General features: G+C 47.1%; 2 protein-coding genes and 2 non-coding genes across 8 annotated transcripts in view; 1 reads left to right on the top strand and 3 right to left on the bottom strand.

Annotated features, from left to right (window-relative positions):
• Positions 1 to 7,219, bottom strand: part of Ppp1r15b (protein phosphatase 1 regulatory subunit 15B) — an 11,388-nt gene extending 4,169 nt beyond the window's left edge. Inside the window, 1 exon segment of the mRNA XM_004663567.2 lies at positions 5,180 to 7,219. Within this exon segment, the coding sequence (XP_004663624.2) occupies positions 5,180 to 7,048 (1,869 nt within the window). The 5' untranslated portion in view covers positions 7,049 to 7,219.
• A 30,818-nt stretch (positions 7,220 to 38,037) lies between these two features.
• Positions 38,038 to 124,366, bottom strand: Pik3c2b (phosphatidylinositol-4-phosphate 3-kinase catalytic subunit type 2 beta). Of its 5 annotated transcripts, none has more exons than XM_045154919.1 (33): positions 124,348 to 124,366; positions 94,445 to 95,454; positions 86,303 to 86,403; positions 85,401 to 85,555; positions 84,945 to 85,065; positions 81,869 to 81,980; positions 81,639 to 81,718; positions 81,189 to 81,252; positions 78,870 to 79,016; positions 78,204 to 78,237; positions 75,493 to 75,688; positions 74,264 to 74,386; positions 69,572 to 69,739; positions 68,916 to 69,027; positions 67,293 to 67,435; positions 65,683 to 65,871; positions 63,924 to 64,017; positions 63,672 to 63,766; positions 63,090 to 63,270; positions 60,531 to 60,638; positions 59,827 to 59,919; positions 57,886 to 58,015; positions 56,270 to 56,406; positions 49,953 to 50,122; positions 49,182 to 49,338; positions 48,768 to 48,877; positions 47,501 to 47,702; positions 47,001 to 47,125; positions 45,643 to 45,760; positions 42,813 to 42,894; positions 42,329 to 42,435; positions 39,164 to 39,292; positions 38,038 to 38,539 (listed from the first exon to the last, which is right to left on the bottom strand). In XM_045154919.1, the coding sequence occupies exons 2-33, from the start codon at positions 95,372 to 95,374 to the stop codon at positions 38,351 to 38,353; spliced, it is 4,902 nt and encodes a 1,633-aa protein (XP_045010854.1). In that variant the 5' UTR covers positions 95,375 to 95,454; positions 124,348 to 124,366; the 3' UTR covers positions 38,038 to 38,350. The 5 variants fall into 5 exon arrangements, with proteins under 5 accessions (XP_045010854.1, XP_045010845.1, XP_045010835.1 ...); XM_045154910.1 differs by lacking the exon at positions 124,348 to 124,366 and adding an exon at positions 124,256 to 124,274; XM_045154900.1 differs by lacking the exon at positions 124,348 to 124,366 and adding an exon at positions 124,045 to 124,155.
• A 15,352-nt stretch (positions 124,367 to 139,718) lies between these two features.
• On the top strand, positions 139,719 to 139,791 carry Trnak-uuu. The gene has a single exon. It is a non-coding gene; the product is annotated as a tRNA-Lys (tRNA).
• Positions 139,792 to 140,226: 435 nt separating this feature from the next.
• Trnak-uuu lies at positions 140,227 to 140,299 on the bottom strand. Its single transcript has one exon. It is a non-coding gene; the product is annotated as a tRNA-Lys (tRNA).
• Positions 140,300 to 143,072: the final 2,773 nt, after the last annotated feature.

The following is a 143,072-nucleotide window of genomic DNA, read 5'->3' as shown; positions in this document are numbered from 1 at the left end:
TATATATATATATATATATATATATATATAAAATATATATTTTTTGTTGATTTTCAAGGTAGGGTCTCACTCTAGCCCAGGCTGACTTGGAATTCACTACATAGTCTCCAGGTGGCCTCAAACTCACGGTGATCCTCCTACCTCTGCCTCCCGAGTGCTGGGATTAAAGGCATGTGCCACCACACCGGGCTAATATTACATTTTTTAATATACACAACACAGGCCCAATCTACCCAGCACCACTGGTATTGATAAAATGCATCTAGAGATAAGAACTGAAATTTTTCTATTAATCCCTGCTACTCTTTTTTTTTTAAATTCTCTTTCTTTTTTTTTTTTTTTTTCTGTTTTTTTAAGGTGGGTCTTGCTATAACCCAAGCTGACCTGGAATTTAATATGTAGTCTCAGGTGGCCTTGAACTCATGGCAATCCTCCTACCTTTGCCTCCCAAGTGCTGGAATTAAAGGTGTGTACCACCAAGCCCGGCTCTAATCCCTGCTATTCTTTAATCCTTAGGGAAATACAGTTTTCTAGTATTCTTTCCCCCAAATGAGAAAGTATTTCAGGAAGTAACCACTACATTCCTGGAAGTTAAAGCTTTTGTCATAGCAAAATTCAGCCACTGCAAACAAACTCCAGATGTGTGCACCCCCTTGTGCATCTGGTTTATGTGGGTCCTGGAGAATTGAACCAGGGTCCTTTGGCTTTGCAGGCAAATGCCTTAACCACTAAGCCATTTTCTCCAGCCCTGAAATAATAAGTATTATTATTATTAAATATAAGTATTATTATTTCGGGGCTGGAGAGATGGTTCAGTGGTTAAGGCACTTGCCTGCTAACCTTAACGACCTGGGTTCAATTCCCCAGTACCCACATAAAACCAGATGCACAAAGTGGCGCATGCATCTGGAGTTGTTTGCAGTGGTTAGAGTCCCAGGTGCACCTATACTCTCTCTCTCTCTCTCTCTCTCTCTCTCTGCTTGCAAATAAATAAATAAATATTCAAGTAATAATAATAATAATAATTTCAAGTTGGGCATGGTGGCACCTACCTTTAATCCCAGCACTTGGGAGGCAGAGGCAGGAGGACTGCTGTGAGTTTCAGGCCACCTTGAGACTACATAGTGAATTCCAGGTCAGCCTGGGTTACAGTGAGACCCTGCCTTGAAACACCAACATAAGTAAATAATTTCAGCTATAATCTCAGTACTGGAGAGGTTGAGGTAACAGAATCATGAATTCGAGGTCAACCTACAGACTGAGTTCCACTTAGCCTGGGCTAGAGTAAGACCCTACCTCAAAATAAATAAATAAAGTTTACATTAGTGCTTTCCAACTTTTCAACTGTCTTTCCAATTTTTGGGCTGTCTTTATATTTTCATTTTTACAAGCAAAAAATAGAAGAAAAAGTTACTCAGGAAACAAAGTAGAACACAATTAGTATTGCACAATATCTCTTTCAACACTCTGTTCTTAAGATTTAAAAGAAGAATAAGAAAACAACGTGGGCACTCCAGAGGCAGATGCAGAAAGAGTAAAGCAAGCTCTAGCCAAGCCTGGTCTACACCACAAGCTCCAAGCCTGCCAAGGATCCCGTCGTTGGACAAAACAAAGCAAAACCACAAACAAACCTTCGTATTCAATATGCTATCATTATTTACATAGGTTGGATAACCCTTATATGAAATGCTAGAATCAGTGCTGTTCCAGATCTCAGTTTCAGTTTTTAAAATATGTGCATGACTTTACTAGTTGGTCATCCATAATCTGAAAAAGTGAAATCTGAAATGCTCCAAAACTCAGAAGTTTTGAGTACCATCTTGAAACTCAAAAAGTTTCAGATTGGGGGGGGGTTGTAGTTCAGTAGGAGGCCATTCGACAAGTATGCATTAGTTACACTCCCAGTCAATCCCCAGTGCTACAAGGGGGTGGGACCCAGATCTTGCAGCCAGGCAGTGATGCACACCTGTAATACCAGCACTCAAGAGGCTGCAGCAGGATGGGCAGGAGTTTGAGGTTAGCCTGGGCTACATGAAATCCTGTCTCAAAAAAAAAAAAAAAAAAAAAAACCAACAACACTGAGGGGGTAAGAAATCAAACTCCAAAAGTAAATACTTGTTATAAGTATGTTTAACAGTTACATCAGCTAATCCCACTGGGATTTACAGCTTTCCTTCCCTTTACATCAGGCCAAGACACTCCCTAGAGGACAATTAGTAGGCATGTAACACCCTACTAGATATTGCATTCTGGTGGATACTCATTCACTGTGTTATCAAGATAAATAAAAACAAGTGTTTACTGTATGGCAGGCTTTTCCCCCAAGAACTTTACAGATTTTCTCATTTGATCCTGTCAACCCTGAGTGATTGACAGCCAAGAAACCAGAGGCTAAGTGGCAAGCCTAAGCTCCCCAGCCTGTAAGTGGTGTACTCAGACTCTACAACAATCTGTCTGGCTCCACAATCTGCTCGCTTTGCCAGGACAGAGAGTAGTCTAAACTCCTGGATCCAGAGGCCTCATTCTAAGAATTAGGCACTAACTATGATTCCTATGTAACTAAAGAATGGCAGGTGGCCAAAGGCTGCCAAATGATTTTACTGTATTTAGACACCATCTTTGGTCAATTTGCTTCTAGTCTGTAGTCAGCAGTCTTATGCACTTCCCTCACATCACTACTCACTGAGCAAACTAAACTGAGGGATGAGGGCTAAGCCATCAAGGGCAAGGGAATGAATTATGAGTTTATTGGTTCATCTCAATTAAATCTTGCAGTCACTTGGGCTAGAGGTGTAGCACAGGGGTAGTGGCTAAGAGGTCTTTAGTTCAATCCCCAGCACCACGAACAAAACTGTCACTGCCAGCCAGGAGTGGTGGTGCATGCCTTTAATCCCAGCACTTGAGAGGCAGAGGCAAAAGGATCACCAAAAGTTTGAGGTCAGCCTGTGCTAGAGTGAGATTCTACCTCGGAAAAAAAAAAAAAAAAAAAAAGTCATTGATTGCCCCACTTTGTTCCTTGCCTATTTTGCTTGAAATAGGCCACATTACCAGGTACCTCTAGAGAGGATGAGTGAGGACTGGACATGTGGTATAACCAAGGATCTGGCCTCAATCTTCAGCACTAAAAACAAAAGATGTAGAGGGGCTGGAGAGATGGCTTAGTGGTTAAGGTGTTTCCCTGTGAAGTCTAAGGTCCCAGGTCCCAGTAACCCAGATGGGCAAGGTGCCACATCCATCAGGAGTTTGTTTGCACTGGCTGGAGTCCCTGGTGTTCTCTCTCTCTTCCTGTCACACACACTCTCTCCCTCAAATACATAAGTAAATAAAATATTTTTAAAACCTTTAAAATATATAGGAAAAAATATTCTTGCATCACATCATTCTGAAGTACTAACTAAAATTTAATTTAAATATGATTTATTCTTCTACTGGCAGGACATAAAATTCCCACCACTTGGATACTTTCTACCTGCAAATGAGCTACCCAAGAAGTTTCAAAGTAAGCCACCATTTAGAGCCAAAAGCTACAGGAGCTCAGGCCAGTAAGAACTCACTCGCTAACTTTCTGTCCAGAAGGTAGCACAGGAAACTAATAACATCCTTTTGTCTGGGGATCATTTATTTTCAATTAATAACTGCTGCTGTATTAGCCATAAAGAGAAATAAAGAAATCCCTAAAATTCCCCCCCAAAAAGCTAATCTGGCAATATAAGGGTAACATGCTCCACAAGGTTTTAAAGCTTAGTCTGCAGCTGGACACAGTGGCTCACACCCACAATCCCAGCACGTGGGAGGTTGACAGTAACCCTGTGACGTCTAGGCCAGCCAGCCTGGGCTGCAGAGTAAGACTCTGACCCCTCCCCTTCCAAAAAAAAAAAAAAAAAAGTGACTCTGGGAACCAGAAGCAAGTATTCAAAGAAACCTAGTAGGTGGCTACCATTGTTTGCGTCAATCATTAACCAGTAACTAACAGGTCACTGCTAATCAGTAATTCATTCTTTAAAAAAGGTACAACTAAACTGGCTGTGGCTAAACTGGCTGTGGTGGCTCATCTTAACACTCAGGAGGCTGAAGTAGAACTATTGCCAGGAGTTCAAGGCCAGCCTGGGCTACAGTGAGATCCTGCTTCAAAAAAAAAAAAAAAAAAGTGCCAGGCATGGTGGCACACACCTTTAATCCTAGCACTTGGGAGGCAGAGGTAGAAGGATCAAGGTGACTTCAAGGCCACCCTGAGACTACATAATGAATTCCAGGTCAGCCTGGGCTACAGCGAGACCCTACCTCAAAAAAAAAATTTCAAAAAAGCAAATGTCGAAAAGTTTGATACTGGGCTGGAGAGATGGCTTAGTGGTTAAGGTGCTTGCCTGCAAAGCATAAGAACCCACATTAGATGCCCCAGTATCCATGTAAAGCCAGATGCACAAGGTGGCACATGTGTCTGATGCACATTTGCAGTGGCTAGAGGTTCTGGTGTGCCCATTCTCTCTCTCTCTCCCTCCCTCCCTCCCTCCCTCTGTCTCAAATAAATAAACAGTTTTTAAAAATTAATACTGAAATTACTGTTTTCTCTTTTTGGGACACTGTCTCACTCTGTAGTTCAGACAATCCTGCAACTCACTATGTGGTCCAAGTTTACCTAGAATTTGTACCACTTCTTGCCTTAACCTTCCAACTGCTGGAAATGACAGGTAGGAGCCACCACAACCATTTTCATGGCAAACAACCAGACAAATCTGACTTGCTAAAGATACAATTACCCTCTGGGTTCTAAAGGACAGGAATGAAGACACTGCAAATAAAATGTGAAGTATTTGTGAAAAAATACCACTTATAAATCCAGTTTAAAACCTTATGGCCGTGGCAGGACCTTCTAAAATTAGTATTTCTGATCCATAAACAAAGTAAGAAACTGCAACTTGTAGGCACAGTCGAGAGCCACCACCAAAATAAAAATGGCACCTCCCTGATAACATCTACATGCTGGCATCTTCCTTTTGAACAGGATGTTCTCTGCATGTGGAAGAAGGGTCATCTGAACATTTCTCAATCCAAGCATATGAGTTTAGAGGCCTTCCTCAAAAGTACACACAACCATGCCTTCAAAAGAACTCAAGTCGCCAAGCTTAACCATCTGGAAACAGAAGAATTTGTCAGTCACATTAAAAGGAAAGCAACAAACCTTTTTTCTTTTGATATGCGTATTTCTTTCTCCAAAAAGAACCTCCTGCTGTACCAGGTCTGGACATTCATTTTCTTGGCTCCCCAACAGCTGCACTTTACAGGAAAGTAATGTATGACACTCGGAAAAAGCCACCACGGCCTCAGATGGTGCCTTTGAGTCACAACAGCCTTTCCAATTTTTCCCTGATGTTTGAAAAGGAGCCTTAAAATTTAGAAGGTTGTAGGGGTCATCAGAATTACAAAAAGAGTTCCAAAGTCTGAGATTCTCTGCTTCATCTGCACTGGATTCCCAGTCATCTTCCTCCTCAGAATTATGGTCAGGGGTCTCAGGAAGAATTCCAGAATGGGGAGAACTACCTAGATCGGAGATACCACATAAATCCTTCCCCAAATCCGAAGGGTCCCTGGGACCAAGTCCGGCGGCACTGTGCATCATAGCGGTAAAGTTCTGGGGACTGTAAGGATCTCCGCTGCAGAAAGAGTTCCAAAGGATCCCTTCGGAATCCTGCTCGGGGTCTGACTCTGACAGCGAGCCATCACTGTCAAAACCATCATCCTCAGGCTCCTCCTCGTCCCAATCCTCACCTTCGGAACCGGAACAGGTTTCCACGTCACTGGAGGCACCTCCCAAGATGTAATCTATCAATTTGTTGCTACAAGCTGGTCGGACAGACATGGGAAGGTTATCCTCCCGTGTGTCTGAAGAGTCAACGACACTGGTATGGCCCTCTCCAGACTCTCTTCCCGCAGACAACTCGCAAGATGGGCAGCCTTCCTCCCGAGCAAGTGGAACCTCTTTGATCAACAGTGTTGTCTTCTCTTCGGTGGGCTCCCCGGTGGTGGCTCCAGGAAGGACTCCAGCAGGGCACTGCGCCCAGTTATCTGTGCAGTGTTGCAAGTCCATCCGGAGAAGGCTATGTTCCTCCTCCAGGCTGTGGTAACCATTATCTTGATCGGGGGTGGGTAACTCTTGCCCCTTGCTAACCTGCTGAAGGAATTCGAGCCGTTTCATACGAAGATGGTGGATTTCCGGCACGCCTTCTGTAGACAGCGGTGGGCACCCTTGCCAAGAAGCTGCCGGGATCTCTGCACGCAGAGGCTGGGGATGGCAACGGTCCTCGGAAAAGCAGCAGCTCTCTGGGGTTAGGGTCCGGAAATCAACTAGCTCGTCAGCTGCAACGCTGTTCTGACAGCCGAGCTCGAGTCGGGGAAGGCAGTCCAGATAGGAGGGGTTCAGCAGATAGGAGACTACCTTGAAATTGCCCAAGCTCTGGATGTTTACAAGTCCAGAGGGCGAAGAGCCATCTTCTCGGTCAGACATCAGACGGGCTTGGAGGCCACTGGGCAACAGCTCTACTCCCCACAGCTGCTGCTCCAGGAGAAAAGCGTGTGTCATGGGGTCCAAAGCCCTTCCCAGGGCTTTCAGTTCCAATTCCTGGTCTGAGGTGGAGCACTGCCACCGGATCCCCTGCTCCAGCCACTCCACCGAGTCCGCGGGGTCCAGCCGCAGGGAACTCAAAGCTTTGTGCCCCGTGGGCGCGGCTGGTTCTTCCCGTCCCCTCAAGGCTCTCAGGACGCTGAAGCCTCCCAAGAAATCTAGCCATCTAGTCGGAATCATGCCACTCAAAAACTGGCTCCAAAGCAGCAGTTTCTGGAGCAACCCAGGGAGCGGGGCCAGGAGCTGGGCAAGCAATTTCACCCAGTAGCTGGTCCGAGGCTGGGAAGAGAAAGGCAGTGTGGGGTCCCCGGAGCTGTCCCGGGTAGCACGCAGGGCCGAGGACCGCCGATGGAAGAAGGGCAGCCGGAACCAAGAGCCCGGCCCTCGCGGGGCAGAGCGTCTCCGAGGCCGGTCGGTTCCGGTCTCCATCTCCTCTTTTTTTTTTTCTTCTTTTTTTGGCACCTTCCCCGGTGGCTCCCGTGGAGCTCGCCGGCGGCGGCGGCGGCAGGCCCGTCTGACGGACGGACGGGATGCGGAGCAGGCCTACAGAGCCTCGGCCTCGGCCCGCGGTGGGGTCGGTAGGCCCGGGCGATCCCCGCGCCGGCGCAGGAGCCACAGAGGACAGCGGCTTCCGCGCCACACAGCCGAGCGGCCCTCGCAGGCGGCGACGGCGGCGGAAGCAACAGCCATCGCAGGAGGCGAGCGACGTCCGCGTCCGCTCAAGACCTCTCCACCATAGACCCTCCCGCGGCGGCGGCGGCCACGTTCCCGGGGACACCCGCGGTTACAAAGAGCCGGAACCGCGCGGCGACGGAAGGGTAGAGCAGACGGACGGGTGGGCGCCGGTGGAAGCGAGACTCAAAATGGCCGCAAGGCTGGCTACGAGGCAGGACACCCGGAAACAACTAGACGACACGAAGGACTCACGGCGTTGACGCCAACCGACCCCGAGCCGCCCAACCTCATTTGCAGAGCCCCAGACCGGGGCCGGTCTTTCCTCACGCTCGCGCGTAGCCGCTGATTGGTCGCGCCCGTGGTCCCCGTCGGCTTCCTTACTTGTCGTCCAGTAGTTTGCGCACGGGAGGTTGCATCAGCCAGACAAGTCCCCCCCCCCACCCACCAAGCTGCACGCGTGCGCAGTGCGCTGTCATCTCCTAGGAGACTGCGCCTCGGCGCTCTGCGTTCAAGGGAAGGGCCTGCCCAGGCGCGGCGGTTTCTAGAGGACGCTGCGGGAATTCTCCCGAGTCCTTTTATGGCTCCAGTACTCACAGAAGTGAATCCATTTACCTTACACTTACATAGATCGGATTTCTGGTATTGTTAAAGCTAAGTAGACATCTACCTGACATCTTAAAGAGGACTTGGGTAATGCTGTATGGTAATGCTTTTTTTTTTTTTTTCCTGAGACAAGGTTTTACTCTGTAGCACCAGGTGCCCTCAAACTCATTGAAAAGAGTGATTAATTACTTACCATGCCTCGTGCTGAGACATCATCTGGTATGAAGAATAGGAATGAGGGCTGGGGAGACGGCTTAATGATTAAGGCACTTGCCTGTGAAGCCTAAGGACTCAGGTTCGATTCCCTAGTACCCACGGAAGCCAGCTGCACAAGGCGATACACGTATCTGCCTCTTTATCTCTCTCTCAAATATATAAAATATTTTTAAAGTTTTTTTTTTAAATATAGGAAAGATAGAATCACTCATGCATTCCTGTCCCTTCCGCCTTATGATTTCTTTTCTTTTTTTCTTTTTGCCTGGTATTCATTAGGTAGTCTCAGGGTGGCCTGGAACTCACAGCGATCCTCCTTTCTCCTCCTCTGGAGTTCCAGGACTAAAGTCATGCACAACCAACCCCCGGTGCGCCTTAGGGTTTGTAAGTCACTGGCATTGCCTGCGATGTTACTTTGACTTCTTTCAGCGTCCAAGTGACAAATATATATACCGTCTTGGAAATGAAACCTCAGGTGGTGCCTCAGTATTCTTGAGCTGAAGTCACAGAGGCGAGGAAGAGACAGTGCCCACAACTGTTTGCTCTCTTATGCTTCCCAACAACAAACTCGACTTCATTACTTCCTGAGAGACTAGAGCCACAAAATCCAATGAAGGCAAAACACAGGTGCTTTGTCCTTTTGAAAAAAAAATTTTGGTTTATACTTTTATTTATTTACGAGCACAGAAATAAAAAGATACCATGGACTACCAGGGCTTCTTGCCACTGCAAACGAACCCCAGACATATGTGCCACTTTTTGCATCTGGCACTGAGAAATCGAATCTCTGCCAGCAAGCTTTGCAAGCGTCTTTAACCACTGACCCATCTCAGCCCAGCATACAGGAATGAAAAATTTAGCTGCTCTTTTTTTTTTTTTTTTTTTCCTGAGGCAAGGTCTCACTCTGTAGCACCAGCTGGCCTCAAACTTACTACAATCCTCCTACATCAGCCTCCCAAGTACTGGGATTAAAGCATGAGCCATCATGCCTGGCTGATTCTTGCGAATTTGATCTTAGTTCATGCCCTTAAGGTTTGCTAAAACATTTGAATCTAAAACACTGACGTCTAGTAACTATGGCAGGGGAGGCTAGTAGTTAGAATGAGAAAGGAAAATCTTTGTAGAGCCTAAGTGGGCCAACAGCTCCTCATTCATGGGTTTTGTTGGTGGTGGTGGTGATTTTTGTTTTTTGTTTTTTGTTTTTCGAGGTAGGGTCTCACTCTGGTCCAGGCTGACCTGGAATTAACTCTGTCATCTCAGGGTGGCCTTGAACTCACGGCAATCCTCCTACCTCTGCCTCCCGAGTGCTGGGATTAAAGGCGTGCGCCACCATGCCCGGCTCGATTTTTTTTTAATTATTTATTTGAGAGAGACAGACACACAGAGAGAAAGACAGATAGAGGGAGAGAAAGAGAATGGGCGCGCCAGGGCTTCCAGCCTCTGCAAATGAACTCCAGACGCGTGCGCTCCCTTGTGCATCTGGCTAACGTGGGACCTGGGGAACCGAGCCTCAAACCGGGGTCCTTAGGCTTCACAGGTAAGCGATTAACTGCTAAGCCATCTCTCCAGCCCTCGATTTTTTTTTTTTTTAATTCACTATGTAGTCTCAGGGTAACCTCAAACTCACAGCAGTTATCCTATCTCTGCCTCCCAAGAGCTGGGATTGAAGGCGTGCACCAACATGCCAGGCTTTCTTTGTTGGCAGGGGAGTGTTTCAAGGTAGGGTCTCACTATAGTCCAGGCTGACCTGGAACTCACTGTATAGTGTTAGGGTGGCCTCAAACTCACAGCTATCCTCCTACCTCTGCCCCACCACGCCCAGCTTTTTTTTTTTTTTTTTTTTAAATTAGAGACAGGAAGAGAGAGAATGGGCATGCCAGGGCCTCTAGCCACTGCAAACAAACTCAAGATGCATGCACCCCTTGTGCATCTGGCTTACATGGATCCTGGGGAATCAAACCTGGTTCCTTGAGCTTTGCAGGGAAGCACCTTAACTGCTAAGCCATCCCTCCAGCCCTAATTCTTTTAAAACATTTCTTTGAGAGAAATAAAGACAATGGGTAAGCCAGGGCTTCTAGTCACTGCAGATGAACTCCAGACTCATGTGGCACCTTGTCATCTGGTGCATCAAACCTGGGTCTTTTGGCTTTACCAACAAGTACCTTAACCACTAAGCCATCTCTCCAACCCAACAGCCTCAATTTCTATTGCTTACCCTTTATTATCTTATTACTCATATGCAGAAATATCTACTTTCTCAACTCTAAGAACTTTAGAAGAATATATTAGTAAACTGGAGAGATGGCTTAGCAGTTAAAGTGTTTGTCTGCAAAGCCAGAGGACCCCGGTTCGATTCCCCAGGACCCACGTAAGCCAGAAGCATAAGGGGTGCATGCATCTGGAGTTCGTTTGAGGTGGCTGGAGGTCCTGGTGCACCCATTCTTTCTCTCTCTGAAATAAAAAAATATTATATATATATATATATATATATATACACACACACACACACACACACACACACACACACACACATATATGCATATTAGTAATAGGAGTCAGTTTTCATCCATAAGGAGATTCAAGTATGTAAATGAAGTGCAGGAAGGCTGTGCTCCTTCATTTGCAAAGTGAGTCTAATTGTTCCTTCACCCACCGGATAGGTGAGTGAACAATGCTTCTAATACATGCCTTGACAGAGTAGAGACACAAACATTAGCTAATATTGCGGTAGTGTTCCACTTTACAGTCCTCCATTGTTTCCCACTGCCTACAGAATAAAGGTCTATTCAGCCTGTCCTCCCATGATACTCCCAGCCTGCTCTTCCACAGCTTCACACATGTTATGCTATCCTCTAGACACACAGCACTGGATTTGTCAGTGCTACTGGCCTCAAGCCTTTCCTCCCTCTGTTTCTTGGTCAGGAAAGCCCCCACTCATCTTTGTCACATACCTACTCAGCCCTAGGTCCAACTCAAAGGTCAGCTTCTGCTTGAGGGCTTCACTGACCTTCCCAGTCAGTAGTAACTTGTCCTTTTATAGAAATTAATACATTGTGGACTGGGGAGATGGCTCAGAGGTTAAAGGCACTTGCTTGCAAAGCCTGCTGGCCCCAGATTCAGTTCTCTAGTGCCCACATAAAGCCGGGCACACAAAGTGGTGCATGCATCTGGAGTTTGGTTGCAGCAGCAAGTGGCCTTGACACACCCATTTACTTCTCTCTCTCCTCACAAATAAACTAATTAAAATATTATTTTTAAAAAATTTACAAGGGCACTGGAGAGATGACTTAAGCAGTTAAGACACTTGCCTGCAAAGCCAAAGGACTCAGGTTCAGTTCCCCAAGACACATGTAAACCAGATGCACAAGAGGGCACACACATCTGGAGTTCGTTTGCAGTAGCTAGAGGCCCTGGCATGCCCCATTCTCTCTCTCTCTCTCTCCATGTCTATTTCTGTATCTCTCTCTCTCTCTCTCAAATAAATAAATAAAAGTAAAAATTTACAAGGACTGGAGAGATTGCCTAGTGGTTAAGGCACATGTCTGTGAAGCCTAGGGACCCTGGTTTTATTCTCCAGGTCCCACATAAGCCAGATGCACATGGTGGCGCACACATCTGGAGTTCATTTGCAGTGGCTAAAGGCCGTGGTGCACCCATTCTTACTCTCTCTCCCTCTCTTTGTCTCTAATAAATAAATTTTAAAAAATTTACAAAGCCAGGTGTGGTGGCACATGCCTTTAATCCCAGCACTTGGGAGGCAGAGGTAAGAGGATCATCATGAATTCAAGGCCAGCCTGAGCTAGAGCAAGATCCTACTTGAAAAGTAAAAAATAAAATAAAATAAAATTTAGTCAGCCTCGGCTAGACAACAAAGCCTTACCTTGATGAAGAAGGAAGGAAGGAAGGAAGACATTGCACTGTTCATCTCTGTAAATGTTTACTCCTGCTGGTTCTGAGCTTCTTGAAGTTTATATGCTAATTATTGTAGGTCATTGTTGTGGTGGGAATGACTCAAGGCAAGAAAATAAAAGAATTTACCAGACCAGACTTGATATGAAAGTATTAATAAAAAGTATCTAGGGCTGGAGAGATGGCTTAGCGGTTAAGAGCTTGCCTATGAAGCCTAAGGACCCCGGTTTGAGGCTCGGTTCCCCAGGTCCCACGTTAGCCAGATGCACAAGGGGGCGCACGCATCTGGAGTTCGTTTGCAGAGGCTGGAAGCCCTGGCGCGCCTATTCTCTCTCTCTCCCTCTGTCTTTCTCTCTGTGCCTGTCACTCTCAATTAAATAAATAAAAAAAAAATTAAAAAAAAATAAAAAGTATCTACTGTGAGACTGCAGAGATGGCTTAGCAATTAAGGTGCTTGTCTGCAAGGCCTAAAGACCCAGGTTTGATTCCTCAGTAACCACATAAGCCAACTGCACAAGGTGGTGCAAGCATTTGGAGTTCGTTTGCAGTGGCTAGAGGCCCTTGTGTGACCATTCTCTCTCTCTCTCTCTCTCTCTCTCTCTATCTATCTGCCTCTTTCTGTCTCTCTTGCTTTCAATCAAATAAATAAAAAAATTTATAAAAATAAGAATAGGGCTAGAGAGATGCCTTAGTAAATAAGGTGCTTGACAGTGAAGCCTATGGACCCATGTTGGATTCTTCATATCCCACATAAGCCAGACACACAATGTGATGCAAGTACACAAGATAGCACAGGTGTCTGGAATTCAGTAACAGTGGCTGGCGGGTTTCTGCCTTAAAAAAAAAAAAAAAAGCCAGTCTGTTGGGCTTGCCTCAAAAAAGAATATATACTGTGGACAGAAACAAAACTGGTATATTGTGAGAGAGAGTGGGGAGAGAGAGAGAGAAGAGAAGAGGAGAAGAAAAAAAAGAGGAGGAGGAGGAAGAGAGATGGAGAGAATCCCTGAGAAGGGATGGGTCCTTTTATTCCAGCTGAGAGACATTATCTACCTTGCCTCCTAGGTCATTTGAGTATGGCTGTATTTGAATACATCTCTAAGATGTCAGATCCATGTCTTGAGGTTCTGTTGCAGTCAGGTTTGCATTGCTGGTAGAAATCACCTAACCAAGAGCAGCTTATGTGAAAAAGAGGTTTATTTAGGCTTACAGGCTCGAGGAGAAGCTCCATGATGGCAGAGAAAATGATGGCATGAGCACAGGGTGGACATCACCTCCTGGCCAACATAAGGTGGACAATAGCAACAGGGGAGTGTGCCAAACACTGGCAAGGGAAAACTGGCTATAACCCCCATAAGCCTGCTCCCAACAATATACTCCCTCCAGGAGACATTAATTACCAAATCTCCATCAGCTGGGAACCTAGCTTTCAGAACACCTATGTTTATGGGGGACACCTGAATCAAAACACCACATTCCACCCCTGGCCCCCATAAACTGATGACCATACATGATGTAAAATGCAATGCATTCATCTAACTTTAAAAGTCCCCATAATTTTTTTTAATTTTTAAAAATCTTTTTAATTTTATTTATTTGAGAGCGACAGACAGAGAAAGAAAGAGGCAGATAGAGAATGGGTGCGCCAGGGCCTCCAGTCACTACAAACAAACTCCAGATGCGTGTGCCCCCTTGTGCATCTGGCTAACGTGGGTCCTGGGGAATCAAGCCTTGAACTGAGGTCCTTAGGCTTCACAGGCAAGTGCTTAACCGCTAAGCCATCTCTCCAGCCAAAAGTCCCAATAATTTTTATCAATTCCAATGATGTTCATATATCCCCATAGTCCAAGATCTTTTAATACCAAAAAATAACCTCAAAAACCCATAATGGCACAGAATAAACATTCACACTGCAGAATATGGCACTGGACATAGCAAAGAAACATTCAGCCAATACAATATTTAAAACAGATTTCCGGTTCAGATGGTGGCGTAGGAATCACACCAAAGCAGCCTAGGGGAGAAAAAGCCAAAAACAAAAACAAAAACAAAACAGCAAAATATACTCTTCTATTAAAAAGTGAGGTGTAGGGCTGGAGAGATGGCTTAGCGGTTAAGCGCTTGCCTGTGAAGCCTAAGGACCCCGGTTCAAGGCTCGGTTCCCCAAGTCCCACGTTAGCCAGATACACAAGGGGGCGCACGCATCTGGAGTTCGTTTGCAGAGGCTGGAAGCCCTGGCGCGCCCATTCTCTCTCTCTCCATCTGTCTTTCTCTCTGTGTCTGTTGCTCTCAAATAAATAAATAAATAATTATAAAAATTAAAAAAAAAAAGTGAGGTGTATAAGAAATTACCAACGGCAACAGAGAAGTAGGAGAGATCCAGAGTATCCAGAGCCCACATAGGCAGGCAGAAGTGGCTCCAGCAGCGGCAACATCAGGTCCATGGGTCCTCAGCTGCATGGCTTGGCTTGAGCCGCAGGAGAAGCCAGGTGAAGGGATTTTCAACTGACACCAGAGCTCTTTGCAAACTCAAGAAACATGGAGAACAGCAACGAACAATGGAGGAGCAGGTCCTCCTGAGGTAGAGGATCACATGGATCAGCAGAACTAGAGCCGCCATCCACAGTCTCCCCTCCCCCACCACCAATGCAAGCACACACAAGCACCAGAGACCAGGGGAAGGGAGATCACAGCACCCAGCACCAGTGACCAGAGCAGTGATCCAGTGACCTAGCCAGCCTACTTGAACCCACAGTGCACCAGAGAGGGACCCAAGCAGGAGTGCGGCATAACTGAGACCAAAATCATCCCAAAAGGTAATTGGGATTATACCAGGTCAGTACCTGCCAAATAAGCCTGGAATATAGGCCTGAACCAGAAGTGCTAATTGCACCTTCCATATCAGGATAAATTATATGTTAAATCTGATGAATGGTTGGATTTGGCATTCTTAAATAAGCTATATTTTGGGATTGTTATTTTTTGCTTCTTGATTTATAGTGGCTTTGCTTCCTCTTCTGTTGTACACTAGGGAAGGGTCTCACTTGGTCACAAGCTGACTTGGAATCCTCAATAGACCAGAAATTTTAACCTACTTGTTGACAGGATTAAGGGTGTGGGGCACCACATACCCTAAGGGACAGTGACTTTGTTAGAGGATCTGGTTGTTATAATACCTAATCTTGCATAAATACTTTGTGCTGTTTTTCATTGTAAGTGTACATTGTTTAGTTAAATTTTAGAATCTGCCTATATTTTGTTCCACTCAGCCTACTTGAATACTCTCATAGCAGACAAACCCAACACCTAGGGTCACTTTTGTAGATACTCTGAGAGTCTTGAGAGCCACACCTAATGCCTTAATCTCCTACCCTGAAGATGTATAACATCAGATTGATTGATTGATATATTTAATAATACTGCAGCTAACTAGAAAATCCAAGCATTAAGTTAATCCAAGGTTCAAAAATATATACATTATAATACAAGAAACACAAAAAATCAAGACAATATAAATCCACCAAAAAGTATTAATCTATGAGAAATGACCTGCAGTGAGAATGAGTTAGAGGAAATGCCTGAGAAAGATTTCAAAAGAATTATTATAAACAGGCTCAAATAAGTCAAAGAGGAAATCAAAGGAATGAAAGAGGAAATCAAAGGAATCAAAGAAGACACAGGACACCAATTTAATGAAATAAAGAGGTCAATACTAGACAAAAGTAAGGAAATAGAAATAATAAAAAAAACAGAATTACCAACAATGAAGAACACAGTTAATGAAATAAAAAACTCTGTAGAAAACCTCACCAGTAGAATGGATGAAGAAGAGGAAAGAATATCTAAACTAGAAGACCATGTGGCAGATCTAATACAGTCCAACAAAGAGAAAGACAAACCAATAGGAAAGTATGATTAGGAATTTCAAGATATTCAGGACACTATGAAAAGATCAAACATAAGATTTCAGGGTATAGTAGAAGGAGAAGAATTTCACTCCAAAAGCATAGTAGGCACTTTCAACAAAATCATAGAAGAAAACTTCCACCAAATTGGAAAACAGGTACCAATGCAGATACAGGAATCCTTTAGAACACCAACCAGACAAAACCTGGAAAGGGGCTGTAGAGATGGCTTAGTGGTTATGCCCTTGCCTGTTTCACCTAAGGACCCCATTTCAAGGCTCGATTCCCCAGGACCTATGTAAGCTCAAGGTGGTGCATGCAACTGGAGTTCATTTGCAGCAGCTGGAGGCCCTGGCACACCCATTCTCTCTCTCCCTCTCTCTTCCTCTTTCTCTGTCTGTCACTTTCAAATAAATAAAAATTTTAAAAAGTTTAAAAAAAAAATCCTGGAAAGAACCTCTTGTTGCCATATTATAACTAAACTACCAAACACACAAACCAAAGAAAAAATATTGAAAGCATTAGAGCGAAAGATCAAGTTACCTACAAAGGCAAGCCCATCAGGATCATAGCAGATTATTCAACACAAACTTTTAAAGCCAGAAAGGTTTGGTGTGATGTATTCCAAGTTCTGAAAGATAAGAACTGTCAACCAAGGTTACTTTATCCTGCAAAGCTATCCATTCAAATAGACAGAGAAATAAGGATATTCCACAACAAAAACAGGCTAAAGGTATATTTGAAGACAAAACCAGCTCTACAGAAAATACTTGAAAGAATCCTCCATGCTGAACAGAAAGAAAAGCACACATATAAGGAACTGGGAAAAAAACAAACAATACTCAAATAGTAGTTAACATGAGAGTAAAGATAAAATCAGAAGAACTACAAAAAAAATGGCAAAAATAAACACACACCTTTCAATAGTATCTCTTAATATCATCAGCCTCAATGCCCCAACCAAAAGACATAGGTTGAGCCGGGCGTGGTGGCGCACGCCTTTAATCCCAGCACTCAGGAGGAAGAGGTAGGAGGGTTGCCATGAGTTCAAGGCCACCCTGAGACTCCTTAGTGAATTCCAGGTCAGCCTGGACCAGAGTGAGACCCTAACTCGAAAAAAAAAAAAAAAAGACATAGGTTTGCAGACTGGGTTAAAAAGCAGGATCCTTCAATGTGTTGCCTCCAAGAAACTCACCTTTCTACAGAGGATGGACACTATCTTGGGGTGAAAGGTTGGAAAACGGTGTTTCAAGCAAATAGGCCTAGAAAACAAGCAGAGGTTGCTATCCTAATATCTGACAAGGTAGACTTCAGTCCAACATTAGTTAAGAAAGATAAGGAAGGTCACTTTATATTGATTAAATGCACACTCCGACAGGAGGACATTACAATCCTAAACATATATGCACCTAACATGGGGGCTCTCAACTTCATCAAACAAATGGTATTAGAAATAAGTTCACAGATAACACCAAACACAGTGGTAGTGGGTGACTTCAACACCCCACTCTCATCAATTGACATGTCATCTCAGCAAAAGTAATCAGAGAGGCATCTGGATTAAATGAGGTCACAGAAGAAATGGACTTAACAGATATATACAGGACATTTCATCCAAATGCTGCAGAATATACATTCTTTTCAGCACCACATGGAATATTCTCTAAAATAGACCATATATTAGGACACAAAACAAATCTTAACAAATTCAGGAAAATTGAAATATTTCCTTGTATTCTATCTGACCACAATGGAATCAAACTACAAATCAATAGCAAGAAAAGCTATAGACCATACACAGAATCATGGAAACTAAACAATACACTACTTAATGGTGAATAGGTCAATGAAAATATCAAGAAGGAAATCAAAAAATTCAAAAAAAAATTCATAGAGTCAAATGATAATGAGAACACAACATACCAAAATCTCTGGGACACAATGAAGGCAGTCCTAAGAGGTAAATTTATAGCTTTAAGTGCCTATATTAAGAAATTAGAAAGGTTGCAAGTAAACAACTTAATGTTTCACCTTAAAGCCTTGGAAAAAGAAGAACAAGGCAAACCAAAAATCAATAGATGGGAAGAAATAATAAAGATTAGGGCAGAAATTAATGAAATAGAAACAAAAAAAAAATCCAAAGAATCAATGAAACAAAGAGTTGGTTTTTTGAAAGGATAAACAAGATTGATAAACCTTTAGCAAATCTGACCAAAAGAAAGAGAGAAGAGACACAAATTAATAAAATTAGAGATGAAAAAGGTAATATCACAACAGATAGAAGAGAAATTCAAAAAATCATAGGGACATACTATAAAAGCATATACTCCACAAAGTATGAAAATCTGAAAGAAATTGATGATTTCCTTGAGTTATATGACGTACCTAAATTAAATCAAGATGAGATTAATCACTTAACTAGACCTATAACAAGCATGGAAGTCTTAGCCATAGCAATAAGGCAAGAGACACACATAAAAGGGATACAAATTGGAAAGGAATAAATCAAATTATCATTATTTGCAGATGACATGATTCTATATATAAAGGACCCCAAAGATTCTACCAGCAAACTGTTAGAGCTGAGAAATACTCTACAGCCATGTAGCAGGATACAAAATAAATACACAGAAATCAGTAGCATTCCTATATGCTAACAACAAACATATAGAGGATGAAATCAGAGAATCACTCCCACTCACAATTGCATCAAAGAAAATAAAGTACCTTGGAATAAACCTAACCAAGGAAGTAACGGATCTCTACAATGAAAACTATAAAATACTCAAACAAGAAGTTGCAGAAGACACTAGGAAATGGAAAAACATCCCTTGTTCCTGGATTGGAAGAATCAATATTGTGAAAATGGCAATCGTATCAAAAGCAATCTACACATTTAATGCAATCCCCATCAACACTCCAAAGGCATTCCTCATGGAAATAGAAAAACAATCCAAAAGTTCATTTGGAATAACAAAAAACCTTGAATATCTAAAATAATACTGAGCAACAAAAATAAGTCAGGAGGTATCACCATACCTGATTTTAACCTATACTACAGAGATATAGTAACAAAAACAGCATGGTACTGGCACAAAAGCAGACATGTAGATCAATGGAACAGAATAGAGGACCCAGATATAAGTCCAGGTAGCTATAGCCACCTGATATTTGATAAAAATGCCAAAAATACTCACTGGAGAAAAGACAGCCTCTTCAGCAAATGGGTCTGGGAAAACTGCATATGTATCTATAGAAGGATGAAAATAGATTCTTATCTCTCTCCATGCACAAGAATTAAATACAAATGGACTAAAGACCTTAACATCAGGCCCAAAACTCTGAAATTGCTACAGGAAAAAGTAGGGGAAACCCTTCAACATATTGGTCTTGGCAAAGACTTTCTGAATATAACCCCAATTACTCAGGCAATAAAACCACAGGTTAACTACTGGGACCTCATGAAATTACAAAGATTTTTGTACTGCAAAGGACGCTGTGAATAAAGCAAAGAGGCAACCTACAGAACGGGAAAAATCTTATCCAGCTATATATCTGATAGAGGATTAATATCTAGGATATACAAAGAACTCAAAAAGTTAAATAATAAGAAGTCAAACAAGCCAATTAAAAAATGGGTTATGGAACTAAATAGAGAGTTCTCAAAAGAATACGGATGGCGTATAAGCATCTAAAAAAAAGTTCTACATCCCTAGTCATCAGGGAAATGCAGATTAAAACTACATTGAGATTCCATCTCACTCCTGTCAGATTGGCCACCATCATGAAAACAAATGATCATAAATTCTGGGAGGGATGTGGAAAAAGAGGAACCCTTCTGCACTGTTGTTGGGAATGCAATCTGGTCCAGCCATTGTGGAAATCAGTGTGGAGGTTCCTAAGACAGCTAAAAATTGATCTACCATATGACCCAGCTATAGCACTCCTAGGCATATATCCTAAGAACTCATCCCATTTCCTTAGAAGTACATGCTCAACCATGTTTATTGCCACTTAATTCATAATAGCTGGGAAATGTAACCAGTCTAGATGTCCCTCAACTGATGAGTGGATAATGAAGATGTGGTACATTTATACAATGGAGTTCTACTCAGCGGTAAAGAAAAATGAAGTTATGAAATTTTCAGGAAAATGGATGGATCTGGAAAGGATTATACTTAGTGAGGTAACCCAGGCCCAGAAAACCAAGCACCAAATGTTCTCCCTAATATGTGGATCCTAGCTACAGATGATTGGGCTTCTGTGTGAGAAGGAAAAAACTCAGTAGCAGAGGCCAGTAAGTTAAAAAGGAGATATAAAGGGAAGAGAAAGGAAGGGAGGAGGGTACTTAATAGGTTGGTATTGTATATACATAAGTAGAAGAATAGATTAACAGGGGTGAAAAGGCCCAAAATGAGGTCAGGGGAAGAGATTGAGTAAAGGAAAGGTAGAGGGAGGGCTCATCAAAATCTAAGAGTATGCAAATAAATCATATGGAATCCTCTGGTTTCAGACAATGGATCACTCAGGAGCCATAGATTGTTGCTACAAAATTTTCAGTGCCAGGGATGGGATACCTCCAGTGAGTTGTTGGCCAAGGAGGTCCCTGATGCCCCCAAAACATTATAGGCCATTGCCAAGACCCTTGGTTTCCTACCAGGAATAGATGGTAAGACCCTATTGCTGAAGACTCCACATACTTGAGCTGCAAGGCCACTGAGAAATCCTGATGGAACTGAGCTGATAACCTCCTCCATGTAGACCAGCTGACAGAAAGCTGGAAGAAGCCATTCTACATGTAGTTCAATGGGCAAAAGAGATACCACCAGTGAAGATACTCAACAGTGGACACTGCAAGCCTTATAATTGGCCAGCCAGCCCAAATGAGCCAACAGGTGCAATAGTGGCACGTCTGTCATGGTGGAAACCAACTGCCTTTCAATTGGACTGGAGGCCTGCTCCATAGGGGGAAACACATCCCTGATACTGAAAACTTAAAACAGGGGGTAGTCATGAGCCCTAGGGTGTAACATCTTCTGATGTCTGGAAAAAATGTATACACTATGCTTATCAAACTGCCCCATAAGCACTTCTCTTAATATTTATGCCCTTATATTAATGCTACTCTCATTTTGGGTAGAGAATCTTCTCTTTTCAGATGGCAGTGATTTTGGGATGACTCAGAAGGTATCATACTGCTGAGTAACAACTTGATCACACCTTCCAAGGCTCAGGGTCTAATGTGGAAGAGGTGGTGGAAAGAATGTAAGAGCCAAAGGAAGGGTAGGGCTCCGTACAACGTGCTCCCTCCAGACATAAAATGGCCTGGATATCCATGACCTCATAGTGCCTGACACTACCTACACAAGACCATCATAAGAGGAGGAAAAGACCATGACATCCAATAAAAGAGAGACTGATTGAGATGGGGAGGGGATATGATGGAGAATGGAATTGCAAAGGGGACAGTGTGTGGGGGGGCGGTATTACCATGGGATACTTTTTATAATCATGGAAAATGTTAATAAAATTTGAAGAAAAAAAAAAACTGGGTGTGGCGGCACATGCCTACAATCCCAGCACTTCAGAGGCAGATGTAGGAGGATCACTGTGAGTTCCAGGTCAGCCTGGGCTAGAGTGAGACCCTACCTTGAAAAACTAAACAAGCAAATCTTAGCAAGTGCATATCATCCTTCTTAAGGATTTGGGCTTGCATGTCTTCTCCCTCACTTCCCACTACTCAGACTCCCCACACCTAGATACTAATGCAGCAGACTCTTCCTAGGAACATCTTCCATGACAAGGCCAGTACAGCCTCTCAGGAATCATAGTAGACTTTGGGCAGACAAAATAAACCTCATTACAAAATGCTCAAGTAAAATGTCTAACACACTTGAATGATCAGTCAGATTTTTTTTTTAATTTCTTTGAGTGAGAGAGAAAGAAGCAGGTAGAGGACACCACCAGGGCCTCTAGCCACTGCAAATGAACTCCAGACTCATGGGCCATGTGGGTACTGGGGAGTCAAACTTGGGTCCTTAGGCTTTGCAGGCAAGCACCTTAACAGCTAAGCCATTTCTCCAGCCACTCTCCTTTTATTGTTTTTCAATGTAGAGTCTCACTCTAGCTCAGGCTGACCTGGAATTCACGATGTAGTCTCAGGGTGGCCTCGAACTCACAGCGATCCTCCTACCTCTGCCTCCTGAGATTAAAGGCGTGCACCACCACGCCCAGCTAGTTCTTTTCTTAAAAAGTTTAAAGTTAGGCATGGCCACTCATGCCTATAATCCCAGCATTCAGGAGGCTGAGGTAAGGGATTCACCATGGGTTTGAGGCTGAGGCCAGCCTGGGCTACAGAGTGAGATCCTGACTCAAAAGGAGGAGGGGCTGGAGAGATGGCTTAACAGTTAAGTCCCATGTCTGCAAAGCCGAAGAATCCAGGTTCAATTCTCCAGGTCCTACATAAACCAGATGAACATGGCACATGCCTCTGGAGTTTGTTTACAGTGGCCAGAGGCCCTGGCACACCAACTTTCACTCTCTCCTTCTTTCTGTCTCTAATAAATAAATAAAAATAAATCTTTAAACTGGGAGTGGTGGCACATGCCTTTAATCCAAGCACATGGGCGGTAAAGGCAGAAGATCATGAGTTCAAAGTCATTTTTGACTACATAGTTCAAGACCAGCCAGGGCTACATAAGACCTTGCATCAAAAAACAAAACTAGGCCGGGCATGGTGGCACATGCCTTTAATCCCAGCACTCGGAGGCAGAGGTAGGAGGATCACCAAGAGTTCAAGACCATCCTGAGACTACATAGTGAATTCCAGGTCAGCCTGGACTAGACTGAGAACCTACCTTAAAAAAACAAAAAACAACCAAAAAAAGACCCTAGGAGCTGGGCATGGTGGTGCACGCCTTTGATTCAGCACTTGATGAGAGGCAGAGAAAGGAAGATCACTGTGAGTTCAACGTCACCCTGAGACTACAAAGTAAATTACAAGTCAGCCTGGGATAGTGTGAGACCCTACCTGAAAAAAAAAAAAAAAAAAAAAAAGACTGAAGAGATGGCTCAGCACTTAAGGCACTTGCTTTCAAAACCTAAAGACTCAGGTTCAATTCCCCAGTGCCCATGTAAAGCCAGATGCACAAAGTGGCACATACATTTGGAGTTTGCCCATTTTGTGTGTGTGTGTGTGTCTCCTTGAAAATAAACAAATATTTTTTTTAAATTTTTTATATATTTATTTGAGAGTGACAGACAGAGAGAAAGACAGATAGAGGGAGAAAGAGAGAATGGGCACGCCAGGGCTTCCAGCCTCTGCAAACAAACTCCAGACGCGTGCGCCCCCTTGTGCATCTGGCTAACGTGGGACCTGGGGAACCGAGCCTCGAACCGGGGTCCTTAGGCTTCACAGGCAAGCGCTTAACCGCTAAGCCATCTCTCCAGCCCTAAACAAATATTTTGAATAAATAAAGTGCTGAGGAGATGGCTTGCTCCTAAAGCATGAGGACTGGAGTTTAGATCCCAGCACCCATGTCATGTTATTTATGTATTTTTGAAATAGGGTCTTGCTATGTATCTTAGCCTAACCTCAAATTGTCAATGCTCCTGCCTCAGCCTCCTCAATGCTGATTACAAGCAAGTACCATAATGCCTGGCTTTCCCATATATTTTAAATCATCTCTAAATTATGCATAATTCTTGATACAATGTAAATCCTATAAAAACAGTTGTTATAAACTGTGTGTGGTGGCTCATACCTTTAGCATCAGCACTCAGAAGACTGAGGAAAGAGAATTCCTATAAGTTCAAGGCCAGTCTGGGCTACAGGATAAGTCGGAGGTCAGCCTATACTAGAGTGAAATGCTGTTTCAAGAAAGTATAGTTGCCAGGCATGGTGGCATACACCTTTAATCCCAGCACTCGGAAGACAGAGGTAGGATTGTCGTGAGCTCGAAGCCACCCTGAGACTCCACAGTGAATTCCAGGTCAGCCTGGGCTAGAGTGAGACCCTACCTCAAAAAAACAAACAAACAAAAAAGAAACTATAGTTGTTATACTGTATAGTTGTAGGAATGATGGCAATAAAATGTCTGCACACTTCAGTAGATACTTTAAAAACATTTTATTAATTTATTTAGAGAAAGAGGCAGATAGACAAAGAGAATGAGCGTTCCAGGGCCTCTACTCACTGCCAATGAACTCCAAACACTTGTGCTACCTTATGCATCTGGTTTATGTGGGTTCTGGGGAATTGAACCTGGGTCCTCTGGCTTTGCAGGCATGCGCCTTAACCACTAAGCGATCTACTCCAGCCTCTATACTTTTTTTCAAATATTTTCCATTTCTGGTTGGTTGAATTGGCAGAGGTGGAACCTGGGATTTACAGGGACTGCTGCACTTATTCTGGCTGCCTCCTTTGCCCTGTAAGTTCCTTGAGGACAACCACGTTGTCTTTTGCGTAGCTTTGGTGCCTGATACCTTGCCTGACCCTGAGTAGATCACAGTGCTGTTTGTGGAAGGAAGCAAGTCAAACACCACAGACAAGTCCGTGCCAGGGGAAATACCTCACGACTGCGAATGCTGCCTCGTTTTTGACCTTTTAGATCCAATCTAACAGTTGCGCCCCAAATCCCGGCAAGTTAAATAACTTCATTTTTGCTGCTTCTTTGAACTCTGAAATCCCACCCCCCCTGGGCTTCTTTTGTTTCTCTTCTCCCTGGTGAACCTTCTTTCCTCCTCCCCAACCTTCTCAGTCCCACTCCCTCAGGGGGTTCAGGTTTCCACCCCACTTGGCTAAGAACACTCCTTAACTAAGACTTGCCAGAGTCAAGTTCAACTTTTAAACGGTCCAAAGGGACTTGCCCACAACATCGCAAGAAGCATGCAGAAATACAGTAACACTCTTCTGAAAAAGTCCCTTGGAAGCCCACACAATCCCCTAGCATGAAATAGGAATCTCCACTGGAGAGGTTTTAACGCTTCAGGGTAAAGGGCTTGGACAGGTGCTTGCACGACGTCTACATCATCCACTTGGGGTTCACTTCTGGCAACAGTTTGCTCCAACAACTTGCCACGTTCTCAGGAAGTTCAGCCTCCTCATTATAAGAGGGATAGTAAACTTATAAGCAAAGTATTATCTTGATTTTTTTTTTTTTTTTTTTTTTTTGAGGTAGGATCTCGCTCTAGCCCAGGCTGATCTAGAATTCACTGTGTAGTCTTAGAGTGGTTTCAAACTGACAGTGATCCTCAGACCTCTGCCTCCCAAGTGCTGGGATTAAAGGCATGTGCCACCACACTCAGCTTGATCTATTTTATTTGTTTTTTATTCTTTTTATCTTTTCATTATAGCTGGGTATGGTGGTGCACGCCTCTAATCCCAGCACTCGGGAGGCAGAGGTAGGAGGATCACCATGACTTCAAGGCCACTCTGAGACTACATAGTGAATTCCAGGTCAGCCTGAGCTAGAGTGAGACCCTACCTCGAAAAAAAAAAGGAAAAAAAAAAAGAAGAAAAATTTAATTATATATACAATAAAAATATATAATATATAAAATACATGTTATATATAAAATATATTTTTATAAATGTTTTATATTGTTATTATTAAATTATACATATACATATATACCTGGGTACCTGGGGGGGGGCTTTTCAAGATAGGGTTTTGCTCTAGCCAAGGCTGACTTAAAATAATTCATGATGTAGTCTCAGTCTTGCCTCAAAGTCACAGCAATCCTCCTATCTCTGCCTCTCCAGTGCTGGGATAAAAGGTGTGCGCCACACCAGGCAAGATGTTCTCTCTCTCTCTCTCTCTTTTCATTTATTTATTTATGAGAGACAGTAGGTTGGGGAGAGAGAATGGGCATACCAGGGCCTTTAGCCGCTACAAATGAACTCCAGATATGCACCACCTTGTGAATCTGGCTCACATAGTTACTGTGGAATCGAACCTGAATCCTTAGGTTTGCAGGCAAATGCCTTAACCACTAAGCCATCCCTCCAGCCCAAGATGCTCTTTTTTGTGGTCCTTCCTTGGGCCTTCTTCTGAAACACATGCCCATGCGCACCACCACACCCAGCAAGTAAAGTTTAAAAATTAGATTTGGGGGCTGGAGAGATGGCTTAGTGGTTAAGGAGTTTGCCTACAAAGCCAAAGGATCCTGGTTTGATTCTCCAGGACCCATGTAAGCCAGATGCACAAGGGAGTGTATGCATCTGGAGTTCGTTTGCAGTGGCTGGAGGCCCTGGCATGCCCATTTTCTCTCCCTGTCTGCCTCTTTCTATCAAATAAGTATATATAAAAAAAGACTGAAAAAGAAAAAAAAACTAGAGTTGGCCAGGGCTTGATGGCGCACACCTACCTGTAATTCCAGCGTTTGGGAGGCGGAGGATCAAGCACTCAAGGCAATCCTCAGCTACATAGCTAGTTAAGGCTAGCCTGTATTACATGAGACCCTATCTCAGTAAACAAACAGTGCCAGCTTGGGTTTCATTTTCTGAACGTGGTCGGATTTGTTTGTTAGAGGGGTTTGTATAGTCTCTGGGTTGGTACTTCTTGGTGGCTAGGTTCCTCCAGTCACTCTTGTGAGGCACAGTCCCTTGCATCTGACTCTGCTCAGAGCCAATTCTGCCTGTATCAGTTGTTTTGACTTCCAGCTAGATTCTAGACAGAAGAGCTCCTTTCCCCGACCATGACTCCTTAATTTTCCTTGTCTTTCTATCCTGCCTCCCCTCTTATACACTGAATCTGAGGCAGTCTGGTCTTTCCTAGCCCTTGCCTACCCACAGCCAGTGAAGGGGCACTGTTATTAATGCCAAGGCCAGATTGGGGACATGAGTGAGACTCTTCCTCGGAAAAACACAAAACAAGATTAAATTTTGCTTATTTTCTTGTTTGTTTTAACATATGGGCTTACTCTATAGCCCAGGCTGGCCTTGAATGTCTGGTGACCCCCCCCCAACCTCAGCCTCCCAAGTGCTGGGATTACATGGGTGAGCCACCATGCCCAGCCTAAACTTCCCTTATATAGTCATTGCAGGACTGGGAGGTAGCTTAGTGGTTAAAGGCACTTGCTTGCAAAGCTTGTTGGCCCAAGTTTGATTCCTCAGTACCCATATAAAGCCAAATGCACAAAGTAGTGCATGCATCTGGAGTTCCTTTGCAGCAGCAAGAGGTCCTGGTGTGCCCATACTCTCTCTTTCCTTGCAAATAAATAAATGACTAAACATGTGGCAAAGAAACCTCTTTGAGAAGCCCACCTGTTTTTAGCATGTACTGTTCCTTTCCTAAACATCTCTCTCTCTCCCTAAACACCCCTGCTTAATCTACAATGCGCTACCCCTCCCTTTTACTAACTTATTTGCTAACTTTGATTTGTTCTGACTGACCCTGAAATTCTTTCCTGCATCAGTCTAGGATCCAGCTGGAGCAAGGGGCCCCTCGGGCTACCTGTGGCAGTCCTGGCTGCATCTCCCAGTTGTGAACCGAATTTCCCAGAAAAAAAAGTTGCACCTGTGTTAAACAACCTATAGGATTGATTGATTAGAACTTCCGTAATTGCAGAGAGAGGAATGTTACAGCAAAGCAGTGCACCACATAAAAACCCCTCACAGGGCTGGAGAGATGGCTCAGCAGTTAAGGCACTTGCCTGCAAAGCGTAAGAACCCACGTTCAATTCCCCAGTACCCACATCAAGCCAGATGGCACATGTACCCAAGAATTTGTTTACAGTGCCTAGAGGCCCTGGTGTACCCATCCTCTCTACCTGCCTCTTTCTCTCTCAAATAAAATATTTTTAAAAACCTTACAATTTCAATTATGAAAGAAAATCCTTTAAAGCCGGGCATGGTGGTGCATGCCTTTAATCACAGTACTTGGGAGGAAGAGGTAGGAGGATCACCATGAGTTCAAGGCCAGTCTGAGACTACACAGTGAATTCCAAGTCAGCCTGGGCTACAATGAGACCCTTCCTTGAAAAACCAAAATAAATAAATAAGTAAACAATAGATATATCCTTTAAGAAAAATAAGTTAGCCAAATTATCTTGGGCTATCTTTTTTTTTAGCTCTCCATGTACTTATTTTATTTCTCTTGTCCTATTTTTATTTTTTGTCTTTATTTTTTATTAACAACTTCCATGATTATAAACAATATCCCATGGTAATGCCCTTCCTCCCCCCACTTTCCCCTTTGAAGCTCCATTCTCCATCATATCCCCTCCTCAATTAGTCTCTTATTTTAATGTCATGATTTTTTCCTCCTATTATGACGGTCTTGTGTAGGTAGTGTCAGGCACTGAGGTCATGGATATCCAGGCCATTTTGTGTCTGGAGGAGCCCGTTGTAAGGAGTCTTACCCTTCCTTTGGCTCTTACATTCTTTTTCTGCCACCTCTTCCACAATGGACCCTGAGCCTTGGAAGGTGTGATATATTGCAGTGCAAAGCACGCCTGTCACTTCTTCCCAACACCATGATGCCTTCTGAGTCATCTCAAGGTCACTGCCATCTGAGCTCAGGCTCAACTGGAATTCACTACATAGTCTCAGGGTGTCCTCGAACTCATGGCAATCCTCCTACCTCTGCCTCCTGAGTGCTAGGGTTAAAGGCATGAACCACCATATCTGGTTAAATTTTTTTTAATTTATTTGAGAGAGGCAGATATAATGGGCACACCAGGGCCTTTAGCCACTTCAAATAAACTCCAGGTGCATGCACTGTTTTGTGCATGACTTACATGGGTCCTGGGGAGTTGAACCTGGGTCCTTTGGCTTTGCAGGCAAGTGCCTTAATTGCTAACCCATCTTTCTAGCCCTATAAAGACACACACACACACACATATATAATTTTTTTTTTGAGGTAGAGTTTCACTCTAGCCCAGGATGACCTGGAATTCACTAAGTAGTTGCAGGGTGGCCTTGAACTCAGCTATCCTCTTACCTCTGCCTCCCAAGTGCTGGGATTAAAGGCATGAGCCACCATGTCTGGATTTTTTTTTTTTTTTTTTTTTGGTTTTTCAAGGTAGGGTCTTGCTCTAGCCCAGGCTGACCTGGAATTCACTACATAGGCTCAGGCTGGCCTTGAACTAATGGCAGTCCTTCTACCTCTGCTTCCTGAGTGCTGGGATTAAAGGCATGTGCCACCATGCTTTAAGTTAAGGTCTCACTCTACCCCAGGCTGGCCTGAAATTCATTATCGTTATGTAGTCTCAGGCTGGCTTTGAACTCACAGTGATACTCCTACCTCTGCTTCCCAAGTGCTGGGATGAAAGGCATGTGCCACCATGCCTGGATATTTATTTATTTAGTTTATTTATTTAGCTATTTAAGAGAGGAGAGGGAAAGGGTAGAGGAAAGGGAGGGAGAGATTGGGCACACCAAGGCCTCTATAGCCACTGCAAATGAACTCCAGACACTTGTGCCACCTTGTGTATCCAACTTTACGTGGGTCCTGGGGAATCAAGCCTGGGTCCTTCGGCTTTGCTGGTGAGTGCCTTAACTGCCAAGCCATCTCCCCAGGCCCCTATATAGACTTTTGGATGAGCTATTCTCCCTCCAAAAGTCAAAGCCAGTGCTAAAAGTAGAAGTGTACCTTAGGAAGAAAGAGGCCCATAGCTTTGTAGAAGAGTGTGTGTGACAACCACACAGTTAAAACTTTTTCAAAGTAAATTTGAAGAAATGCTACAATTGAGATTAGGCCTCAAGGTATTGGGATATTATGAAACAAAAAAGGTGGGCTGGAGAGATGGCTTAGTGGTTAAGGCATTTGCCTGCAAAGCCAAAGGACCCAGGTTTGATTCTCCAGGTCCCATGTAAGCCAGATGCACATGGTGGCACATGCATCTGGAGTTTGTTTACAATGGCTGGAGGCCCTGGTGTGCCCATTCTCTCTCTTTCTCCCTTTCAAATAAATAAATAAATTTTTAAAAAGTAACCACTTGCAGTGACTCTGCACATTCATCAGCCCTGTGCCCCTAGTAAGGCCTCTTTAGTCCCCTTGTCGCCATTCTTTAACCCCATTTATTTATAGTAGCGCAGTGTATGTGTTACTGAGTGAAGTGTGATATGCTACCTCAGTGTCACTAGTAAGTAACTCTGGAAGAAGAGTGTGTGATTGCTGGGTCTCGGGAGATGGCTCAGTAGACATAGTGCTTCCTATGCAAGTGTGAGTTCCCGAGTGCGGATCCCCAGAACCCTCATGTAGCTGGGTGCTGTAATCTCAGTGGGTCTAGGGTAAAATGGGAGGTAGAGACAGAATCTCCCAGAAGCTTGTGGACCAGATAGACTGGTGAATGCAGTGAACAAGAGAATTTACCTCAAACAGATGCCTGGCAAGGACCAACACCCAAAAGGTACCCTCTGGTCTGCACACATACACTGTGATACACACACACACAATCTTTGATTATCAATACCAACTGCCCCCACCAATCAGTGTAGCTTGTGAATTTATTGTTCAGTAATCTCTGACGTGGACAGACACAAGCTGGTACCTTCCTGTCACAGTGCACTAACATCACTCCATCAGACCAGGTGCTTTGGGGATCCGGTTTATATGTTGAACCTTATGTTCAGAGCTGAGGTCATCAATGAACTGAGAATACTCAGCAATACAAGAACCTGCTGCCCACACAGATGTCTCATCACCCTTTGCCAGACCAAAATTTCTCCTGTCCCCACTCCCGTCCTTCTCACTGTAGGTGGGTTGGAATTATGGACGCTTGTAACAGCTTCTGGCCCCCACTTTTTTTTTTTTTCAAGGGATGGTCTCATTCTGACCCAGGATGACCTAGAACTCACTCTGTAGTCCCAGGCTGGTCTCGAACTCTCAATCCCCCAACCTCTGCCTCCCATGTGCTGGGATTAAAGGTTCTGAGGATACAAACTCCTGTACTCATGTTTGCACAACAACACTCTATTCACCGACCCATCTCCCCAGCCCCCACAGCTTCGTTTGAACTGTTTGACAGGATTTGTCTTTGGGGTTTGTGGCAGTTTGATTCAGGTGTCCCTCATAAACTTTCAAATGCTAGGTTCCCAGCTGATGGGGATTTGGGAATTAACGCCTCCTGGAGGCAGTGTATTGTTGGGCGCGAGCTGATGGGTATGGCAGCCAGTGTCCTCTTGCCAGTGTTTGGCACACTCTCCTGTTGCTGTTGTCTATCTGATGTTGGCTAGGGGGTGATGTCCACCCTCTGCTCATGCCATCGTTTTCCCGTCATCATGGAGCTTCCCCCTTGAGCCTGTAAGCCAAAATAAACCTCTTTTTGACCACAAACTGCTCTTGGTTGGGTGATTTCTATCTGCAATGTGAACCTAACTGCAACAGTAAAGTTGGTACTGGGGAGTAGGATTGCTTCAAGATACTTGACTATGTGGCTTTGGCCTTTTGAAGCTGATTTTCAAGGGGAATGTAGGAGGATTTGAAATTTTGGCTACAGTTTGGGTGACAAAGAGGCTTGCTGTTATGCTCATGTCCTGAGAACTTGCGCAGGGTTGCAGTGTGAGAGACAAAGAATAGGCATGCCAGGGCCTCCAGCCACTTCAGATGAACTCCAGGCACATGCGCCCCCTTGTGCATACAGCTTACATGCATGCTGGGGAATTGAACCAAGGTCCTTTGGCTTTGCAGCAAATGCCTTAACCGCTAAGCCATCTCTCCAGCCCTCTTCTTTTCTTTTCTTGGTTTTTCAAGTTAGGGTCTCACTCTAGACCAGACTGACCTGGAATTCACTCTGTAGTCTCAGGTTGGACTCAAACTCACAGAGATCCTCCTACTTTTGCCTCCCAAGTGCTGGGATCAAAGGCCTGGGCCACCACCACGCCCAGCCCCATTTCTTTCTTGATTTAAACCGACAGCTCATATTAGTGCCCCAATGATGGGCTTTCCAGTGGCCACATTGAATAAACCTCAGCTTTTCATAATCACTCATCTCTTTAGTTGGCATGCTGGGGACAGGTGGCTTAGCCTAGCAATGCTGCGGCTGCTGGAGTTCAGGCTTTTGACCTAGAACTCCACTTACGGCTGACAAATGTAAACAGGCCCACTGCAGGGGATGAGGGCACAGCAACATACAGCAGAGACTTAACCATCACACAACAACCAATCTTCTTTTATTGTTTGTTCAGTTTTTCTTTTCTACAACCAATCTTTAAAAATAGTTTTCTGTGGGCATAGTAGTACTCACCTTTAATCCCAGCACTTGGGAGGCTATGAAGGATAACTGAGTCTGAGGCTAGCCTGGAAGTACACAGTGAGTTCATACCTTGAAAAAACAACAAAAATAGTAATAAAAACTTGGTAGCAGAGGCCAGTAGCTATAAGGACTATAAGGGAGGGAGGACAGGGAAGGACTTAAGGTGATTGTATTGTGTGTGTGTATAACATATATATATATGTTATATATATATATATATATATATATATATATATATATATATATATGTTAAAAAAAACAGATTACTATGGGTGGCAAGGCCTAAGTGAGGTCGGGGGAAGAGACTGAGTAAAGGAAGGGTATGGAAAGGGTTAATCAAAATCTAAGCGGGTATGAATAAGTCATATAGAAACCTACTTTTTTGGACAGTGGCTCAGCCAGAAGCCATAGGTTGTTAGTAGAAAATTTTCAGTGACAGGGATGGGATACCTTCCAGTGAATTGTTGGCTAGGGAGGTCCCAGATGCCCACCAAACATCATAGGCCATTGCCAAAGCTCTTGATTTCTCACCAAGAATAGATGGTAAGACCCTATTGCTGAAGACTCCACATGTTTGGGCTGTAAGAACACTGAGAAATCTTGCTGGAACTGAACTAAGAAACCTCCTCCCTGTAGACCAGATGACAGAAAGCTGGAAAAAGTTATGCTACATACAGCTCTATGACAGAGAGAGAGAGAGAGAGATCATCAGTGGAGATACTCAACCAAGGACACTGCAAGCCTTAAGTTGGGCCAGCCAGGCCAAATGAGCTAATGGGTGCAACAGTGGCATGTCTGCTATGGGGGAAACCAACTGTTCTCTAATTGGACGGGAGGCCTACTCCATGGGAAGGAATACATGGCTGATACTCAAAACATATGACAGGAGAGGTCATGAGCCCTAGAGTGTAACACCTGCTGGTGTCTGGCTAAATGTATATACTATACTCACCAAACTGCCCAGTAAGCACTTTTATTTCTTTTTTTTATTAACAACTTCCAGGGCTACAAAAAATATCCCATGGTAATACCCTCCCTCCCCCCACTTTCCCCTTTGAAACTCCATTCTCCATCATATCCCCTCCCCATCTCAATCAGTCTCTTTTATTTTGATGTTATGATGTTTTTTCCTCTTATTATGCTGGTCTTGTGTAGGTAGTGTCAGGCACTATGGGGTCATGGATATCCAGGCCATTTTGTGTCTATGGGGGAGCATGTTGTAAGGAGTCCTACCCTCCCTTTGGCTCTTACATTCTTTCTGCCACCTCTTCCACAATAGAATCTGAACCTTGGAAGGTGTGATAGAGATATTATAGTACTGAGCACTCCTGTCACTTCTTTCCAGCACCATGATGCCTTCTGAGTCATCCCAAGGTCACTGTCATCTGAAAAGAGAAGCTTCTTTACCAAAAGTGAGAGTAGCACTTATATGAGTATGAATATTAAGAAAAGTGCTTACTGGACTTCTCTTAATGTTCATACCCTTATATTAATGCTACTCTCACTTTTGGTTAGAGAAGCTTCTCTTTTCAGATAGTGGTGACCTCTGCAATGACTCAAAAGACACCACAGTGCTGAGAAGTGACAGAGGAGTGCTCAGCACTGAAACATCTCTACCATACCTTCCAAGGCTCAGGTTTTAATGCGGAAGAGGTACTGGAAAGAATGTAAGAGCCAAGGGAAGGGTAGGACTCCTTACAATGCACTCCTCCAGACACAAAATGGGCTGGATATCCATGATCTTGCAGTGAGTGCTTGGCACTACCTACACAAGACCATAATAATAGGAGGAAAAGATGATGACATCAAAGTAAAAGAGACTGACTGAGGGGAGAGGGGATATGATGGAGAGTGGAACTGTGAAGGGAAAAGTGAGGAGGGAAGGGAATTATCATGTCTATTGTTTATAATTATGGAAGGCATCAATAATAAAAAAAAAAATTTTTAAGTTTGCTGGCTGGATTGATGATTAAGTGGTTAAGGTGCTTGCCAGCAAATCCTCACAACCTGACTTCAATTCCCAGTATCCACATAAAGCCAGACTCACAAAGTGGTGCATGCAGCTGGAGTTCATTTGCAGTAGCACAGGACTGGTGTGCCCAGTCTTTCTCTCTCTCTTTCTCTCTCTCTCTGTATATGTCTCCTTTCTCTGCTTGTGAATAAAATAAAATGGAAATTAATTAATTAATTAATTTGAGAGAGAGAAAAAGAGGCAGAGAGAGAAAGAGAATGGGTGCACCAGGGCCTTCAGTTGCTGCAAACAAACTTCAGATGCATGCAACACCTTATGTGGGTCCTGGGGAATTGACGTGGGTCCTTTCGCTTTGCAGGGAAGTGCCTTAACTGCTAAGCTATTTCTCCAGCCTTGAAAAAAAAATTTCTTTAAAAGCAGTGGTTTTCATCAAAATAGAAGAGAGACTAATCAGAAAGAAGGGGTTCAGTGGAGAGGGTATTGGGGGGAGAGGGAAATGTTGGGAGGGGATTATGATCATGGTATATTGCCTATATTTATGGATGTTGTCAATAAAAAGTCAAACAAAGAATAAATACAGGCTGGGTGTGGTGATGCACACCTTTAATCCCAGCAGTGGACAACTGGGCAGGCAGAGGTAGGAGGATTGCAGTGAGTTCAAGGCCACCCTGTGAATTCCAGGTCAGCCTGGACCCGAGTGAAACCCCACCTCAAAAATAAATAAATAAATAAAAACAAGCCGGGCACGGTGGCACAAACCTTTAATCCCAGCATTCAGGAGGTAAAGGTATGAGGATTTCTATGCGTTTGAGGCCACCCTGAGACTAGTGAATTCCAGGTCAGCCTGGGCTAGAGTGAAACCCTGCCTTGAAAAACAAACAAACAAAAAAGAGAGGGATATTAAGATTAAATAATTAAGTGGCCTCCAGCCACTGCAAACCAACTCCAGATGTGTGTGCCACAGCATCTGGCTTACATGGGTACTGGGGAATTGAACCTAGGTCATTTGGCTTTACCAGCAAGTGCCTTAACTGCTAAGCCATCTCTCTAGCCCCAAATCATGATTTAAAAAAACAAAAAGCAAAAACAACAAAAAAAAAAAACTAAAAAGCAAAAAGTATTTATTTTATGAGAGAGGGAGAGAATGGGCATGCTAGGGCCTTCAGCAGCTACAAATGAACTCCAGATATATGTGTTACCTTATACATCAGGCTTACATGGGTGCTGAGGATTTGAATCTGGGTTCTTTGGCTTTGCAGGCAAGCACCTTAATGAGTCAGCCATCTCTCTAGCCCCCAAATCATGATTTTTACACATGTATCATAATCAAATTGCAAGAAAGAAAGGTTTACCTGTATTTCTGTAAGCTTTATAACCCAGATGACACTCTGTATCAGGGAGGTAGGGCTTAGCTTTGAGTAGGAATTCCTGTCCATAAATACTTCAGAAAAGACAGGTTAAAACACATGTTGGGTGTTGCAGTCAGGTTCACATTGCTGACAGAACTCACCCAACCAAAAGCAGCATCTGGGAAAAAAGGTTTATTTGGGCTTACAGGCTCAAGGGGAAGCTTCACAATGGCAGGGAAAAATGATGGCATAAGCAGAGGGTAGACATCACCCTCTGACCAACACAAAGTGGACAATAACAACAGGAGAGTGTGCCAAACACTGGCATAGGGAAACTGGCTGTAACACCCATAAGCCCGCCCCCAACAATACACCCCCTCCAGGAGGCTTTAATTTCCAATTGCCATCAGCTGGGAACATAGCATTCAGAAAAACTAAGTTTACGGGGACACCTGAATCAAACCACCACATTGGGCATAACTCAGTGGTAGGGCACTGCCCTGGCATGCAGCAGGCCCTGGGTTCAGTCCCCAGCATTGCCCAGGAGAGGAGCAGGGGAGAGATGAACACAAAAATAATGTCTCTTACAAAAATAAGTAACAAAAACACTGAAAAAAATAGTAAGTTTTGTTTTTTCAAATGTCATTTATTAGAAAATACAATTCTGGAGAAAGTAGAAGATACAAAGGGTCTGGGAAGTGGGGTACAGTACACAGACCTCTTTAAATCAGGGGCATAGAGGGTCAAAATAAAATGAGCTGTAGGCAAAAAGCCAGTAGCACATCTATGGTCCAAATATCTGGAAGGTTCCACCTTTTCCCACTCTCCTGTCCCCTGCTCTCAGCATCTTGCTTTAACCTTGGCTCCCTCGCCCCCCGAGGTAGGGCCTCACTCTAGCCCAGGCTAACATGGAATTCACTGTGTAGTCTCAGGGTGGCCTTGAACTCACGGAGATCCTCCTACCTCTGCCTCCCTGGGTGCTAGGATTAAAGGTGTGCACCACCATGCCCAGCTGGCATTTTTAATTTAAAAGGAAAAAATTAAAAGCTGGATGAGTTGGCTCACACCTGCAATTCCAGCCCTTGAGAGGTGGAGACAGAAGGATCAGGAAGTTAATTAGAGGCCGGCCTGGGCTACTCAGACCCTGTCTCAACAAACTAATAAAATAAAATAAGTTAAAATTCCTTGCTGTCTTGTCACTTCAGTGAATGGAGTTTCTCTTTCCAGTAATGGAATGAGTCAATTAAAAGTCTGACTCTTGGAGTTGTAGAGGAACAATTTACAGTATGTTTTTGTTAGCTAACTCTTTCCTGATCAGGCAATTCTTATTTTAAAAAGTCAGTATCAAATTCAGATTTAATCTTTTCTTATTTTTTTGTTGTTGTTGCTTGTTTGTTTTTGGTTCTTTCAAGGTAGGGTATCACTCTAGGCCAGGCTGACCTGGAACTCACAGTGATCCTCCGACCTCTGTCTCCCAAGTGTTGGGATTAAAAGCATGTGCCACCTCTCCCCTTTTTGTTTCTTTTTGGAAAGAAGGCCACCCTTTGGAGAGAAGCTCAAGAGTGAAGAGAGAATTTTAAAGCTATCTAAAGGGAAACAAAGAACAAGAGGCAGGAAGAGCCCAATTCCTCCATGTAGCTCCACGGGAGGAATCGCTGCTCCAATGCAGCCTCCTGTGTCCGGGAAAATCAAGTGTTGACTGGCCCCCAACCCCGCCTTCCTTCCAGACTCGGCTACACACCGAGCACCCCTTTGGCTCCACACTAAGCAGGTGCATGGCCCCACACAATGAGGAGAATTCTTAGCAGAAGCAGACAGAGAGAAGCATCAAAAGAGGAAGAGGAGGAGGGACACAGGAGACAGTCTCCAGACACTGCAGCAGCTGGCCACACTGGCACCTGCTGCCCACAGACCATAATCCAGAGTCCTTGGGTGAATCGAAGTCTCAGATTCAGGCAGCATTTTGTTCCATTAGAAAAAAATGAAGGGAGAGACCTGGAGGTGTTGGGGGGAGGGGGAAGCACCCAGTGTAGTCACAGGGATCCGGTGGCGCACAGAGAGCCCAGTGAATGGAGGGGTGGGAAAGAGAAAAGTGTTCAGGCCAAGTCCTAACAGCAGGGGAGATGAGAGGAACAACTTGCCTTAAAGAGCACGGGTCCCTGAATGCAGGTCCTTGGCGGCACCCTGATACGAAAGGCCCTTCCTTACACACGTACGTGTCACGTAGCTCTCCTTTGGAGGCAAAATTAGAACAGCCCAGCGGTGTGGGCCTCAGTCCAGCACAGGCAGTCCTCCCTGCCCCTCCCCAGTCTACCCTAGAGAGGGAGGGCATCAATGAGACCCCACTGGGCCCCTCCCCAATATTTCCTATGGCTAGAAAACAAAAACCCCAAAAGTCCTAGGGAAAAGTCCAATAAGAACCTCCGTCATAAAAAAAAAAAAAAAAAGTCCAAATCGTTTTCCTCTATTGCTCTCTGAGGCATATGCATGTCCCTTTTCACAAGGCTTCCTGTCCCAGTTAGGACAACATTACTATTTCATTTTTTAAAAATAAAAATAAAGACATCCCCCTCCCCCCCAAGTGCTACTTCATATAGCCCACCCACCACACACCCCAAACCAGGCATTGCTCCCTTGACACAAGGTAAACTTCAATTTTTGCTGCAAAGTCACAGCTTCCGAAGGGCTGCTCGCTACAGCCAACCCTGGTGCAGTCGGAGTCGGAAGGGGCTGCAGAGAGCTCCTGACTCTCCTGCCCCCTCTCTCACAGGGCCAGGGCCACCCGGACCAGGGGGGGAGGCTGGCAAGGGCCCTACCCCTTCCTCAGGAAAGGAGGGCTCCGGCAGGGGAAAGTCCTCTCCCCCTGTAGTGGCCCTTAGCTGGGGTCCAGGCCACGACACTGCTGGGCTCACAGGGTTCCGTGACTTCGAGATCCCAGCGCGAACCAGCCGGTCTTCTCCTGGGCCAGGTCCAGCTCCCGCAGGCGGATGTGCACCTCCCCGAGAAGCACGTTCTCCCAGAACCCTTGCTCGCTTAATACGCTCAGCTGGAGCTCCCGCTGCTGCACGTCTCCCTTGGGGATCCCGTCATACACCAACTATGAACACAGGCATGAAGTGATCAAAGGGAGGGGAAGAATCCACAAGCAACGAGAGGGCAGAAGAGGGAGACACTCTTTCCCCTTGTTTGCAACAGGGCCTCAAGTAGCCCAGGCTGGTCTGGAGCTCCTTAAATAAATACCTTCGGAGTGCTGCAATTACAGACATCTACTACCACGCCTAGCGAGGTGAGGGCCTGGGCTCATTTTCCACACAGGACCAGCAGGCTGCTCGTCCTATAGATCAGGACCTGGGCCTCAGCTTGGGCATGGCAACCCTAAGGGTTTGAAAGCTTTTGAAAAACATAAAGGATTAGACAGTACCTATTGTTAAGCTTTTTATCATGACTTCTCAAGCCTACCATTGCAACATGAAAGCAGCCACAGACAGTGCCTAAGTCAGCACGTGTGGCACGTTCCAGTACAACTTGATTTATAAGAACAGGCATGGCGGCATATGGATCCAGTCCCCGCACTAGGGAAGTGGGGGCAAGAGGATGATGTTCAGGGTCACGCTCAGCTACATAATAAGTAGGAGGCCAGCTTGGGCTACAGGGGACCCTGTTGCAAACAACAACACAGTAGTTTACCAACCCCCATCCCTTTTCCACATCTCCCACACACCATCTCATTGTAGGTAGGGTTGCAGGTTTTCCGGGCCACTTTGGTTTTCCTCTTGGTGGTTTTCTGAGGGTCAGGAAGGAGGTAAATCTTCACATAGGGGTCAGGGTCATTCCCATCCTGGAGGAGTTGCTGTAATGGAATGAAAACAAAGCACATTCTCATAGCATGTGTCTCTTCACTACCAATTCTTTATTTATTTGAGAGAGAGAGAGAGAGAGAGAGAGAGAGAGAGAGAGAGAGGGAGGGAGGGAGGGAGAAAGGCAGATAGATTCAGACACATCAGGGTCTCTAGTCACTGCAAATAAACTCCACACGCGTGAGCCACCTTGTGCATCTGGGTTTATGTGGATACTGGGGAAGCGAACCTGAGCCCCTTGGCTTAGCAGGCAGGTGCCTTAACCACCAAGCCATCTCTCCATTTGCCACCAGTTCTGTGGCCATGTTCTGACCCAGGCTCTCTCCTTCATCTGGCTTCTTGCAATGCACACCTAATTTATTTCTTTGCTTCCTAGCTCACTCCATGTTGATAAGGATATCATGCTGGTCATGTGAAATACCCTACTAAAATATCAATCATATTGCCTATTATGCGTCTATGCTTTGTATCTAACCACTAATGGCTAGAGGCATGCCATAATTTAGCATGAACCATTTTTTTTTTCCTTGTGGTAGGGTCTCACTCTAGCCCAGGCTGACCTGCAGCTCACTATGTAGTCTCAGGCTGGCCTCGAACTCACTGGGATCCTCCTACCTCTGCCCCTTCCCTCTCCAGTGCTGGGATTAAAGGCATTTGCCACCACGTCCAGCTGAGCTTAAGCTACTTGCTCAAGGTCAGCCAACTAATGATTCACTCAGTTCGATTTTAGTTTTTGTTTCTTTATTTTTAGGCTCTGGTATGCTAAGCATGCATCCTACCTGAGCTACATCCTCCCCCCATCTCCAAGCTGGACCCTTTAATTTTTTTTTGTTTTGTTTTCGAGGTAGGGTCTCACTCTAGCCCAGGCTGACCTGGAATTCACTACGTAATCTCAGGGTGGCCTTGAACTCACAGCAATCCTCCTACCTCTGCCTCCTTGAGTGCTGGGCTTAAAGGCGTGCGCCACCACGTCCCGATTTCTTTTTTAAAAGTTAGAGAGAAAATGGGCATGCTGAGGCCTCTTGCCACAGCAAATGAATCAGATGTTTGTGCCGCCTTTGTGTATGTGGACTTAGGTGGGGACTAGGGAATCTAACCCAAGATGGCAGGCTCTGCAAGCAAGTACCTGTAACTGCTGAGCCATCTCTCCAGCTCAGGATCCTTCTAATAGTTTTAATTCAAGGGCAAGAGTGGTAGCTCATCCTATAATCCCAGTACTTGGCCGAGGCAAGGAAGGCAACCTTGAGCTCAAGGCCAGCCTAGGCTACATAGTCAGTTCTAGGCCAGCCATGATGCATGAATGACTCATTAAATAAACAAAACCAAGCAAAAACCTCCACTTAAGTCAGATCATGTCATATTTATGCCGAGTCCTCCAGGGGTTCCCATTTTATGTGGGTTAAAGCCAGAGTAGTTACCGTGGGCACAGGCTCTGGCTCAGCATGCTTCTGCAACCTAACCATCTGATCCCCAGCCCCTTGCTCCGTGGGCTTCAGCAATGGGACCTTGCAGTTCCAACAGCCCAGGCAGGCACTTACCTGGGCTCAGGGCTTTTAGACGTAACTGTTCTGCAGGCCTCCCTCTCAGATGTATAGACATGACTCCTCTTTCACCTCCTAACTTTGCTAACATACCGCCTCATGACTGAAGCCATCTCTGCCTCTATGATGCAAATCCCACCCTTCTCATTCCCCTTGGATTCTTTCTGGCTTAGCTCTTACCTCACTTTAAAAAACATTCTATTTTTATTTATTTATTTGAGAAAGGGAAAGAGGCAGAGTAAGAGTGAGAGAGAGAGAAGAGAATGGGTACACCAGGGCCTCCAGCCACTGCAGACAAACTCCAGATACATGTGCCACCTTGTGAATTTAGTCTATGTGGGTACTAGGGAATTGAACCGAGGTCTTTTGGTCTTGCAGATGAGTGCCTCAACTGCTAAGGCATCTCTCCAGCACTCTTCCCTCATTTTCACATGCTAGGTATTTTACTTGTCTAGTTCCCTGTCTTCCCTTTCCAACTAGAATGTAAGCTCCCTGGTAGCAGGATTTCTTTGCTTTCTCCTGTGTCTAGAATCAATGTAACAGCATATAGCCGGTGTGGAAGTTTGAATGGATGTCCCCCAGTTGATTCAGGAGTTCATTAAAGCTTGTAATTTAGATCTCCAGCCTACTGGCTAGCAGAGGTGTCATTCTGGGATCCTAGGGTCCAGCTCTAAAGTGTGGAGGTGCATCTGGAGTTTCCAGCCAAAGATATGCAAACTGCGGGAACTTTGCCTGGAGTTCCTGAAGTGTGCTGGCTTGTGGCGGTGGTGACTCTTCTCTCTGCGTGGACTTGTGAAAGAGGGCCAGCTCTTCTGCCATTGTGAAGCTTCCTCTCTACCTGTAAGCATCAGTAAATCCCTTTCTCCCACCACTGTGTCTGGTCTGGAAGGTCATCCCAGCAACCTGAAGCTGTCTCTGACAGCGGGCATTAGATCAGTATTTGTTGAATGAAAGTATGAATTGAAATCAAGGTTTCTTGGACTTCAGAGCTTCTGCTGAGGCCCAGTACTTCAACCTACACCAAATGACCAACAAAATTTCCCTTTCTGTTCACAACATTCTTAGAACCTGTACCAAAAATTACATACCATGTCTTAAATATGTGAACCGAATGAATACCCAGTCACTGCCCTGTTTATACTTACCTTCGACTGTTGGCAGGCAGCAAGCCCCTCCTAAGCTTCTCATTTATAACACCATAATTACTATCGTAGCAATCATACTCAGAAAGGTAATGCTTTCCGTGCACGATCTCCACAGCACCCCGAGAGGGAGGTGCCGACATTACCCTCCTTATGCTGAGTCTCATGGTGCTCAGGATACCACACAAGTGGCTTTCTCTTGAACTGCCTGGCATGAGCCGCCTGTGGTGGATGCCCAGTCAAGCTGTGTGGTTATGCTCAGGATAGGAAGCAGAGAAGGCCTGACTAGTCCAAAAAGTACGAGCAGAAACATAAAAGACCAAATGAAAGCTGTGTGTGCACTTACCAAGCCCCGAATATGCATCACCATGATGAAGAGTTTGTTGTTTTTGTAGGAGATGGACAGCTTCACCTCCCCGCCCACCTTCCCGACAGGCCGGGCCCACGTGCCGTCTGTAGGGACAAAGGGAACTAAGACAGGTCTGTAGGTTAAGCAGTGCCCCTGACTGACGACAAGTAGGCATTTCTGTTTTCTTCCTGAAACCCCTGCCCCAGCCTTTCCATATGAGGTTCCTGATACTTATGGGGTCTGTAGTGTGATCTACAGTTGGGTTGGGATGAGTCCACCCAATCCGAGGGGGTAATCACTAAATAGCCATCCCCTGGGGAGCCCAGTCATGGAGCTATGGACCCCACAGTCTGAATGGGAAACCAGATTCCCCAGCTAGTAAGCAAAGGAACAGGAGAGAAGTCAAGGAACAAGAGTTGAAAAGCAGTAGGGGTATGGTCTGACAGGATTAGCAAGACCATCACGTAGAAGGTTACTGTACCTGAGGACTTAGGAGCTGGACTGGTACCTGCAGCCTTCTCATCCCGGGGCAGGGGGTGGAAGAAGGTATAGACCAAGTCACACTGGAATGGAACCAGAAAACAGAGTCACTCTTCAGGAAGACACAGCCCAGTAAAAAAGAAAGGACTGTTCTAGATTAAGAGACCCCCACCCCTGTGAAAAAAGAAGAGAGACTAATGGAATACAGTAACTAATATATATAACATCTGATCCAAAAGGTTTTTGGTTTGATTTTTTAAAAATTTTTTGTTATTTTTATTTATTTATTTGAGAGTGACGAGAGAGAGAGAGAGAGAGAGAGAGAGGGAGAGAGAGAGAGAGAGAATGGCACACCAGGGCCTCCAGCCACTGCAAAGGAACTCCAGAAGCATGCGCCCCCTTATGCATCTGGCTAACGTGGGTCCTGGGGAATCGAGCCTCGAACCGGGGTCCTTAGGCTTCACAGGCAAGTGCTTAACCACTAAGCCATCTCTCCAGCCCTGGTTTTGTTTTATTTTTATCCTGAGGTAGGGTCTCACTGTAGCCCAGGCTCACCTGGAATTCACTATGTAGTCTCAGGGTGGCTTCAAACTCACAGTGATCCTCCTCCATTCCAGACCCTGATCTAAAAGCTTTTAAAGGGGGAAAATATCCAGGGGAAAGGAAAAGGAAATGAGGGAACATCGCTGAAATCTCAGGAGGCAGAAGAACTGCCACAAAATCAAGGCTGGCCTGGCCTACAAAGTGAGTTCTAGGCCATCCTGGGCTACAGAGTACAGAATGAAACCCTGTTTCAAAAAAAAAAAAGGACACTTCAGGTCAAAAGCAGTATGTTCCTTTCTACTACTGCCTTCCCTGACCAACACCCCCAGCGTACTTGAGCAGACACGCTGGACCCAGCCTGGGACAGAAAGCAGGAGACTTACACTGAAGAAGGTTTCCTAGCTAACCAGGGGGAACAAAAAGAAAACATGGAGGGGCTGGAGAGATGGCTTAGCAGTTAAGGCGCTTGTCTGCAAAGCCTAAGGACCCATGACTCTCCAGTTCCCACATAAGCCAGATGCACAAAGGTGAGGCAAGCACAAGGTCACACATGGCCACTAGGTGGCACAAGCGTCTGGAGGTTTATTGTAGTGGCTGAGGCCTTGGCGTGCCAATTCTCTCTCCCTCTCTCTCTCTCAAGTCTCTAAAATAATATATAATAAAACATGGAAAGCTGGGCATGTTGGCATACGTCTTTAATCCCAGCACTTGGGAGGTAGGAGGGTGGATTGCCATGAGTTCAAGTCCAGCTTGAGACTACATAGTGAATTCCAGGTCAGCCTGGGCTACAGCAAGACCCCACCTTGAGAAGCCAAATAAAATAAAATGAAACAAAGCACAGGCTTTGGCTGTAAGGTCAGTGGTAAAGTACTTGTCTGGTATGTGCAAGTCCTGGATTCTATTCCCAGTAGCACATACATGCACACTCCTAAACATATGAAATACCCACCTGAGCATTGTGAATGAAAATACTCCAATCTTTCAAGAAATATCAGGGGGCTAAAGAGATGTCTCAGCAGTTAAAGTCATTTGCTTAAAAAGCCTGATGGCCTGGGTTTGATCCCTCAGTAACCACATAAAGCCAGATGCACAAAGTGGCACACAGGTCTGGAATTTGTTGGCAGAGGCAGGAGGCCTAATGTGCTCATTCTTTCATCCTCCTTCTCTCTCTCTCTCTCTCTCTCTCTCTCTCTCTCTCTCTCTCTCTCTCTCCTTCTCATTTTGTCAAATAAATATTTTACAAAAATAAACCACATTTAAGACAACTGTGGTGGTGCAAGTTGGTGTCCTAATGTGCTACAGATATACAGATATAACAGATAGTTATAGCATATGCTTACTACATCTGCTAAGACTCAGAATATAGAATATTATTTTAGCTATAATTAACACAAACCTGAAGAAAAAAAAACTCACACTTGTACCTGGGGCAAATGGGAAGGAAACTCAACAAATGAAGTTGAATGATTTGTGGGAGTAATTGGATTCCTGTTGACTATGTTAGGGACACCATCATACATTCATACATTCACTCCATCCATTCATCTACTCATTCATTCATTCAGACAGGGTCAACAGGTTGGCTTCAAACTCAATATGCAGAGGATGACTTTAACTCCTAGTGCTGGGATTACATGCATGTGCCACCACATCTGATTCACTGTTGGGATGTAACCCAGGGCCTAGTACATGCTAGAGCACTCTATCAACTCAGCTACATCATTAGCCCTTAATACCCTTAAAAAATATATAGTTTTTCAAGGCACAGTCTCATTCTAGCCAAGGCTGACCTGGAATTCACTCTGTGGTCCCAGACGGGCCTTGATCTCATGAAGATCCTCCTACCTCAGCTTCTTAAGTGCTGAAATGAAAAGTATGCACCACCACGTCTGGCTTCTTGTTTTTTTTAAGAGAAAAACAGGAGCTAGGGCCCCTTGCCAATGCAAATGAACTCCAGATGCACATGCTACTTTATGCATTTGGCTGTATGTGGGCAGCGGGGAATGAACAGGAGCTGGCAGGCTTTGTAAGTAAGCAAGCACTTGCCGAGAACCGCTGAGCATCTCCCAAACCCCAGTGCATTTCTGACCACCCAGAGGTCCCATTTGCCTCTAAATGGCTTCTGCTGCACTGTGTTTAGATGCGCAGGCCTGAGTTTGGACCCCCATAGACCTGTGCTGCTCCTGCCCAGTGCAGAGCCAGGCACTGGCCATTCACCAGGAAGACTCTTGCCTGCCTCCCTGAGTCTTGGCGGCCCCTCCTCACACCATGACTAACTCAAGACCTACCTCGGCCACCTCCGGGGCTGCGTGGATCAAGTGCCAGATGTAACCGTTCAGCTCCTCCCTCCGCCTCTCGGCTACCGCCTCTCCCCGTGAACGGCCGATCACGAAGCGACTGGGGAAGCTAAGGCAACAGGCAGGCAGGCAGGCAGGGGACAGGATGGAAGATGGAGAATGAATGTGAGGCTTTGTGGACATTTCACCCGCACTTCTAGCCACCTGACCCTCAGTTCCCAGAAGCTTCCATGCCTGATGACCCCCACCTCCACCTTGATTGGCTCCTCACTCTATGCCCAGACCTATGTGCCTGCTCTGTCTATCTGCCTCTCTCACACACACACCCGGCACACCTGAGAACCCCAGACAAGGAGACTAGATACTTGGGCAGGTCCTATGGTTCCTTAAGAGTTGTGTCCCAGTTTTGAAGCCTCCAGTTCCTCCCATCAGTGTAAAAATTCAATTGAAAAAAAATTATTTATTTTTTTGTTTTGTTTTTTTCGAGGTAGGGTCTCACTCTAGCTCAGGCTGACCTGGAATTCACTCTGTACTCTCAGGGTGGCCTTGAACTCATGGTGATCCTCCTACCTCTGCCTCCCAAGTGCTGGGATTAAAGTCGTGCACCACCACGCCCGGCATGAAAAAAAATTTTTTTTTTCTTTCTTAGTTGTAGTAAAAATACATATGGTACAAAATTGACCATTTTAAGATTTTCGTGTACAGCTCTATGGCATTAAGTAGCTTCACAATGTGGCACAGTCATCTCCCCCCCCCCCCCCCCCCGCCTTCTCCAGGACCCTTTTCATCTCGCAAGCCTGAAGTACCAAACCCATTAAACAGCCTCAAGCAACATTCCACCCTCTCTCTACAAATCTGACTGCTCTTTTTTTTTCAAGATAGGGTCTCACACTCTAGGTCAAGTTGACCTGCAGCTCACTCTGCCGACCTGGGCTGGCTTCGAACTCACAGCAATCCTCCTACCTCTGTCAGGTGTGTGCCACCATGCCAGGCCATATAGAATCTTTTTGTGACTGATTATCTCATTTAGGCTCATTCATATTATAGAAGGTCTCAAAGGTCCTTCACTTTCAATGCTAAATAAGATTCCATTGTACGCATATACCACACTGCTTACACATTAGGAAAACAGATTACTCTTTGATTTGTTGGAAACTGAGCCACATTCAGATTCAACCACTGCTCCAGCCTTTGGCCCCAGCAAGCCTTCCTTCAGGCAGCTGTGTATCTTGGCCAGCAGGGGGCGCACTTGGCCACATATAGCAGGTAGACCATCAGTTCGGTCCTTCTTGTCCTTACAGTCCAGCCCTTCCCAATATCTCTTAGTGAAGACAGGGTTGGGGAGCTACCTGGGCAGGAAGGAAGAAGGGAAGAGCAGGCGCAGCTTATTGTGCAGTTCTTGGAATTCCTCAAACGTCCTCTGGATGTACGTGGCCTCGATGGCATTCTCTCTCATCACCTTTACCACATAGATCTGCAAAGGTTGAGAACTCAGAGCACACCCAGTGGAGGGGTAGGTGCAGTGTACATTGTACTGAGGGGGGGGGGCGGGGGAGGAGGAGAGGTGCTTTCCAGGAGGAAGAGGGTCTCAGGAGAGTCTCTGAGGGGGAAAAAGATGACAGGAACCTGAAAGCAAAGATTTCCTGCCTGTGTCTTGCAGGACCCTTAACTTGGGGAATTAAAACCAGCAGCTCCCTGACTCTACAGTCACTTGAGCCAGGGAAGGGGAAGTGGTCTGGGACTTCTTCCAATACAGGAGGCTCAGTGGGACTCCAAGGGCCCACTGTGTGGTGCAAAGAGTCCCCCCAAGAAGATGTGAGAGGGGAGCACGAAAGGAGCCAACACTCACATAGCCCTTGTTGGGGTGGAAAATCTTCTCATGGCGGCAGAGGAAAACATCACTGATGCGGCCAGAGCTCTTGAGAGTGTGTGTTCGTGGGGCAAAGGAAAGCGTCAGCCGGTCATCTGAACCCGTGAACTTCATCTGAGCCAGGTTATGGATGAAGAAGTTGAGCTTTGTAGCTACACTACCCAGGCTGGACTCAATCAACCTGTGTGGTACAAGAAGGTGGGAATCAGAGGGTGTAAATGTGGATCCACATGCCCTCTGCCTTGGTACCATCTGTGCCAAGGAATACTCCCTGGGTCCTGACAGAAAGAGTTGTGTGTTGAGTGGGGTAGGGCCAAGGTTAAACTGTGTAGCCCAGACTGGCCTCAAACTCATGGTGATCCCCCTGTCCCTGCCTTCTCAGTGTTGGGATTACAAACACATGCTACCATGCCTAGTCTTGATCAAATCATTTTCCCAATGCAATAACATCATAGATCACATGACTGACACACAATTATCTCATGAAGTTTAGTTTTGTGAATCCTGGGTGTTTTTTAAATTTGTTTTTTACATTCCTTATTCATTTGAGAGAGAAAGAGGAAGGGGCAGACAGAAAGAGAGAATGGGCACTCCAGATGCATACGCCCCCTTGTGCATCTGGCTTATGTGGGTCCTAGGGAATCAAACTGAGGTCCTTAGGCTTCACAGGCAAACGCTTTAACCGCTAAGCCATTTCCCAAGCCTGGGGTTTTTATTTTCTTTCTTTGTTCTCCTGAACCAAAGATAGTCCAAAGTAAAAGAGGATTAGGAACAGCAAATGTCTAAATAGTACTGTCAAGTGGAGTTCAAGGACCTCAACAAACATTACAAAATCCATATTCTCAGCCAGGTGTGGTGATGCATGCTTTGGTCCTTCCACTCTGGAGGCAGAGGTCAGAGGAATGCCGCAAGTTCAAGGTTACCTTGAGAGTACACAGTGACTTCCAGATTAGTCTGGGCTACAGTGAGACCATACCCCGAAAAAAGCAAAACAAACAAACAAAAATCCACACTGTACACTGTTGTATAGTCTTTGGTTAGGCCTTTTTGATAAAAGTTGGCACCAAAATGCAGCCAAGATCCTGAAGCTGAGAAAACCAACTGATTTCCTAAGTCCAGGGCAAAGCTGGGATAGCAGACCCAACGCCAGGCTCTGCCATTTGAGCTAAATCTTTCCCACATCCCTAGCCTGCTCGTGCCAACTTGGTAGCCTATGGACTACCTGGGCAGGCGTGCTACGAGTTACCTTGTGAAGTAGGTGGTGGCATTGGCCTCTGTGTCCTGAGGCCTCAGAGCATCATACACATACTTGAGGTCCTCCAGATCTGAGAGTTCAGGGATTCCACAGGACAACATCTGGAAGAGGAGAGGAGAGGCACCTGTAACAATAAGCTGCCTTTTCTCTGCCCTAAGGCAAGATTCTACACTTGGTTCCCTGATCCTTCTGGAGGGTGGCACACAGAGGCTGCGCGCACATGGGGAACTGAGGGGCTTACGAAGGGGGTCGGGCAACACTCTTCCCAGTAGTCTGGGTCTCTGCCTTTATCTAGGGCAGTCAGGTGCTCAGTTGGGGCTCGGAGAAGTAGATCTCCAGGAATCTCCTGATACACACCAGGACTACGTGGTAAGAAAGTATTCAGAAAGGGACGGAGTGCCTCACCAGGCCCAGAAGGTTGAGGAAGAGGTGGGTGTGCTTGCGAATGAGGTTGTAGGCTTGGCAGCAAAGGTCAACAAAATCATGGAAGCGGCTGGAGGGCTTGTCACCCCCGTTGATGACGTACGCCATGTCCGAGGTGAAGACAAAGGGGGCACGATCCCTGGGCCAACATACAGGTAGAGAGTCAGTGTGGAGGAGGAAGGCTGCCTGGTGGGCTCCAGCGGAGGGTGGGTTCCTCACCCCTCGCCGCGCGTTCTGACCTGGACAGGTGGGACTCTCTCTACATTAATCTCCAACAGCGAGTCCTGGAGAAGATGCTCTGCATCCTTCCCTGTTTCCTCATCTGAAAGCTACCAGTCCTTCTTCCTGGCTAGCCAATCACGCTTGCTTCTGCACAGCTCACCTCTCTTTTCAGTCCTCACGAGGAGGGAGGACGGCTAGTCTACGCCTTCCACAAGGCTCTGTACAAACTTGACCTTCTTCTTTTTTCTTCTTTTATTTTTTTTTTTTGATAGGGTCTCACTCTAGCTCAGACTGACCTGGAATTCACCCTGTAGTTTCAGGGTGGCCTCGAACTCACGGCAATCCTCCTACCTCTGCCTCCCAAGTGCTGGGACTAAAGGCATGCGTGACCACACCCGGCCTAAACTTGACCTTCTTACCAGTCTTCTCCAGAGTGCACAGCCCGAGAACCACGCTGGGAGACCCGGTTCCTTCCCTCACAGCTCTGTGCCCAGCCCTCAGGTGTTCTTGCCGTCTATACAGACCACATACCTCTTGATGTTGCCAAACATTTGAGCATGGCCCAGGAAGCGGCCGAAATCTATGTGGAACATGTGGCCCGTGGTCTTCAGCATGATGTTGTCATTATGTCTGTCACAGATGCCCAAGACGTAGGTGGCGACACAGCAGCCAGCACAAGAGTAAATGAAGTTCTCTACAGCCTGGGAGAGGGAAGGCCGGTGGGAGTCACAGCCAGAAGGAATTCAGCCCACCCTGGACGCCCTCTCTCATGGCAACCTTAACAGCTCCTGCCACCTGTCTGTTCATCCTTATCACATGCTGAAGTACACATGCATGCACGCGGAAACATCGTCCACGCGATCTGAAGTGGAAGGACATGGGAGGTTTATTATATGTCTATCTGCCCCCTTCCATCTCAACTTTGGAGAGACCAGTGGGCTGACTGGAAAGCCCCAATGTGAGTACTCCAGATTAGGAGACCTTAGTATACAAAAAGATTTGCACTTAAAATTTTCCCAACAGCAGTGACCTTGGGATGACTCAGAAGGCATCATGGTGCTGGAAAGAAGTGACGGGAGTGCTCAGCACTGCAATATCTCTATCACACCTTACAAGGCTCAGGGTCCATTGTGGAACATGTGGTGGAAAGAATGTAAGAGCCAAAGGAAGGGTAGGACTCCTTACAATGTGCTCCTCCAGACACAAAATGGCCCGGAGATCCATGACCTCACAGTGCCTGACACTACCTACACAAGACCATCATAAGAGGAGGAAAAGATCATGACATCAAAATAAAAGAGAGATTGGTTGAGAGGGGGAGGGAATATGATGGAGAGTGGCATTTAAAGGGGAAAGTGAGAGGAGGGAGGGCATTTACATAGGATATTGTCTACAAACATGGAAGTTGTTAATAAAAAAATACAGAAAAAATTTTCCCAACAGAAAAATCTGAGCGTGGTGCTGCACACCTTTAATCCCAACACTCAGGAGGAAGAGGTAGGAGGATTGCTATGAGTTTGAAGCCACCCTGAGACTACACAGTGAATTCCAGGTCAGCTTGAGCTAGAGTGAGACCCTATCTCAAAAATCAAAAAAGGCCTGCAGAGATGGCTTAGCAGTTAAGCGCTTGCCTGTCAAGACTAAGAACCCTGGTTCGAGGCTCAATTCCCCAGGACCCACGTTAGCCAGATGCACAAGGGGGCACACACATCTGGAGTTGGTTTGCAGTGGCTGGAGGCCCTGGCACGCCCATTCTCTCTCTCTCTGCCTCTTCCTCCCTCTGTCTGTCACTCTCAAATAGATAAATAAAAACAAAAAAATTTTTTAAAAATCAAAAATTAAATTCCCAGCAGGTCATGGTGACTCTAACTTAGTTGGCTATTGAGCAGGAGAAGGTCAGGGGCCTCTGTGACCCTGTTCACAATTCATCTATCCTCCTTCCTGTCCCAAATAAAACTCCATTCCCAGAACACTTGACAATAGCCAAGTGCTTATATAATTCAAATCAATGCAACCCAGAAAGAGCTGAGGCAGCTTCACACTTCTGGGAGTGTTTTATTTACACTTGACAGTCAGATATCTCTACTTGGTAAAATGTGCTGGAGATATTTTTGGGTTCAAAGAAGGAGGAGGTAATGTGGGCCTGGACCACTTAATTTTGTTTGGTCACTACCTGTCCCCTTTTCTGCTTTTTTTTTTTTTTGTTTTTTTTTTGAGGTAGGGTCTCACTCTAGCTCAGGCCGACCTTGAATTCACTATGTAGTCTCAGGGTGGCCTCGAACTCACAGCGAGTCTTCTACCTCTGGCTCCTGAGTGCTGGGATTAAAGGCATGGACCACCACACCTGACCCCTTTTTTCTTTTTTCTTTTCTTGGTTTTTCAAGGTAGGGTCTTGCTCTAGCCCAGGCTGACCTGGAATTCACTATGTAGTCTCAGGGTGGCCTTGAACTCACAGCCATTCTACCTCTGCCTCTAAGAGTGCTGTCATTAAAGGCATGCACCGCCACACCTAGCTCCCTTTTCTGCCTCTTAACAAAGTAAAACTACATGGAATCAACACATTAGACCCCTGTCACCATCTAAGTACTTTTGTAAGGTTTGAAGAATTCCCCAAAACTCAAGAGAGGCTTATAACAGAGAGTAACAGCTAACTAGGAATGTACAAAATTGAGAACGAGTGAAAAATATCAAATCCGACTAAGACCGTGGAATTGGGAACGCGAAGTGGCTTGTCATATCAGATGCCTTCTCAGCGGATCCCTCCACACGCTCCCGCCCATCCTCCCAGGACCCTCCTTGACTTGCACATCTTTTTGGACCTTCCTCCTTCATGTTGGCTGTTCCTCCTATGGCCCACCATCCTGTGCCTGCCTGGACTTTTCCGGACCCTCCCCACAAGGTTTAATGATCCTATTTCCCAAAAGCTTCCTGACTATTCCACAAAGACCTGCTTAAAAGCCAGCTCTGCCTAGCTACTTGTTAAGCTGCAGCCAGATGACTGGCCCAAACTAAGAACAAGAAGTTTATCAAGATGTCACAGAATTCACCTTCTGGAAGGAAACGACTGCTTCTAAGAACCCAAAAGTCTGTGAATGAAAAGCAACCACACAATAAGGAGCATAAGTTACCCCACCCCAGTTCTGACTCCCACTCCATCAATCCTGCCCCTGTCACAGGTATTCTGTGTACCCTCAGGGAGTCCTCACAAACCTGGCTCACAAACCACTATGCCTATGCTTGCCAGTAATGACGACATCCCTGCCAGCTGCCTGAGCAGGGTGTGAGTAGCTATTGGGACAAACTTCAATTTGTACAGGCACCACCTCCTGATTTGAAGGTCTCACAGATGGCTGCTGTTTACTAAGTAGGTGCCCAAGGGGGAAAAAATAAAAAACAGCTCTAGTTCTTTTCTTCTGGACATTACCATTAAAAAACTACTAGCAGCTGGGCGTGGTGGTGCATGCCTTTAATCCCAGCACGTGGGAGGCAGAGGTAGGAGGATCACCATGAGTTCGAGATCACCCTGAGACTACATAGTAAATTCCAGGTCAGCCTGGGCCACAGTGAGACCCTACCTTGAAAAACTAAAACCTACTAGCACGTCTCAATCCCAGTACTTGGGAGGCTGAGTGTGAGTTCCTGACCAGCCTGGGATACACTATAGAGTGAGATCCTGTCTCAAAAATAGAAAACGAAGTTATTGTGTGTGTGTGCTTGTTGTGCATACTTACACTACAGTTATATGACTCACTAGCACACCGGCAGAGAGTAATTATAATTCCAACACCTAGCAGTGTCTCACTGTGGTAGGTATTCATCACCGAAAAACACGTTAGTATAAATAGCATATGGAGTTTGAGGAAGGAGGAAAAAAATCCAAGGCACTAGCTGGGCGTGGTGGCGCACGCCTTTAATCCCAGCACTCGGGAGGCAGAGGTAGGAGGATCGCCGTGAGTTCGAGGCCATCCTGAGACTCCATAGTGAATTCCAGGTCAGCCTGGGCTACAGTGAGACCCTACCTCAGAAAACCAAAAAAAAAAGAAAAAAAAAAATTCCAAGGCACTATATTGAATAGAAAGGATAGTTTCTGAGGGTCAGGGAAGAGAAGAAATGGCTTTCCAGGGAAAGCTGTCCAAAAGTATTAAAGGACATACAAAGAGCCCTACCCTGGAGCTGAGATGGAACTGGGCTTTACAAAGGCTATGTGTCCAGTGCTATGAGGCTAGAATTATCTGTTAAAGAGATTGTTTTCTTGTCTCCTTTTTTAAAATTTTTTTTGTTCATTTTTTATTTATTTGAGAGCAACAGAATGAGAAAGGCAGATAGACAGACAGAGAGAGAATGGGCGCGCCAGGGCTTCCAGCCACTGCAAACGAACTCCAGATGCGTGCGCCCCCTTGTGCATCTGGCTAACGTGGGTCCTGGGGAATCGAGCCTCGAACTGGGGTCCTTAGGCTTCACAGGCAAGCGCTTAACCGCTAAGCCATCTCTCCAGCCTTTTTCTTTTTTTTTTAAGACAAGCCCAATGGTCTGGCTTTTGTTTTGAGAGAGCAAGAGTGAGAGAGAGAAAGCTGGGCATGGTGGCGCATACTTTTAGTCCCAGCACGTGTAGGAGGACTGCCATGAGTTCAAGGCCACCCTGAGACTACATAGTGAATTCCAGGGCAGTCTGGGCTAAAGTGAGACCCTACCTTGAAAAACCAAAGAAAAAGAAAAAAGAAAGATTGAGAGAGAGAGAATTAGTGCGTCAGGGCCTCCAGCCATTGTAATCAAACTCCAGACGTGTGCGCCATCTCGTGTACACGTACGGCCTTGTGCGCTCGTGTCACCTTGTGCATCTGGCTTACGTGGGACCTGGAGAGCTCAACATGGGTCCTTAGGCTTCACAGGCAAGCGCCTTAACCACTAAGCCATCTCTCCAGCCCTTGTTTTGGTTTTGAAGCAGGGTCTTCCTCTGCCCTAGCATGACCTGGAACCGATGGTAATCTTTCCTGCCTTAGCCTCCTGCGTTAAAGCATGTAAGCCACCACATCCCACACCCTGCCTCAAAAACCCAAAACATAGCCAGGCATGGTGGCACACATCTTTAATCCCAGCACTCAGGAGGCAGAGGTAGGAGGATCACTGTGAGCTTGAGGCCACCCTGAGACTACACAGTCAATTCCAGGTCAGCCTGGGCTAGAGAGTGAGACCCTACCTTAAGAAACCAAAACATAAAAAAAAATAAAGGCATGAGCTACCCTGCCCAGCTTGTTAAGAGCTTACAAGGAACTTAGAGCAAAGGTTCTGTGACATGAATAGGTTTGCTCTTCAAAACTCTCTGAGAGCCAGGTGTGGTGGCACATGCCTTTAATCCTAGCACTCAGGAGGCAGAGGTAGGTGGATCACCCAGAGTTGGAGGTCACCCTGAGACTACATAGTGAATTCCAGGTCAGCCTGGGCTAGAGTGAGACCCTTCCTCAAAAAAAAGAAAAAAAGAAAAAACAAAAAAACAAAAAAACACCACTCTGAGGGCTAGAGACATGGTTTAGCAGTTAAGCCTGTGAAGCCTAAGAACCCAGGATCGATTCTCCAGAACCCACGTGAGCCAGATGTACACAGTGGTACATGCATCTGGAGTTCACTTGCCGTGGCTAGAGGCCCAGGCATGCCCAGTCTCATTCTCTCATACATAAATTAATCAATAAAAATTAGAATAAATAATTTCTTAAAACCTCTGAAACCAGAGGAAGTACAGAGAAGCCCATGGCTCTTGCTTGGATGGCTGCAGAACTTTCTTCCGTACTGGTAGGAAGCATAGAAAGCAGGCCTCAAGATGAGAATGGAGACAGGAAGCTTGGCTTTGCCTCCACAGAGATGTGAGCTATAGGAAAGATGGAGTGGTGTCCAGCAAACCAGCGGCTATAAAGGCCAAAGCTATGAGGGAAGAAGACTAGAGGAAAGGCTCTGGGGTCATCAGCACGTGGAGAGGGCAGAAGTGGAAATACGAGAAGGCGAGCTAGCCAAGAGGCCGAGAGATCACAGCAGGCCAGGGTTAAACCCTGGCGACCAGAGACTCTTAGGGCCATTTAAGATCGTCTAATTACATGTTCACTAGACACATTCTGATTATGATTTGGCTGCCTACATGTCTTCCCTCAGGGAAAAAAATGTGTTGGTCAATATAAATTAGTATTCTAAGCCCCTTGAAGTAAAGTTTATATAAATTAACGCTCTGGAATTTTAATGTGATCTGCCCCCTCCCACTCCCGCCTCTACCCTCATAAACCCAAAGACTAGAATCACCATGGGCCACAGCAGGCCACCAGGGCCCTACTTCCACAGAAACCACCACATTTTTTCTCGTGGCCCTTCTTCTAGTCAGGCCTCTGCTCTCATCTCCAGCTCATCACCAACCTCAAAGCTGGCTTTTGAGTTTCAGCCTTGCACAGCCAGCTCCGCAGTAGGGAGCAAAGGTTGCATCTGACGAACGTCCATGAGAAGGGACGGGATTAAAATGACCTCCAAAGCCTCTTCCTCCCCCACATTCTATACAGCCTCATGAAGCCCTCTGACTATGAGAGGAACCAACCAGGATCCATGATTAGAAGGGATACAGTAAGGTGTTCAAAAGCTTGTTCCTTTTCCAAAACTCCAGGCCAATACCAGGGACGTTCTCAGTGGGCTTATGTTAGTCATCTGATCCATCCCTAGCTACACAGATGCATCAGTCCACTGAGAGAACACACCCTCCCCTTTCGTGAAGCTCAGCTGGCTAATCCGGGCACCTGCAGGTCTGGTGGCAACAGAACCATGTGCCACAGTCAGGCACACTGCCCCAGCTTTGGACCCCCAGTCCCCAATCCTACCTTCTCATATTCATGCTCCCCAGGATTGTGTTTCTGCAGCCAGTCGGCCAGGGGCCGGTCCTTGAAGGAGCCGGTCACCCCATGCTCCACCTGGATCTTGCGCAGGGTCTCAGCATTGGGGATCATCTCCACCATCCCTGGGAGAGAAAGGGTTCGGGTCATGCTCCAGAGCAGAGTGAAGGGGGGCTGTATGGGAGAGGTTTACCATAGTTAGGCTGGGTGCTCTGTCTGAGTTAGGCTCCAGGACCTGGGGACGTCTGCTTACAGGAGGGCTACGTGCCAGTACTCCAGATGGACTCCTGGCTTTCCCTAGGTCATGGTGCTGTTCCTTGTCTGTTTTTAACTTTCACTATGGGGATCTTCAAATAGATACAGGAATAAAATGGAAGGTTTTGCCAACTCACATGTAACCATTGCCTAGCCTCAACACTCATCAACTCTTTGTTAATCTCATTCCTACTTCCTGTTGCCTCAGCTAGAATACTATAAAGCAAGATAGGGGCTAGAGAAATGGCTCAGTGGTTAAGGAGCAAAGCCTAAGAACCCAGGTTCTATTCCCCGGTACCTACATAAAGCCAGATGCACAAGGTGGTGCATGCAACTGGAGTTTGTTTGAAGTGGCTAGAAGTCCTAGTGCACCCATTCTCTCTACCTGCCCCCCTCTCTCTTTTAAATAAATAAAGTATTAAAGCAAGACAGGGTCTTACTCTATAGCCCAAACTGGCCTTGAACTAACAATCCTTCTGCTTCAGATTCCTGAATGCTGGGATTACAGGTGTTACCACACATAGCTCTAGACAAGCCATCTCATGCATAAATATTCCAAGTGTAATTAACAAGGACATAAAGACCAAGCCATTGTCACATCCAAAAAATCTAATGGTGGCTCTTTAACCTTATTTTCAAATTTCTTTCAGTCATCTCTAAAACCACTTTACAGTTGGTTTCTTTGATCAAGATTTAAAGTCCATGTCAGATTTTGTCTGTTTTGTGTTAAAACGGTCTCTTTCTCCCCTGACTTTTGTGTGTTTTTTTAAAATTAATTATTTATTTATTTACTTGAAAGAAACAGAGAGAGAAAGAGGCAGAGAGAGAGAGAGAGAGAGAGAGAATGAGCAAACCAGGGCCTCCAGCCACTGCAAACGAATTCCAGATGCATGCGCCACCTTATGCATCTGGCTTACATGGGTCGTGGGGACTCGAGCCTTGAACCAGGGTCCTTAGGCTTCACAGGCAAATGCTTAATCAATAAGCCATTTCTCCAACCCCTTCTTTCTTTCTTTCTTTTTTGGTTATTTGTTTATTTGTTTTAGAGAGCAGGCAGAAAGAGAAAGAGTGGTTTTTGTTTGTTTTTGAGGTAGGGTCTCTCTCTAGCCCAAGCTGACCTGGAATTCACTATGTAGTCTCAGGGTGGCCTCAAACTCACGGTGATCCTCCTACCTCTGCCTCTGGAGTGCTGGCGTTAGAGGTGTGTGCCACCATACCTGGACCCTGCCTATTTTTTCCTATCACTCTACATCTTCTCAGGCAGCCCCTCTCTTAATCTCCATTGCTCATGGTGGAAATAGGCAGAGGAACAGTGAAAAAAGAGGCACCCTGTCTCACCCACTACTGACCTCTCCCTCGGCCCGTAGAGAAGCAGCGGAAAATGACCATGCGCATGTCCAGCCCCTCCTGAACCCAGATCTTGCTCATGATGCGAATCATCTGCAGGGTGAGCATGTCCTGACGAAGGTCGTCCCCACACTAGAGGGAGGAAGAGAATGATTAAGAGCTTTTCTGTTTGTTTGTTTTTTTTGGGGGGGGGGCCGCAGAACAGGGGGGTATGAACCTAGGGCCTTACACGTGCTAGGCAAGCACGGCACCACTGAACTACAACCTGAGTCCAAGAGAATGATGAAAGCCCATCTCCACTTCCTCCTCCTGGTCCAAACTACAGCAGCAGGAAGAAACTGTGCACTTCTCCAGCCTTGCACCTCTCACCGGCCCACTTGGATCACACCAAGTCGAAGAACCACAGAGGGGTCACTGACCCCCGCAGTTTGGCCCTTGCAGTGTCCCTGCCCTCCCCTTAATCCTGCATCTCTAGCTGAACAGAATTCTGGTTCCTCTTCTACAAGAAACCCTCCTGTAACCCAGGCCCAGAAAGCCAAGCGCCACATGTTCTCTCTCATATGTGGATCCTAGCTACAGGTGATTGGGCTTCTGCGTGAGAAGGAAAATACTTGGTAGCAGAGGCCAGTAAGTTAAAAAGGAGACATAAAGGGAAGAGAAAGGAAGGGAAGAGTATACTTAATAGGTTGATATTGTATATATGTAATTACAATGACTGTAATGGGGAGGTAATATGATGGAGAATGGAATTTCAAAGGGGAAAGTGTGGGGAGGGAGGGAATTACCATGGGATATATTTTATAATCATGGAAAATGTTAATAAAAATTAAAAAAAAAAAAAAAAGAAACCCTCCTGCCTAGCTTTGTTCATGTGTTTCTTTGAGACTAGGTCTCCCTGTATGGCCAAGGCTGGCCTCAAACTCAGCAATTCTCCTGCCTCAACCTCCTAAGTGCTGAGATTACAGGTATGCACTACCACACCTGGTTTATCAGATCTCTCTCTCTTTTCCCTCTTTCCTTCTTTCTTTCTTTCTTTCTTTTTTGAGGGGGAAGTTGAGGCAGGGTCTTAGTGTAACCCAGAATGAACTGGAACTCACTGTGTATCCCCAGGCTGGCCTCAAACTTATGGTGATCCTCCCACCTCAGCATCCTGAGTGTCAGGATTAAAGGTGTGTGCCACCATACCCAGCACATCAGACCCCCCCCACCCCAAGGTAGGGTCTCACTCTAGCTCAGGCTGACCTGGAATTCACTATGTAGTCTCAGGGTGGCCTCCAACTCATGGCGATCCTCCTACCTCTGCCTCCTAAGTGCTGGGATTAAACGCGTGCACCACCACACCTGGCTACATCAGATCATTTTAAATTTGAATATTTATACTGAACTTAGAAAAGGAACACACAATGATCCTCCTATATCTCTCTCTGCCTCCTGAGTGCTGGGATTAAAGGCATGTGCCACCATACCCAACCATTTATTTTTTTCGAGGTAGGGTCTCACTCTAGCTCAGGCTGACCTGGAATTCACCACACCTGGCTTCATTTTTTTTTTAAATTAATTTACTTATTTGAGAGAAACAGAGAGAGAGGAAGAGGCAGACAGAGGGAGAGAGAGAATGGGTGCACCAGGGCCTCTAGCCGCTGCAAACAAACAAATGCAAATGCCTTCACCACTAAGCCCCTGATTTATTTTTATTTTTAATTTTGTTTTGAGGTAGGGTTTCACTCTAGCTCAGGCTGACCTGGAATTCACTATGTAGTCTCAGGGTGGTCTTGAACTCATGGTGATCCTCCTACCTCTGCCACCCAAGTGCTGGGATTAAAGGCATGCGCCACCACGCCCAGCTGATTTTTTTTTTAAGCATAGTATATCACCATGCCACAGCTTTCTAGGTGTTTGTATGCAGAAGCGGGCTCCCATGCCCTGCTCAGTAGTGCGCTTACCTTGAAGATGACTCGGACGTTCTCACCCAGTGGATCCACATTTTGGAAGGCGAGCTTAAGGGGGACGGCATTGGAGTTGAAGTAGGAGCAATCCTGTACAGTTGGGAGGGCAGTGACAAGTGTCAGGGTGGGCCACACCCAGGAAGGGAAATGACTCTTTACACTTTATCAAGATGCTGTTCACTTTCCTGCGGTCGGCTCACAAGCTCACTGGGGTCTCCCAGATTTTCAAGGAACCCAAATTCTGTCCCCCTCTCCTTATTACTCTCATCCTGGCTCGGTGGTCATGACCTCAGCCTCGAAATCTGCTATTTCATTGCTTTCCTTTGCTGTACAACTTCTGGTTAAGACTCAACCACTTCTCCTAACTAACTACTCCTGTATAAAACGGGGCTTGCGACAGTACCAACTTCCTAAGAGTTGTGACAGTACATACAAGAACCAACACAAAGCACTTAGACCAGTGCTGGACAATGAGGCCCAGGCAATGTGGCAGAGAGCTGCCATCACTGTCACCTTCCCCAGCTTCATCCCCAGCATCATCAGAGAGAGACACTGACCCAGCCTCTGACCCACACACGTGGGGCTAGAACGAGCACACTATTCACCCTCCTTTCTTCTCCCTCAATAACAAGGGCAGTGAGGCCCTCGCCTCCCCTGAGGGTTCCCCACTCTAGGAAGCTCCACATTGAGCATCCACTCACCCTGGGCACAATGCCCTTCACCAGCAGACTGGGGCTGAGTGGCAGGCGGCAGGAGCCGTTGAGAGCAAAGAACTGCTTCACCTCCTCCAGGCCCGTACGGAGGATGCCCTGCCCAGGAGATGACAGAAAGAGATGTGAGGGGCCCACGGGCTCTGCTCAAAGCCAGCCTTTTGCCAGAGGCATGTGCCTCGTGGTACAAACACATAGCAAGTCTGACGTGCTGCAGAAACAAGGCAGTGGGGAGAATGGCAGGAAGCAAGCACAGAACATCTCAAGAGGAAAAACCCTGCCCTGGCTTTGCCTAGAAGAGCTGACAAACTAAGCTGGACGTGGTGGCATGTGCCATTAATCCCAGTACTGGGGCGGGTAGGATAGGATAGGAGGACGGTCATGAGTTCAAGGCCACTGTGAGACTACATCGTGAATTCCATGTCAGCCTGGGCTAGAGTAAAACCCTACCTCGAAAAAAAACAAAAAAGACAGACTGACAAACCAGTCTGAACTAGTCTGTAATATAAAAGACTCATATTGAGGAGATGGCTTTAAGTTAAAAGCACTTGCTTGGGCTGGAGAGATGGCTTAGTGGTTAAGCGCTTGCCTGTGAAGCCTAAGGACCCCGGTTCGAGGCTCGGTTCCCCAGGTTCCACGTTAGCCAGATGCACAAGGGGGCGCACGCGTCTGGAGTTCGTTTGCAGAGGCTGGAAGCCCTGGCGCGCCCATTCTCTCTCTCTCCCTCTATCTGTCTTTCTCTCTGTGTCTGTTGCTCTCAAATAAATAAATAAAAAATTAAAAAAAAAAAAAAAAAAGCACTTGCTTTCAAAGACTGCTGGTCCAGATTCAATTCCCAGTACCCACATAAGCCGGATGTACAAAGTGGTACATACATCTGATACATCATCTTGAGTTTGTTTGTTGGTTTGTTTGTTTTCTTTTGCAGCAAGAGGCCCTGGAATTCCCATTCTCTCTTTCATCACAGATATATATATTTTTTAATTTTCCTAATTTATTTTGTTTCATTTTACTTTATTTTTTAGAAACAGAGCTCATGTATCCCAGACTGACCTCAAACTCACTGCATAGTCAAGCATGACCCTGATCCTCCTGAATGCTATGATTACAGGTATGATACACAACATCCAGTTTATGTGGTGGTAGAAACTGAACCCGGGATTCTCGCATGCTGGGCATGCCCTCTACCAACTAAGCTACATCTCCAGGCCCCCCCATTTTTTCAGTGTCAGCAACCAGGAACACTGCCGGCTTAACACAGTGCTCACGCATTGACAGATGAAGGTGTTTCCTCTGCCACCTTCCTCATGTCTGAGCCATGGCCCTCCACAGTGAGAACAAAATATGACTGAACCCCAGCCCTCACCTGCTAGACATTCTTGTGGACTGGAGAGATGGCTTAGCAGTCAAGGTGCTTGCCTGTGAAGCCTAAGGACCCAGATTCAATTCCCCAGTACCCAAGTAAGCCAGATGCGCAACGTGGTGTATGCACCTGGAGCTCATTTGCAGTGGCTGGAGGCCCTGGCATGCCTATTCTCTCTCTCAGATAAATTTTTTTAAAAACTCCAGGGCTGGAGGGATGGCTTAGCAGTTAAAGGCATTTGCCTGCAAAGTCAAAGAACCCAGGTTTGATTCCCCAGGACCCACATAAGCCAGATGCACAAGGTGGCCCATGGCTCTGGAGTTCATTTGCAACAGCTAGAGGCCCTGACATGCCCCCCATCTGCCTCTTTCTCTCTCAAATAAATAACGAAAAAGAAAAAAAATATTATTAAAAATCAAAAAGGCTGGAGGGATGGCTTAGTGGTTAAGGCATTTGCCTACAAAGCCAAAGGACCCAGGTTTTAATTCCCTAGGACCCATGTTAGCCAGATGCACAAGGGGCACAGAAATCTGGAGTTCGTTTGCAGCGGCTGGAGGCCCTGGCATACCCATTCTCTCTCTCTCCCTCTTTCTCTGTCAAATAAATAAATATTTGTTTTTTAAAAAAAGAGCTGGACATGGGGGTATACACCTTTAATCCCAGCACTCAGGTGGCAGAGGTAGGAGGATCGCCATAAGTTTAAAGACCACCCTGAGACTACATAGGGAATTCCAGGTTAGCCTGGGCTACAGCAAGACCCTACCTTGACAAAACAAACAAGTCCAGCCAGGTGTGGTGGAATATGCCTTTAATCCCTGTGCTTGAGAGGCAGAGGTAGGAGGATTTCCATGAGTTCAAGGACAGCCTGAAACTACACAGTGAATTCCAGGTCAGCCTGGGCTACAGTGAGACCCTGCCTTGGAAAAACAACAACAACAACAAAAAAAAATCCAATATTTTGCAGGCCAGACAAAACATATTCATGGGGTTATATCCAACTTGGGGACTATGTGCTTGTAACCTGCAGGCTACAGAGTTACTTTCCTAATTCTAGGTTCTAAATCAGTCACGAGCCATCCCGCTACTCAGGATTCAGGATTCCTGAGAAGAAAACTCCAGCTGCGGAAGTCTCAAACCAGCTCCAGAAGCCAGAAAAGGCAGCCTTGCAGGGCTCACCTACCACTCACCTGCCGTGCAGATGGCGGGGCCTCTCGGACCTGCTGGGCCAGTTTGGCCAGGGTGTTGACAAGCCAGCACTGGCGGTTAAACTCCTCCCTCAGCCCCTTGCCACAGCAGCACAGCAGGGCTGCCAGCAGATACTGGTAGCGGATGCTGAACTGGGAGTCCTTGAGGCTATCCTTCAGCAACCTGCAAGGCAGGCCAAGTGCAGAGTCAGGCCACTTGAAGCAGTGGGGTGGGGTGGGGGGAAGCCTGCTCCATCTCACGCCTCAGGAAAATATATGCACGCTCTCACTGTACTGCTCACCCAGAAAGTACTCATGCACGTCCACCCTGTCTTTGAACTTTGAGCTCAAAGACCCTCTAACAGCTCATCTCCCCTTCCTATTTCTGCCAGAGCTGAGTGGAGAAAAGAGGCATAGGTGAGGCTCCCCGAGTTACAGGAGGGCAAACTGACAGCCCACTGAGAAAAGATGCTAGACCAAAGCCACAGGGTAGATCAACAACATGGGACCAGATTGGATTTCTTGGCTCCTAACTCCTGTACGAGGGATCCATGGGACCTCCCTACTTGCTGCACGTGAGTTTACCAGAAGAAGTAGTGGGTCACTCTTAGGTCAGAGATGGCTCGCTTCAGGAGAAAGCGCACCAGGGGGCTATCCAAGTAGCACTCATACTTCAGGGCCTGTTCAGGAGAAAGCAAACACAAGGCTTCATTAGCCATCTGATAGGCACACTGACTACTCATCCCCTGGGACTCTGGGTTTTAAGGGGCAGATACAGAATGACCAGGGGTCACGGGGACGGACCGTCAGAACTGCGGGGCAGTCGAGTCCGCATACCTGCACCAGCTGGGGCAAGTAGTCAAGCAGCTCGGCGTCGGAGAGCGAGCCGATCCACTGGACAGCCATCCGGCGTACCTCCTGGTCCGGGAAGCTGCAAAACAAGAGTCCAGGTCCCTGAAAACCTCACACCTGGGTGTCAGGGTGTGGAAGGGGAAAGGTGCTATCCCCAAGGATCTGGATCTTCTCTCATAGCAGCCTTTGGGAATGGCTCTTCCCCATGAGCACAGTCTACCTTGGGCAGGAGACAAGTTAAAGAAAACAGGACAGAGGGCTGGAGAGATGGCTTAGCAGTTTAAGGCATTTTCCTGCAAAGTCTCCAGGACACACGTAAGCCAGATGCACAAGGGGGCACATGCATCTGGAGTTCATTTGCAGTGGCTGGAGGCCCTGATGCACCTATTCACACATTCTCTCTCTGCCTCTTTCTCTCTCTCAAATAAATAAATAAAATATATTGGGGGGGGGGGGGAAAGCCAGGCGTGGTGGCACACGCCTTTAATCCCAGCAATTGGGAGGCAGAGGTAGGAGAATTGCCATGAGTTCAAGGCCACCCTCAGGTCAGCCTGGGCCAGAGTAAGACCCTACCTCAAAAAAAAAAAAAAAAAAAAAAAAAAAAGAAAGAAAGAAAACAGGACAGGACAGGGCTAAGGACCATGGTTCAATTCCCCAGGACCCACATAAGCCAGATGCACAGAGGGCACATGTGTCTGGAGTTTGATTGCAGTGGCTGGAGGCCCTGGTATGCCCATTCTCTCTTTCTGCCTTTTCCTGTCTCTCAAATAAATAAATAAAATATTTTGTTTAAAAAAGAAAGAAAAGAAAACAGGACAAAGTCCCCCATTCCCAGAGATCTTGTCCTTGACTTTACTGTGCCAGAATTTTCCACCACCAAAGAGCTCTTATGTGGGTTAAATATTATTTTATCTTGGTAACATCCTTGCCAGGTGAATAACAGAGAACCACGGAGTTTTATACAAGCCAATACATGTAGCAGAAGTCATTTTGCAGAGATTAGCAACAGTTGCCTTAAAAGGTCCAAAAGACAGGCTACATGGTTAGGTGCATTTCTGATGACCGAGGTGACATGAACTAAGCTAGCAGGGGCTGCAGAGATGACCCAGCAGACAAAATGCTCGCTATGCAAGCCTGAGTAGCTGGGTTCAGGACTCCAGCACCCACATACGTAATCCCAGCAGCCACACCTGATGACATATTTAGAAGAGAGTTTAAAGGTGTATGCAATTTACTTCAAAATGCCTAAAAATGAGAAGCATTGCACCAGTTTTCAAAGAAACATTAGAGGGTCAGGCATGGTGATGCCTGCCTTTAATCACAGCACTCGGGAGGCCAAGGTAGAAGGACTGCGGTAAGTTCAAGGTCAGCCTGAAACTACATAGTGAATTCTAGGTCAGCCTGGGCTAGAACGAGACCCTACATGGGGGAATCCAACAGAACATTAGAGAGCTGGGGACATGGCTAAGTTAGAGGAACTTGCTTGCAAAGCCCAACAGTCCAGGTTTAACTCCCTGGTACCCATGTAAAGCCAGACATACAAAGTGGCATGTGCATCTAGTGTTCACTTGCAGTGGCAAAAGACAGTGACCTACCCATCTACATATGTACAAACAAATAAAAAGAAAGGAAAGCCGGGAAAGCCCTAAGCATCCATGCCCACAGACCCATTCTCCCCAGGAAGACCCCAGTCAGTGACGGCGGTACCGGAGCTGGGGCGGATGGGATGGGCGCTGCAACTCACGTGGCATGCAGGAGTCCCAGGGCATCCTGGTGGTTCATGTGGGTCCACTGCTTCAGGAGAGCATAGATGTCTGGTAGGCAGGCCCACTCCCAGCTGGGGGCGCTGGCGAGCACCAGTGGGAGGGAGCTCACCTCTGAGTGGCAGAAATATCGCTTCTCCCACAGGCGCTTCTTGTCGGCATCCGTGAGCCTGGGAAGGGAGGCAGAGTCAGCGAGAGGGCGGAGAACCTGTGTTTCAAGGGAACTGCTTTACACACTACCATTCAGTGGCTCCCCAAGTTAGAGTAGGTTTAAAAAAAAAAATCTGGGTGTTCTGCAATGTATTCAAATCTAAGTTAGGAAAGAAAGGTCCAAATTCCACCTTTGATCCCAACCCAGGGACACATCTCAGACTGAGGCAGAAAGCATGGGCTCAGGGCGCCTGACCCGGTAACCCTCCTGGAGATACCCTGCGGGCACCACTCCCAAGCAGAGTCACCAAAAGATAGTGGGTGCCACTTGTCAGCGTTGGGAGAGCCGAGAGGTCTCTTGGGAGTGTTGGCTTTACAGGGTCTGTAGCTAATTGGGTCTTGCCCGAGATCAGGTGTCTAATGGGAGAAAGAAGCCACGGGGCTAATGAAGCGAGGGGTAGAAGGCGGCGGGGGGTAGGGAGGGCTGTCTCTCCTTCCCTACCCAGTGACAGCAAGCATATGGCTTTGCAGGGGCCGGAGGTGGCTGGGGAGAGCAGAAACCCCAAGCCTCCTCGCTCTCACCCCTCCAATCTTAGTGAATACAACAGCCCCAAGGATGAGATCAGCCCGGACTCATTTACCCCTGAGAGCTGCCAGCTTGCCATGACACCTGATCCTTTTTGGAAAGTGACAAGGCCAGAAAAATGCAAAAGATGTTGGTGGGGAAGAGGAAGGAGGTGGGGGCAGGGCTGAGAGGACAGCACCAGCCGCCCCACCACACAGCAAGTAGAAGACTAAGCATGTCTGAAATCCTGCTTCTCCTACCAGCTGAGTCTGGACCAGGTCCCAAGTTTGAGCATGGGCATTGTGGGGTCTCACTTCCTGATCTCCCTTCTCCATTTTGCCCTTTGTCAGCTCATACAGATCTGAGGGCTGCCATCACCTCCTGGCAAGGTGGTGGCCATACCTGCACTGCCCCAATTCCGCTCCCCAAGCACAGGGCAAGGAGCAGAGGCTGGGTGGTAAGAGGTCAAGCCCCATTATAATAGGAAGAAAAGATGATGACCTCAAAATAAAAGAGAGACTGATTAAGGGAGGAGGGGATATGATGGAGAGTAGAGTTTCAAAGGGGAAAGTGGGGGAATTACCATGGGATATTGTTTACAATCATGAAAGTTGTTAATTATAAAAATAGTAATTAAAAAAAAAAGAGGTCAAGCCGGGCATGGTGGCGCACGCCTTTAATCCCAGCACTCGGGAGGCAGAGGTAAGAGGACTGCTGTGAGTTTGAGACCACCCTGAGACTACATAGTGAATTCCAGGTCAGCCTGGGCCAGAGTGAGACCCTACCTCGAAAAAATAAAAATAAAAAGAGGTCAAGCAGACCCCGACGGACTTAGTGGGAAACTTGAAGCCCAAATGGGGATGCCCTGGGCCTCACCAGTACAAAGACTCCTTCTGCGTGATGTCTTTAAGTTTGCGTTGGTCCTCCTCCTGAAGGCTACCAAATTCATAGCGAGGACTGAACTTGTCTCCAGGGGGGCTGGTGAACTTGATGTCAAAGGCTGAGGTGGGGAAGTCAATCTTGGGGAGGGGAGAGAAGGAAGACGGCATGAGTAGAGGCAAGCTCTTCCCTGCCACCCCCCACCCCCCCTCCCCTCCCCTCTCACACCCCAGTGCTCTTCCCTTGCTTCTTCTTCCCTTTCCCTCAGATTCTTTGTAAAACCACCCAGCTGCTGTATGTGGTGAATCCCAAACTCCCTTCCAGCTGTAGCTCTCCGTAAAAATTCACTGGAAGTGGGAAGCCTGGTGTGATGCAATCCCAGTACTTAGGAGACTGAGGCAGGAGGCTCCAGGCAAGTTTGAAGCTACCCTGGTCTACATAAAGAGTTCCAGGCTGGTGAGGGTTACATGACATCTTCCTAATTCTTTTTCCTCCACACACACACAAAAAAAAATACACGGAGGAAAGAGGCTAGGTTGAGATGTTTCTGGGTAAGGGGACAAGCACGAAGCCAGAACTCTGAACAGATGTCACCAGGTCAAGGCCCCAGAAGCAGCCAGGTTGAGGCTGGGGAGCCCTGGAAGGCACTGAAGCCTGCTGGAAGCATCCACTGGGTGAAGGCTCTGCTAATTCTAGGGTCCATGACACAAGGTCCCCTTGGTCTGTGTTACCAGATGTCCATCCTCCCCAAATGGACATCAACAGTGAATGAGTTAGTTCTCCAAAGAAGCTCTACATCTTCATTCACCAGGTGTTGACTGAACCCTGATACATGCTGGGCATTTTCCGAAGCCCTGGGCACAGAGTGGTGAACAAGAGCACAAAAACACCTTTCCAAGGAGCGTGTGTTCTTTATCGTTCTAGTTCATTCTCCCTTCCTCCAGGCATAACGGGTCTCCTCTCTGAAACTCTCCAGTGACTAGCGGAGGGGTTAGCATGTCAGAAGTTCAACATACTATTGGCGAATGCCAAAAAATTTGACAGGAGACAGCCCCCTGCTATCTTGAAAACCCCAAGGGGGTCAGATACCTGGAGATCAAAGGAGATCAAAGAAGTCCACTGCCTTCACTTGCTAATCCCTCTCCCGCCCCACTCTCCTTGGACATTAAACTTCCCTGGCCCTGTGCTCAGATACCTCACATTCCCAGCGACTCTGCTGCTGAGAGGCAAAGTGGCCCTCTATGACCGAGACTCTCCTCCAATAAAGTCCAATTCCTCTGTCATAGCTATTCCTACTTGTCTCCATCTTTTTCTAACAACTAGCAGGAGTGTTTTTTTCCTTGGGCCTCAGGAGGGGCAGCCCTAGAAGTATAAGGTTTCAAAACAAAGGGCTCAGAGAGGCTGAGCCCTGGATGAGGAAGGTTGCAAACCCCACCTACTTCCAGGGGAGATGGATAGCAAAGAGCTCCTTCTTCTACTCTGCAGCTAACCATGGTCAGAGTCACTTCCATAACGCTGTTACCCCATGCTCACAGTTCTGGCCCAAAGCTCAACAGAGGACTCAGAGCTGACTTGGGGGTTGTGTGACAGGGAGGGTAGGAGGGGTGGCTAGGGTCTCACCTGCAGGATGACACTGTCTGGCTGGTGGAAATTAGGTGCACTCCATCGGGCACTGGGATTTTCCTGTGTTGCTGGCCACAAGCCCAGAAGCTTCCGGCCACAGGTCAAGACTCTATGATGAAAGGAGGGTGCTATGAGCCAACAAACACACCTGCTAAGTGGGTGATCTTCCCTCCTACTCCCAGATTTAAAAAAACAAATAAACTTGCTTTTTCGCCATTGAAGCCACTGCCCCCCCCCCCCCCGCCCGCCATGTCCCTTTTACTCTCCCCTAGGCCATAGCGCCTTCTCCTTCTAAACCCTGGGAAAACTCACTTTGAGCTCAACACTCCCAGGCCAGGCCTGGGATGCCTTCATGAGGTAGACAGAACTGGCTAGATGACCTCTAAGGTCCTTCTGGTGACAAGACCAGATGACATGTCTGTTATCCGAGTACGGCTTTGCCATGTCTCCCTCCCCCACGTACCAGGCTACATTAATAGTCCTAGTCACTGCCCCTCTACCAGGGCTGGGGAACCTCTGAATTTGAGGGAGTTCCACATAGTCAACCCTCCCCAGGGACACTGAGTACAGTAACCAGGCTTTTATCTCCAACCCTCCCCCCACCCACCGCCACTTGCTTCCTCCCAAAGCCAGAGCCCCAGGGGCTCACATACTGCCTGAAGTTGAAGAGTGGGGTAGTGACCCAGCCCAAGGCTTCAGGAACCCGCCGCTGCTTATTGGCTTCCGAGGAGCTTCCAGGAGGGGGGATGGGCAGGGCATACAGCGTGGCACACAGTAGGGTCTCCCTAGGCAGCCGGTTCACCTGCACCGGGAAGCAGATCCTAGGAAACACAGGAGACCAAATCAGGAGGCTTCAGGGGCTTGGGGACCCAGGAAGTCGGAGAGAAATCAGCTCCTGGCTCAGGATGTTCCTAGGAAAACCTTCCTATAGAACCAGAGCAGGCCCCAAAGTAGGCAGGATCTCCATGGATATTCCTACAAGCATGGCAAGATGTCTCGGGTTTGTAAGTCGAGCAAGAAAAACATTCTCGTTTGTTTCCAGGCTACCCCTGGGCCCAGGGAGATCTTGCTTAGATAAAGCCAACGCATTATCCAGACCACCTATTCCATCCTGTGAGCCAGGACCCTTTTCTTTTATAGAGGACTTTTATAGAGGGTGGGGCGGCAAAGCTTCTCCTCTGGTCCTTTATTTTACTTATTTATTTATTTTTGGTTTTTCAAGATAGGGTCTCGCTCTAGCCCAGGCCGGTCCGGAATTCACTATGTAGTCTGAGGGTGGTCTCAACTTACAGCAAGATCCTCCCAACACTGCCTGGGACTAAAGGCGTGCCCCACCACGCCTGGCCTTCAGGTCCTCCTTTCTGACAGTCCTCATCCCTCTCCCATGTCGCCCTGCTGAGAGCCACCAGGAAGCACTATGCTCTCTGCCCTCAGTACAGGCAGCTGGACCTCCCTCACAACCCTCTCACCTCTCAGTTGTCCCTTTTTCTAACCCGGGGAGCATGCCATGGTTTGTTCTCACCCCCAAACAAGCTCAAAGCCTAAGGAACAAAGAGAAGGGGCTGTTCTCAAAGTCCCCTAGGGGTCAGAAAGCCAACTGGCAGGGCCAAGAGAACTGACATAGACAAGCAAGTGACCACTCCCCAAGCCCAGATGTTCTCCCTTGGCTGCACTGACTGGACCACACCCGGCCTCTCCCTCTGAGTTCAGGGAGAGGAGGTTAGGGTTGGGGAGGTGGAGAGAGCATGGGAGCTGGGGAAAGAGAGGGAGGACCCAGGCAGTTACCTTTCCAGGAAGCTGTCCCTGAGCCAAAGTCCACACGGCCACACCCTTCTGGCTGGCCCGAGGCCTAATAGCTTCTACGCCCAGAGGGCACAGAAGCAGGATGGCCATGCCCAGGGTCAGCAGTTCAGATAAAGCAGCCTCCCTCACTGCTGCCCCTCACTCCTGGGGGTATCTCCAACTAAGGGAGGCACTCGCCTACCACAGACTGGCACAGTCCTACTCAGTCCCAGTTGCTTCTGCCCTGGAGGAGGGGGGCACAGCTATAATTAGGGCCCCTCCAGCAGCCAGCAGACATGCCAGGCAGGGCTTGGCTGGAGGTGACAGAACACGCTGTTGGGCCTATTTTGAGAGTAGCTGATCCCTGTCTTGCAGCTGACCCGACAGCCAGGGACGGGAACCCTTTCTCTACAACAGAGAAGGAAGAGATGCCAAGCACTGTGGCTCGTGCCTGCAAGCCCGGCACTTGGGAGGCTGAGGCAGGAGGAATGCTCTAGTTCAAGACGAGCAGAGTGAGATTCTAGGCCAGCCTGGGCTACAAGTATGAGACCCTGTCTCCAAAAATAAATAAATAAGGAAGAAGTGTTTAGCATCTTGTCTGAAGGGAAAAGGAAGTGACGAGACTGCAACTTTCATACTGAGGAGCAAGCAAGGTCTCCCACTCCTCAGGCCTTCTGTATACCTGGGATTCCAAACTGGGCCCCATGGCCCTTCACCTGGGGGTGGGTCAGGAGAAGCACGACATTGGCTACCTGACATTCCTCCCAGCGGGAAAATCTCCTCTCCTCGCTGCAACCTCTTCTTCAACACTACAACATTCCTCCAGGGTTCCTCTGGTCCCGCTTGGCCCCTTACAGCTCTGGGTAACTGAACTCATAGCTTGACACCTTGGAGTCCTCATCAGGGAAGAGGGCACCCAGCTCCACTGTCTGGGTACTTTCTGCTGTGTGACACTAGTCACTACACGGAAACTGGACTACACAGGCAACATTTTCACACAAACACTTCTACGCATCAGCCACTTTGTCGGTCACTTGGAACAGAGAAACGGGAACCGAGAAGCCACAGCCAAGATGACGACAGCATAAGAAGAGAGCGTTTATATAGCAGCAGGCGCCGTGCCAACGACTCTTCCCTTCCGCCCTCCTTTCCTCCTACCCAGGCTGGCCTTGAACTCATGGTAATCCTGACTCAGCCTACTGAGTGCTAGGATTACAGACCTGCACCATCATGCCCAAGTTGTCCAAGTCCTTCCTTCTTTCCATCCTTTCTCTTCCTCTTTTCTTGCTTTATTTTTTGTTCCATTACCAAGGCCTGAACCCAGGGCCTTATGCATGCTAGGTAAGCACTCTATCACTATGCTATGTCCCCAGTACAAGCACTTTCTTAGTGTCCTAACTGCTCCTCAAAATTCTGTAGGTCTAGCCGGTCGCCTTTAATCCCAGCACGTGGGAGGCAGAGGCCAGACTAGGACCACAGAGTGAGTTCCAGGTCAGTCTGGGCGAGAGTGAGACCCTACCCTCAAGAAAACAAGCAAAGAAATATCTATAGGGCAGCCTAATTAGTACCTTATCCTAGGCTGACTGTTCACAATCCAATAGGGTAGGAAAGGATGGCTGGCCCAAGGCTGTACTTAAACCCCACAGTCCCACAGTGTGAAACCTTCTACACACCTTACCCTTAATGAAGAAGGACTAAGAGGTCTCCTTTGGGACACTGGGGCAGGCATCCCTGAGACTGTGTCTCCACAAGCCTGTACACCTTAGCGGACTGGCCCTTTGGATTCAAGGGAGAGATCTTGGACTGAGATCTGACAGCAGGTGACCCATGGTGCAGATGACGCTGCCTCTGTACCTCTGATGTGGCCTGGGAAGTGGATTTTAGCAACCCTTCCCTAGGTAGCAATAGTAATTGAGGCCAGAGAATCCCAAAGGAATAGTGAAACTTAGAGGCTATTTAATTTTGGTCATGCTGGATTGAACCCAGGGTTTCATAGGTAGCCAAGGCTGGCTTCAAACTCATGTCAATCCTCTTATCTCAGCCTTCCAGTGCTGAGATTCCAAGCATGAACCATCACACCCTGCTTCTCAGGGGGGCACTTCATGCAGCTAGTTAGTTACCCTCTGTTTCCTGGGAGTTTCTCCAGCTCTTGTAGGTGTCTGCATTACCAGCAAGTTATATCTGTTACTGCTTTAAGAATGACTTCAGGACTGGAGAGGTGGCTTAGCGGTTAAGGCGTTTGCCTGCGAAGTCTAAGGACCCAGGTTCGATTCTCCAAGTCCCATGTTAACCAGATGCACATGGTGGCGCACGTATCTGGAGTTCGTTTGCAGTGGCTGGAGGCCCTGGCACACCCGTTCTCACTCACTCTCTATCTCTCTCCCTCTCTCTATCTCACACAAATAAATAAATGACCTCAGTGTGAAGGACAGAAGAAAGGGCCTATCTCCTCCATAGTCCAACTATAAAATGATCTATCCCTCATCCAAACTCGACCTGTTTGAGCACCCTTAGTCTGATTGAAGACTCTCTCCATGACTATAATCTACGCCACCCACACTTAAATTGCCTTGCTCTGTAAATGAGGACTCAGGAAGGCTTGGCCTGGGGAAGTGAAGCTATGCGCAGTAAACAGGGAAGGCCGGATGGCGCGTAGCACAGGCTAAAACACAGGGCAGGCAGACACCTGCAATGCCGCTCCTTAAGGTGCCCTCACCCTTTGTTTCCTTCCTGCTTTGCTTGCCCGGTGCCTGCCTTCCTGAATCAAAATTAATGTTAATAAGTGGTTACAGATACAATCTTATGCTTGTGGTATCATATTTATAACCTGCCTATCTCATTTCAGTACTGTACCTGCTTCTGAGTTAAACAAATATCACAACTTCTCAGTCTGAGAAACTGAGCAACAGAAAGGTTAGACAGAACACAGAATTGAGAGAAACAGAACCTTACGCCTCACTCCACATCCGTTCCTCCTTTCTAAGACAACTCCCCTGTTCTTCCTAAGGGAAAAGACCCTCTGTAGAGTCTTACTTTTTGTTTTTTTTTTTTTCCAAGATAGGTTCTCACTCTGGCCTAGGCTGATCTGGCACTCACTCTGTAGTCCCAGGCTGGCCTCAAACTCACAGCGATCCTTCTACCACATGCTGGGATTAAAGGCTTGTGCTGTCACGCCTGGCCCTGGCTTGACTCTTTCTTTCATTCTTGGGACAATTTTGTTTATTTATTTGAGTGCGAGAGAGAAAGAGATAGAGAAAACAGGCAGGTAAAGAGAAGAAGAGTCTGCGATATAGGGACTCAAGAGGCCAAATGTCCTGTCCGGATAAAGCAATAGAGCTGGTTTCTCCTAGGCTTCACCCCCAAGTCCAGATAGAGAAACAGGCAGGTAAAGAGAAGAACAGTCAGCGATGTGGAGACTCAAGAAGCCAAATGTCCTGTCCAGATAAAGCAATAGAGCTGATTTCTCGGCTTCACCCCCAAGCCCAGGTCTGGCTATTGCCCTGGGGTATTCTTGAGAAGAGCAGGTTGGCTCAGGGTCAGTGTGGACCATGGGGAGGGCTTACTGCTGGTCCCAGATGATCAGATGAAACAGGTACTTGGAGAAGTGAGCCCGTCGGGTCTGCAGGGGCCTGCAGAGCTCCTTGTCACCATGGCTGAGGGAGCAGGAGAGGTAGAAATCTTCATAGCTATGCAAGAAAGGGAGCAGGTCAGCACACCCAGCCCTCACACCAATCAAGCCACCCAAGGCTTTGCAGTCTCTGCAGACTGTGACCTGAGGTCAGGGGCAGGACAACCAAGCTGGGCTTAGGGACATGTGTTCAAGGAACAGTATCATGGTCTGATCATGGGCCCCTCCACCCCCAGGGTTTGAGACAAGGCTCTTTCCTCCTTTCATGGGAATGGTCACCCAGCCTTTTCCTCATAAATACCACATACATGCACACGTGTGTGTGTGTGTATATATATGTATGTGTGTGTGTATGTATATATGTGTGTGTGTACATACACACATATACACACACAAATATACACGTGTGTGTGTGTGTGTGTGTGTATATACATGTGCAGGCCAAGACGGTGGGGGAGGAAAACGACATATGCCACCATGAATGCCAACACATGGGGGTCCCTGTGGCTCATGACAGGTGCCTGACAGAAGAGGTCACAGAAGGCCCCTGTTTCCCAGGCTGCCTCCTTTGTTCTCTGCCAATCGCCCAGAGGAATACATTAGGTGAGGAACAAAGGGACAAGGGGAAGGGTGGAGAGGGGGAGGGGCCGGGAAGGGGGTGGGGCCAAATGCCTAGTCCCAAAGCTTTGGATGCTGCCGCCAGCCCAGTGGAGGAGCTGAGGGTTACCAAAGGAACATCTTCTCCACCCACCCCAGCAAGCCTAGGGAACCCCAGACAAAGGGTCAGCCCCTCCCTTCCCCTCCCATTGTGCATCTGCAAGGAAGTGCAGTCATTAGTGTGGGGCTCACTCTGTCTGGGAACTAGCCATCTGTCACACGTCTCCCTCAGCTGGCTTTGGATCTCAAGGAGGCAGGGATGCTGAGGGACGCCAGTACTGAGAGAATGCGACAGGTGCTTCTCCATCTCCTAAGGGACCTTCTCTCTCAGCGATGTCCCAGCCTGAGCTCTGCTCAGGCACTTGGCTCGCCTCCTCGGCCTGCGGTACCTACCACAAGGCCATGCAATGACATACGTTCAGAGAGACAGGACACTCGGGTCACACGCAGAAGGGAAGAAGCCACCAGGAAGTCAAGCTCATGTGGCTCCCTAGATCCCTAACTTACCTGGTAGCCCAGGTGATGGGGATGCGGTGTGTAGCATAGACGGTAAAGGCCAGGGCTCCCGAGAAATGACAGGCCTCCTGAACCAGATCGTGCTTGCGGCTCCCGGGCACTGCGGTCTGGAAGTCTGCATTGAATGTGTTGCAGTACAGCTCAACCAGGTCCAAGATGGCTGCCGTCAGAGCTTCCACCACCTTCTCTGTGAGAGGAACCGGCCAGAAGCAAAACTCATGAGACCTCAACAAGTGCCATCTTGTTGCCATAGCACTGGCCTGGGAGAGTGGTCCCCAAATGCCAGCCACTTTACAATGGCTATGACAAAGCTCACCCACCTGCAGTGAGTGAAATGGGGGGAAAAAAAGCAAGAGCATGTCCTGAGCTTCAGTTTTGCTTCTCTATTTTTTTTCTTAAAATATTTTCATTTGGGCTGGAGGGATGCTTAGCAGTTAAGACATTTGCCTGCAAAGCCAAAGGACCCAGGCTCTATTCCCCAGTATCTATGTTAGCCAGATGCACAAGGGGGCGCACGTATCTGGAGTTCATCTGCAGTGACTAGAGGCCCTGGCGCACCCATTTTCTCTCTCTCTCTCTCTCTCTCTCTCTCTCTCTTTCTTTGTCAAATATATAAAAACAAAATATTTAAAAAATACTTTTATTTGCCACACATGGTAGCGCATGCCTTTAATCCCAGCACTTGCAAGGCAAAGGTAGGAGGACTGCTATGAGTTCGAGGCCACCCTAAGACTACATTGTGAATTCCGAGTCAGCCTGGGCTACAGTGAGACCCTACATACAAAAACCAAATTGGGGCTGGAGAGATGGCTTAGCGGTTAAGCACTTGCCTGTGAAGCCTAAGGACCCCGGTTCGAGGCTCGGTTCCCCAGGTCCCACGTTAGCCAGATGCACAAGGGGGCGCACGCGTCTGGAGTTCGTTTGCAGAGGCTGGAAGCCCTGGCGTACCCATTCTCTCTCTCTCCCTCTATCTGTCTTTCTCTCTGTGTCTGTCGCTCTCAAATAAATAAATTAATTAAAATTTTTTAAAAAAAAATTTAAAAAAACAAATTAAAAAAAAACCACTTTTATTTGTTGGTTGGTGTATACACCAAGATTTTTTGAAATATATATTATTTATTTATTCATGAGAGGAGTTTGAGCTCACCAGGGTCTCTTACAACTGCAAACGAACTCCAGACACATATGCCATTCTGTGTATTTGGCTTTATGTGTGTCCTGGGGAATCAAACCCAGGACAGTAGGCTTTGTATGCAAGCACATTAAACTGCTGAGCCATCTCCCCAGACTACACCAGGTTCTTTTGCTAGTGCAAATACACAATAGATACATGTGCCACTTTTTGTGTCTGGCATTGTGAGTGCTGGAGAAATAAACTCGGGCCAAGTTAAAGCAAGCACCTGTAAATGCTGAGCCATTTCCCCAGCCCTAAACTTCAGTTTTTTGGTTTTTTGTTCATTTTTATTTATTTATTTGAGAGTGACAGAGAGAGAGAATGAATGGGTACACCAGGGCCTCCAGCCACTGCAAACAAACTCCAGATGCGTGCGCCCCCTTGTGCATCTGGCTAAGGTGGGTCCTGGGGAATCGAGCCTCGAACCTGGGTCCTTAGGCTTCACAGGCAGGTGCTTATCCGCTAAGCCATTTCTCCAGCCCAGCTTCCGTTTTGAACATGGTCCTATTGCTACTTACACTATTTAGTGTTAAAATGTTCTTCCTCAAACTAAGCATAGTGGCACATGGCTGTATTCCCAACACTTGGGAGGCTGAAGTAGGAGAACTGCCATAAATTCAAGGCCAGCGAGGTACTACAGAGTGAGTTATCAGCCTGGACTAGTGAGACCCTGCCTCAAAGAAAAAAAAAGTTCTCTAAAAAAAGTAATCAATCACTACCAGTTATTTCAAAAAGCCATTTTATGTCAGGCATTGTGGCACATGCCTTTAATCCCAGTGCTCAAGAGGCAGAGGTAGGAGGATCACTTTGAGTTCCAGGTCAGTCTGGGCTAGAGTGAGACCCTACTTCATTAAAAAACAAAAAGAAAGAAGTCATTTCTTGGCAAAGCAAAATGCTAGTGGGGCTAAGTATGTGGATTGGCGGTAGAGAGAGTACTCAGTACCATCCCCAGCACCCCAGACACACACACACACAAGCCAGCAATTCTATGCTGCCTCCCAAAACACTTTATTGGTCCACGAAGTCCAAAAAAACACAATCACCGTAGGAATCCCAGGGATACAAGTTTTCAGGGCAAGGTTCTTAAATATTCCCCTACAGAAAGCCCAGGGGAAAATTCTTTAAATTGGAAGTACAAAGGTAGTATTCCCAGAGTGGAAGGAATCACAGTTTACGCCAGGGGAAGCTTTTCGATCTGGCTGGGAAGGCGAGCTCTGCCTCGCTCCGCACTCCCACACCCATACCACCTCATCACCCTCTCCTAGAGGCACCACAAGGACTAGCAAAAATAATGAGAAAATGATCTGTGGAAAGAAATGTGGGCTCCAGCTGTGTCCACACCTCATAGGGAAACACACACACAGACATACATACGCATAAGTGTGTGCACACACACACAGTGGCACACACACTCACACACATATCAATCAAGGGGCCAGGAAGAAAGGAAGGTGGGCTAAGTGGGCAGTTTGCAAGCTGCCCCTACAGAAAAGGACAAAGAGTGAGAGAGAGAGAGGGGCTCCCTTACCTCGGTTTTCCCTCACAGCCAACACACTGGGATCCTGTTGGGGAAAAAGAGAGGAAGGAGGCTTCAGAGCCAGGGCAGTTTCATCACAGCTGGAAAAAGGACTTTTACAGCTGTGCTCATCTGGGCCAGGCTGCGCTGAAATGTGAGAAGCAGAGATTCTCTAGGGAAGGGGAGTGAGTGATGGAGTATTAAAGCCAAGATGAGCAGAGTGAGAGGACGGAGAGGAGAAAAATCATCACTATGTCCACCCTGAGCAGACAGCTCCATCCTCAGGCCCCTTAGCTGGGAATCACAGGGCCTCCTATTATGGTATGGCATGAGCCACACCACCACAGCCCCCTCAGGAGAGTCGCTGAACCCCTGCTTTGGAGAGCTTTTCCTCCTGGTCTGGTTTTGTGCCCTGATGGATAAGCAAACTGTCAGGCAATGCTTCAGTAATCGTGAATAAATTCTCTCTGGCCTGGGCTCACATGGTCAGCCCGAGGGTAGGGGAAAAGGGTGCGTACGTGGCATTCATTTCCCAGGCACTCTTGTGCCTGAAGTGCTTTCACATAAATGAGAGAGGTGGAGGACAGCCTTAAAGTAAGCGGACACCTAGTCACCCCCAAACCGGTAGCCCAGTTCCTTGCGAACGTTCCTCTCGCACTAAAGCCTGGGTCCCTTTACCTTCTGGATTTTCGGCTGCATGCGCGAGGGGCAGGGAGGCAGCTGGTTGAGAGCACTGGTGATCTCAGGGGTTTCCACTGCAGCCAGCGCATTGCAGATGGCCTTGACAGACTGGACCACCCTGTCAGCCTTCAGCGGGAAGTCCCCCTGCGGGAGGTCACACAGTAAGGCTGGGGGCTCTGCTTTATGACTCCCCCAAGCCAATCTTCGGTGAGTCAAGAGGTGCAGGGGCTAATGACTAAGAACAACTCATGGAATCCATGCTTTATTTTCAGATATCCAGAACAGCAAATCCTCTCTTGCTCTGAGTTAAGTGGGCCATGCCCACATTGCCCATTCTGTCAGCTATACCCCCAAACCTCTATCCTTAGGTTCTGGCAGCAATAGTCTACTTCCTTTTATTTTGGAAGGGGGTGGTTTTTGAGGTAGAGTCTTGCTCTAGCCCAGGCTGACCTGGAATTCACTATGCAGTCTCAGGGTAGCCTCGAACTCACGGCAATCCTGCCTCTGCCTCTCGAGTGCTGGGATTAAAGGTGTGTGCCACCACGCCCGGTTCATTTATCTACTTTTAATGTATATGTGTGTACTATATGCAGTGCATGCACACACAGCCTAGAGGACATCAGGGGTCCTCCTCTCCTTCTCTATTGCTTTTCTTTCTTATTTCCCTGAACCTAGAGTGCTCGCTCACGCTCTCTCTCTTTTTGGTTAGACTGCTCCACTCCCCTTAGCTTTAGTTAGCGCAGGTATGTGGGCCCACAACTGGCTTTTCATATGGGTTCTGGAGATAGAACACAGATCCTCAAACTTATGCAGCAAACACTATTTTTATTTATTTGTTTAGATAGTTATTTCCAAGAAGTGGGAGAGGAGAGAGAGAGAGAATGAATGAATGAAAATGGGTGCCCCAAGGTGTCTGCAAAGGAACTCCACATGCATGTGCCACTTTGTGTATCTGGCTTTACATGGGTCCTGGGGAATGGAACCCAGGTTGTTAGGCTTTGCAGGCAAGTACTGTAACTGCTGAGCCATCTCTCCAGCCTGCAGCAAGGACTCTTGTTGGTCATCTCCTGAGCCCTGTGATAGTCTATTTCAACTATACAAACACACCTAGGTCTCTGGCATAGGCTAAGTGTGGAGAAACTTAATCCATAATAAAGAGATATACCAAGGCTCCATTCACCCTCTCAGGCTTACTTTTCTAATACTTCTCACCACAGAACTTCCAGACCAAACCCGCCTCACTTCCCTAGGCATGCCTTGCTCTGCCCTCCCCTCTGCACTTTGGCTCCCATCATTTTCTCATCTGGAATCCCCTCTCCTGTCTGGCGCTGGTCACCTTCTTCAATGTCAACCAGGAACCAGGTAAACTCCTACCCCTTCACAAAGCCTCCCATTGTCATCCTCTTGTATATCTATCTAGCAGCTTTAGAGGAACATTCCATTTCCCAACCTCACAAGCTCCCTGAGGTTATAACAATTCTTACTTTGCCCACCCACAAACCAGCAGCGGTTAGCACAGACTACCACAAAGTGGATGGTCTGAGAATTCTCATGACTGCCTATGTCGAAGCAGAGGCCACTAAAGAAATGTTTCTGAGCCGGGTGTGGTGGCGCATGCCTTTAATCTCAGCACTCGGGAGGCAGAGGTAGGAGGATCGCTGTGTGTTGGAGGCCACCCTGAGACTACATAGTGAATTCCAGGTCAGCCTGGGCTAGAGTGAGACCTTACCTTGAAAAACCAAGAGAAAGAAAAGAAAAGATTCTGGCACTGTGTTGAGGGTGAGCCAGACAAGCTGCTCCACACCCCAGAGGAAAAAGCCCCTGACCACAGAATGAATGGGTGAGATGGGGCTCATTCTGAAGAACACTTGAAAAGACCTTACTTTAGCTTCATGACATTTTGACCAAACGATTTAAAAGCTGGAGATTCCAGGTGAGTCCAAGCAGAACGGGATCTGGGTACTCTATACATTTGAGACCTTCCGCTTCCTGAGGGTTTGATACCTGTGGCATAGGCTCAATGGAACCTCTCATGCCAGAGCTCATGGTCCATTGCTCCCAGGACACAATCACTATTGGGCCAAGTTCAGCAGCCGAGTCCCTTAGCTTGGAGATGCCCTGCTCCACAGACAGGGATTAGCCCATGCTTCCTGACTTCCTCCAAAAGAGCAGAAGCCCTTTCTACACACAAGCTGGGGGCAGAGAGGGAGGGTGTGAAGAGAAGTGTTATGGACAGGCTGGCAGCTCTACCCAGCTCCCTCATGGTGCTGCCTGGGGAGAAGAAAAGGGCCTTCCAGTCCCAGGATGTAGACTCACATCAGCCAGCAGGAAGGCATCCACTTCATTGTGGTAAGTGTCAAACAGAAGACTCAAGGCCTGCCTGGAGGGTGGGGGACAGAGAAAAAATCATAGGAGAGGTCACAGAAGATCCAGTACCCTAGGAGACCCATGTTTTCCCCTCTCTCCTCTGCTCAGGGCTCAGACTCTGATAGTAAGGGATTCCCATTCCCTTCATGCCTCAGGAAGATAGAAGAGGGGTTCCCTTCTGCTTCACTGCCTCTCACCAAATTAAAAAAAAAAAAAAAAAAAGACAGCAAAGTACCATAGGGAGGAGGTGAAGTGGGCCCTGAGATGGAGTGGTCCCAAGGGCCCAAGTACCGAACACTTGTGAGAACCTTTCACTTTAGCAAGCAGTCAAGCCAACATGTCTGTGCCATGTCCTCACAGTTGCTGCTTGGACCACTCCAAGATGGTGCTCACTCTCACCTGCTGATAGTCTGCTTGACCGGCCTCTCCTGCAGATGGATGAGGTAATTCAAGGTGGAGGGGCTCTGGTCATCATTCACCTGCGTGAGCAGTTCCCTGGTCAGGCAGAGGTGGTGCCCCCTTCTTAGCCCAATACTCCTACCCCACTCCCTCCTAACATGTCCCATACCACCTCCTGCCCACTCTGCCTCCCCAAGTATGCGCAACTGTCAACCACTTGCAACACACACCGTCCGTGCCAGGTCACTGCGTATGGCCTTCCGCTCCATCAGCTGAAGTCGGATGTTGATGTCAAACTTGCGGCAGTATTGGATATACTCGTGGCTGCCTAGCGCATGCTTACTGGTAGGATAGGGGAACAAGACCATTAGCATCCTGGGGACTCACTGGAAAGAGATGCATACCTTGGCCTTCAAGAGAGAGAGAGAGAGTCAGAAAGGGAGAGAGGGAACAAAGGACAGAGGGTAGGAGGGCCTGTGTGGTAGCCCTTACCCTTGGTTCCCGGAAATGCCATGGCAGAATTTAGGGAAGGTCACGGAGATACAGCAAGCCACAACACTTAACCCTTGGGCTGTGCAAATGATACCTTCAGGCACTGATTATGTGGTTAGCACTGGCTCATTCCCAGGATGGGAACTGCTGCAAAGGGTAGGAACAGTTCTTACAGGGGGCAATTGTTGAAACCCTGTTCTCTTGGCTTTGGACAACTGAGAGGAGACGTGCTAAGAACCCACCTGCACCCAGACTCTGGTGTCCCAGCCTCTTCCCATGTTACCTACTAGGACAAACCAAGCAACCCCACAGGATTCCAGACCTGTTATCCTCCACCCGGTTCCATCTCTCCCCTGCCTGATTGTGAATCCCCCGTTAAGTCTTGATGTTCTAAAAGGTCATGTGCTGTTCCCACTGCTCAGCGTTCATGAGGCCTCTAGTTCAGGGGAGGAGGTCTAGGGAGTCCCTCACCACCCATTCTCTTTCCTTCCCCCAAATCACACCCTAATCCGAAGGGAAACCTACAAGAAGGGGCTGAGCAAATCCCACTTCCAGCCAGCACCCCAGGCCTGGGCCAGGTCCCAGCATCTGGGTAACAGAAGCCGGAAGTGCACTTCCTTCCTCGGCAGAGATGGGAATCTAGGCTAGAAACAGAGGGGAGGAGAACAGGAGGGAGGATGTGTGTGCAGAAGCTGGTGGAGGTGTTAGGGCCCAAGGCCAGCCAAGATCCAGCTAAGGACTTAGGGGGGGCTCTCCACATCTTGAGGGACCAAGTCCGTAGTCTAGCTGCAACCTGCTAAGAGTAACATATAGCTAAGGCCTGGGGGTGGAGAGGCTGGGCTGAGCAGCAAGCCCCGCGGGAGGGTCTGAGAGGAAGGAAGAGTGTAGTGGTGGCGAGGGAGGTGGCAGGAAACCCAACCCTCCCCAAGGACTGTCTCAAGGTTCTTATCGGAAAGCAGCCTGCATCCTGAACCCAACACTGGCCCTCAGTATCAGCCCCTCCAGCCAGGCAAGAGCAAGAATCCTGAAGGCTTGCTTGGAAACCAGCAGTTTTCTGGAATCTTCCAGAGAGTTAGTTTTCACCCAGGAACTAGTGCGGCTTTTATAAAGGTTGGGAGGAGTCTCTTGGGGCAGGAGTCAGGGTCACAGGTGTCAAGACACAGATCCCCAGGGGCTTGCTTGAAGGCCTTCCTCTGTGCACTCAAAATAGGGAGACCTTTCACCTGACATCTCCCATCACCCCTGGACTTGGTTCTAGGACTAGGGGACTGCAGGAAAAATGTGGCATGTCTAGTCCAGAGCCTCATGAGTCCCCCTTCTTGGCATTTCCTGCTGGCATTCACTGACTAGTCATTGCGTCCTTTTCACATTGACCCTCACTTTGTCGGGGGGGCAGTACCGTGGGTGGAACCCAGAGCTTCATCCACAGTAGGCCTCACTTAGAGGCTTTACCTCTACCACCATTAAGCTATGTCCCCCAACCTAAACCTCACCACTCTACAAGTAGTCAGTGGCAAGCCAGAATTCATTATAATGGTGTTCCCAGGAGTCTGATTTACCCACAATGCCCCGTCCCCTCCCAACAGTGACAGGCTGCCCAGGAGGAGCTCTGCCAGCAACTCGGCATCCAGAACCTCTCCCTGTTCCTCTAGGGGAAGCAAGAAAACTGCAAGTACCACATAGAAGATGCCCTGAGACCGTGTCATGCAGGGACTGTGTCATGCAGGGCCCGCTCCTCTTTTCTCTCAGTTTTGAAATGAGGCCAGAAAAGACCCAATATCTCTAAGGCTAAAGAAATCATGCTGGGCATGGTGGCACATGCCTTTAATCCCAGCACTTGGGAGGCAGAGGTAGGAGGATCACCGTGAGTTCAAAGCCACCCTGAGACTACATAGTGAATTCCAGGTCAACCTGGGCCACAGTGAGACCCTACCTCAAAAAAAAAAACAAAAACAAACAAACAAAAAAAACAAAATCAGACCGTCTTGTGCTCTAGCTAGATGATGGTCCTTTCATTGCATCTGCAGGGGAGAAAATGCTTGAAGCAACACTGCCAATGAGGAAGGTATAGGCCTTCTTTTTCCCTTACTCCCAAGGTCTGCTTCCTCCAAGATGTCAGAGGTGATAAGCAGTAGCCATGCTGGAGGCTTGAGAGAGGAAAGCAGATCTGACATCTGCTACCGTGTGTCCATGTCCCCTGGAGGTGGAAGCCCCGCCTGTCTACCTCCACAGCAGCCTCTGCAGCCCAGGGCAGTAGAGATGGGTTGCCTCAGCTGGTCCACATCACACTTTCCAGGGAGGCTGCCTTCTGCAGAGGGCACTGGTTGGAGGGAGCTGGAAGCTAGCCTTTGGGAGGAAGCTAGCCAGCTACACTGGCCAGCAGGGGCCAAGGTGCATGGACAGAGGAAGGCCAGGGAGAGAGTCATTGTAATTTCTCCTCTAGGTTCCACAAGGGCACTTCTGCTGCCCCGGCCATGAAGACGCCACAGAGCAGGAGGAAACATTGTGCCATGTCAGCCCCAAATCTGATGCGCAATTCTCAGCAAGCAGCAACCTGCACGCACATATGACCTGGTCTTTACCTAACCCCAGCCCCGAGCAAGTTCCACAGCAGATTTGGCTCAGGATCCAGGCAGCCCTGCTAGAAGACGGAGTTCCCGGGGAAAGTGTGATGTGGTGGGAAGTGTGCCCAGAAAGCAAGCATCCTGACTGCATGGTAGGGGTGGAGCCACAAACCCTAAGCCTGACACAATCCCCGCCCCCACCCCTCCCCTATCTTCCCATCCAGAGGACGGTCTCTACCCCTTCACTTACTTTTGCAGGAATTCCTCCAGCCCACAGGGCTTAAGCACAAAATCACCCACATCCACGTCCCTCAGTTCGTCGTGGGTGTAGCATAAGGTCTGGTAGATGAGCAAGTCTACAGTGGAGGAACCTATAAGGAGTGGGGCAGGAGAACCCAGACCATGACACAGGGGCGGGGGGGGGGGGGGGGGCTAGGCCCCACAGCCATTTAATCCTCCATCCCCAGCTAAGGGGTCTCTAGTTCCACCAACAACCAGAGACAGCAGGCAAACAAAAGCAGCTTGGGGTTGGGGGAAATCACTGTGTGCCTAAAAAGCTGACCCCTTCCCCCAAAGGAGCTTCACCCCATCCCTTCATATGGGCCACAAGGGCAGGTAGAAGTCAAAACCGCAGGACCCTTATAGTCCAAAAGACAGTCCTCCCTGCCCCATTCTAAGGGATGCTCACCCGTTCTCCCCAACTTACAGTTGCAGGTAAATGTGAGAGGCTCTCGAAGGCTATCGCACAGCACAGTCACCTTCAAGTTCACCTCATCCCCAAGGTGCTCTGGGCTTGGGGTGACCGTGCTCCAGACATATCCAGTGAGGGAATAGTCTTGGATCTCGGAGCCTGTTCGAAGGCTGTGTAAGAAGAGAGGGAGACACATTCTCAGTGTGTCTTAGGAAAGCAGTGACAAGAGGCTTGTAGGGACCATCCCACCTAAAGGCCCAAGGGCCCCTCTGTTCCTACTCAAGCCAACCCTCTGGATCCAGAAGCCAGGCTGGGGCAGTGGGGAGGCAGCTCTGGGAAGCTGCTGCTATTGCAAACTGTTTCCCACCGCAGAACAGTAGCAAGCGTTCCAAACCGGCAAGGCTGTCCACACCGCCGAGCAGCGACCTTCCTTACATCTGCTTCCTTTCTCTTTCACTACAAGAAAATAATCTTTTTCTTCATTTGGGTGCATTTCCTCTTAAGAGAGTCTAAGTTGAGGATAATCAAGACCATTTGATAACACTTTGTGAATTTTATTTTAAAATATAACACTTCTAGCCAGGCGTGGGGGTACACACCTTTAATCCCAGCACTCAGGAGGCAGAGGTAGGATTGCTGTGAGTTCGAGGCCACCCTGAGACTACATAGTGAATTCCAGGTCAGCCTGGGCTAGACCCTGCCTTGAAAAACCAAAAAACCAAAGAAACAAAAAAACACTTCTAGGATTTCATAATACTGCAGACAGACGGTGTAGGAAATATCCCAGAGCTGTGAGTGGAGGTTTAATATGATTCTTCCTACCTACAGAAAGTTCAGAACTGGTACCCCTCCTCTCTGATCCAACAATCCTCCCAATGCCCCTCCCTTCACCCCCCATGCCACCCTTTAAATCTTACACATCCAGCATGTGGCAAAATGCAGCAACTTCTTCATCTCTCTCCTCTGAGACCTCAAACAATTCATGCCCGTTGGCAACAGTGTGGGTCCTGGTGCCCACCTTTAAGGGAAGAGCAATGGATTGAGTGGTTTGTTCCTCATGGTATCCCTTCTTTGAAGGACTTCCCAGGTCTAAACCCAAAGTCCAGGAATAAAGACTTTCTAGCTACTCAATACTAAAAGGGGCCTAAGAAAGTAGGGGAAATCCAAGAAAAAACATCTGCTGTCCTAGGAAACCAAAGGCCAACTTGGAAAAGAAGTCAAAGTACAGGCTGAGCATGAAAGCCAGGGCGTGGTAGACAAAACCCACAAACTACTGGGGAGACTCAAAATTAGTGAAAGCACATGCCATTAACCCCAGCACTCAAGAAGCAGATGTAGGAGTCACTGTGAGTTCGAGGCCAGCCTGAGACTACATAGTGAATTCCAGGTAAGCCGGGACTATAGTGACACCCTATCTCAAAAAATTAGAAAATAAAAAATAAACACTAGCCAGGCGTGGCAGTGTATGCCTTTAATCCCAGTACTCAGGAGGCAGAGGTAGAAGGACCACTGTGAGTTCGAGGCCACCCTGAAACTAATAGTGAATTTCAGATTTGCCTGAACTAGAATGAAACTCCATCTTGTAAAACCCAAACCTATTCACAGTGTTCTTTGCTGTACAAAAGCTTTGTAATTTCATGAGATCCCAGTGGTTGATTAGTGGTTTTATTTCCTGAACAATTGGGGTTATATTCAGAAAGTCATTGCCTATGTCAATATGTTGAAGTGTTTCCCTTACTTTTTCCTCTAACAGTTTCAGAGTTTCAAGTCTGATATTAAGATCTTTAATCCATCTGGATTTGATTCTTGTGCATGGAGAAAGACAAGGATCTATTTTTATCCTTCTGCATATAAATATCTAGCTTTTCAAGCACCACTTGTTGAAGAGGGTGTCTTTTCTCCAGTGAATATTTTTGTCAAAAATCAGATGGCTATAGCTGCCTGGATTAGCATCTGGGTCCTCCATTCTGTTCTACTGATCCGTGTGTCTGCCTTTGTGCCAGTACCACGCTGCTTTTGTGACTATGGCTTTGTAATACAGCTTAAAATCAGGTATGGTGATACCACTAGAAATATTTTTGTTGCTCAAAATTGTTTTAGATATTCAAGGCTTTTGTGCTTCCAACTAAATTGTAGGATTGTTTTTCTATTTTCGTGAAGAATCAGTTGAATTTATTTATTTATTTATTTTAGAGAGAAAGAGACAGAGACAGAGAAAGAGCGATAGAGAGAATGGACACAACAGGGCCTTCAGCCACTGCAAACAAACTCCAGATGTGTGCATTATCTTGTGCATCTGGTTTATGTGGGTTCTGGGGAATCAAACCTGGGTCCTTTGGCTTTGTAGGCAAGTGCCTTAACCTCTAAGCCATCCCTCCAGCCCAATCCATTGGAATTTTGATAGGACTTGTGCTAAATGTATAGATTGATTTTGCTAAGATTGCCATTTTCACAATATTCATTCTTCCAAACCAAAACCAAGGGATGTCTTTCCATTTTCTAGTGTCGTCTGCAATTTCTCGCTTGACTGTTTTAAAGTTCATTGTAGAGATCCTTTACTTCCTTGATTAGGTTTATTCCAAAGTACTTTTTTTTCTTTCTAAGGCAATTGTGAATGGGAGAGATTCTCTGAATTCATCCTCTGCATGCTTGTTGTTAGTATATAGGAAAGCTACTGATTTCTGTGTGTTTATTTTGTATCCTACTTCATTGCTAAAAGTGTTTATCAGCTCTAACAGTTTGCTGGTACAGTCCTTAGGGTCCCTTATATAGAGAATCATCTCATTTGCAAATAATGATAATTTGATCTCTTCCTTTCCAATTTGTATTCCTTTTATGAGTGTCTCTTGCCTAATTGCTATGGCTAAGTCTTCCAGTACTATATTAAATAAAAGTGGGGATAGTGAAAAAAAAAAAAACTACTCAAAGTGCTGAGAATAAGTGATTATAGAGTGCTTAATGCTAAATGAGACATCTATATCATCCCTTCAACACCTAGGGAACATTGTGGAAGAGAGGAAAAAAGGGGAAGAATGAATATAAGACCTAGTATCCCTGGCTAGGGCTCCAAACATTGATGGAAATGATAGTCTAGAGCTGTGAAGACTGGCCGCTCCTTGGGTGAGGCAAGCCAGTTACCAGGCAGGGACCCATCCATGACCAGGATATGCAAGCCAGGCTCCCCTTGCAGGGAAGGTGCCAGGTTTGAGCTGCCCAGGCCACATTCAGTATGTCCAGGCACTGTCCCCCCACACATCCCATTCGCCTGGACTCCTCACTTCTAGGTCCTCCATATGTGTTCTTCCACTTTGCTAAAATATAGTTATTTGTTGAAGTTGCCAGGATGATTTATTTTCAGATTAGGTTTAGTAGAACCTGGTGGCAGGTCACCCTCTTATTACATGTAAAGAGAGCGACCAGGTTTCAGTCTGCAATAAATACTTCTTCCCTGGTCTTTTCCTTTAGCTAAATGGGTTGGTCTTCCCAGGGATGATTGGCAAAAGGCAGGAATGTCTCCACTTTCTCTAAGTTCCCATCCTGCTTTCTTAACTTTCCCTCCTTTTTTTTCCCTTTCCTCCTTGGGCCCCAGTTGGGCTGCTGGGCATATATTTGGCCCTCATAATGTTAAAGGCATGCCTAGCACATGTCAGGTGTGATGCCAGGTACTGGGAGTACAAAGAGAGGTGTGTGTCCAGCACTCAAGTTGATGTGCCCTTCAGGGCGAGTGGTGTCCACGAGGAAGCAGGTAGCTCGAGATCGCAGACTGTGGTGGATGACCTCAGGTAGTGCTATGGATGCACCAAGAGACTAGTAGCCGGGATGACCTACAGGTGGACAGAGCTGAGCCTCCAGGGATGGGCCCAAGGGAACCAAGTCCCCCAGCTCCTTGCCAGGCTGCTTAGATGCTTGCTGGGTCTATACTCTCCCTTTACAAACAGGCGCCATTGGATCTGGAGAGTTCTGTCCTTTACTCAGGCCCTTATTACTCACCTCTCCAAAATAAGAACTACTGGGGGCTGGAGAGCTAGCTTAATGGTTAAGGTGTTTGCCTGCAAAGCCAAAGGACTCCGTTCGATTCCCCAAGATCCACATAAGCCAGATGCACAAGGGGCGCACGCGTCTGGAATTTGTTTGCAGTGGCTGTAGGCCCTAGTGCACCTATTTTTTTTTTCTCTCTCTCCCCATCTCCCAAAAACAAAACAACAATAACAAAAAAAAAAACTACTGAATGAGCTAAAGGGCTCTTTTCAACTGAACAGTTTAAATCGACTAGAACACATTGCTTTTGTGTCAGTGAAGGAAGCAAGCAAAAAGTACATTTGGGGCTGGAGAGATGGCTTAATGGTTACAGCACTTGCCTGCAAAGCCAAAGGACCCTGATCAAATCTCCAGGACCCACATAAGCCAAATGCACATGGTGGCACATGCATCTGGAGTTCATTTGCAGAGGATGGAGACCCCACACCACCATTCTCTCCTTGCTTCTTTCATTCACAAATAAATAAATAAAAATAAATTTTTTTTTTAAAAAAAAAGTAATTTAAGCCAGGCGTGGTGGCATACTCCTTTAATCCCAGCACTTGGGAGGCAGAGACAGGAGGATTGCTATGAGTTCAAGGGCCCCCTGATACTGCAGAGTGATTTCCAGGTCAGCCTGGGCTACAGCGAGACCCTAACTTGAAAAACAAACAAGACAGCCGGGCGTGGTGGCGCACGCCTTTAATCCCAGCACTCGGGAGGCAGAGGTAGGAGGATCGCTGAGAGCTCGAGGCCACCCTGAGACTACATAGTGAATTCCAGGTCAGCCTGGGCTAGAGTGAGACTGTACCTTGAAATACAAACAAACAAGCAAAAGAAAAAAGAAAGAAAGGCGGCTGTGCATGGTGGTGCACACCTTTAGTCTCAGCACTCGGGAGGCACAGGTAAAGAGGATCACTGTGAGTTTGAGGCCACCCTGAGACTACATAGTGAATTCTAGGTCAGACTGAGCTAGAGCAAGACCCTACCTCGAAAGAAAGAAGAAGAAGAAAAAAAAATCAGCTGAACATGGAGGTACGTGCTTTTAATCCTAGCCCTCAGCAAGCAGCGGGAAGTGTTGCTGTGAATTTGAGGCCAGCCTGGGACTGCAGAGTGTATTTCAGCCTAGTCTAGAGTAAGACACTAACTTGAAAAAGCCCCCTCCCCAAAAGAAACTCCCAACAAAGAGATGGCCAAACCCACTTCATGAGAGAGCCATGTTTACGTTTGGCCAGCCCAGTATGACCAATGCAACAGTATGAAACAGTGCCGCAGAGCCATGCAGGGCAAAGAGCTTTCTGCGGAAGTCTCCCAGGAGATGAGCAGGCAGCTGTTCATCCCTGCCCCTTGGCTAGCCAGCACGTGGTCATCCCGAATGGTCCCCAGGGAAGCCTAGCCTTGAGTAAAAGCCTCAACATCTAAGTCCCAGGGCCCAGATTCACAGGGAGACGGGGAGCCTTCCAACAGTGGGAATGACTCAGTCACACGTGCCTTCTTGTAAGCGCTATTTGAGGAAGAAAGTTATCAAAGCAGTATACAAGCCGGACAGAACCCTCCCTCCCTCAGGTCCACAGGAGCCTGCTGGTTCTGAGTGGTAGGAGCAGGCAGCTTGCCCTGGCTGGTCCTGTTTCCTCTTCCAGAACATGTGGATGAAAAGTCTTACTCAGAAAAGATCCCCAATGGTCTCCCATCGCAAGGCTGTTCTCAGACACCCAGGAAACCTCAAATGAGCCCCCAGGAGAAGCAAATAGGGAGAGAGCTGGTGCTGACAGGCCTGCCCAGGGTAGCTCCCAGAAGTCCCGGCCTGCAGCTGGGAAGGGCTGAATGTTCTAACAGCTGCTTCCAAGGGCAGGCCGATGCTGCGGCTTGTACACCGGCGTACCTCTCCTATCACCTTCTGCTGATCTCAAGCCCTCCCTGCCACTCAGGGCAGAGAGTAACAAATGAGCTCCTCATTCAGTGTTCTGACTACTACCTTGGGCGACCCTCTCTCTTGTCAGCCTTGCTTGCCTGGGTGTATGTGGGATGGGGCACACAGAGGGGAGGGAACAGCGGGGGCAGTTGGCATGTGAGGCCCTGCCTCTGCCAAGTGCATGCCTGTGCCTTAGTCTAAACAATAGTACCACTGTCAGCAATTAACCCACAAGAGAGAGTCAGAGAGAGAGAGAGAGAGAGAGAGAGAGAGAGAGAGAGAGAGAGGGAAAGAAAGGGCAAAAGCGGCAGAGAATAGAATGGCCACTGAAGGCCATTTCATGCCCTGGCACTGTAAGAAAACAAAAGCCACTTACGTTTGCCCGGCTGGCAGGCCCTGGTGGCATCACCCGATGCTGGCTGAGGGAGTCTGCCAGGCAGAGGCTGGCAGCGGGGGTACCAGGCTGGCATTTGGAGCCAGTCATTTCCACAGATGGCTGAGCAGACCTGGGATAAGAAGGGTCCCTCCGGCCATAAGCCCGTCGAAGGCGAGGCGGGGGTATAGGCCGAGGGGCCAAGGGATGCCCCCTCTCAGCAAGCTGAGCCCCTGCCCCAAGCTGAGGAGGGGAGGACCAAGATCTCATGGCCCCTCTCAGAACTGGCTTTGCCCTTGCTTCTTCAAGGAGACTCCGCACCAGATCAGGCTCCCCCTCAGAACTCTGATGACACATGGGTCGGGGAGGAGGAAAGACAGAGGTGACCACCTACCGACCGGGGTGGCCTGACTTGGTGAGCAGGCCCAGCTCTGTGTGAGGAACTGAGCTAGGACAGGACTCTCCCGGTCACTATAAATAGCAGGAGCAGCCCCACCTCTGAGCCTTTAAAAGGCCCAAGCTCTTGAGCCACAGCTTGTCACAGATTTGGCCTTTGGGGGACTCTCTCAGCAGAAGCAGAGGAAGGAAAGACTATATAGCTCTGCAGAGCTGGGACAGATCCCAAAGGCTGGACACGAGGCGGGAAAGCCCCTGAGTCCTAAGACAATGGGTGAGGAGGAAACAGGGATGGAATGAGGTGGCATGATATGCTGTGGCAGACGTTGGCCATGGGGAGATTCTTGACTCCCCGTGGCCAGAGTGTCCAGGGGCCAAGGGCAAAACACAGGCAGCCTTCAGGTCCCCCCATAGACAAGTGCCCTGGGGTTCCCTGGGCCAGAAATAGACCCATGTTTCCCTTTAAGCCATATAGGGCAAAATGAACAGACTTTTCACTTTACACTGTATACTAACATAAGTCGAAATTATTATTGCTATACTGACAGTTGTTTCTTTGAAATATTTTCACTGGGCAAAAAGTAGGTAGAGCCAGGCATGGTGGCACACACCTTTAATCCCAGCACTTGGGAAGCAGAGGTAGGAGGATTGCTATGAGTTCAAGGCCATCCTGAGACTACATAGTGAAGTCCAAGTTAGCCTGAGCTAGAGAGAGACGCTACCTCAAAGAAAACAAAAAAAAGTGGAAAAATGGGTAGACATGGCAAAGAAAAATAGCCCTCACAATGTGACTGCATTTAGTGCTATTGAACTGTACACTTTAAAATGGATAAGATGGTAAATGTTATATAAGTTTTAGCTAAAGAAAAAGTGGTAAGCGGGCTGGAGGGATGGCTTAGTGGTTAAGTTGTTTGCCTACAAAGCCGTAGGACCCAGGTTCGATTCCCTGGGACCCACGTTAGCCAGATGCACAAGGGGGTACATGTGTCTAGAGTTCATTTGCAATGGCTGGAGGCCCTGGCGCGCACATTCTCATTCTCTCTCTCTTTCTCTGTCAAACAAGTAAATAAAAATTTAAAAAAATAAATAAAGTGGTAAGAAGGAGCTGGAGAGATGGCTTAGTGGTTAAGGCATTTGCCTGCAAAGCCAAAGGATCCCAGTTTGACTATCCAGGACCCATGTAAACCAGATGCACAAGGGGGCACGTGCATCTGGAGTTTATATGTGCTGTGGCTGGAGGTCCTGGTGCACTCATTCCCTCCCTCTCTCTTTCTCTCTCTCTCTCTGCCTTTTTCTCTCTCTCAAATCATAAACAAATAAAAAACATATATTAAAAAAAATAAAAGAAACCAGGCATAGTGGCACAGACCTTTAATCCCGGCACTGAAGTATTGCCATGGGTTTTACGCCAGCCTGGGACTACAGTTCCAGGTCAGTCTGGGCTAGAATGAGACCCTACCTCAAAAAACACCATGAAGAAAAGGAGAAAAAAAAAAAAAAACTAGTAAGAGAGAAATGGAAGAAGTTGGGAGAGAAAGGAAAAGAAAAAGACAGGAAAAGTGGGGAGACTCTGGAACAGCAAGACCCCAGGGACTAACGCCAGCTCTGGCATTTCTTGCTGTGTGGCTTCAGAGCATCAGACAGGGTTGTTGTGGAGATCTGGACGGCTGTCTGGAATTCAGTAAGCACTAAACCAGCGGCTAATACTATGAGCAGTCTTCAGGGCCATGCAGCACTTTGGCAAGGCAGGGCCTCAGGAATCGGAAGCCACTTACTCAAGCCCTCAAGGCCATTCAGCCAATCAATGGTGGTGCTCCCAGCTCCCTGCTCAGTCCTTGTATCATGAAGGGGAGAAGTATGCTAGCAACCAGGATGTCAAAACGCCTGCCCCAGAAGGGCTGCTCTGGTTAAGATGCATGAAACCTGGTCCTGGAAAAAAGTCAAACTTTTACTGGTGTCCCTCCCACAATCAAGTCTACCTCGGGCTAGGTGCGTTGGTGGCGCACGTCTTTCATCCCAGCACTCAGGAGGCAGAGGTAGGAGGATCGCCTTGAGTTTGAGGCCAGCCTGAGACTACAGAGTGAATTGCAGCCTGGGCTGGAACGAGACCTTACCTTGAAAAACAAACCAACCAACAAGCAAAGTCAAGTCTACCTTGGACCTCTGCCCCTCTCCCCCAACTAAGGGCTCAGAGTTCCTGATGGCAGGAGGAGAGGCGATAAGAGAGAGGTCTATGGGGGTGAGTACTTGGCAGATTTGAATCTGGAGTGGCCAAGAGCAGCTAGTCCTGGTTTCTGAAGGAATAGGGAGAAAGAGCAACAGAACATAGGAAGGTCCACAACAGAACACGTAAGTCCTCACCGGAGCAGCGGAAATCCGGCGGTTCTTGCCAGGGGTCGCATTCTTTCTGTTGGCATAGCGGGAAGCATAAGTTCGAGGGGGCACCTGAGGAGGCATGGTCTTGCTCCGAGCCACAGGTTTTCCAGAAGTGTCTTTGCTAAAGTCTAGGGGCCCTCGGCCCTCTTTCCATCCCCTGGTGGCATCCCATAATATCTCTGCATCGTAGGTTGACTTCAAGTTGAGCCTTGTAATTGCATCATTGATGCCGTCATAATCCACAGATCCCAGTAGGTGGCCCTGCCCCCCACCATGAGGCAACTCTTCCCCTTCCAGGACCTGATGCCCCAGCAGTTTGCCTGGTGGCTGTTCCAAAGAGAAAGTGTTGATGTCATTAGGTTGACAGATCTTGGAGGGTGAGGGGGACCCCTTTCTGGGAGGCAAAGGAGGGGCATCCCATATAGAGACTCGGGGAGGCAGAGGAGGTGGAGACAGTTTCTTGCAAGAGCCATCTACGTCCCCGGGTTCTGGGGACAAAGACGGACCTCCATCTGAACCATCCAAAATGTAGAGATAGTCTCCTGACAGGGAGCCTTTGGGCCAGGGATCTGGGCCAGGCTGGGGGTCCTGGGAGGTAGAGTGGTTGGGCAACTCTTCTGGTGAGGAGGTGGAGTTGTAATTGAGAGTGGGATCAGAGCCCGAGAGGCCACGCAAGAGCTTGAGGTCGGTCCGCCTGGCGGCCGGCTTGCTGTAGAAGTCCAAGGCTGCCTCATCCCAGCCAATGAGCGAGGGCTCCGCGCTCCGCTTCGCCTCGCTCGCCTCCCGATGGTGTCGCAGCCGGGACAGAGCGTCGTACTCCATCTGCAGGGCTTCAGCCATGGCCAGCTCCGTGCGGCTGATGCCCACCGACTCCAAGGACTTCCAGTGCTCCCCATTGCCCTGAGTTGAAGACATGGTGAGGGTGGGGGCCCAGGAGACAAGGAGCCTTCTACTTCCTGTCCCGCCTGGATGGCTGGTGCATGGTGTCTGGCTACCTGTAGGCAAGGGGTAAAGATGACAGTCACAAAGCAAGCTTTATCAGTGATGTAATATGGGTGACAAAATCTGGGCCAGTTCCCATTTCTTCAGTGCCCACAACAGAAGGAAAGAAACAGGAAGTTGGAGATAACAAAAAAGACATACTGAGATGAGTTTATTACATCCATGTACCTATTCATTCATTCTTTGTGGTTCCCTCTGTGGTCCTAATTAATATCCTTATCTCTGTCATATGTATCTCAAGGAAAGAGGTATTTTCTATCACCCAAGGGAAAGAGGAGGGATCAAGACCTTTCCAGTCAGAACACATCTGTCTAAGGCTAGGGGTAGAAGTCAGTGGTAGAGTGTTTATCCAGCATACATGAGGCCCCAGGTTGTACCCCTAACACTGCCAATACAATTTTCAAACACTAAAAGGCGAGAAGAGCTGGGCGTGGTGGTGCACGCCTTTAATCTCAGCCCTCAGGAGGCAGAGATAAGAGGATCACCATGAGTTCGAGGCCACCCAGAGAATACAGAGTGAATTCAAGGTCAGTCTGAACTAGAGTGAGACCCTACCTTGAAAAATCAAAAATAAAATAAAATAAAAAGGCAGGAAGGGCTCTGGGAACACAGCTCAATGGTAGAGTGCTTACCTATTACCAGAAAGAAAAATAGCCAGGGGTGGTGGCACATGCCTTTAATACCAGCACTCAGGAGGCAGAGGTAGGAGGGTTGCCATGAGTTTGAAACCACCCTGAGAATACAGAGTGAATTCAAGTCAGCCTGGGCTAGAGTGAGACCCTACATCAAAAATAAAAAAGGAGGGGCTGGAGAGATGGCTTAGAGGTTAGGGCAGCTGCCTGCAAAGTCAAAGGATCCCAGTTCAATACTCCAGGACCCACTTAAGGCAGATGCACAAGGGAGCGCATGCATCTGGAGTTTGTTTGCAGTGGCTGGAGGCCCAGGTGTTCCCATTCTCTCTCTCTCTAATAAATAAATAAAATATGTTTAAAAAAAAAAAAAGAAGCCACGTGTGGCTGCGCACATCTTTAATCCTAGCATTCGGGAGGCAGAGGTAGGAGGATCACTGAGTTCAAGGCCACCCTGAGTGAATTCCAGGTCATCCTGAGCTAGAGTGAAACCCTACTACCTTGGAAAAACAAAGCAAAAAATTAAAATAAAATAGGCATGGTAGTGCATGCCTTTAATTCCAGCACTTTAAGGCAGAGGTAGGAGGACTGCTATGAGTTTGAGGCCATCCTGAGACTACATAGTGAATTTCAGATCAGCCTGGGCTAGAGGGAGACGCTACCTCAAAAAAAAAAAAAAAAAAGAAAGAAAGAAAGAAAGAAAGAAAGAAAGAAAGAAAGAAAGAAAGAAAGAAAGAAAAGGCAAAGCCACGCATGATGGCACAGGTCTTTAATCCCAGCACTTGGAAGGCAGAGGTAGGAGGATCATTGTTGTAAGTTCAAGGCCACCCTGAGACTCCATAGTGAATTCCAGGCTAGCCTGGGCTAGAATGAAACCCTACCTCGAAAAACCAAAAAAAAAAAAAAAAAAAAACAAACCTTATTATGTCTGCATATGTATAACTGGCCAGGAAAGGTGGTTCATGCCTTTAATCCCAGCACTCGGAAGGATGAGATAGGTGAATCACTGTGTGTGAGGCCAGCCTTAGCTACAGAGTGAGTCCAGGTTAGCCTGGGCTCCAGTGAAATCCTGTCTCCAAAAAAAGCCTGCCAGCCTAGGTTCAATTCCCTAGTACCCACATAAAGCCAAATACACAAAGTGGTGTATGCATCTGGAGTTTGTTTATAGAAACAAAAGGCCCTGGCATATCCATCCTTTCTGTCTTCTCTCTCTCCTCCTTTGTCTCTCCTTCACAAATAAAATACATGTGAACATTTGAAAGAAAAAAAAAGTGCCAGGCTTGATAGCACCTGGCTTTAATCCCAGCACTCAGGAGCCAGAGGCTGAGTTCAAGCCAGCCTGGGACTACAGGGTGAAATCCAGGTTAGCCTAGGCTAGTGTGAGACCCTACCTCTAAAAGACACACACACACACACACCCCTGAATATTACTCAGCAATGAAAAGGAATTGACAAATGAAGTCATCAATGAATCTCAGATTAACTATCTGGAATAAAAGTGGCCAGACAAAAAGAGCATGGGTATGTATTATTGCATTTAAGGGAGATTCTAGAAAACACAAATTGATCCAAATTGATTGACAGTGGCAAAAGGCAGATTGGTGGGTACCTAAGGGAAGAAGAGGGAAGGGCTACCAAGGGTCATGGAGAACTTTTGGGAATGATGAATATATTTTCCCCTGTAGTGCTAGCAATCAAACCCAGGGCCTCAAGAGTTCCAGGCTCGCCGAGTTGTCGGCAGGTCATTCATTAGCTTGTTTGGCTGTGGTGATGGTTTCACCAGTATGCGCCTAAGCCACTTATCATGCTGTACACTCTATAAATATGTGCCATTTATGGCATGTCAATTAAACCTCAATAAAGCTATAAATGAAAAGCACAATACAGCCCTACTCAGCAGATCTTATAATTACTCACAGATCGGCAACAGGTGAGAAGCGCTGCTTGATGGGTTACAGATGTGACAAAATACGGATCCTCATCCCTCGGGAAACCAGATAGGACCCCTAGCTCAGCTGCCTTTAGCTGTAAGCAGCCTTCCACTTCCTCTAGGGTTGGGACCTTTCGCTTACAAAGTCCTAACATGAAAGAAGTTGAGAAGCACATCTTCTGTCTGTCTGAGCTAATGCCTCTAATCACAGTTACTCTCCTCCTGTTTCTCTCTCTTTTTTTTTTCTCCTCCTGTTTCTCAACCCAGCTGTGCTTTAAAAACAAGGGGAACTTTTTATTTTATTTTTATTTTTTGAATTAGGGTCTCGCTCAAGCCCAGGCTTGAAACTCACTATGCATAGTCTCAGGGTGGCCTTGAAATCATGGCAATCTTCCTAGCTAGAAAGTGAATTCCAGATCAGCCTTGGCTAGAGTGAGACCCTACCAACTTTGAAAAACAAAAAAGAAGGCTGCAGACATGGATCAGTGGTAAAAGGCAGTTGTTTGCAAAGCCTAACAGCCTGGGTTTGATTCCCCAATATCCATATAAAGTCAAATGCATAAAGTGACCCATGTGACTGGAGTTTGTTTGCAGGAGGCCCTGGCAGGCCCATACTCATTCTCTCTCTGACTCTTGTTTTCTCCCTTCCTCTCTCTCCCTCTCTCTCTCTCAAGTAATAGCTGGGTATGGTAGCACAGGCCTATAATCCCAGCACTCAGGAGGCTGACACAGGTTGACTGCCACAAGTTCAAGATCAACCTGGATCACACAGTGAGTTCAGAACAGCCTGGGCTACAGAGTGAGACCATGTCTCAGAAAGGAAGAGCAAAGGGAAGGAGGGAGGGAGGAGGGTCTCCCTTTAGCTGAGGTACCTCCCAGAACCCTGGTGCGTTTGCAAAACACAGACCAAAGCCTCTGGTCTGAGTCACAGCAGGCTTGGCTGATGTGGCAACTACTGCACTTAGGAAGCATGCCCCCAGGACGGACCAGCCCAAGTTCAGCCTCTATTCAGGCAGCTCTACTCATTTCTGTGCCTGCTGAGTGCCTCCACCTTTTCACAGCTCTTTACAGATCATTTTAACTCACAGGGCGTCTGAAGGAAGAGTCTTGCTATTTGAGATTTAGAGTAATTAGAGCAAAGATAGCCAGAACATAACTGTCCAATAGTAGGAAAATGGTCCTAGGAAAGGGTTTCACATATACAAGATATTAGAAAAATGACTGGGCCATCATGCTACTATACCAGTGAGCTACACCACAGCCCAGCTTCATTAATTAATTAAGCCTTTTTTATTTTTTTATTTTATTTTTTTGAGGTAGGGTCTCACTCTAAACCAAGCTGACCTGGAATTCACTATGTAGTCTCAGTGTGGCCTCAAACTCAGTGGCCCTCCTACCTCTGCCTCTTGAGTGGTGGGATTAAAGGTATGTGCCACCACACCCAACTTAAGGCTTTTTTTAAAAAAATATATTTTTATTTATTTGCAAGCAGAGAGAGAACAAACAAGGGTGTCTAGCCACTGCAAACAAATTCCAGATGCAAGCACCATCTGACTATGGAGATCAAGTCAACTGGCAAAAGGCTAATCTTTTTTATAACTTTATTTATTTTATTTATTTGAGAGAAAGAGGCAGATAGAAATAGAATGGGTGTGCCAGGGTCTCCAGCCACTGCAAATGAACTCCAGGTGCATGTGCCACCTTGTGCATCTGGCTTATGTGGGTCCTGGGGCATCAAACCTGGGTCCTTTGGTTTTGCAGGCAAATGCCTTAACCACTAAGCCATCTCTTCAGCCCTAATCCCTTTTATAAATTTTATTTTTCTTATTTATTTGAGAGAGCGAGCGAGCAATAGGCTGGGGAGGGGGTGGAATGGGCGCGCCAGGGCCTCCAGCCCCTGCAAACAAACTCCAGATGCATGCGCCCCCTTGCTCATCTGGCTTATGTGGGTCCTGGGGAATAGAACCTGGGTCCTTTGGCTTTGTAGGCAGACACCTTAGCCACCAAACCATTTCTCCAGCTCCCTAGTCTTTTTTTCTTACTGACTCTTTATCAGACAGGGAGAGAGAACTAGAAACCATGTTGTGTGCATGCGTGCAAGAGACAGGGAGAGAGACAGATTAGTGTGCCAGGGCCTCCAGCCACTACAATCGAGCTTTAGACATGTGTGCCAACTTGTGCACATGGACAACCTTGCTCACTTGTGTCATGTTGTGTGTATGTATGGCTTATGTGGGACCTGAAGAGTCTAACACAAGTCCTTAACCACTAAACTCTCTCTCCAGCCCAGAAGGCTAATCTTTGCACAGGCTAAGCCTGAGATACCAGATATGGAAGACTATGCGCCTTGGGTAGTAGAACTTCTTGAAGATAGGAAACTCACAGCTTCTCCAAAGATGCCTGATAAACATAAAAAACTCATGATCTGATCTGATGCGAACTTGTGATCTGTCTTATGCTCAGACTCCCCACAGCTTTGACTGCCTGAAACTGAATAAAAGCTACAAGTACAGTCAATTCAGGGAGCCCTAGAGTACACTCCCCTGTCCCTCCATTAAATCATATTTTGCCTGGTGTGTGTTCATTTCATGTTTATCCAGCCACCACTGGATGGTGTACAAATATGCCTTTATGTGCGTACTGGGGAACTGAATTCCAGTCCTGAAATTTTGCATGCAAGTCCCTTAACCAATGAGCCATCTCTCCAGCCCTCATTAAGCCTTTTAATCCAGAGGATGACTGTATTTTCATCCCTACGCCGGGACATAGTGCTGAGATTTACCTTAGCAGAGCACCACTGAGAGGTGGAAAACAGGCCACTGGAAATAATTTCTCAACTTCCTTTCTCTTCCAACACGATCCTGTCCACCCTTGCATTCAGCCTCACTTTCTTCCATTTGGCCTCAGAGGAGAACAAGCTGCTGCCTCCACAGCATAACCCATCCGCGTTCATGCTCCATCCCCGCTCATGCCCCAGCCACTTGGCCTCCTGCAGGACAATTTTCTGGGTAGGTTTCCCTCCTCTCTCTCATATCTTCAGCCTCTTTTCAGCTGGTTTTTCCTTCTCCAGTACATAAACATGCCTCTCCCAGTCTTAAAAACAAAGCTTACATCTAAACGCTCTCCCTAGGCTTTTTGTCATCTTAGCTTTTCCTCCCTTCTCAGCCAAGTCATGAGAGAGTGGACAATACCTGTTCCGAACCTCCTTCCCATGTATTCTCACTCATTGCCATGTCTGCCAAAACGATCCGCAGCCCTGCCTGGGCTTCCCAGCTCAGGGACTTCCGTGTGCCCTGTCACTGCTGCAGCTGGCTCTCCAGACCATTCCCTCCTTCTACACCCTCTGACACTACTTCTTCCTTCCTTGTTCTCTACCTCCATCTTTGAGCTCCTTTTCCTCTGTGCACTCCAGGAACCCTGATGCTATTTCTCCTCCCTGCTCTCTGCAGTCTACGAGTACTCTTTTTATTTTATTTATTATTGCCTTGCTTTGTTTTGTGGTTTTGGAGGTAGAATCTCACTCTAGTCCAGCCTGACCTGGAATTCACCCTGCATTCTCAGGGCGGCCTTGAACTCACGGTGATCCTACCTCAGCCTCCTGAGTGCTGGGATTAAAGGCGTGTGCCACCACGCCCTGCTTTTGTTTTTTTTTTTTAATATTTTATTTTTATTTATTTGAAGGGGGTGATAAAAAAGCAGATAGAGAGAAAATGGGTGCATCAGGGCTTCCAGCTGCTGCAAACAAACTCCAGATGCATGTACCACCTTATGCATCTGGCTTAAGGGGGTCCTGGCGAGTTGAACCCAGGTCTTTTGGCTTTGCTGGCAAATGCCTTAATTACTAAGCCATCTCTCCAGCTCCTGCTCTTGTTTTCTATTCACACAACTCAAACTGATAATTTCAAAAATTGGTAACTCTCCTTCAAGTTCATGTGCCCACCCACCCGTACTTTATAGTCCAAATGGTCAAAAGCAAAACACCACCTTCTTTCCTCCCCTGTACCCCACTACTGACTCCCACACCCAGTGCCCACATGAAAAGCCCTACAGTCTTTCTGGAGTCCTCCCTCCTCTCACCCCAGCCCCAAAGCCTGTGGGCTTTACTAACTATTCCTTCCTTCTATCCTGTCACTGTCCTAACTTCAAGCCCTTATCTTCTCTCCCCTGGGCTAGTGTAATAGTCTCTTCACAGTCCTGCTTCCTAAAGATCCCTCACTCTCTTTTCAAAGCCTTCCTCAAGGAGCTGAGGACTCTTTCTACACCTTGGTGACTTGGTACTGCACTGCCTTCTCCCGGGCGTGGCCTTCCCAGTCCTATTTGCCCGCAGAACTCTCACTCACCCTTCTAGGACCTTGCTGGATGATCATGGTCTTCAGGAAAACCTCTCTGCTCCCAACTGCCACATATAGAAATCTCAAACATGGTTTTAAAGCATGTATTCAAAATTACATGTTGGGGCTGCAGAGATGGCTTAGCAGTTAAGCCGTTCGCCTAGAAAAACTTTATAAGTTGTGCTGGGGATTGTTTAACACGCTTTTGATCCCAGCACTCAGGGAGTAGAAGCAGGATCAGGATTGTAAGGCAGCATGAACGACATAAGGAGTCTTGAGGCCAACCTGGGCTGAATGAAGCACTGTTTCAAAAAGACCAGAAATAGGGCTTCTTCAGAGGTACTTCGGTTGCTAATGGTACTTGCTTGCAAAGCCTGCCAGCCCATGGTTTCATTCCATAGTACCCACATAAAGCCGGATACACAAAATGGTACACATGTCTGGAGTTCATTTGCAGCAGCATGAGGACTTGGCTGTACCCATTCTTATTCTCTTTCTCATATATAATTAACATTTTTTTAAAAGCCAAACAAACATTTTTTTTTTTTTAATGACATGTTGCATCCTTTAATCTCAAATTCCAAACTCACCTTATTCGTAACACTTTGTGCATCTGGCTTTACATAGGTACTGGGGAATCAAACTTGGGCCAGCAGACTTTGCAAGCAAGTGCCTTTAACCACTGAGCTATCTTCACAGCCCAAATCTTATTCTAAATTTATTTTGTTCATTTTTATTTATTTATTTGAGTGTGACAGAGAGAGAAAGAGACACAGAAAGAGAAAGAGAGAGAAGCCGAGCGAGAGAGAGAATGGGTGCGCCAGGGCTTCCACCCACTGCTAACAAACTCCAGACACGTGTGTCTCCTTGTGCATCTGGTTAACATGGGTCCTGGGGAATCGAGCCTCGAACCAGGGTCCTTAGGCTTCACAGGCAAGTACTTAACTGCTAAGCCATCTCTCCAGCCCCCAAATCTTATTCTATAATAGTCTTGATTTAGAAAAACGTAAAGGCAGAACTTTCTGGCAATGACATGGAAATGAACAACCAGGACACAGGCAATGTCCTTCCATAGGGTCCTTTCAACACAGAACAGGGTTTCAAATTTGGGGCTGGGTATGGCATCTATAAGCACTGTGGTGGTTTGATTCAGGTGTCCCCCATAAACTTAGGTGTTCTGAATGCTAGGTTCCCAGCTGATGGATATTTGGGAATTAATGCCTCCTGCAGGGAGTGTATTGTTGGGGGTGGGCTTATGGGCTTTATAGCCCGTTTCCCCATGCCAGTGTTTGGCACACCCTCCTGTTGCTGTTGTCCATCTTCTGTTGGCCAGGGGGTGATGTCCACCCTCTGCTCATGCCATCGTTTTCCCCTGCCATCGTGGAGCTTCCCCTCGAGCCTGTAAGCCAAATAAACCTCTTTTTCCCAGAAGCTGCTCTTGGTTGGGTGATTTCTACCAGCAATGCGAACCGGACTGCAATAAGCACATAGATGGGCAAGAAAACCACACAATGTGCTTTCTAGCTTTGAGATTATTATGATTTTTGAAAATGTTTTTGGTTTTTTGAGGTAGGGTCTTGGAGGTATGTAGTCTCAGGGTGTCCTTGAACTCATAGCAATCCTCCTACCTCTCCCATGTGCTGGTTAATGGTGCAAGTCACCATGCCAGCCCAACTCGGAGATTATGTGAATCAGACACACCTACTGATTTTCTGGAGTGAAACTTCTCTGAGATTCCAAAGTCACAGGAAAAAAGAAAAACCCAATTGTAATCCAAGCAGGCCTCAATCCTTAGGCTCTTCCCAGACTGGAATTCAGACGGAGGAAAGAACTACCCCTCACTAATGACCATGTCCTGGCTCTGCGCTAGGACACCGCTGGACTGCCAGCCCTGGAGGAGAGGAAGCCCAGCCTGCTGACAGACCTTGTGCCCAGAGCCACCCTGGCAGCTGCCCTTTCCAAAAAGGGTTAGCACTCAGCTCATCCAGATGCTGAGACTGGGACGAGGTAGGGGGACAGGGACAAAGGGAGCCACCTCAAAGTGACGTGAGGGCTCAGAAAGTAGCGGCCAAGCACAGGGGAGGTCAGAGGGAGAAAGGGGCACCAACCAGTCTTGAGACAGCCTAAGCTAGCTTCCTCTAAGAAACTGAGACCCACTTTTCTTGTAAAAAAAAAAAAAAAAAAAAAAAATTATTTGAGAGAGAGAGAGTGAGAGAGACAGAATCTGAATGGGTGCATCAGGGCCTTCAGACACTGCAAACAAACTCCAGGAGCATGTGCCACCTTGTACAATTGACTTACATGGGTCCTGGGGAATTGAACCTGGTTCCTTTGGCTTTGCAGGCAAATGCCTTAACCACTAAGCCATCTCCTCAGCCCTGAGACCGATTTCTCAAGGAGTACAGGGCAGAGTATTTTAATAACAAAGGTCCCACATTTCCTGCCTTCTCCTTTCCCAGCTCAGTTTCTTCTCAACCAGGCTCTGTTAGGTTGGCCCACTGGAAATTGGTCTAGTTTCTTAGTTCTCCAGGGTACTAGGATTCTGTAAAAGAATAAAAAAATAAGTAACAAATACAAAACAAAACACTGGGCTGGTTCTGTAGCTCAGGGGTACAGCACTTGGCTGGCTTACAGAAGGCCTTGTGTTCAATTTCCAACACTGGAGAGGGTAGAGGGAAGCAATTAGCCAGGAGGCCTGAGAAGAGAGGGAGCTGGGAGAGCCTGTGCCATTGCTCCTCTGTAGCCCTTTCAGGAAGAGGTCTCACTGAAGCCACATAAACGGCACCTCCTGGAGCAGTGCACCTTAGGGCCTCATCCGCAGTCTCCCCTTGTGTCCATCTCTTGGAGAGCAGATGGACAAGGTCTGAAAGGTCAGCTTCAGTGAGTTTCCTCTCTTGACCTGCATATACTAATTTGTGCTTTTTTCTGCTTAATCTTTTAAAGTAATAGGCTAAATACTTCAGCTGGGCTCTAACTCCAGGGCAGTCTATGTAAACACAATGCCCTTAGCACACCCACAGAATTTAACATTTACACAGCAGCACAGCCTAGTACATAGTCCACACTCCAATGCCTGTAACCGTCATCTGGGAAATTTTTCCAACACATAAATTCCTGGTTCCTCCCCTGAAGGCCCTGATTCAGTAGGGTAAGTGTTTTACCTCATGTGTTTCAAAAATCCCTTGGGTTAGTCAATGTGTAGATGTGTTGACGCCACAGATTGAGGGTTCAAAACTCTCAGAAAGACAATAACTGAGTAAAAAGAACTCCTCCGGGCTGCAGAGATGGCTTAGTGGTTAAGCGCTTGCCTGTGAAGCCTAAGGACCCCGGTTCGAGGCTTGGTTCCCCAGGTCCCACGTTAGCCAGATGCACAAGGGGGCGCATGCATCTGGAGTTCGTTTGCAGAGGCTGGAAGCCCTGGCGCGCCCATTCTCTCTCTCTCCCTCTACCTGTCTTTCTCTCTGTGTCTGTCGCTCTCAAATAAATAAATAAAAATAAAATTAAAAAAAAAAAGAACTCCTCCCCCACCAAAAAAAAAAAAAAAAAGCCAAGCAGTCAGCTGGTGATGGAAAAGGACATGTGTCCGGCTGAGCAGGCCTGTGTCAGGATCCCACAGCACCAGTCCACACAGCTGCCCACGGATGACTGGGGCTAGCGGGGAGACACGGGGGGGGGGGGGGGCCAGGGCAGAGCCACACAATGGTTCAGAGTCAGAGGGTAGGGAGAAAGCAGGCCTTGCATCCCAGGAGCCTGTGCCAGAGGGCGGCCGGAGGTGCCCGGCAGCCAGCTGGCAGAGAGGCTTCTTGCTATCTCACTGGAGCTGTCAACCCAGAGCTTGGAGAACCTAAGGGGCCATCCCCTTCCCACAGAACTAGATCCCAGCGGGTTCTGAGTGGCAGCATATACCAGGAGTATCTGGGTGGCTGTGGCACAAGCCCAGAGAACATTCAATCTAGCAAAGGTGACAGACACACATCAATAATTCAATATCCCCTAGAGGCGTACAGCAGGAAGGCTCTAGCTGTCCCAGCCTATCTTCCCAGGGTAAGAAAAATGGAATCTCAAGACACTGGAAATATGGGGAGTTTCAAGCTCCCAAGGCCATGGGCATTCCTACTTGTAGTTTTTGCTCAGGAAAGAGTTGCAGAAATGCCCTTGGTGCCTCCCCTCACGCTGACAGGCTCCAGGATAAGGATTCTGTTTGTTTGCTTTGAAACAGGATCTCATGAAGCTCAAAATGGCCTTGAACTCCTGCTTCCACCTCTGGGTGGAAGTACTAGGGAACAGGTGTTAAGTATGCCTCCATAAGGATTTAATCCCTTTGGCTTCTAGATTTTTCCCTCCAGAGAGGATTTATTTTATTATTTATTTATTTATATAATTTATTTTATTTATTATTTTTTGGTTTTTTGAGATAGGGTCTCACCCTAGCGCAGGCCAATCTGGAACTCACTATGCAGTCTCAGGGTGGCCTCGAACTCACAGCGATGCTCCTACTTCTGCCTCCCGAGTGCTGGGATTAAAAGCATGTGCTACTACATCCAGCTGTCCAGAGAGGATTTTTGCCTTTACACATCCCCCAGCATCACCTATACCCAAAATCCCACTCACCTTGCTATCATGAGCCCATGGCCCCCACTTCATGCTACATACTTGCAGCCCTCCTCCACCTGTCCCCCCTCCACCCAGCAAGAACAGGGGAACATCAACACTTCCGGTGTTCTGTACCAGGAATCCAACTCCTCCCACAGGAAGTTTGTCAAAAAGGTCAAATAGGCCTGCTCCCTGCCTGGTATGTCTCTACCCTGTTCCCTTCCTCACGCCCCCAGGCCTCATAAAGCTCTGTACGCCTCCTTCAGACCAGCCTGGTACTGAATGACATGTACCTACAAGGTCTTTCCTATATCTGGACTATGTTCCTTCTGTGTGGTGCTCAGTCAGCTTCAAATGTGAGCACACTGCATCTCCCTCTCCAGTGTCCTTTTAGCCAAGTTAAAGCAGCCCCACAGGGTTCACTGTTTCCTATTAGGATGCACTCTGCATCCCTCTATTTGCTCAGTGCACCCCAATCTCCACTTATTTGAAGCCAGAGCAGACAGCTTTGTAAGTGGCTTTCTGAGTCTTAGACAATCACAGGGACAGATGCTAAAGTCCAGGGGAGGTGAGGGCAGGTTGGCAGCCACTGCCAGCTTCAAGTGAAAGTCCAGGAGTTCTCTTTGCCAGCTCAGAAGCTACTTCTAAAATTTATTTATTTTTTAAATGTATTATTTATTTATTTATTTGAGAGAGAGAATGAGGCAGATAGAGAGAAGGGGAGAATGGGTGTGTCAAGGCCTCCAGCCACTGCAAATGAACTCCAGACATATGTGCACCCTTGTGCATCTGGCTTATGTGAGTCCTGGGGAATCTAACTGTGGTCCTTAAGCTTCACAGGCAAATGCCCTAGCTGCTAAGCCATTTCCCTAGCCCCTAAAGTTTATTTTTTGTTCACCTTTAATCCCAGCACTCAGGAGGCAGAGGCAGGAGGAAAACCATGAGTTCAAGACCAGCCTGATACTACATAGTGAATTCTAGATCAGCCTGGACTAGAAATCCTACCACAAAATAAACAAATAAGTAAATAAATAAAGTTCATTTTGTTCATACAGTCACATACATGGAACTCATGGAGGTCACAATTACCACAACACATCCTATAGAACCTCGGCTGAGGAGAAAGACAGACAGGAAAGCCAGGCATGGGGGTGCATGCCTTTCATCCCAGCACCCAGAAGTAGGAGGATCACCATGAGTTCTAGGTCACCCTGATGAGACTACATAGTGAATTCCAGGTTAGCCTAGGCTAGAGTGAGATTGTACCATGGAAAAAAAAAAAGGAGGTAAGACAGCTCAAGGCTCAGACATTCCTTCCTCCACAGCAGTAACACAGTCCAGGACCTGGAAGTCAGCCAAACGGAAACTTTGGCAAAGCGGAGAGAAAAGTCTTGGCATCGTGTGGATTCTAACCAAGGATTGCACTGGGAGTGGGCATAGTCTGACCTTAGAGGAGATGTGGGCCTGCTTTCTGCTCCCTCTCAACTCACCCCTTAGAGCCCCAACAATGAGCAGCCCAGGCCCTCGGAGGAGCATGGAAGTTCAAGGACTCCTCCCCACCTTCTGCATCCAGAGAAGCGTGGGGAAATGAGATGTGGGGAAGACAAGGCAAAGCCCAGGATGACCACCCCTGACCAATCATGGCCTCCAGCAGAAGGTACTCCTGAGCTCCACCCAATGTAACTTTCTTGTTACTTTTTTAATATTTTATTTATTTGTTTGAGAAAATGAGTGGGTCAGAGAGAAGAAGACAGAATGGATACGCCAGCTGGGTGTGGTGGCACACACCTTTAATCCCAGCACTAGGGAGACAGAGGTAGGAGGATCACTGTGAATTTGAGGTTTGAGGTTACCCTGAGACTATATAGTGAATTCCAGGTCAGCCTGGGCTAGAATGAGATCCTACGTCAGGAAAAAAAGAAAAAAAAAAAGAACCGGCGCGCCAGGGCCTCTAGCCAATGCAAACGAACTCCACACATGTGCACCACCTTGTGCATCTGGCTTACATGGGTCCTGGGGAATCCCGGGTCCTTTGGCTTTGCAGGCAAGCTCCTTGACTGCTAAGCCATCCCTCCAGCTCCCAGGGTAACTTTCACAGCACCCTAGCCCCAATTTAAAAACAAAAACAAAAACGCACAACCACATTTCCAAATACTGACACCAACACCAGAGAAATCATTGTCTCACTGAAGGTACTGTGCATACTGGGCAGTCCAGAGACTGAGCCACCTCTGGAGGTAGAACATGGGGATTGGGGAGAGGGGACACAGTGGCTCTATTCATCCCTTGCCTCCCTATCTGCCATCTTCCTCCTCATCTTACCTTCAACACTTGCAAACTGAGGCCTCCTGCAAGACTCAGATTGTCACCTGTTACCTCCAGTCTCCGGTCAGCTTCCTCGGCTCCTGCCCAGTGGAATCCAGTTCTCCTGGATTCCTGTGTGGGTGAGAAAAACTCCCAGAGGAGACCAGGCCATAAGCAAGCCACAGCTGCTCCCATCTAGCTAGGGCAACAGAGTGAAGTTAGAACAGACCACAGGGCCCTGCTTGGCCTGGGGACCGCCCCAGAGGGAAGAGTGAGAGGCAGAGCGGCATCTGTCTCTCGGTGCCACTGAGGGCACTGAGGCGAATCCGTCCCATGCTGACTGCACTAATCCACCAGCCCCTTGGTGAAGCAAGGAGAGAGTGCTGAAAAGTACACCATATTAGGACTTGACCCCAGACAAGGGGACGGAAGTGGATGTCAGAGCAACTGCAGGGACATGTACAGCTAAAGGACAGACTAATGCCAGCAAAGCCATCGTCTGGAGGGAGGACATCTTTGCTGGGGCCAACCCATTGTTTTTTAAGTAAAACTCTAATTCATTCAATTGTAACAATTCTTGAGTGTTTTCTGAGCAACTTTCTCAAGTATTTCCTTCCTTAATGAATTATATATTTTAAATATTTTTTAACTTATTTTATTAGAGAGAGAAAAAGAGGCAGTTAGAGAAAGACGGGGGGGGGGGGGGGAGAATGGGCATGCCAGGGCCTTGAGTCTCTGCAAACGAACTCCAAATGCATGTGCCACCTTATGCATCTGGTATACATGAGTCCTAGGGATTCAAAACAGGGTCCTTAGGCTTTGCAGGCATGTGCCTTAACTGTTAAGCCATCTCTCCAGCCATTTTTTAAAGAGCATTTTAAAAATTTTATTTGAGAGAAAGAGGCAAAGAGAGAGAGAATGGACATATACTAGGGCCTCCAGCAAACAAATTCTAGATGCACACACCACCTTGTACATCTCTGGCTTACATGGGTCCTAAGGAATCAAACCTGAGTCCTTTGGCTTTTCAGGGAAGCACCTTAACCACTAAACCATCTCTCCAGCACGAATTATGGTTTTTATTGTTTTGTTTTGTTTCAAAGCAGTTTCCCAGGAACTGGGGATTTGGTTCAATGGTTAAAGTCACTTGTTTATAAAGCTTACCAGTACAGGCTCAATTCCACCACCATCCATATAAAGCCAGATGGGCATTAGTTTGCAGTGCCAAGAGACCCTGACTCGCCCACATGCACCCCCCCACACACAAATAAATACTTTTTTTTTTTCTCCGAAGTAGGGTCTCACTCTAGCTCAGGCTGACCTGGAATTCACTATGGAGTCTTAGGGTGGCCTTGAACTCACAGCGATCCTCCTACCTCTGCCTCCTGAGTGTTGGGATTAAAGTCAAGGCTTGTGCCACCACGCCCAGCAATAAATCTCTCAAAAGTTTTCCAGTTGCAGGTGAAGGGAGTGAGGCCCTGATTTCACAAAAGTTGCTATGCAGTTGGGAAAGGCCCGTATACAAAACAGAGGAGCCGATGAGCCTCGGCTCCAGTTCTCTGTTCTCCCTCTACACCGTCACTGTAGAAGTGTGCCCGGGCCGAGAATGACCCTAGGGGTGGGACCCAGAATGATCAGGCCCTCAAAGAAGTGAAAGCCAACAGCCATCCCTGTACGGAGGTGCTATCTGTAGGAGTGTGGGAGCCAGTGAGCAGTGATCGGCTGTGTGGGTGGTGGGCAACCAGCAGCTGACTGCCACCTGCTTGGCTCTGAGAAGGGCCAAAAGAAGTCAAGCAGAAAAAAGCGGACGGCCAAGCCAGCCAGCCATGGGAACCAGCAGAGGCAGTGACCAGCCCCCATCCCAGCAAGAGGCCACAGCTCTTTTCTCTCCTTTTGGTAGGAAGCTCTGCACCACGTGTCCCCAGGCCCTGCTCACTGCCCTCCCTCTGCCCTCACAACATGCCCAATTCAGCAACAGAGCCATGTGATCAGATCACACAGCAGAATAGCTTCAATTAATGTAAACTCCAAGTCAAGACAGTCCCCTGATAGGTTAGTCACGCTCAGGTGCCCAAAGCTATAAACTGAGCATGCTGGTCAGGCTCTCCACGTCTTTCCCCTCCACACCTTTCCCATCCCACATAATTCGTATCTGCCCAATTCCATGCTCCACACCCGCATCCATATAGATCCTGTACTCCCCACACTGCCCAGAATGCCTACACCTCCACATCTTTCCCCATGCCCTATATTGCACTTCATTTTTCCATGCCACCCTTTCCATGCCCCTTAACCCCCCTATGTCGGCTACATCCCGTACACCTCTACCTTCCCCTCTCTACACACCCCAGCTCCCTCCCTCCCTCCCTCATCAGCTGCTCCTCTCCAAGGGAGCTCTCCTCTCCCCAGAAAGAAGAGGAAGCTGGTTTAGACCCCAAGAGGTCGCATTCATTAATGTCACTGGCAAAGAAGACTGAGAAAAGTAGATTGAACTATGGAGAAGATGGAAGATGGGTCCTCCTGGATCCAAGGACAACTCTAGCCCTGCCCAAGCAGGACGCTTCTTTCTCTGCATCCCAATAGGTCCACAGCCAGAGCACCCAGTGGGGGGGAGGAAGGAGAGTCCTCTGGCAGGCCCCAAGTGTGACTAGTTATTTCCTGAGTCAGGAAGGCATGGGGAAGCCACAGGGTCCCCACAGAAGAGGGTGAGAAAAGAAAGGAAACCAGCTTTCAAGTAACCCGCCCCCTTCGGTCAAAAAAAAAAATACAAACAGAATACCATCATCAGGCAGCTGATACTAATTTACACAGGGGTGTAGGAGGCCAAGGTGTGATCTTCACCAGGCCATTTGCATTTAAAGAGCAGAGCACAGGACAGAAGCGCCCACCCCACCAGGCCCTGGAAACCTCAGTAAGGAGTATGTTCCGTTCAGAGGCAGATCTCCAGCTTCCTGGGTCTCTTATTTCTGAGCCTGGAATCTCCAGCTTCTCTCTAGACCTCCTAGCGCATTGCCTGCCAGGAAGTTTGTTTCTTGGAGTCTCTGATCCCTCCAACTCTAGCCTCGGCTATCCTATTTTCTTTTCTTTTTCTTTCTTTTCGTTTGTTTAGTCTTGTTTTTGGAGGTAGGGTCTCACTCTAGCCCAGGCTGACCTGGACTTCACTCTGTAGTCTCAGGGTGGCCTCAAATTCACAGTGATCCTCCTATCTGCATCCCATGTGCTGGGATGAAAGGCATGCGCCACCACGCCCGGCTTTCATTCATGTATGTATGTATATGTGTATATATATGTGTATGTACACACACACACACTTTATTTCTTTGAGAGAGAGAGAAAGCAGCAGATGGAAAGAGAATGGGTGCACCAGGGCCTCTAGCCCTGCAAATGAACTCTAGATGCATGTAACACCTTGTGCATCTGGCTGGTCCTGGGAAATTAAACCTGGGTCCTTTGGCTTTGCAGGCAAGCACCTTAGCCGCTCCGCTAAGCCATCTCTCCAGTCCTTTTTTTTTTTTTTTTTTTTTTTTTATTTTTATTTCAGAGAGAGAAAAAGAGGCAGAAAGAGGAAAGAAGAGAAAGAGAATGGGCACACCAGGGCCTTCGGCGCTGCAAACGAACTCCAGATGTGTGCACCACCTTGTGCATCTGGCTTACATGAGTCTGGAGAATCGAACCTGGGTTCCTTAGCTTTGCAGGTAAGTGGATATCCTGCTCCTGCTGTGACTCACTCAAGGACACGGAATCAGGAAGATCAACACTGAACTTCACCCAGGCCAGCAGAGAAAGGAAACCTCAGGGCTGGAGAGATGGCTTAGCAGTTAAGGTGTTTGCCTACAAAGCCTAAGAACCCAGGTTTGATTCCCCAGGACCCACATTAGCCAGATGTACAAGGAAGGGGGTGCCCATTCTCTTTCTCTCACACCCTCTTTCTCGGTCAAATAAATAAATAATAAAATATTTAAAGAGAAAGGAAACCTCATTCAGGGTGTAGGGCTAAGAGTTTAAGAAATGAGATATTCTCTTGGGTGGTTCTCAGTGTCCCAGAACCCCTAAACTACCAGAGAAGGACACCCAGAGGAAGGCCCCACCTCCGAAATTGCCATCAGCCTGGGGAACACGCATTCAGAACACATGAGTTTGTGACAGACATGGGATTCAAATCCCCACACTCACTCGATAATGGTCTTGGGATCCAACAAACAAGAGCAACACCTTTGCCTTAGATAGTGTAGACGGCACTGTTTTCCATCTCTGCACAGAGAGGTCATGAAGATTTTCAAAGAAGAAAATGACTTTGGAGAGAGGATAGACTGTCAGCCAGTCTGGGTGCAGCTTTGTTGCCTGCCCTGCCACCTCTCTCAAAACCCAGCGGAGACAGCCCAAGTCTATACTCGGCAAGGGGGGGCACTCAGCAGAAGAGGGGCCTCCTTCATGGGGCCCTCATCCAGGGCCTCTCGGGGGAGAAACAAGTCAGAGTTGTTTCTCGGCAGAGATCAGCCAGCCCTGTTTGCAGCTAGGATTCAGCAGGAACTAGGTAAAATACTTTCACAACAAAATGCAAATGCCCTTGCAAAGTTCAGGCTGTGTCAGTGGCTCCAGGGACCTACCCTGGAGCCAGTGTAAAGACTGGCACTTCGCTTTGTTTTAGGGGAAAAGAAAGAGGAAGAAGGGAGACAGAAGAAGGTAGAAAAAGGGAGGCAGAAGCAGTGGGAGAAGGGAAGAAGGCAGAATATGACCCCACACAGAACTGGAAGGAAGGAAACAGACCTTTTATTTCCTCTGGTGTTTTGTGTTGGGTATTGTTGGATTTAATCCTCACACAGCTCTTAAATGTGGGTATTATGATCCTTATTTCACGGGTGAGAAAATCAGAAAACAGGAATGGGACTGAGGGATCTGCTCAAGGTCACACAACCTAGAAATGATAGAATCAAGGGCTAACTTGAAACTTGTCTGAACCCAATATTCACTGTCTTCCCCACCCACCTCGTCCTCACGCAGAAGCCTAGACTCATCATATTGGACCAAATGTTCACACGGATGTTGGCAATTGTTCGGGAACACCCCCCACACTCTCCTTCCACACCCCCAGAATACTTCATTTGCCCAAGATCAAAAAAGACCAAAGCTGCTGGGCATGGTGGCACATTCCTTTAATCTCAGTACTCAGGAGGCAGAGGAAGGAGTTCAAGGACAGCCTGAGACCACATAGTGAATTCCCAGTCAGCCTGGACTACAGTAAAGCCCTACCTTGAAAAACAAAACAAACAAACAAAAACCAAAGCCAGGTGTGATAGCACACACCTATGGAGGCAGGAGGATCAGGAGTTCAAGGCCAACCTAGGCTATGACTCAAAAGCCAAATCAGGGCTGAAGAGATGGCTTAGCGGTTAAGGCACCTTTCTGCAAAGCCTAAGGACCCAGGTTCGATTCCCCAGAACCCATGTAAGCCAGATGTACATGGTAACACGTATGTTTGTAGTTCTTTTGCAATGGCTGGAGGCCCTGGTGTGCCCAAGTCTCTCTCTGACTGGCTGCCCCCCACTTTCTCAAACAAATAAAATGTATATATTTTTTAAAAAAATGAGCCAGGCATGGTGGCACACGTCTTTAATCCCAGCACTCGGGAGTCAGAGGTAGGAGGATCACCGTGAGTTTGAGGCCACCCTGAGACTACAACCAGGTCACCCTGAACTAGAGTGAAACCCTACCTCGAAAAACAAACAAACAAAAAAAAATTCAAAAAAAATAAAATTTTTAAAAATACTAAGTACTCTAGGTTCAATATCCAGACTTCCCAAAGGTAAACAAACAGGCAGAGCTGCGTGTACTGATGAAGACTTTTAATTTCAGCATTTGGAGACTGGGTGAGGCAGGAGGATCAGGAGTTTAAGGCTAGCCTCAAAATTTAATTTGAAACTCGTATGAACCCAAAATTCACTGTCTTCCCCTACCCACCCGGTCCTCACACAGAAACTTAGGCTCAACATATTGGCCCAAATGTTCCCATGGATGTTAGCAACTGTTCAGGAACACTCCCACACACTCCCTCCACGCCCCAGGATACTTCATTTGCCCAAAATACTCAAAAAAGACCAAAGCCAGGTGGGGACCTACGTAGTAAGTCCATTTCAAGAAAAACTTATCTCAAACAAAGAACAAGAGAAAATATTTCTCCCCCCCCCCCTTTTTTTTTCAAAGTAGGGTCTCTCTCCAACCCAGGCTGACCTGGAACTTGGAATTCACTATGTAATCTCAGGGTTGCCTCAAACTCATGGTGATCCTTCTACCTCTGCCTCCTGAGTGCTGGGATTAAAGGTAGGCCTGGTTTTACCTTTTTTATTTTTTATTTTTGAAATTTTCACTTATTTATTTGACAGAGAAAGAGGAGGAGAGAGCGAGCGAGCACAAGAGAGAGAATGGGTACACCAGGGCCGCCAGCCATTGTAAACGAACTCCAGACGCATGTACCCCCTTGTGAATCTGGTTAACGTGGGTCCTGGGGAATCGAACCTGGGTCCTTTGGCTTTGCAGGCAAATGCCTTAACCACTAAGCCATCCCTCCAGTCCTACTCCCCTTCTTGAAGAGGTACTCAAGATGCTTTATATGGAGCCCCAGGAAGTTCCCTGCATGCCCCCATCCAAAAAGTTTTATGTTTCCTACAGCATTTTTTTTTTAATATTTTTATTTATTTATTTATTTGAGAGCGACAGAGAGAGAAAGACAGGTAGAGGGAGAGAGAGAGAATGGGCACGCCAGGGCTTCCAGCCTCTGCAACCGAACTCCAGACGCGTGCGCCCCCTTGTGCATCTGGCTAACGTGGGACCTGGGGAACCGAGCCTCGAACCGTGGTCCTTAGGCTTCACAGGCAAGCGCTTAACCACTAAGCCATCTCTCCAGCCCAGCATTTTTATGTAGGATTACATGCATACTAGTGACCAGACAACAATTTTTATTCATGTAGGAACTTAAAAGCTACAAAGCATTTTCATAGACATTATTAGCCCACTAATTTTTTTTGTGTGTGTGACAGGGTCTCATGATGTCACCTAGGTTGGCCTGGGACTTGCTATGCTGCTGAAGCTGACCTCAAACCTCCAGTGATCCTCCTGCCTCAGCCTCCCGAATGCTGGGATTACAGGCGTGCACCGCCACATCTAGCTTGGGCATGTATCTTTTGCAAGCACGTGCTTTTAACCACTGAACCATCTCCCCAGCCCTGGGCATGTGTCTTAATCTTACTAAATCTGTCTCTCTCTTCTTTAAAAGGGGAAGAGACAATTTCATCACTATCTATAGCATCCATTTCCTTAGAGGTTGGGGAGGGGGGTGGGGTGGTTATGATTCTCAGAATACTACAAATGGATAGGCTCCAGCGTAGCCTTTTTCTGTTGTGTGCTCTGGCCTTTCTGTCTCCTCTTTCTCTCTCCTAACTTTAAAAAAAAAAAACAAAAACTACTTTTAGGACTGGAAAGATGGCTTAGCAGTTACAGTGTTTGCCTACAAAACCAAAGTCCCCAGGTTCAATACCCCAGGACCCACATAAACCGGATGCAGAAGGTGGCGCATGGTCTGGAGTTCGTTTGCAGCAGCTAGAGATCTTGGTATGCCCATTCTCATTCATTTTCTCTCTCTCTCTCTCTCTGATAAATAAATAAAAATAATTTTTTTCAATTATTTTAATAAATTATAACTGTATCCATTTATTATCTTTTTTTCTTAATATAAAAGATGACAGCCAGGCATGGTGGCTCATGCCTTTAATCTCAACAGTTGGGAGACAGAGGTAGGAGGATCACTGTGAGTTCGAGGCCATCTTGAGACTACATAGTGAACTCCAGGTTAGCCTGAGATAGAGTGAGACCCTATGTCGAAAAACAAACAAACAAAAAAGGATAGCCTAGTGGAAAAAAATGTTCAGTTTACAGTATATTCATATATTAAAGTTCCCAATAAAAATTATAAAAATAAAATTTAAAGCTGGGGCGTAGTGGTGCACACCTTTAATCCCAGCACTCGGGAGACAGAGGTAGGAGGATTGCCATGAGTTCGAGGCCACTCTGAGACTACATAGTGAATTCCAGGTCAGCCTGGGCCAGAGTGAGACCCTACCTCGAAAAACCAAAATAAATAAATAAATAATAAAATTTAGAGTCAGGCATAGTGGCACACACCTTTAATCCCAGCACTTGGGAGGCAAAGGGAGGAGGATGAATTCTAGGACAGTCTGAGCTAGAGGGAGACCCTTCCTAGAAAAAAAAAAAAAAAAATTAAATCTCTACCAGAGCCAGGCCTGGTGGCGCACACCTTTAATCCCAGGAGACACAGGTAGGAGGATCGCCAGGAGTTCAAGGCCACCCTGAGACTACCAGGACAGCCTGAGCTAGAGTGAGACCCTACCTTGAAAAACCAAAGGCATAAAACTCTCCATCGGATGCAATGGCTCATGTCCATAATTCCAATACTGAGGAGTCTTAGATAGGAGGATCACCATGAGTTTTAGGCCAATCTGGGCTAAATGGGAGACCCTGTCTCAAAACAAAACAAAACAAAAAACAAAAAGGATCTGAGTGTGGGATGGTGCTTAGTCTCTATGACAGGGGTGGCCTAGGACAGGGCAATGTTGGAGAAGTGAGTGCCAGAGTGTATACAGTTAAAGTGAAAGGATCTATTTCCAAAGAGGCAAAGGACCTCTGGCTTCCCTCTGAAATACAATACACTCCTTGAGGCTTCCTACAGGGGGTTCTCAAGAGAGGAAGGAACACATGGCTAGTGTCTTCAGTCTACTTAACCAGGGTGGGTATCTGGATTAAGTGCCTTTTCCCACGTGTGGAGGGGAGACTTTCCCAACAAGAAAGCTGCTGACTTGGTTGGCACAGGACCTGAAAGAGCGGAAGGGCAGGTTCTGTCATGATCTCTGGAGCCAGCCTCAAGTTCTAACAACTCTGTGACCTTGAGACCCATTTATCAAGGTCATCTCAAGCTCCTTCCCATTTCTAACACTTTATATCATCATACAAGAATCATCTTTCGATGATGGAGAGATGGCTTAGCAGTTAAGCGCTTGCCTGTGAAGCCTAAAGACCCCAGTTTGAGGCTCGTTTCCCCAGGACCCACATTAGCCAGATGCACAAGGGGGCGCACGTGTCTGGAGTTCGTTTGCAGTGGCTGGAGGCCCCGGAGTGCCCATTCTCTCTCTCTCTCTCTCTCTGCTACTCTCAAATAAATAAAAATTTAAAAAAAGAATCATATCTCTCATGCTTTCTTTTTATAAAACAAACACTAGCCAGGCACGTGTCTTTAATCCCAAAATTTGGGAGGCACAGGTAGGAGGATCACTTTGAGTTCAAGGCTAGCCTGAGACTACATAGTGAATTGCAGGTCAGCCTGGGCTAAAGTAAGACCCTACCTTGAAAAACAAAAACACCAAATAGAGCTGAAGAGATAGCATAGTGGTTAAGGCACTCAACTACAAAGTCCAAAGACTGATGTTTGACTCTCCACGTCCCCCATAAGCCAGATGTACAACATGACACAAACGCGCAAGGTCACACATGTGCACAAGGTGGCACATGTATCTGGAGTTCGACTTCAGTGGCTGGAGGCCCTAACGCACCAATTCTCTCACTCTCATTAAAACAAAAAAAAAACTGGGCTGGAGAGATGGCTTAGCGGTTAAGCACTTGCCTGTGAAGCCTAAGGATACTGGTTCAAGGCTCGACTCCCCAGGACTCACGTTAGCCAGATGCACAAGGGGGCGCACGCGTCTGGACTTCATTTGTAGAGGCTGGAAGCCCTGGCGCGCCCATTCTCTCTCACTCTCTCTATCTGCCTCTTCCTCTCTCTGTCACTCTCAAATAAATTAAAATAACAACAAAAAAAACTACCAAATAAAGCCAATATTAAAATATTAAAGCCGGGTAGCACACGCCTTTAATCCCAGACTTTGGGAAGCAGAGGTAGGAGAAGTGCTGTGAGTTTAAGGCCACCTTGAGACTATGTAGTGAATTCCAGGTCAGCCTGAGCTACAGTGAGACCCTACCTTGAAAAACCGGGAAAAAAATTATATATAAACAAAAAAGTCTGGGCATGGTGGTACACACCTTTAATCCCAGCACTCAGGAGGCAGAGGTAGGAGGACTGCTGTAAATTTGAGGCCACCCTGAGACTACATAGTGAATGCCAGGTCAGCCTGAGCTAGAGTGAAACCCTACCTTGAAAAAAAAAAAAGTGCCTTAATTTTCCCTACAGCTCCCTAAGTCATGAATCTACTACCAGAGTTGCTCAGGAGGTGGCCAAATAATTGATTATCCCACTTTTTCTCCCATGAAAAGCAGAGATACAAATGAGGGGAAGGCGGGCAAGGGAGGAGCCCCAGGAATTCTCATGAATGTGCCACCACTCCCAAACAACTGGGAATGAAGAAGGGACCTTGCTGCACTGAGGCTGGCCCCTGTCCTTGAGAAGTTTATTATCTCAGGTAAGTTCCAGTCTGGTGACATCTCTTGGACATTCAAAGAAACCACAACAGAACCAGGCAGCTCTGCTGCCATTTTCTGCTCCTAAGACTCAATATCTCCAGTAATGGTGTTGAGGTACAAGCATCGGTGTGCAATGAGGTCGCCTGATTCACCTGTCCTTCACTAGCTGGCTGACAGAGTTAGCAATTAGATTATTTGCCCAGTCAGCATTATTCTGTCTACAGGCAATAGCTAGCCTATACAAATCCCTACAAATATTAAGCAGTCTTTTTTTTTCCCCTCTCAGTTTCCATCTGTCAAACTCTATTTAAAGAGAAATACCCAAGGAAAAACTACATTTGTATTATTACATCACTCTTCCCTTAGCTAAAACGGCTCTAGAACATTCCCTACTCTACATCCTCCTTAACTTACTCCATCCACACCCTGACTATTTGCTCTTACAATGGATGCTTTAACATCTATAGAGTATTTTGCACATTTTCTGGGTGCTTTAAAATTTTTATTTAGCCAGGCGTGGTGGTGCAAGCCTTTAATCCCAGCACGCAGGAGGCAGAGGTAGGAGGATCACTGTGAGTTTGAGGCCACCCTGAGACTACAGAGTGAATTCCAGGTCAGCCTGGACTAGAGTGAAACTCTACCTCGAAAAAACAATAATAATAATTATTATTATTATTATTTTATTTATAAATCGGGCATGGTGGAGCACACCTTTAACCCGAGCTCTCAGAAGGCAGAGGTAGGCGGATCACTGTGAGTTCGAGGCCACCTCCGAGACTACATAGTGAATTCCAGGTCAGCCTGGGCTACAGTGAGACCCTACCTCAAAAAAAGGGGGGGGGGCTGGAGATGGCTTAGCAGTTAAAACCTTTGCCTACACGGATTAAGGACCCCGGTTCAATTCCCCAGTACCCACATAAGCCAGATGCACAAGAGGATGCATACATCTAGAGTTTGCTTGCAGTGGCTGAAGGCCCTGGCAGCCCACTCTCTCTCTCTCCTCTCAAATAAAATATATTAAAATTTTTAATTAATTTGGTTATTAGGTGGGCGGGTGTGCATGGGGGAGGGGCACGTGCATGCCATAGGTTCCAGTTTTTTTTTTTTTTTTGGCTTTTCGAGGTAGGGTCTCACTCTGGCTCAGGCTGACCTGGAATTCACTATGTAGTCTCAGGGTGGCCTTGAACTCATGGTGATCCTCCTACCTCTGCCTCCCGAGTGCTGGGATTAAAGGCGTGCGCCACCACACCCGGCTGGTTCCAGTTTTTATGCAGGGACTGAGGATCCAACTCCGGTAACTCAGCACTCTATCCACTGAACAATCTCCCCAGCACTTTCTGAATGCTCTTGCATACAGAATTTCATTCTCTTCACAGTAAAGACTATACTTCTTTTTCTTTTTCTTTTTTTTAAAGTAGGGTCTCACTCTAGCCCAGGCTGACCTGGAATTCACTATGTTGTCTCAGGGTGGCCTCAAACTCATGGTGATCCGCCTACCTCTGCCTCCCATGTGCTGGGATTAAAAGCATGTGCCACCACACCCAGCCTGTATTTCATCTGTAAAACAATCCTATAAGCCACAAATACCTCCCTTGAATTTTATAAGTATGCAAATGAAATCAAGTTCACAAATTGTCCTTGATCACACATCCAGGAAGCAAGTCACACCAGGACTCAAAACTGCCTTGTGACACTATTATCTCTACCATCCCTCATAGATCCTGTCTAGGATGAAGAACCACAGACAGGAGACACCTGTAAAATGCTGGGGTGGGGCACCATAGGGGGAACCAAAGGCCCACAAGGGTGTGGAATGTCTGTTAGAACACAATTAGGTCATGGCAAAACTGGCATTCCTAAAAAAAAAAAAAAAAAAAAGGCATTCCAGACTCCCGGGCAACACCAAAGGAGCACCCCAGAAAAACAGCTTAGGGGCCCTGAAAATCTAGCCTTCCCTCACCCATGCTTTCAGTAGAGAGGAAAACGGACAGGCTGCATTGAGGCTAGGACTGAAGCTTGACTGGACTGACACATTGCATGCACCCCAGCAGTGAACTCCCAGCCGTAGAAAGCAAACCTCAGGCTCACCCAAAAGCCAAAGGAGAGGCAGCCGCAGCCTGAGTCCAGGGCCCCCGGCTCACAGCCACTGTCTCCTCAGATGTTGGCTGCCACACAGGGCTATAAAATGTGCCTCGCCTTAATTTTTCCATGGATGCGGCCCCGAATGGGACTGCCAGGCACTGGAGGAGCCTCGGTTCCAAGGGCTCACTGCCTCTGCGCTCTGGGATGTGCAGCTGCTGCAGAAGGGGGGTGCTGACTATCTGGTGGGAGTCAGAGTTGACACTCCTGGGCCATTTCTCTTCTGAGTAAGTTTTCATTCAGGCGGGATTCAGAGCTGGAATTCAGTACAAATTGTTTACATTTGCTTGGCCATAGCCCAGAAAAGCAGGTAGTCTGGAGACAGGAGTGGCGGCAGTATTGGCCCATTTCTAGTAGCCTGGGTAGCTGTGTGCTAGAGAATCTCTTGGGGCCTGCAAGGACCTGCCAGTCCAGGTCACAGAATTTCCTAACCATGTTGAATAAAAATATTAGGACAACCAGAGACAATAGGACTTCCACCCAAGGCATGACTGGCCCAGGCTGGGGCAAGGAAGCCACAAAGACCGCCGACAAAGACAGAAGATGGGGGGACAGAAGGTTAGCTTAAAGGGGCAAGAGCAATGGCAAATTCCACACGCACGCGCGCGCGCGCGCACACACACACACACACACACACACACACTGCAGCCTCGAGTCAACTAGGGTGTACGCACTGGCTAACCTCATAAATTTTAGTAACCGCTTTCCACAACCCAGCCCAAGCCCCTGGGCTCTCCACCCCACCCCAGCTCAGCTCAGCAGCCTTGCCTGTGACTGACACACACACACACACACACACACACACACACACACACCACCACCACCACCACCACCACCCCCACCTCGCCAACACTAAAGCCACAGATGTCTAGAGCTAAAAAATGAGGGACATGGATGAGCCAGGAGAGCAGCATGCTCCGCTGAAGGACAGAGGGCTGGGGCCTGAGGGTCTCTGATCCTTTTCTAAGATTTAGGGTGCTTTTTTTTTTTTCTTTCCCTGCAGTATCCTCCTAAGGCCAATTCTCCCCTTTGCTTGGGTAAAGCATATGCATCTAGGTGCCCAGGCTGAAAGCTGACTTTTCGCCCACCCCGCTGCACGAGGAAGGCGCTGCCCCCGTCACCCCCACTCGGGGACAGGTTTTTTTGTTGTGGTTTTAATTTCTCCTCGTGAACAAACTAATAAAGCAGCGAAGCCCAGACAGAGAGGCCGGCTGGCTGCGATCGCGTGCGGCTGCGGCCAGGAAGACGAGGAGGAGGAGGAGGAGGGTTCTGAGAGCAGGGGGTGGGTGGGGGTGCCGGGCCTGCGGGGCCCGCGGGATGGGGGCGAGCAACCTGCCGAGCGCCGGGCTGCAGCGGGGCTCCCCGCCCGCCCGCCTCCGCGCTGCCTTTGTTGCCCCTGGCTGTTGCCATGTTGAAACGAGCAGCCCCCGCCCCCAGCCGAGACCCCGCCGCGAGCCGCCCCCCCCCACCGCAGCCCCTCCACCGTCCCGGGGGTCGCGCGTATCCCGACCTGAGCTGAGCTGAGCTCGCCGCACCCCGCGACGGGTCGTGGGCTCGCTGCGCGCCGCGGCTCCGGGCGTCCCTCGCGGCGGCCGCGCCTCCGCCGGCTCCCGGGTCGCTCGGAGCGAGGCTCAGGGGGCGGGGGCGCCGCCTCCTCCTCCTCCCCCGGGGTCGGGGCTTTTCGGCGGGGCACCGTCGGGGGCGGGGTGCCGGCAGCGGGAGCGAGCTCGGCGTCAGGCAGCCGCGGCCGAGACAATAGCGGGAGCGGCGGAGCGGAGGGGAGAAGCCATCTCCCGGACGGCCGGCGCACTGCACGGCCACGGCGGCGGAGGCGGAGGAGGAGGAGGACGCGCGGCCGCCGGGGCCCGGGGTGCAGCCGAATCGCCAGCCGCGAGCCCGAGGGCGGGGCGGCGGGAACCCCGGCACCCTGCCCCTCCTCCCGTCCGCCCCCCCCTCCCTCTCCCGGCGCCGGGCGTCGGGGACAGAAGCGCCCCGAGCCGGCGCTCTCGCGACCCGGGCTGGGCCGAGGGGTTCGGTAGATGATCCTCTCGCTTTCCCCCGCTGGAACCCCTGGACCTACACGGCGGCGAGAGACTCCACCCGGGGGGACCACCAATGATCGATGGGAGGATCTCACCTTGTAATTATGCTAGCGACGTCCGGAAGAACACCTACCTTTGAGGGAGGAGGTGCAGGTGAGGGAGGTTGTCTCTGCACCTTACCTGCTCAGTCTCCTTTTACTGTTTGCCCGGGAGGGTCTTGTCACCTGAAGGCGTTGGGAAGCAAAGGCTCCTCCAACCCAATTAAGGTGCCAACACACACACACACACACACACACACACACACACAACTTTGTTACGAGATGTGCTGAATTTTGACTAGGTACCTTTCTTTGAACACAGATCTCATTCGTTTTCCTAAAGGCTCCACATTTGCATTTGGTTTGCATCGTCTCTACCATCTCACATATCAAAGCACCTTTCCTCGGGTGGATCTGGTTCTCTCCCGCTGCCTTCCTTGCTTCCTTCTTTCTTGCCTGTCTCACTGTAGACTGTAAAGACGAAGCCCTGGTCCCCGGCCTTCCTCCTCTGTTCTCGGTCAAGTGTTAAGGATCTCGAGCCATATAATTCCACTCCCCAGTTAAGGCTCCCATGGAAACAGCTGCTAGGCTTCTCATGCCTTGTCTCAGCTATTTAAGATGCTGCCATTCTAGTCTGTCATGATCTCACTAGAGCATTTTGTTTTATTCTATTCTTTTTTTTTTCCCCCTGACAGGATCTCATTATAGCCCAGGCTGACCTGGAACTCACTCTGTAGTCTCAGGCTGGCCTCGAACTCATGGTGATCCTCCTACCTCAGTCTCCTGAGTACCTGAATTAATGGCATGCTCCACCACTCCTGGCTAGAGCAATTTTAAAAAATATTTTTATTTATTTGAAAGAGAGAAAAAAAAAAGCAGAGAGAGAGAGAGAGAGAATGAGGGTGCCTGGGCCTCCAGTCGCTATATGCACCTCCTTGTGCATCTGGCTTACCTAGGTCCTTTGGCTTTGCAGGTAAGTGCCGCTAAGTCAGCCCCTAGAACATTTTTTAAAAAGAAAAAAAAAATCACAAAAGCTTTTATAAAATATATGTATGAGCCTCCCCCCCCCCAGCACACACTTTTCTTTTAATTGATATGAAACTGCAACAAACCAAAGCAGTTCTCTAGGAGACAATGAAAGGTCACCCTAGACTGGAAAATGTCTAGAACTCAAAAAGAAAACTATCAATTGAGAAGAGAATTTGAACAACTACAGGAAGGCCTAGGTAGAGGAGGAGAAAGCAATATAAAAAGTGAATTCAGCTGGACGTGATGGCTCACACCTTTAATCCCAACACTTGGGAAGTTGAGGTAGAAGGATCACCATGAGGTCATCCTGAGGCTACAGAGTGACTTCCAGGTCAGCCTGAGCTAGAGCAAGACCTTACCTTGGGAAGGTAGGGAGGGAAGGAGGAGAAAGAAAAGTGAATTCACAGCTTAGTTTAAGGAGGGGCACACACCTGCAAACCCAGCATGTGGGAGGCTGAGGTAGGAGGATCTTGAATTTGAGACCAGCTCTGTTACATAAGAAGACGTCTCAAAAAAAAAAAAAAATCACAATTTTTGGGACATCTTTGGCCTTACAAAAAATGAAATTGGAAGGCTGGAGAGGTGGTTTAGTGGTTAAGCTCTTGCCTGTGAAGCCTGAGGACCCTGGTTCATTCGAGGCTCAGTCCCCAGGACCCACTTTAGCCAGATGCACAAGGGGAGTGCATGCAGCTGGAGTTCTTTTGCAGGGCAGGAGGCCCTGGGATGCCCAGATGTCTGTCTCTCTGCCTCTTTCTCTCTCAAATAAATAAAATGAACTTGGGGCAAGAGAACTTGGTGAGTTGGCTTCAAACCTGAGTTAAGTCCCCAGTACTCACGTAAAAGCCAGGCATTAGGGCAGGCATCTATAATCCCAGCCCTGGGAGTTGGGGTGGAGAAAGGAAGATTCCCTCGGGGTGGCTGGCTATCGCCAATAGCAGAGTTGGTGAGCTCCAGGCTCAGTGAGAGACCTTACCTCAGTAAGGGAGAGACATTGAGGAAGACCCCTGACACGGCCTCTGCACACATGTGCTGGAGCTACAGGTGTGAGCCACCGTGACTGGCCTGGTTTTCATTTGAAGTGCAGAAAGAAACAAGAGCATATGTTGAGAGGTCAGAATGTAAACTGTGCTGGAGAAGATGAAATGAGATGCCGTTGAAGCAAATGGGAGTGGAATTGCCCAGAGTGACCTTGAGAGGAAAGATGTACCAGCAGACATGTTGGTAGATTAGTAAATCTAGAGCTGAAGCCTTGGATCCCTGGTTGCCATTTGATAGTCTCTAAGCAAGTTGTGGAGAGAAGGGGGGTCAAGACCGCATTGAGGGGTGGAGAGATGGCTCAGCAGTTAAAGGTAATTGCCTGGGTTCGATTCCCCAATACCCACATAAAGCCAGATGCACAAAGTGGCACGTGCATTTGGAATTCATTTGCATTGGCAGGAGGCCCTGACATGCCCATTCTCATTTTTTCTCTCTCTCTGTCAAATAATAAATAAATAAAATATATATTTAAAAGACACTATTAAAAAGCCGGGCATAGCCGGGCATGGTGGCACATTCCTCTAATCCCAGCACTCAGGAGGCAGAGGTGGGAGGATCACTGAGAGTTTGAGGCACCCTGAGACTACATGATGAATTTCAGGTCAGCCTGGGCTAGAGCAAGGCCCTACCTTGGGGGGAAAAAAAATGTTATTGAGAATTTAAGGAAAATGGTTAAGGTTAAAGAGACACCCAAAAGGAATTAGAAGAACTGGGGGGTCTAGCTCAGTGTGAACAAGGCTCTGGGATCAATGTCCCTCAAAGAGAGAAGTGGGAATGATTGCAGCAGCTGCGAATTCACTGGAATTAGCTGACTTGAGAGTATGTGTAGTGGCGTTGGCTGTTCCATCATGGCATGAGCACAATCTGTTTTCCTCATTTTATTCTGTAGGATTTGGAAGCCCAGTATAGAACTTTGGGTCAAAGCTGGAGGCTTGCAGGATAGGTACAGTGGAAGGATTAAAGAAGACAGAAGAGCCGGCATGGTGGTGCACGCCTTTAAAGATCCCTGTTCAAGGCCAGCCTGAGATCACATAGTGAATTCCTGGTCAGCCTGGATTAGGGTGAGACCCTACCTTGAAAAACAGGAGGAGGAGACAGAAAACAAAAGCAGAGGTGCCCCAAGAAGAAGTGAAGCTGAGAACAAGCTATGAACCCTGAAGGAATAAAGGGGTGTCACTGTCTTTACTGTTATTCCCTAGCCAGTCATTTCTCCAGCACACACACCTGCTTCCCTTGCTGAAAATCAACTGTACTGGCGAGCCCTAGAATTCTGACTTTAGTGGTTTTTGTTTTGGTTTTTGTTTTTTCAAGGCAAGGTCTCACTGGAAACTCACTCTGTAGGCTAGGCTGGTCTCAAACCAAAAGCCATCCTACCTCAGCCTTCCAAATACTGGGATTAAAGGTGTGTGCCACCACACCTAGGTTGTTTGTTTGTTTGTTCCTTTATTTATTTATTTATTTTGGTTTTTTGAAGTAGAGTCTCACTCTAGCCCAGGCTGACCTGGAATTCACTATTGTAGTCTCAGGATGGCCTCAAATTCACAGCAATCCTCCTATCTCTGCCTCCGAGTGCCAGGATTAAAGGCATGTACCACCACACCCGCCTATTTTTATTTATTTATTTGAGATATTTGATTTAACTCAGGTTTGAAGCCATCTCACCAGTTTTCTTGCCCCAATTTCATTTCATTTTATTTTATTTTTTGTTTATTTACTTGAGAGAGAAAGAGACAGAGATAATGGGCACACTGGGGCATCCAGCCATTGTAAATGAACTCCAGATGCATGTACCATCTTGTGTATCTGGCTTATGTGGGTACTGGGGAATCAAACCTGGGTCCTTTGGCTTTGTAGGCAAGCACCTTTGCCACTAAGCCATCTCTCAAGCTCCTTGTTTTGCTTTTTGAGATTGGATTTCATATAGCCAAGACTGGCTTTAAACTGATCCTTCTGCCTCAGCTTCCTGAGTGCTGAGGTGACAGGGGTGAACCACCATGCCAGGCTCTGGCTCGACATTTTAGTTTTTAAACTTCTGTGTTCATAAAGCCAACAATAGTGCCTGGTACATAGCACGTGCTTAATAAAATTTGTCAAATGTGTGTGCTGTAGTGGTGCACACCTTTAAACCCAGCACTCCAGAAACTGAGGTAGGAATATTGCTATGAGTTCATAGCCAGCCTGACACTACATAGTGAATACCGGGCCAGCCTGGGCTAGAGTGAGACCCTACCTCAAAAACAAAACAAAATTTAGCAAACACATGAGCAGATGTTACCCTATAATTCTCTTTGTATTTGTGTGTGTGTGCATATACACCTGTGGAGGCCAGAGGTCAATGTCAGGTGTCTTACTCAGTCATCCTCCATCTTGAATCACGGTCTCTCACTAACCCTCAGCTCACTGATTTAGTTAGCTAGCCATTGAGCCCCAAGGATTCCATCTCCATGCCCTCCCCCACCAGTAGTGGAAACCACCATGCCTAGCATTTTTTAAGACTCCAGAGCCTCTCGCTTGCATGCTGTGGTGGTTTGAATAGAATAGATGACCCCCAGTATATTCATTTGCTTGTTTGTAGTTGTAGTTTGGCTGGAGGCACTGTCACTGGGTGATCTTAAATTGTGGTGATAGGTTTCTGATTTCAATCTAAAGATATGCAAAGGGGGGCTGGAGAGATGGCTTAGCGGTTAAGTGCTTGCCTGTGAAGCCTAAGGACCCCGGTTCGAGGCTCGGTTCCCCAGGTCCCACGTTAGCCAGATGCACAAGGGGGCGCATGCGTCTGGTGTTCGTTTGCAGAGGCTGGAAGCCCTGGCGCGTCCACTTTCTCTCTCTCTCCCTCTATCTGTCTTTCTCTCTCTGTCTGTCGCTCTCAAATAAATAAATAAATAAAAATAAAAAATCTTAAAAAAAAAAAAGAAAAAAAAATAAATAAAGATATGCAAAGGGTGTCTAGCTGGAGTTCCTGAAGTGTGCTGTGGCTTTTGACCTTTAGGCCTGTGCTTCTCTCTGCTTGGGCCTGTGAAGGCAGGCCAGCTTCTTCTGCCATTATGGAACTTCCCCTGGATCTGTAAGCTTCAATAAATCCCTTCCTCCATAACTGTGCCTGGTCTGAAAGTTCATCTCAGTGAACCTGAAGCTGTCTGCCACACATGGCAAACACTGTACCCACTGAGCCATCTTCACAGACCCTATCACTCTTGGTTCGAATTCCTGAAGAAGGTCTATGAGCCCTTGCCTCTGAGGACAGGACTTGATCTTGCTCATTCCTATCACCTCAGAGCAGCACCTGCCACATACTATTAAGTAAATTTGTGTCAATATGGTGGTGGCATATGCCTTTAATCCCAGCACTGGGGAGGCAGAGGTAGGATTGCCATATTGCCATGAGTTCTACATAATGAATTCTAGGTCAGCCTGGGCTATAGGGAAACTGTACCTTGAAAAACCAAAAAAATAAAAAAATAAAAAAAAAATAACCTTTCATAGTCTAATACAAACTCCTTGCTGTTTCTAGAATACATAGTATTCTTACCCAAGGCCTTTAAAAAAAAGTTTTATTTTTGTCTATTTATTTATTTGAGAGATAAGAGAATGGGCACACCAGTGCCTCTAGCCCACTCCAAACTCCAGATGCATGCACCGCCTCGTGCATCTGGCTTATGTGGGTCCTGGGGAATTGATCCTGAGTCCTTAGGCTTCACAGGCAAGTGCCTTAACCACTAAGCCATCTCTCCAGCCCTATTGGGGCCTTTCTTTTTTTTCTTTCTTTATTTATTTGAGAGAGACAGAGAGAGAGAGAGGGAGAGAGAATGGGCGCACCAGGGCTTCCAGCAAATGCAATGCCCCCTTGTGCATTGTCGGGAGCTGCAGCTGTTCTTTGACCTTGGGAGCTAAGGATGTTCTCTAATCTCTTAATACAAAGGCCTTATCGATAAGGCGCCTGATACTAAGGCATTGTTTAGTATACAGCCTAGGTGGAGTGGGCATCACATACAGAGGCATTAACATAGGACTTTAGGCATGTAGGCATTATCAAGAAAGTTTTATCTTACGTATATAAACTTGTGTCTGCCTGAATAAACCTGAGCCTAGCCCAGAACTTGTCTTGGCTCCATTCCCTGTGTTCTTGTCTCCAATTCATTCCCACTCTCTCCTCTGAGGCCTGTTTCGACTTTCGTGCTGCAGACCGGCACAATGCGTCTGGCTAACGTGGGTCCTGGGGAATCGAGCCTCAAACCGGGGTCCTTAGGCTTCACAGGCAAGTGCTTAACCGCTAAGCCATCTCTTCGCCCCCTACTGGGGGGGGGCGCCTTTCTAAGAGCTTTACTCACTGCTTAAAAGGGGCCTCCTACTCCAATCCTCTCTTATTTACATGGCTGTCCCTTCCCATGGTAAGGAGGATAATGGCCTTCCAAGGGAGGAAATGGTCACTTCCTCAGCCCCAGTACATGGGATTTTATAGATGTGATTAAATTATGGATTTGGAGATTCAGAGATTATTTTGGATTATCCAGGCAGATCCAATCTAATCACATCAGCCTTTGAAACTGGACAGTCTTTCCTAGCTGCAGAGGTCAGAGAGAGATGTGATGAGGGGATAATGTCAGAAAATGTTAGCTTTTAATCTATTGTCTAGAAGTCCAGACTTTAAGTCTGTGAACGTCTATAATTGGAAAAGACAAGGAACAAACAACAGATTGTCATCTGGAACTTCCCCAGCCCCCTCTCATTTGTCTTTTCTTTCTTTCTTTTTCTTTTTTTTTTTTTTTTAGTTTTTTAAAAAATATTTTATTTAAGCCAGGCATGGTGGCACACGCCTTTAATCCCAGGAGGCAGAGGTAGGAAGATCGCTGTGAGTTCAAGACCTCCCTGAGACTACAGAGTTAATTCCAGGACAGCCTGGACCAGAGTGAGACCCTACCTCGAAAAACCAAAAAAAAAATAATAATAATAATTTATTTAGCCAGGTGTGGTGTTGCATGCCTTTGATCCCAGCACTGGGGAGGCAGAGGTAGGAGGATTGCCATGAGTTCGAGGCCACCCTGAGAGTACATAGTGAATTTCCAGGTCAGCCTGACCTAGAGTGAAACACTACCTCAAAAAAAAAAAAAAGTTTTATTTATTTAGTTAGTTATGAAAGAGAGAGGGAGAGAGAATGAAAGAGTAGTAGGAGCGCCAGGGCCTCTAGCCTCTGCAAATGAACTCCAAATGCGTGCACCACTATGTGCATCTGGCTGATGTGGGTTCTGGAGAGTCTAACTTAGGTCCATAGGCTTCATAGGCAAGCACCTTACCTGCTAAGGCATCTCTCCAGCCTTTTTAAAATTTTTTGAGTTAGGTTCTTCCTCTGACCTGGAATTTACTATGTAGTCTCAGGCTGGCCTCGAACTCACAGCGATCCTCCTACTTCTGCCTCCCAAGTGCCAGTATTAAAAGCGCTGGCCACTATGGTCGGCTCCCCACCACACACACACTGTTTTATGAGGCTGAGTCTCACTGTGGCCCAGGCTGGCCTGGGACTTACACTGTTCCTCCTACTTCAGCCCCCCAAATGCTAGGATTAAAAGCCTGAGCCAAAAATGTTCAGTGCCAGGGATGGGATACCTCCAGTGAGTTGTTGGCCAGGGAGGTCCCTGATGCCCCCAAAACATTATAGGCCATTGCCGAGGCCCTTGGCTTCCCACCAGGAATAGATGGTAAGACCCTATTGCTGAAGACTCCACATACTTGGGCTGCAAGGCCACTGAGAAATCCTGATGGAACTGAGCTGATAACCTCCTCCATGTAGACCAGATGACAGAAAGCTGGAAGAAGCCATTCTGCATGCAGTTCAATGGGAGGAAGAGATACCACCAGTGAAGATACTCAACAATGGACACTGCAAGCCTTATAAATGGCCAGCCAACGGGTGCAATAGTGGCACGTCTGTCATGGTGGAAACCAATTGCCCTCCAATTGGACTGGAGGCCCACTCCATGGGGGGGGGACGGGACATATCCCTGATACTGAAAACTTAAAACAGGGTTAGTCATGAGCCTTAGGAGTGTAACATCTGCTGATGTCTGGAAAAATGTATATACTATGCTAATCAAACTGCCTAGTAAGCACTTCTCTTAATATTTATACCCTTATATTAATGCTACTCTCACTTTGGGTAGAGAATCTTCTCTTTTCAGATGGCAGTGACCTTAGGATGACTCAGAAGGTATCATAGTGCTGGAAAGAAGTGAGTGGAGTACTGAGTAACATCTCGATCACGATCACACCTTCCAAGGCTCAGGGTCTGTTGCGGAAGAGGTGGCAGAAAGAATGTAAGAGCCAAAGGAATGGTAGGGCTCCTTACAACATGCTCCCTCCAGCCATAAAATGGCCTGGATATCCATGACCTCACAGTGCCTGACACTACCTACACAAGACCATCATAAGAGGAGGGAAAAAATGATATCAAAATAAAAGAGAGACTGATTGAGATGGGGAGGGGATATGATGGAGAATGGCATTTCAAAAGGAAAAGTGTGGGGGGAAGGGAGGGTATTACCATGGGATACTTTTTTATAATCATGGACAATGTTAATAAAAATTGAGAAAATAAAATAAAATAAAAGGCCTGAGCTACCATGCCCATGCCCAGGTTTTATTTTATTTATTTATTTATTTTTATTAACATTGTCCACGATTATAAAATATATCCCATGGTAATTCCCTCCCTCCCCACCCCCACACTTTCCCATTTGAAATGCCATTCTCCATCATATTACCTCCCCATTACAATCATTGTAATTACATATATACAATATCAACCTATTAAGTATACTCTTCCCTTCCTTTCTCTTCCCTTTATGTCTCCTTTTTAACTGGCCTCTGCTACCAAGTATTTTCCTTCTCATGCAGAAATGCCCAGGTTTTTTATTTATTTATTTATTTAGGAAGCATGATATCACTGTAGTCCAGACTGACCTGGAACTTACTCTGTCCAGGCTGATCTTAAACTCATGGAGATCCTTCTACCTCAACCTCCAGAGTGCTGGGATTAAAGGAGAGCACCACCTTGCCTGTCCCCAGAATTTTAAATATATATATATATTTTCAAAGTAGGGTTTCACTCTTGCCCAGGCTGACCTGAAATTCACTATGTGGCCTCAGGGAGGGCCTAAGAATTTTTAATTTATTTGTGTGTGTGTGTGTGTGTGTGTGTGTGTGTGTACACTAGGGTTTTGCCACTGAAAATGAATGCAACATGCTTATTCTACTTTTTTTTTTTTTAAGATTTACTTTTATTTATTATTAGAGACAGGAGAGAGAGAGAGAGAGAGAGAATGGGCACACCAGGGCCTGTAGCCACTGCAAACAAACTCCAGACGCATGCACCACCATGTGCATCTGGCTTACATGGGACCTGGAGAATCAAACCTGGGTCCTTAGGCTTCACAGGCATGTGCCTTAGGCATCAAGCCATCTCTCCAGCCCTACTTACCCTACTTTTTGAATCTGGCTTTACGTGGGTGCTGGAGAATTTGAAGCCAAGTTGTCAGGCTTTGCAAGTACCTTTCCTTTTTGTTTTTCTGAGGTAGGGTCTTGCTGTATGGCCCAGACTGACCTGGAATTCACCCCATAGTCTCAGGCTGGCCATTGAACTCATGGTGATCCTCCTAGCTCTGCCCCATGAGTGCTGGGATTGAAGACATGTGCCACCATGCCCAGTTTCAAGCCCCCCTTTTTTTGTTTGATTTTTGAGGTAGGGTCTTACTCTAGCTCAGGCTGACCTGGAATTCACTATGTAGTCTCAGGGTGGCCTTGAAGTCACAGTGATCCTCCTACCTCGGCCTCCTGAGTGCTGGGATTAAAGGCATGTGCCATCACACCTGGCAAGACTGGGTCTTTAAGTAACCATCTTACACTTGATGTTGCTGTAGGGATCATGGGAAAGCCCCCCTAGAACTAAAACATCTCCCCATTGGCCAAAAATTCCACTGTTAGAGATGTGCTCATGACTGTTCAGTACCATTATATTTGCCTCACACCTTTCTCTCTGCCAGATACCTTGCTGTGCACCACTGGAGACTCAACCGTGCCATCATCAGCCAGGTGTGGTGGCACACGCCTTTAATTCCAGCACTCAGGAGGCAAGGTATAGTTCACTGTGAGTTCGAGGTCACCCTGAGACTATATTGTGAATTCTAGGTCAGCCTGGACTAAACTGAGACCCTACCCGAAACCCCCACCCCCGAAAAATAATAAAATAAAATAAAAAACTTTACCATCAGCATAGCTGCCTGACTCCTTCAAAACAATCTCTGCTTCAAAATGCTACCAGTGAAGTGAGTGGTTGCCAGCTGTTAGGAGACCACTACTGAGGGCCCAGGAAACGAAAGCCCAAGAAGGTATGAGAATCACCAAGATCAACCTTCCGGAGTTCACACCCCCCACACACACACCATACATGTAACATAAAAAACAACATAAAAAAAGATAACCACAATGAGCTACTGTCTCATACCTGTTATTGGAAAGACAGGCGAGACCCCCACCTATAATCTCAGTCCCCAGGAGACACTGCAAGTTTGAAGCCAGCTGCCCTACACAGGCGGGCCCAGGCTAGCCAGGCCTACGCAGCAAGACCCTATCTCAAAAGTAAAAATTTCCATGACAGGGTGAGTTCCAGGTCAGCCTGGGCTACAGTGAAACCCCACCTCTAAAAACTAAAATAAGAATAAAAATTTCTACATGTGGTGGCAGACTCAGAAGGCCTTTAATCCCAGCACTCAGGAGGCCGAGGTAGGAGGATCTCTGTGAGTTCAAGGTCACCCTGAGATTACATAGTGAATTCTAGGTCAGCCTGGACTAGAGTGAAACCCTACTTCGAGAAACAAAAACAAAAAAACAAAAGGAAAGAAAGAAAAACAACAACAACAAAAATAAAACTTTAGCTGGGCGTGGTGGTGCATGCCTTTAATCCCAGCACTTGGGAGACAGAGGTAGGAGGATCACCATGAGTTCAAGGCCGCCCTGAGACTACACAGTGAATTCCAGGTCAGCCTGGGCTAGAGTGAAACCCTACCTCGAAACACAAAGAAATAAATAAATAGGGCTGTAGAGATGGCTCAGCAGTTAAGGTGCTTGCGTACAAAGCCTAAAGAACCAGGTTTGATTCTGCAGTACTCATGTAAATCCAGCTGCACGAAGTGGCGCTTGCATCTGTAGTTTGTTTGTAGTGGCTGGAAGTCCTGTTGTGTGCAATTCTCTCTCTATTTTAAAAAATATTTTATTTATTTGAGAGTGTGCGTGTGAGAGAGAAAGAGAGAGACAGAGAGAAAACGGTCTTTCCAGGGTCTCTAGCCACTGCAAACCTTGTGCATCTTGTTTATGTGGGTACTGGGGAATTGAGCCTAGGTCCTTAGGCTTTGCAGGCAAACACCTTAACTGCTAAGACATCTCCCCAGGCCAATAAAAGTATTTTTTAAAAAAGAGTAAAAAATTTAAAAATAGAAGAGGGACTAGGTTGGAAAGAAGGGGTTCAGTGGAGGGGAACAGGGTAGGGAAGTAGGATGGGATTATGATCAGGGTACATATATATGTAGGTTGTCAACAAAAATTAAAAATAAAAAACAAAAACAGGGCCGGGCATGGTGGTGCACGCCTTTAATCCCAGCACTTGGGTGCAGAGGTAGGAGGATCGCCGTGAGTTTGAAGCCACCCTGAGACCACATAGTGAATTCCAGGTCAGCCTGAGCTAGAGTGAGACCCTACTTGGAAAAAACAAAAACCAAAAAGAGCCACCGTGTACAGAATCTGAGTTTAGCCTGCCCTCTAGTGGTAGAATTAAAAGTCAACAGTCTATGTAAAGTGAAAACCAAGAAGTCTCTAGGAGGATTTTTACCCTAAATACAAAGATGGCACCTGTGATGTGGCTCTTAACACGACATAGGTGAAGCGGATTGATTTCACGCTATTTCAGGTGAGCCTTGCAGTGTCAACAAGCCAAACTGCCGAAGCCTCAGCTCTACTGCCTACACAGTGAACTTAATCTTAGCCGGCTCTAAGCCCGGCCGGTTTTCTCCGCTCTCACCCTGCCTATGTCTCTGCCTCCCCCACTGCAGCCAGGCGGAGTTATCCACCCTGCGCTAAGAAGCTTGTGCCGCAACCTTCCTTTCAGATGTACTGGTTGACTCCACGCCATGGGGCTCACTGTTGTGGGATTAGTAGATACTCAAGAAATAGTGTATTTGTGAACCAAACCTATTTGGCCATTTTTTACCTGAAAATGGCTAATTTTATCATCTTGAAGGAAAAAGGCAAATGACATCACAAGGTCTTTGGGTAGGAAAAAGTCACAAGGGTCCTTTTCTTCTTATTCCTATTAGACATCTTAAGCAGACATCATTTCCCTTTTTTAAACAATGTGGAGGTGGGGCTGGACAGATGGCTTAGTAGTTATGCGCTTGCCTGTGAAGCCTAAGGACCCTGATTCGAGGCTCCATTCCCCATGACCCACGTTAACCAGATGCACAAGGGGGCGCATGTGTCTGGAGTTTGCTTGCAGTTCTCTCTCTCTCTGTTGCTCTCAAAGAAATAAATTAAAAAAAAATATATGGAGGTGGGCTGAAGGGACCACTTTGCAGTTTTAAGGTACTTGCCTGTGAAGCCTAAGGATACAGGTTCGATTCCCCAGGACCCACCTAAGCCAGATGAACAAGGTGGCACATGTATCTGGAGTTCGTTTGCTGTGGTTATAGGCCCTGGCATGCCCATTCTCCCTCTCTCTCAAATAAAAAATAAAATAAGATGCTGGAGAGATGGCTTAGTGGTTAAGGTGCTTGCCTGTGAAGCCTGAGGACCCAGGTTCAATTCTCCAGGTCCCATGTAAACCAGATGCACACGAATCAGGTGCACATGGTGACACATGCATCTGGAGTTCATTTGCGTTCATTTGTGGTAGCTAGAGGCTCTGGTGCGCCCATTCTCACTCACTCTCTCTCTCTCTCTGATAAATAATAATAACAAATAAAAATAAATAAATAAAATTAAGAATATGAGTAGTCTTTTAAAAAGTGTGGAGGTGTGATGCATCCTCACAACTCATGCATACAGGCAGAACATGTTCTTCCTTGCTTAAATTAAATAAAATGTGTACATACATATGCATATATACAGTTTATTTGAGTGAGACAGAATGGCAGACACATGCACCACTTTGTGCATCTGATTTTGTGTGAATACTGGAGGAATTGAACAAGCAAGCGCCTCTGGCCCCTGAATCATCTCTTCAGCAAAATAATGTAGTTTTCTCGTTGTAAACTCCTGTTTTCTGAGTCTCCCTTCCTTATTGCACTTGTTTCTTTGCTTATTATTTTTGTGCACTCACTTCTTTTTAACAATATTTTTATTTCAAATTTTTATTAACAACTTCCATGATTATAAACAATATCCCATGGTAAAACCCTCCCTCCCCCGACTTTCCCCTTTGAAACTCCATTCTCCATCATATCCCCTCCCCATCTCAGTCAGTCTCTCTTTTATTTTGATGTCATGATCTTTTCCTCCTCTTATGATGGTCTTGTGAAGGTAGTGTCAGGCACTGTGAGGTCATGGATATCCAGGTCATTTTGTGTCTTGGGGGAGCACGTTGTAAGGAGTTCTACCCTTCCTTTGGCTCTTACATTCTTTCTGCCACCTCTTCCGCATTAGACCCTGAGCCTTGGAAGGTGTGATGGAGATATTGCAGCGCTGAGCACTCCCGTCACTTCTTTCCAGTACCATGATGCCTTCTGAGTCATCCCAAAGTCACTGCCATCTGAAAACAGAAGGTTCTCTACCAAACGTGTGCACTCATTTCTTTATGCTGAAGTTGCTTTTGTATCTGTCTTCTTTCCTAGACATTTTGCAGGCTCTCTGTCCTACTTATCTCCCACAGAGAGAAAGTATAGCTAGGTGGTTGAGACATAGTAGAGGATCGTGTGAAAGCACTCCTTGTACGTTTTGAGGTCGCTCCTGCTGATCATATGCACATTGGAAAAAACAGCATGATGCTAACGCTTAGCTGTAGAAGGTGTCTCAGGGGTCAACTCGAATCTTGTGTTGTACATATGGAAACCCGGACCTACTCAGGATCACACAGCTTGTGGGTCATTGTTCTCAAAGAATCAGACAATTCTAGGAAAAGCAAATTTCTCCAACTGAGGCTGGACTATTTTGTTATTCATTGTGTTCAGAACTTTCAAGCTCACATAAACAAAACTGAATTCCCTTATCAGTCTTTGAGATTTCATAATTCTGTGTTCCACGTCCTTTGCGTCAGTGAAACGACTGGAAAAAGTCAGGTTGATCTAAAAACTTTTACCCTCAGTACTCCACATCGACACCCTATGCACACTACTTTGAAGACCTCATCTTGTGAGCCTGCCTTAGGATTGCAATTTTAAACAAAAGTTAGTTAAACTAATTTTTTTTTTTTTCTTGAGCTAGGGTTCCATTCTTGCTCAGGCTGACCTGGAATTCACTATGTAGTCTTAGGGTGGCCTCCAACTCATGGCGATCCTCCTACCTCTGCCTCCTGAGTGCTGGGATGAAAGGTGTGCACCACCACATCCAGCTCATTTTTTGTTTATCGAGAAGGGTCTTGGGCAGGTCATGATGGCAGAAGTTAGGTTATTCACTGTGAGTTCGAGGCCAGCCTAGGACTTCAAAGTGAGTTCCAAGTCAACCTGGGCTGCCATGAGACCCTATCTCAAATAATAATAATAAATACATTTTTAAAAAGGGTCTCACTGCAGCCCAGCCTGCAATATCCACAAACATACCTAATCCCAGCACTTGGGAGGCAGAGGTAGGAGGATCACCTTGAGTTGGAGGCCACCCTGAGACTACATAGCAAATTCCAGGTCAGCCTGGGCTAGAGTGAAACCCTAACTCAAGAAAAGAAACAGTAATAATTTAACTAATTTATTGTTTAAAATTGCAATCTTAAGGCAGGCTCGCAAGACGAAGTCTTCAAAGTAGTGTGCGTAGGCTGTCGATGTGGAGTACTGAGGGTAAAAGTTTTTAGATCAACCTGACTTTTTCCAGTCGTTTCACTGACGCAAAGGTCGTGGAACACAGAATTATGAAATCTCAAAGACTGATAAGGGAATTCAGTTTTGTTTATGTGAACTTGAAACATGCATGTGAAAGGTCATTTGCCCATAATTACTTGATCTCTCTCTCCCGCCGCTGAAATAAGTAAATAATTTTAAAAAATATATTGGCGGGACTGGAGAGATGGCATAATGGTTAAGGAGCTTGCTGGCAAAGCCAAAGGACCAGCAGGTGGCACAATGCTTCTGGAGTTCACTTGCGCCGGCTGAGGCCTCCTGCCCGGGTTCTCCTTCCTCTCTCTTTCTCTCTCTCAAAGAACATGGTGGTGCTCGCCTTTACTCTCAGCCCTCGGGAGACTCGGGTAGGAGGATCGTCATGGAGGTCACCCTGAGACTACATAGTGAATTCCAGGTCAGCCTGGGCTGGAGCAAAATCCTACCTCAAAAAAAAAAATGTATTAAATAAATGGATAAATAAAAAGAGAAAAAATAAATTTGTGTTGTCACGCTTTAATAAAAAAAGAGAACGTAATTTTAGTGAAAACCTAAATTTAGCTCGTCGGAGGGGGGAAAAAAAAAACAACAACGTGTTACCCTTATATGAAGTAAACAGTAGAAGGCGACTCTTGCAGGGCGCCCGGATAGCTCAGTCGGTAGAGCATCAGACTTTTAATCTGAGGGTCCAGGGTTCAAGTCCCTGTTCGGGCGGCAGTGGTTTTTGTCTAAAACGGTATACTAGCAAAAACGCGAACTGCTGAAAAAACATGTATGTATCCTTTTTAAATTTGATTCGATACGTTTCTCATTTATTCCGGAACATAAACATTATAAAGAACAAGAAAAGGAACTGCAAAAATAACTTTATTTTTTGAGATTAGAGCTTTTTTTCTTAATGTTTTTATTGATATTTTAACAGGGGATAGTGTAAACTTTCATTTCTTCGTGAGTGTGGAGGTTTTGGACATTGACGATAGGGATTTTTTTTTTTTTTTCATATTTCAATTGCGAAAGGAAAAGAGGAAACAGTGAAGATCCTGTGTTTTCAACCCAAAAGAATGACGAAACAATACACACATTATTACCTTAACTCTAACCATAAAAAATCTACAAAATTTTGTCAATTTTAAGAAAAAAAAGCAGGAGCGCCCGAACAGGGACTTGAACCCTGGACCCTCAGATTAAAAGTCTGATGCTCTACCGACTGAGCTATCCGGGCTCTTGCAAAGAGTTCCTTTCTGCAGCTCTTTACGTAAGAGTAAGGAAACCTGGGCGGCGACCGCTCCTTCCGGGGACTTGGGATTACCAGCGAGCGCGAAAACACAAGGTCCACATCGCGCAGGGTTCCCCGCGTGGCCCGCCGAGCCTCAGCGCAGACGGCGCGCCCGCCGCGCGCCCAGGGGCTGCGTCCCCGAGAGCCAGGCGCGGACGCGTCCCCTTCGGCGCCCCGCAGACTCGCGTCCGACCTCTGCCGGTGGCCGCAGGGCAGACCTCGGCGCTAAAACCTCCCCGGTAACAGAGAGGAGAGAGGAAAAAAAAGTTTTAAAAGAGAAAAACCGAGGCCGCCGAGGAGGAAGTGACGAGCGCAGTTTGAAGACTAGGGACGCGCCTCTGCGGAAAGGACCCACACGTGCGCGGGCGCCGCCGTGGGCCGAAGAGAAACCCACATCCTACAAAGGACGTGTATGTATGTCCAAAAAATGGTAATAATAAAGTTACTATATCTGGAGAGTTTAAACAATGCTATTCAAGTTCCAATTTTGGACTTAGCCGCAATATACATACACACACATATTTACAGTATACATATATGTATGCATATTGTATATATGTACGTGTGTGTAGTATGTATAGCGAAGTTTTAAAAATGTGATCTTTGGCTAGGTGTGGTGGCGCACACTTTTAATCCCAGCATTTGGGAGGCAGAGGTAGGAGCATCTCTATGAGTTTGAGGCCACCCTAAGATGACAGTGAATTCCAGGTCAGCCTGAGCTAGAGACCCCATCTCGGAAAAAAAAAAAAAAAAGATCTTTTATTAGAATTAAACCATTTTATACTATGTATGTAAATATATTTTATTTTTCTTCTAAAAGCTATCTGAGCTTATCAAAGCTGTTATGAAAAACTAAAACAAGGGCTGGAGGTAGGGTTTTGCAGTTAATGCTGCAAAGCCAAAGGAGCGAGGTTTGATTCCCCAGGACCCACATAAGCTACACAAGGTGGTGCATGCATCTGGAATTCTTTGCAGTGGATGAAGGCCCTAAAATGCCCATTCTGTCTCTCTGCCTCTCCCTCTCGCTCAAATAAATAAAAGTATTTAGGAAAAAGTAAAACAAATTTCTATTATTAATAAGTCCTTTTAAAATACACAAAGGAAGGAATGGAGAGATGACTTAGTAGTTAAGCGCTTGCCTGTGAAGCCTAAGGACCCCGGTTCAAGGCTGAATTCCCCAGGACCCACGTTAGCCAGATGCACAAGGGGGTGCACGCGTCTGGAGTTCATTTGCAGTGGCTGGAAGCCCTGGTGCACCCATTCTCTCTCTCTGCCTCTCTCTCTCTCTCTCTCACACTCTGTCACTCTAAAATAAATAAATAAAAATGAACAACAACAAAAAGAAAAAAAACAAATGAAGCTGGGTGTGTGGTGGCATGCACCTTTCATCCCAGCACTCTGGAGGCAGAGGTAGGAGGATCTGTGAGTTCAAGGCCACCCTGAGACAGAGTGAATTCCAGGTCAGCCTGGGCAAGAGTGAGACCCTACCAAAAAGAGAAAGAGAGAGAGAGAGAGGGAGGGAGGGAGGGAGGGAGGGAGGGAAATGAACTGGGTAAGCCTGGGCTAGAATGAGACCTTATGTGGTGATTTGATTCAGAGGTTCCCCATAAACTTAGGTGTTCTGATGCAAGGTTCCCAGTTGATGGAGATTTGGGAGTTGATGGCTCCTGGAGGCAGTGTATTGTTGGGGACAGGCTTGTGGGTATTATAGCCAGTGTTTGGCAAGTGTTGTCCACCTTATATTGGTCAGGAGGTGATGTCCAACCTCTGCTCATGCCATTGTTCCCCCTGCCATCATGGAGCTTGCCAAAATAAACCTCCCCTCCCCAATTTGCTCTTGGTTGTGTGATTTCTGCCAGCAATGTGAACCTGACGGGAACACCTTACCTTTAAAAAAAAAAAAAGCTGGAGAGGTGGCTCAGCAGTTAAGACACTTACCGGCAAAGCCTAATGACCTAGGTTTTATTGCCTAGTACCCATGTAAAGCCAGATGCCCAAAGTGGCACATACATCTGGAGCTTGTTTGCAGGGGCTAGGAGGCACTGGTGCATCCATTTTCTCTCTCTCAAAAAACAAACAAACAAAACAAAATAAAATAAAATAAAATAAAAACAAATGGGGCCAGGCATGGTGGCACATGCTTTAATCCCAGCACTCAGGAAGCTGAAGTAGGATGGTCGCTGTGAGCTTGAGGCCAGCCTGAGACTAATTCCAAGTCAGCCTGAGATGGAGCAAGACCCTACCTTGAAAAACAAAAACAAACAAAAAAATCAAAAGGAGCTGGAGAGATGGTTCAATGGTTGAGGTGCTTGCCTGCAAAGCCTAATGACCTGGGTTTGATTCCCCAGTGTGGTGATTTCAATAGAATAGATGGCCCTCAATATATTCAGTTGTTTATTTGTTTGTAGTTTGCATCTGCAGTCACCTGGCTGGAGGCAGTGTCACTGGGTGGATCTTAAGGTGTGATGGTAGGTTTCAGATTTCAATCTAAAGATATACAAAGTGTGCCAAGCTAGAGTTCCTGAAGTGTGCTGTGTGCTTTTGGCTTTTAGGCTTGTGCTTCTCTCTCTCTGCTTGGGCCTGTGAAATCAGACCAGCTTCTTCTGCCACTATGGAACTTCCCCTGGATCTGTAAGCTTCAATAAATATCCCTTCCTCCATAACTGTGCCTGGTCTGGAAGTTCATCTCAGTGAACTTGAAGCTGTCTGCCATATCCAG

This window comes from Jaculus jaculus, chromosome 1 (assembly GCF_020740685.1).
Source record: "Jaculus jaculus isolate mJacJac1 chromosome 1, mJacJac1.mat.Y.cur, whole genome shotgun sequence".
NCBI lineage: Eukaryota > Metazoa > Chordata > Mammalia > Rodentia > Dipodidae > Jaculus > Jaculus jaculus.
Note: the sequence above shows the minus strand (reverse complement) of the source record. Positions and strands in the feature narration are given on the sequence as shown.

Bases quoted from the DNA above. Each gene is read 5' to 3' on its own strand.
- Pik3c2b (XM_045154919.1), bottom strand. From the start codon at position 95,374: ATGTCTTCAACTCAGGGCAATGGGGAGCACTGGAAGTCCTTGGAGTCG. The intron at 81,719-81,868 runs GTGTGTGTTGCA...CTGCTCACGCAG, and splicing joins GCAGTGACCTGGCACGGACG to GTGAATGATGACCAGAGCCC. The intron at 42,436-42,812 runs GTACAGTAACCT...TTGTCCCTACAG, and splicing joins TCCAGCTCCTAAGTCCTCAG to ACGGCACGTGGGCCCGGCCT.